We start from the raw sequence: 133,710 nt of genomic DNA on the forward strand, positions 1-133,710 counted from the left end.
ATTTACGTAGACAAGCAGTTGAACAGGTGTTCCTAATAAAGTGGCCGGCGAGCGTATGCGGCAGTGAGTGACAACCGTCCCCCACCCCCACTACACCAAACCCCGCTCTGCGCCTGCTGATGCTCGGCTCGTTGGCTCATCCCGGAGCATCCCGCTGCAGTCGCTAAAGGAGGCTGCTGGATGTAAAAACGAGTTAGCATCGGTGGGGAGCGGTTGTCGAGGAGGAGAGGGAGAGAAGAGAGACGGTGAATGGTTAGCTCTGTTTGGCGACCCTCCATCATCCTCTTCATCCGCGGTAGTGGTGGCATTCAGCGCGACAAAACCTCCACTGCCCCTAAACGATATGATTCCTAACCTCCGCATTCAGGTTTAATCCCAATTTGACTTCACACACGCGCGCACGAACACATACATACATACATACATACATACATACAAATAACCAGGGATGATAGTTGTGGCTAAGCCTCTGCTAGCTCATGTCGCTTTCTCACTCACACACATACACACAAATGGTATTGTCTGCCGGTGTCTCCGTTCACCTGGCTAAAGCGAACGCTGCGATGCGAATGCGGAACTAAAATATGTCACGTTCTTTAGACGACACCATGCGGAACAAAAGGCCCCAGTGCGTTTCAGGTCAGAGGAAATAAAGCGTTGAAAATGAAGAACCACGGCCCCGTTAGCATGATCAAACCCACACACTCACCGCTTGCTGTCCCAGTTCACGACGTAGCGGAACTCCCGCTACTGGCCGCACACCAGCAGGGGGCGTGGACACGGCGTCATACGTCACCGCAGAGCAAAACGACAGCAACGCCCCGTTTCGAGAGCGGCGTATTTCAAAATAAAATAATAATAAAAAATCTTCCACGATTAAAAGTAAATATGCGTATGTATTGAAGTAATATTCACTGTACTTTGTTTTATGTTTCATCTATATTAGTAAAAGTAAATAGATGTACTTATTAAACTGTTTATTTTTAAATAAAGGGAAATACATTTATAATGGTCAAAAGTAAATCTATTAGCATTGTTGCTTTTCACTTAATCTCTACTGAACTAATAGTTATTTGTATATAAAATACAAAACATCTAATCATTGCACAAAAAAAAGCAAACACACGCATGGTAGTCAATTTTTAACTTAATTTCTTATCTCCAGGACAATGCCTCTGCAGAAACTTTTTTGGAATATGGGTGGCAAAATAATCAGGAAGTTTGCAGAGGATAGCTAGCATATGTGAGTGGACAGTATGTTGGCATACAAAAACACATTATACTGTATATGGGCCATTCTACCGAATTCGTGCAAATTGCTGTCCCACAATAAAAAAACTATTTAACAAAACAATTAAGAATTCAGACCTTCAATATTTACTAAGATTATGTTATGATCTAGTTAAACACAAGACTGTAACTATTTAGTAATTAAGCTAAATATATACAAAATCATCATTTATGCTACCTTCCTAGGTACTTTCTATTGGGAAGTAGTTGTCCCAATCTCTAAGCCCTAAATTTCAATCCATGAAAATAATACTTAAAAGAATTTTGTCATTTTTTCCAATGGTGTATTTTAAAATATATGTTTGGTTTCTTTTAAACAGAATGTAAAACATTTAGATTCATTTTGAAGTTTTTTTTAAAATTACAAAACATGCTTTAAAAAATGCTGTCCCACACTTTCATGTCACAACCGTAACACGAGTTGTTTTACCACATGGGTGGAGCCTGGTTTTAGTCACACCCCAGAATTTCTGACCAAGAAATGACACTGCATCCCTGTCCCTCATGGCTGCATGGTGAGATATTACCTCTCATAATTTTTAAGTAAATGGGCTCCAAAGTCTGAAAATCAGCATGTTACATTAATAATTGTCACAACCGTACACATATTATCTCCAAGTAAATACACTTTTGGGGGCTCAAAACAAAATATTATGTTTTGTTGTGTGTACAACTGTTCAAACATCTGTTCCTAGCCAATTACTTGTTAGCATGTTTGAGTTATGCTAGGAATTAGCTAAAAATGTCACAACCGTAACAGTCACAACCGTAACGAATTGTAACGTTACGGTTGTGACATAATCATTATGGTGTACGGTTCCACATATTTAAGGACATTTTTCATCATTATTATTACATTATACTCATTAAACATGATAATAATAATAATAATAATAATAATAATAATAATTGTTATTATATTTGATTTGTAAAGCACATTTCATTTTTAAGAATCTCAGAGTGCTAAATAATGTTTGATATGATAAGGAAAGAAGGAAAGAGAACGAAACTAGAAACGAAAGAAAGGAGGAAAGATCAAATCTATCAGTGATTTATCTGACAGGGAGCAAAGGAAGGTCAGAAGATCATGGCGAAAAAGACAGCAACATCACAGGCTATTGGTGAAAAGTCAAAGAGAGGTGGAGAGATTGTGCACAACTTCCACGCCACCTCCCACACCCTCTGCCACGCCTTCTCCCATGCCGCCTCACCTTCCACGCACTTCTAGTGAGACTGTTACTCCACGCACTTCTAGTGAGACTAATAAGAGACGTTGGAATGCGTGACCACAGAAAAATAAACTTGAATGGAAGAAAGAAAAATATAGAAAACGGTGCCATAGATTGTGCGTGAGGCCAGAGAAGTCAAAATGTTCTGCAAGAACAAAAACTCAGAAGGAAGTATGGAAGCACAGAGTTCCTGTGCATATCAGAAAGACCCTTCTTTTCCATAACACACTCATGCACAATTTGCAGAAAAAAATACAAGTCTGCCAATTATAAAGAGAAACATGGATTAAGAAGCGCATTGACAAGCAGGTTGCTCAGAAAATACAATCTTGTTTCTATGCTCAGAGAAACACTAGGCAGCTCCCACAGGCAGCTCTCAACACGACTGCAGACAACCCACATCTAAAGTTCACATATCAGAGACATAACATTTGTGTTTGTAAAATTCACATTAAAAGGCAGGTTATGAGTTAATATTAAGCAATAAGGTTGAGGGGATATAATACAACCTTGCAAACAAAATACTGTGGTCATGAGCAAAACAGTGCAGTCACTACCGTAACAGTGCGGTCACTACCGTAACACTGAATGTTTTGTAAAATAAAATAAGGATTGAGTCATTAAATAACATTTTATGATAACTATTGGTTAAATGTACATTCAATGTAATAACTAATGAACTCTGAGATCTCTATGATCAGGGTAATTCATTTTACAAAAAAGATTGCATTTCAATTTTGATGAGTCTTAGAAAATAAACTTTGAAATATTGTTTAAAAAATAATTTTAAGTGATTTAGTTGTAAAACCCTTCATAATAAATTACTAAAATTATTCTTTAGAGGGTGTATGGACACACAATATTAACAGATTAATATAATGGTTTTTATTGCAGTGTGTTGCTGTGTTACGGTAGTGACACATTTCAGGAGTTGAAAAACATTTCAAGAACAGGCAGACATTAATATATGAAATTTGACTGCGCCTTTATTAGATATGTACCATTGAAATATGGTACAATATATGTATGGACAAGGTTTTTGGAAAAAAACAACTTTTGAAAATGTGTTTCCAACTCTGGACTTTGCACGAATTCGGTAGAATGGCCCATATAGATATTCAAAATGTATGTATCCAGAGAAGCTACTGATCACAGTAGTTTTTTGTCTGCATATGAATGGGATTTTTTCCTTTCATGAAGTTGATTATGAATCTAAAGTGTAAACATGACAAAAGAAATCAAAAACTGACATCGTTGGGTTTAATTTCCATTCCTCGGTTTTATTTAAGAGTAGCCATCACATTATTGAAGTGATGAAGGAGCATAAATGGGTTTCAATGATTACAGACTTTATCTGTGTGTCAAACATTATCATGCATTTATTATTAATAAGCTTTTTGCTTCAATCTTTAATGTCACAGAAAACAGAGCAGAACATCTTGGCTCATCATCTTCCAGTCACATGTGGAACTCTCTGGTGCTCAGTGTCTTCAGTCCTTCGACGCTTTCTACCTGTTTAATCTTCACCAACCTGCCAGTGCACAGCATTGAACTCATCTTTGATGGTTTGACTTGTGTCAATCACAATCAACAGACATTTAAGCCCCTCCTCCTCCCCCTCCACCACCTCTTCCTCCTCACTGCTCAGCAAAGCTTTCAGGAAATGAAGTTAGACTCCGGGATGATGTTGTCCACTTTGTGATCGGCAGGGTTTGCCGCCGCCTCGTAGTTACAGATCGTTACTTCATGTCTATGAGCCTTGAAAGTATAAAGAAAAGGACAGGCCAACTTGTGTTACATGCTTTTAAGTGCTGCTACTGCCTGAATACTCTTACGACAGCAAATGTCTTGTTGTCCTACCGTTTGTTTACCTTTATGATTTAGTGCTTTAAAGTTTTTTATGTATATATATAACTGTATATATTCACATTATATACAGTTTTTTCCCCCCTTTCTTTCCCCTTACTTCTTAAGCTAAAATAGCAATTTTGAGGTCATTCTTGGAATTTACAGTAATCAGACTAAGACATCTTTACTTTGTAGCAATATAAACATCGCAATCAAGCGATGACGTCCTCTTGGAGTCTTCATAACAGTGGCCATAATGTGGTCGGTAGTAATAATCATGATAAGCTTTGATTATTTTCTTTTTTACCTTTACTTTTACTAATTTTTTTGTAAGTTTTGTTTCAGGCTGCAACGATTATTCAATTTATCCAATATGAATCAATTACTAAATTAATCGTCAACCATTTTGATGATTAACCAGTTTGGGTGTTTTCTTTTCAATAATTAAAACAAGCTTACATATTTTTAAGCTTATTAAATGTGAATATTGCCTGGTTTCTTTACTCCAAATAACACATAATTGTTAAAAATGAATAGTTTAGTTTGAGGAAAAAACAAGACATTCGAGAACATCATCATTTCAAGGTTTTGTAAAAGTTATGTAATTTTCAGCAAATGTTAACACAGTGAATCTTACAATGTTCAATATTTTACCAAAGTTAAAATATACTGGATTTATATTTATTGTATGGATGTAGAATTGTCAAAAAAATGTTCAATGAGTGAGTGCTTCTGCCCATTTTTTGTAAGATAACTTTCACTTTCGATATCTGTCTGCGATAACAGGATGGGGTTAAAGTAAACGTAACCTACAACGATGCGTCTGACACACTTCCCAATGCCGCATGTGAACAACAATCCCCTCAGATGTGATCAATCCTTACAGACTACTAAAGCAGCCAAACCAACAAATGACACAGTACAGAAATACAAAGTAAATATTCCTGGGAAGTTATTTGAGGTCAAGCCAGTGAAGTCCTGCTTGTAGAAGAGCATGAAAAATATTCATGACTGAAAGAATATACACAATGTGGAGCACTGAATGTCAGACTGACCTCTGAGAATTCGCCCCTCAGACCAATGTAGTAGATCTTGGTGTTCTCTGCTCCAAAGTTTTTAGAGACGTGGATGGACAGATGATGGACGCTGGTAAAACGAGCAATCCTGAAAAGAAAAAAATCCGGACACAACAAGATGCTCTTTAATGCAACGTTGAGAACGCCTGAAAAATACAAAGAGAGTTCATGGGGAGCAGGGAGGGGGGGTAAGAGGAGGTGGTGAAGCTTTAGAGGAGGAGGTTAACATGGGCTATAAGGAACGATAGTAACATGAGTGAACAGAAACACAAGCAGTGATCACTAATGGAAAGAGAAACAGGTGATCGGCTTCAATTGTTTTGTCAACACTTTTCTTTTCAGTATCAGTTAAAAAGCCTCCACATTCATTCAACTGAGGAGGATTAAATTAATGTGAGAATAAATATTTTGGAGCTGGAAAATATGACAAATTAATCACTACTTTTACTTTTCATATTACACGTTACAAGTTTATCATGCTTCCCTTCCTGGAGCTCCACAATGCCCAGGGGGCTCTGTCCAGTCCTGTCTGAACCAGGGCAACCCCTGTCTGGACACCAGTGTCCCTTACACCCCTTAGTCTCCCTGGAGCTCCACTTTACCCACTCTGCTCCAGGGAGCTCCATCCACTCACCTAATGTAAGTAGTTATTAGTGGTTACAGTTAAATAAGAGTTAACAAAGCAGAACTTCTTGTTGTTAATAAAATGGTTTCAGTTAGTTGACTCATAAGTGCTGGCATTAACTCATATGTGTATGCTTGTTCATTTTGGTAGTAGCTGCTTCCTCCTGGATGTAATAACTTTTTGTCATTTGCCGTAACCACAATTAAAGGCTAACAATCAACAGCATGACAGTTTACACAGGCTTTGTTGGTTGGAGGGTATGAGGCAGTATGAGTCAAGCAGCCAAAACAGGGGTTTTATTTCAACCTGGAGAGACTTTGCTGAAATAAAATAAAATTTTGTGTCTCACTTTGTGGGATACTCCAGCTCAGCTGTGGGGTCTCTGTTGAGTCTGAAGGCTTGTTCAGGTTCTCTGCCGGTGTCATCAAACGACATCTGAGGGATGTTCTTGTACCTACAGTAAAAAAATAATAATAATTATGCTCTTTTAAAGCCTTGTGATCACCAGGTACACTAACACTAAAATGTCAAAGTTATTATTACAAATGAACACGATTCATTTAATTTTAAAGACTCTGGGTCTAAGGAGTTTATCGTGTGTGTGATTTCCCTGACACCAGATCAGACACAGAAACTCACAGCCGAATCTCAGCTGGATGAGATTCGTCATCTTCCCCAGAGATTATGATGCCCTTCAGCTTCACGTTGCCTGTAAAACTGAAAGAGACGCAACATACAGTGAATCCGGAGTAAAACAAAAGCAAAGAGAAAAATGGGACCGGGACAACAACAACAGTGTGAAAACCAAAAATGAAATCAGTCAGCGTGGTGTGAAATTACCAAACACTAAATATGTTAATCTCAGCATTGTTGGTGCAGAGCTTTATTACCAGCAGATTAAAAAAAATTACGATTACGACGTCAGGAAACCTCAGGACTTACGGGATGTTGAACAGCAACTCTTCATCTGCATCACTTTCAACATACTAGGAAGGGGGAAAAAAAATGTTTTCTTAGTAATTATAGAGTGTCTATAAAAACATTAACAGGAACAATAAAATAAAACATTATCATACTGGGTTTGACTGGTTTATGAGAGAAGCTGCTCGGCGTATGACTGTCCATGGAAACATACTGCAACGTCACCAGGGCAGGGAGGAATCTTCCTACATTAACCAGATTAAGACTGATTTCTGATTATTGCCTTAACTTGGATATATTCAGAGTAAGCTAAACAAACACAGTTAGAAAATTTTGAAAATTCTGATTTCAATCACTAAACTATTGACAACTCATGTGAACCTGTCTGTCTTTTTCAGGTTAAGGTTATTGAGGTCCATGTAAAGTATATTTATATTGACACAAGTCATTCTACATTAACCTGACAATAGTCTAAAATAGCAAAAATAAATAATAATAATTTTTAAAAAGCATGATTATATATATTTATGTGTGTGTATATATATATATATATATATATATATATTCACATTATATACAGTTTTTTCCTTTTTCCCCTTATTTCTTAAGCTAAAATAGCAATTTTGAGGTCATTCTTGGAATTAACAGTAATCAGATGAAGACATCTTTACTTTGTAGCTATATAAACATCGCAATCAAGCGATGACGTCCTATTGGAGTCTTTATAACAGTGGCCATAATGTGGTCGGTAGTAACAATCATAATAAGCTCGGATTATTTTCTTTTTTACCTTTACCTTTATTAATTTTGTTGTACGTTTTGTCTCAGGCTGCAACGATTATTAAATGTATCCAATATAAACCAATTACTAAATTAATCGTCAACCATTTTGATGATTAATCAGTTTGGGTGTTTTCTTTTCAATAATTAAAACAAGCTTACATTCGAGAACATCATTTCCAGGTTTGGTAAAACACCGATGCACATTTTTCAACATGTTATGACTTTGTATTCAATTAATCGAGAAAATAATCGACAGCTACTAACTCAAGCAAGAGCCAAGGACCCTCCCTCACTTTCTCCACATCTGTGTTTGTCCTCTGCGGACACATGTGGGACACCTGACCGGGGGGAGAGGCCCTGAACCGCCGTTACCTTGTCCCGCTGCTTCCGCTGATCCCACGGTTTGAACACCAGCTTCCCGTCTCCGTCCCTGCTCTCGTTCAAACACTGCACCTTCTCTGTGTCAATCCTCCGGTACAGTCCGTACTCCACGCCCCTCTCCGCAGGCTCGTGTGTCCCCTCACACCCGCAGCTGTGGCCATGGCCGTGACCGTGCCTGGACATCGTGGAGCTGAACAGCGAGTGAAAACAACCAACCAAACCACTGCTCTAACAACGTGTTTTTATAGAGTGAAATGAGCTCAGCAAGTTTCACTTGATACAGAAAAGCGAACAGAAGTTACATCATTTTCCGGTTTAGCCTTTCAAAATAAAATCCGTTTTTGACGAAGACGAGGCTAAATTAGTCTGAATTCAGTTACGCTCGGATTATATAGGCTATTTCTATTTGCATGTAATGAATGCGCAATATACCATGCAGGTGTTCATATTTCATGACCTAATCTTTGGTTTTTATACATTTTGCGGTTGTTTGATATTTGTTCGATCTTACACTAGGGACCTTTCTAATATTACATAATTATTCTAAACCTTTATTAAACATTATTTATTGTTAAAACATCAAAGCACATGCCTCATTTATTAAAGATACCGAGTATAAATAAAAACGGTTTATTTTAAAATAAAGGCAGACTCACTGGAGACTTCTTCTGAGGCCTTGTGGTCGACAGCCACTTCACCTGCTTGATGAGCAAAAACACAACGCACGTGACGAGCACTCGGTTGACTCGAATCTCCTACCACCAAATGTCAAAACTGTCGCAAATGTTTTGTTTAAAGCCTCTCTTGTTTTCTCCCTGAGGGTTTGATTCATTTGCTCAGGTGGTTCAAAAGAAACAGAGACAGATCAAGGGCAAAATGTTAATTTTAATAAAAACGACCACAGAAGATTTTTTAAAATCTAATAAAATTACAATTTTTAATCTACTTCCTTTCAGGCCCATTGTGTGGCAGGGTGTCAGGTCTCAGTGTTGAAAATAAATACATGTCATAATCATTGTTGCAGACTTAAGCCAAAGACAGACTGCCCTCTTTCCTTATTGTCTTTTTTCCTTCACTTCAGTCCTTGCTCAAGCAAATGTGTCACAGTGAAGCAGATACAAAGGGGACGTACACGTTTAACAACAGGAGAACAGGTTCTGAAGCCACAGAGGGTCAAAATAAGTCAACAATGCCTTTGTGTGTGTGTGTGTGTGTGGCTCACAGATGATATCATTTTATCCCTACACGTTTAAAAATGCACCGAAAACATGTTTGAAGATTGCATGTTTGTTGTTAAAAAAAGCAGTCTTTCACCAGCCCGTTGATATTTGAGGATGGAGCCAACGTTGACGTGCGCAATTCATGCAATTTAAGAGAAAACAAGATCGTATACAGCTTTGACATTTTCCTATTGTAGTGTTACATTTGGTCATAGAGAAGAACAAAAGTCTCTCTCATCTATAAACTCAAATAACAATGTTCTTTCCCCCTCTCCTGTTAAGGTAAACTTTTCATCATTCATTCATTCTCTACATTGCTTTGTTCTATAAGGATTCCAGTAGAACTGGGGTCAAACCCAGCTGAAATTGGTACAAGGTAAGATATGTCCAGGAGAGGTCAACAGTCCAACGCATGGTTTCAATATTGGGGGACAACCATTCACACTCACATTCACACCTACAGTCAATTTAGAGTCTCCAATTAACCCAGATGCCGATCTGTGTGAGGACAGAAAGGCCCCAGCAAGTTTAAAACCCAGAGACTTTCTCACACACTGAATGTTTGACTAGGCTTTTTCCACCGTCTTGTCAAGATTTAAATGAGAAGGACGACCCCATTTTGTCTGTTCGAGAAACATGAAGCCATATGCAGCAGCGACTTAGTTTAGCACGCTTATTGGAAATATAAAGCAACAAGCAGCATCAACTTGACTTAGCTCAGTACAATGACTGGAAACATGGGGCAAAGAAATGGGTATAAAGCAGGCATTTAAAAGCACCAATTAGTGCCTCTAAAATGATTAATGAACACAACTAGCCTTTTTTCCAATCGAACCATTTTGAAGAAAAGTGGAAAAGCACAGGTATAATTAACAAAAAGGACAATGGCTGAGTTCCATTTAGCTTTCCCAGGTTTCAGGGTTTAGGCTGACTCACTGTTCTAACTACATGAAGAGAACAGAACCATTATTATTAATGTTATCAGTAAAACGTGGCTTTTCATCCAGTGTCGCATCAAAATGGCCACTGAGGAAAAAAAGGCTAATATGTGATTGAAGAGTTAATCCTGGTAATACGAATCACCACCTATTGCGGTAGCATGTCATTACCGGGAAGAGCTAGGCTAATTGTTTGCCCCCAATTTTCAGTCCAAGATAAGCTAGAAGCTGATAGTAGCTTAATTTCCAACATACAGACAAGTGATTGGTATCAAATCTTTCATCTAAATCCAGGCAAGAAAGTCAAGTGTATTTCCCAAAAAAATGCTCCTTTTTTAAAAAAAACAACCCTTATCGTTATGTCCTTTTGCATCCTGTAAAAAAAAAGTTAATAATTTCCTTTTTAGACGTCACACGCTTTAACCATCATTCATAATTTAAATACTTATTCAAAGAGCCCCACAAACAGACGCCAATGCTTCAAATAAAAAAAAAAATAAAAATAATAACTTTCCACCAATACTGTAAAGTTCATGTGTGTTATGTTTGGTGGGAGAGGGTGTGTGTGTGTGTGTGTGTGTGTGTGTGTGTAGGGATGAAGGAGTCTCCAGTTAAATGTTTCTAAACTTAAATTAAAAACACAGATGGAATTCATAAAATACATTCAGTCTCTGTTTCACTATCGGCGGGAGAATCGGTTCTTGAATGCTTTGATAGTTTTGGCCATCATGGGGGCGATTCCTGAGGGAGGAGACAACAATGTTAAATCAATCATTTGTTAGATCCTAAAAACAAAACTTAAACAAATATTTGTGTTAGTGGTTCATGTCCATTAATGACACATTGCTTCCTTACTTTTGACCTGTGGCTTTTCTCGAGCGACGTGTCCTCCTCCTCCTGGTGCAGAAGAGCGGGACGAGCTGGGAGGGTGATGTTGGGACAAAGACGAGTGACTGGACTCACCAGAAAAGTCCGTAGTAACTGGTCTTATTCTGAAAGACACAAGAATGATACGTGTAGTGAACTTTTACATCCTGAACTAAATCAAGAACAGAAAAAAATCTGAAGGGCCTTTGTCTGTTTGTCAGTCATTTAATCCCACAATTGCCCAACAGTTCTACCTATACATCACCTTTACTTCATCTATGGTCATGTATCTTCTGTACATCTTTAATATTTGTTCTATATCACAAGATATGTTATTTTTTCAAAACAGACCAACATGATGAGATTGTGCAGATTATACTGACTTGATGGGAGCTGCAGCGGAGGCGGCTGTTGACAAACCACTGGAAGTACCAAACTTCTCCTGTCGGCGGCGAACGTCACGAGGCGGCTTAGCGGCAGAATTTACATATGCCATCTTTACCTGCCGCCCTGCCAGAAGAAACACATGAAACCCACACTAAAACATGGACATACAGAGACTTTAATAAAACATTTAAATGAAAAAACACCATCCCATCCACAGGTGACAGGTGAACCTAAAATGTTGGAGAATATGAGTGAAAACTTCTCCCACCTTTGGGTTTGTTGGCGTGTGCGGAGGAGATGTTCTGCGTTAGCATCTTCAGTCGCTCCTCGCGCTCATCGTGCAGCCTCAGATACAGTTCCCTCCACGACTCAAATTCCTGAGGAGACTCACGCTTGAAGTCTCGCTGACAGTGACGCATCCAAAGGTCATCCGAGTCTTCCGTAAAACACTGAATGAAGAGAAGAGCAGAGACATTTTTTTTAAAGTCAGTAATGAAATAAAAAAAAGTGAAGTCATTCTGACTGGACAGAGAAAGTAAAGAATAAAATCAGAGTATACAACTCTTTTTGTCCAAGCAAACCCTTGGACCTGAAATACCAAATAAATGTGGTTTTGTTTGTACAAGGAACCTTACGGAAAATACCTTAGTCATTATCTTGTACAAAAGATTTAACCCTTCATTTTGAATTTTAGATAAAACTGAATTTTGTTTAAAAGGGGACATTAGCAAAATCAACTTTTTTAGGCTTTCAATACATATTTGGGACTCTGGAGGGTGCCCTTCGCCAAAAGTGGAAAACCTTCTTTCCTGTTGTTGTGCCCCCCTTGTTAATTTCAAGTAGTCTTTTGCCTCATTAAAACACTCGGTAAAAATTCCCTGCTTATGGCGGCAGCATGCACGCTTGTATTTGTTTTACTGTAGTGTAATTTTGCTGACCTAAGTTTTTTAATTTACTCCTTGCCCCATTCAGCTCTCAAAAGTATAGCAGTAGTAGTAATAATAAGTTTATAAGCATAAGAACATACATACACATACTTTCTCAGAGTCCTACACTCTGTGACGTTCTGTCAGACTGGTCTTGTTTCCATGGAGTATAAGAAAAAATAGGTCACGACATGTTTTCCTCTCCCTGTTATGGCTGCACATGGTGACGACTGTTCTCATCTATCATAATGTCTCTCTCTCTCACACACTCTTTCTCTCTCGCTCTTGCTCGCTCTTTTTCTCTCTCACTCTTGTGTTGTTTTTGCCCCTGAAGTCACTCAGCTGTTATTTTCTAAGCAGTAACCTCCTCTTACCTCTTGGCCTAGTTGGTTAGTCAGTTATTTAGTTAGTTAGTTAGTTAGTTAGTTGTGTAGTAGTGGATGGATGTGTTGGTGATTATCAGCTCTCCTTCTTCTCCACTGCTTGGGTGTCAGGTCGTTAAGGAAACTGTTAATCATTCAGCCAATGTCAGTATTAAAAGTGTAAGGCATGAATGTACTTCAAACTGTAGTTTCAAACCGCAGAGAGCCACAAATCACATTTGGTTTAGTGTTCATGTGATAGCCACGTAGCAGAAGTGGTTATAGAATATGTGCTACCACCATCACTCTTGTGTGAAATGTCCCTTTATTGTATATTCAACACGTTCATGGTGTATTGAAATCACATGCGAGTGCAGAGCAGTGAGGAAGAGAAGAAAACTGCCATCATGGGCCCCCAACCCCCATTAGTGTATTCAAACAAGCCAGTGTCTGGATATTCTCAGCGCATTGAAGAGCCAGTTCTCAATATATGAAGAAGAATGCAGAAGAATATCTCTCATGGAAACTACAGTGTGCACGTAGTATATTCCACAAAGCACACTGACACTTGTATTCTTTTAGGTAAAAGACAAAAAAGAAAAAGAAAAGACTCTCTGATGTACTTTGGAAACACAATGTTGTTCAAAATAAGTGATTTATGTGTGCTGTGACATGGCTGAATCGGCATATATTTAAAAAATATTTCTCAGCACTTGATTTTGTGCTCATTATTATAACATTATCTAACATTATTATTTATTATTGGCTTTCTCAACAAACAAAAAAAAGTTCAGTTGTTCTATGTGCTGTTTTTGATTGATTGATTGATTGATTTGTTGATTTGTTTGAAAACGCCATAACTGGAACTACAGAGAAAGCCTCAACAATTTCATGAAGGTTTTTTTTTCCCAGGTATTAGTTTTTCCGGTTTAAAAAGGCAGTAGTGCTATCACAAAGCCCGGGTGTTGAATGCAAACAACCACAACCACTTCTGTCTTTTTGTTCTGCCTTATTGTCCTCCATCTCTCTGTCTTTCTCTCTTTCTCTCATTGTTTGCAGATGTAAAACTGTTGGCATTCTGTTGCATAACACCAACCATTTTGATGAGCAGTGTTATACTGTTTACTATTATGTCGCTCATTGTGTATCCCTAACCCATGCCCTCCCTCTCGAAAATGTTTGTGGTATGTTGTTAAGGAAATGGCAGTATTTCAGCAACCCTTTACCTTTTAACATTCAAGAACCTCTTCCCTCTTCATACTTTTTTTTCTTTTCCTCGTTCCTGTCGTATGTCAACACACTTCTTTGGGGCATGAATTTTAGAATGGTTTATTACTGTAGTAAAATTTAACTGACAGTTAAATACAGTTGGACTAGTGATGAAGTTCAAGATATTCAAATGCAGCAGTACCTGCCGGCAGTGTTTACGGATGTAAAGTGCAAGGCGGACTGAAGGAATAATGGTGGTTGTTGGGGAACAGTATGTCATCTTTTAACTGTACCTGACAGACTGGTTTTTAAGTGCTGACGTAGAAGCTGTTGTATTCATAACCCTGTAAGCTGGAATACAAACCTCTTTCTTGTATCAAATGCTGTTGTAAGCCACTGACCATGTAAAAAGGTTGTATCACACCAACCGACATCATATGGTCCAATCTGGGAATTGCAACTCTTCTAATTTAAATATATGTTTTATGTGTCTGCCCTCAGGTCTATGCCGTGGGTGGCTATGATGGCCAGAGCCGTCTGAGCAGCGTGGAGTGTTACGACTCCTTCTCCAACCGCTGGACAGAGGTGGCACCAATGAAAGAGGCCGTCAGCTCTCCTGCTGTAGCCAGCTGTGCCGGCAAGCTCTTTGTTATTGGAGGAGGCCCTGATGACGAAACTTGTTCAGACAAGGTGAGAAACAGATGTGCACTTGCTCAACCACACACTTAAGCACATGTGATGTGTCTTTTTTGTCTCAGTTATTACACCTTAAAGACACGAGTGATGTGAAAAAGCACCAAAGTAGACAAATCACAGCGTTGTCTGAGAAACAAATCCACACACGTATTTAAAATAGGCTGCGCTTAGAGGTTTTTGGTTTGTTGTCCACCTTTTTGCTTCATATAGCAGGTCTTCCAAACACCCAGCAATGTAATGTATTTTTGATTATTGATGAAACATGAATGGCAAGCACACGAGTGCTTTGTTTTTTCAGCTTCCATGCCAAGTGACCATTAACATCTTAAGATAAAGATTTTATCACATCTACCACTTTAAAAATGTGATCAGATAACCAGAGAGATGAGAGAATGACAGAGTAGTTAGTCAAAACATAATGAGGCTGGAATAGTCTTTGTCTCTCCCATGTTCTCGCAAGCCTCAAATGTTCCACCCAACAACTCCTCTCATCACATGGTAACACATCTAACTGTGTATAACTGTATATCACAGGTTCAGTGCTATGATCCAGAGACAAATACCTGGTTACTACGGGCCAACATCCCCATCGCCAAGCGCTGTATCACAGCAGTGTCCCTCAACAACCTGATCTATGTTTGCGGTGGTCTCACCAAATCCATATTCTGCTATGACCCCATGGAGGACTACTGGATACATGTGGTTCACACTTTTAACAAACAGGTAATAACGTAAATGCAAATACAGTGGGAACTGACTTCAAATTGTCAGACTAGCTGTAACCTCTATTCTGTACGTGTAGGAGAGCTGTGGCATGTCAGTGTGCAATGGTAAGATCTTCATCCTTGGCGGCAGAGGGGAAAGTGGTGAAGCCACAGACACCATCCTGTGCTACGACCCAGCAACAGGCATCATCACAGGAGTGGCAGCCATGCCGCGGCCCATCTCTTATCATGGCTGCGTCACCATCCACCGCTACAATGACAAGTATCATAGGCCCTGATTATAAACAAGCACAAAGACACACACCCACACACACGCACACAAATCTTTATACCTTTATTTCTTTGTAAATCAAGCTTTTCACTTTCACTCCATTACAACACAAACAAAAGTACAGTCTTATCTAGACCAGGCACATTCATTTTTGCCCACAGCATCATGTAGCAACATTCAGTGTGTTGTTGTGAATCTTTAACTGTTAACTGCACCATAGTTGTTGACCTTCTATGAAAGTGGCTGACAAGTTAACGACTTGCCTCTAACATAAGATAAAGTAAGATTGCATGGCAGATCTGTTTTGCATTAGTAATAACTGCACATGGTTGGTGAGTAGTGTGTCACATATAATGGATACAAAGAAAACTGGAAATTATAAATCTTACCAGTCAGATTAAATATATTTAAAATATCTTAAACCAGAGGTCCATGTACTTGCATTAGCTTTTTACATAGTCCTTATCTATTTACATCATGGGACCTCATGTAGTCCATAGGTCTTTTGATTACAACCTGAGCCTCGATTGGCTGAAACGGTCCTTGGTATATGGTTGAAAATTCAGTGAACAGTACTCAATATAAGTAAATGTTTCTTCAGAATGTTCTCCCTCATAAGCTGCAATATCTGTTCACATCTTCAAAGAAAACAAACAATACCTAGTGTAGAAGATGATGATCTTCTCTTCTTGGAACACGGAAGTTCCCCACAGTAACCATTTACATTTTCAAAATAATTAAAAAGAAAAGACTTAAGATTAGCAACAGTATTGTTTTTACTGTGATACTGGTTATGATTTGATTGACAATCAACTTCCTTGTGCTTTGATTACTGTGCAAAGTAACGCCCCCCGAGATCTGATGTGAACTGAGTATCACAGATTGTGCTGATAAACAATAACAAAAAAGTATCTACACAAAGCCAAGAGTAATCTGAAAAAGTACATGATTTGGTTTTTGGCTGAAAGATGATCAGCCAGCCAGACCAGATATATGACCTTGAACCCTTAGTGCAGATACTTGTGTACATTCATTGGAGTTCAGCACAGCACTAAGAAAAAAAGCACTGTCCTCCAATTACAGATCTTCTCCTTGATCTAAAAACAGTCAGCCAGCTGCTCGCCCACGGTATATCAGTCATCATGAATACAATTTGCTCTTACATAGAGTTAAAAGAGAGAAATTGCAGAGGCTGTGCAAAAATATTGGAACAGGGCCACTTTTATCACTGCCCTCTTGTTTCCGTTCATTGCTCACATCCCTGCATGTGCCACCTAGTTTCACTTCCAGTGTGTGTTTCCCTTTTCCCTGCTCCAGCTGTGTCACATCTCACATTTACTGATCTATATTATAGCTTTATTTTTTATAATTATTCTTAATTCATTCAGTCATTACTGTTATTTTTCTTGTTTTGTAAGTTATACATGTTTTTTATATTTTGACTTTTGTTGTATTACTACCCGTAGCTTTAGTGTGTTTATTTCATATCAATTGATTGGTGTACTGGGCTTGTGTGTGGTTTTGTAGACGTGAGAAGCCTTTGTAGATCAAATTCGAAGACTGCTCTGAATAAGTGGCATGCATCTTTGGCGTGTATGCGTGCATGTTTGTATGTATGTGACTTTTATGACTCGTTTTGAATGTGTTGGAGCCACGGAGGTTTGTCATGGAGTTCCAGCATAAGCATTACAAAGCGGCTAGTGTCCGTGAACAGAACTCCTCATGCTGATGCTGGCACCTCACCTGTGCACTTACATGTAATCCAGGGGTGGGGGGGAACCATAGATACCTCCAGGTGTGTTTGTGTTGATGTGTTTAACAGTCAGCAGTTGGTGTGTGTAGCAGTGCTATACCTCACATTCTGAGTGACATGGAGTTTGGATGTAGCTTATGGTCAGTAAAAGTCACCTTTTACTACATTTGGTGTTGATAGACTACAGAGATATTGCTGTGAATATAATTGTGTTTGTATTATTATTATTATTATTATTACTAGTTTCTTTGTTTAACCTGTATTTAAATGTGTCTCTTTTTTGTCATATATTGGCCTTTTTCTGTAACTTAGAACCCCAATTGTGCACTTTGACAGAATACTGTTAAAATATATAACGTTGATTTTTTTTTTTTTTTACTGTATCAGTAAATGTTCTTTGCTTTCATGTGACATAAGAGAGGGGGCCTGTCAGCTCCTCCTGTTGGCCACTTCTTGATAGCGCTTTAATATTAAGCAATTGGACACATTGTCAGTGATACAAACACACAACAGCAAAACCTTTTGTTTTAAGTCTCTTTAATTGAAGTGCGTTTCAGCATCACTCTTGAAAGTGCTGTGAATGGTGGCAGTTTTAGTCACTGATTTTAAGTTCAAAACTTCTTACAGACTCACCAAAGTTCCCAGTGTGGAGAGGAAATTAAATAGTATCCATTCTTCCTTTAAGAGAGGAAGCAATGCCTTGCGTTACTTTAGCATAGAAAAATAAAACAAGCTTGGGGTGTTAAGAGAGCAACCCTATAAGTATGCCAGAAATTGCATGAGTGAGAAATGTTTAACATGTCATGTGAGTGTGTAAAGGGGGGGGTTGTGCGTCAGTCACAAAGACAAACATGGGATGGTGGGAGATTTCGGGTTAATCCATCCTCCAGGCATTTTCTTAGAAAGACGAGTTGAGTGTCAGGTATTTAGCAGTAGTACATGTTTCAAAGAAATCACCCCAGGCCCACCTACACTCCTTTACAGTGACATACTTAGGTTTACTCAGGAGGCCAGCAAGAGGAGGCTGAGGGCCAAAAAATCGTGTAGTTGGATAAATAGTGAGAATTTGAGTGTGTGTGTGTCTGTGAGTATTTGATGCAGAGAGTGTGACATGAATGATGATCATTATTCATTGTGTGGAAACTCAAAATGTTTGCTTTTGATAAGATTATTCCAGTGTATTGATTTTTATTTTTTCTCATTTGCATGCTGTGGTGATTTGTGGGACTGTTTGTTGCTGAGGTATTTTGACTCCCACATGCAAATGGCATGTCTAAACGGAACCTCTGAAGAGCAGAGTGTTAAAATTTGATTTTAACCCAAAATGGATTTGATTTTTTCCCCAAAGGTGACTGTTGGAAAAATGTCAGTTTGTGCATGCAAGAAGGTGGCTTTAACCTGTCAAATGCAGCATGTGCCTTCATAAAAATGTGGGAATTCAATTTGATCGTTATTGTGTGTATGGTGTGATGTTTTAATGCCATCTTTTCCTTGTTTTTTTGTTTACTGCAGTATGCTAAAATGTAATGGTTGACTTCTGTAAGAGAAATAATAAAGTTTTTCTTTCTTTACCAACATTTATGTCCTGTCATCTTAAAAAAATAGTTTCACAATGAAACCATAGATAGATAAATAGATAGCATTACACTTCATTTAAGTACTTCAATTGTTGTCATAGAATCAAGGGGACCAATCACTCTGGTTGGGTTTGTGTTTGACAAGAAAGCCATCACACTATTTTAAGCTGGGGCCGCTTGTGGTGCAATAAACACTCATGATGCCCATTTGTTGTGTCTGATGTTCTTATTTATATTGTACACTTCATGTTATGATTTAGTTTAACCAAACCCACAAACATTCCTCTCTATGATTCTTGGGGACTCAGTGTCTCTACGCTAATGCAAAAACAATGTCGCAAGAACACATACCAGAAAACTTTGTATATCATTCATATAACAGCATACATCAATACAGCTCAATAGACATGTGGTACTGTCTGCATACCATCACTATGCACCCTCGCCAATCACAACACTGTCATACAGAGAAATGTCTAACTATGCTGGTCTTCATATAAGTCAGATATAACTGAACTTGTGAATTAACCCACTTTTGAAAAGCATATATATTCATAGAAAAAAACTTGAAAACAAAAATAGCAATTAAAACAGACTTCAAAAACCTTTTTAACCTTTTGATTGTGGGCAAAACGAACCATTTACTATGTTACTTCTAAGGGGTATGAGTGGTGATGACTGAGCTGGACAGCTGCAAGAAAACTCAATAATGACAAGGTGTGTAAAATGGATCCCACATGTTGACAAGTCTGTGCTTACTATGTGTTTATGGTATTTCCTGACAGTGCTTTAACCAGCAACATTTTTAGTGGTACGACTGTAGTCATTGCTACTACTCATACTTAAAAGGCGTGGACTGTTATGTGTGTTGTCACTGCATTCACAATTCTGCCATAATCATTATTGCTCCAAGGATGTCCACTCATCACTCAACTCCATTAGGCCATGCACAGTATTTTCAAATTATGGCGGATGTGTTTAAATATAGTTCCATTTGCAATGGGTTGATGTCATATCGTCACCATTATTTTTCATCATCATCCGACAGGTAACACAAAATGAAGTGACTTCTGGGTTCCAACACCAGAGGGTTTGTAGAATAGCAGCCCCTGGTGGCCATTCAGCTAACGTGCAAAGCTAACGCTCCACCATTTAGCCCACCTGTCCACCTCGAGATTTAGCAATTTATCAAACATTAGTGTGTAAAGTTGGTGCTGCATACCGCAGGGGATATGCCCTCATTGAATTAAAACACACGCCTCACAAAGAAACGTTGCTCCACTGTACAGAGTAGCCCCGTAAGTCTGCATTTTGAACCAATTGAATCTGTGTGTACAAATGTGTGCTAGCGCTAGCTAAGTTAGCAAACAAGGGTAGCGGTTGCTAAATGTACACGTTTGCCGGCTTCGTGGACGTTAGGCACGGAACGATAACAATGTGAAACATAGCTGCATGTTTACTGTTTTAGGTTATGTAGCTCACTTGCAAAGTGTCTTTTAAAAATCACATGTTAACTATTGGAAGCCACATGCTAGGTCGTAGATTGCCTGCTAGCATCACTGGATAGCTAGGTGAGGCTAAAGTTAGCAGTGGGCAAGCTGAAACCTGACAGCCTGTGCTCGCCGGTTAACTCCAACTATAATCAAAGCTGGTCAAAGGTTTCCAAAAAAAGTACTTTTATTTTTACAGGCAGACATGTCTGGAGTTAAAAGGAAAATTGAAGGCATCGATCCTGACTATGAGGACATTTCTCTTGTGCAAAATAGCAAGAGAAACAAAGCCGTTGAACATAATGGTAAGTTAAGTTCGTGCTTTAAACTCTGAAACAGTACACCTGCATTTACATGCTGTGATAGCAAACACTCATTACTACAAATTGATGTTTATCCACTGTCCATCTGTACTAACAGCTAGGGAGGCAGCAGTACAGAAGATTGACACCATAATCAGAGAGCAGTTTTCTTTGGAGATGAAGAGCAAAGAACACGAGATAGATGTCATCAGTCAGGTACCTGGAGGATACAGTGCATTGTCACACACAAAAATATTTACTTGAGCTGTGTCAATAACACATATTGAAATTGAGTTGATACAAGAAGAAGAAATTATGTTTTACTGATTTGCAGCGACTCAATGAAGCCAGGAGGATGATGGACAAGCTTAGGGCGTGCATAGTTGCCAATTACTATGCCAATGCTGGGATGACAAAGCTCACAGAGGTAAACTTCCTAATCCTGGGGTTCTTTATATTCATACTTGGCTGATAACTAACCTCCAGGCTCAGTAACCAACCAGCACTGTGTCTCCTGTGTCTTAGCATGGTTCTAAGAGTGACCCTGCAGTGCTGAACCATCCAGCCATCCGTCGTTTCCTTGAGTCCCCATCCCGTTCCTCTTCCCCTCTCAACCAGGGTTCTGAGACTCCTTCTTTGGCTCAGTCAGAGTCCGAGTCCCTGTCACAGCAAGGAGAAGGATCTGAGAGGGATGTAGAGGGAGCATGGAGAGAGGATAGCAGTAAGCAGGAGCGCAGACCTGGACGTAATACAGGCAAAGTGAGTTCAGCTGATGACAAGCATTTTGGTTATTTGATAAATGAAGAAGTAGTTGTCATTATTACTCTGGTATTTTTTAACCTCTGATTTAACTTGCAATATTCTTGATTCTTGAAGGACACTTTTGGTGTGCCATCATCTGTGGGAGCAGATCAGAGGGTGACTTACCACTCAACTGGAGACGAAGCTTCTAGACTGTATGCAAAGAAGACAATCGTAGTGGGGAATGTATCCAAGTATGTAACCAAACTACAAATAGGTTTTATTCACTCTGTCATCTCTCAGTCTTAGTATGTTGTAGCACAGGTCTTTCTCATTACAAGAGCCATTCACTTAAATTATTATCATTAGTAGCCTGTTGATTTGAATTATCAACAATTTATGTTAATGAAACCTTTCAACTGAGTTATAAATCCTTAGTGTTAGCCAGGTAGTTTTACTGGAGGTGTTATTATCTCTGGTATGTAAGTTACGTTTTTGGACAAGCTTAAAGAAGTAAATGATAGATTTTGATCACATTTTTCTGGGTTATTGCCCAGAGAAGAAATTATTAGATTTTGATGGTGATCCAGTCACAGAAATAGGAGTGACCTTAGCATAGGTGTGCATTCTCTGGTAGTACATGAAGTTAAAATTACATAAAACACAAAATAGATACTGTTTCTATAACTCTAACCTGATTGATGGGGCCCATTTGTGTGTACACTTAATGTCTCTGAGGTTTAGATGTGAGACTTACATTTCACACAACAGTCACACTCTACTCATTTACTCTGGAAGATAAATTAGATGAGTTTTTAGATAATTATATCTTGTGTCCAATGAGGCAAGTTTTTTTACTTCAGTTGAATGCATGTCTTTTTTTGTCCTTATCCCTCAGATACATTCCCCCTGATAAGCGGGAAGAGAATGACCAGTCTACCCATAAGTGGATGGTGTATGTCAGAGGCTCCAGGAGGGAACCAAGCATAGACCACTTTGTAAAGAAAGTCTGGTTCTTCTTGCATCCAAGCTACAAACCCAATGACCTGGTGGAAGTCAGGTTTGTTCCAGTCTATTTTTCTTTCTAACATCTTAGACACGCAAGGAAGCAAGCAATAAGCACTTCTTAGTCATGCACCCTTGTTCTGAGATAGGCAGGGCTCCACTCTTGTGGTAAATATTAGCACTGGGTGCTGTTTTATAAGGTAACCTCAGGCAACAACAATAGGTAGACACACGCAGACAAACTTGTTCCTCTAAGATTTGTCATGGTTACTCATTTACACAATGTTTACTCCTAACTATATTTATTACTCTCGGTTAGTAGTTCCCCCTCCTGTTGCCACACAGTCTTTAGGAAGTGAGGAGTTAAATTTAAATAATTGCTAATGTGGAACAGTCTTACTTCATTATCTCCTGATTATTAATTCAGGATAACTTTAAATAACCACTTCAGCTATCGCCTGATTGCTAGCACATTCTTTTATCCTCAGATAAATACTGCCCCCCTGTGGATATTTAACAATTCTGATCTTTGAGACAAAACCCCACAGCTGAAAGTAAAGACTTGGCTAAAACCTTTCGGCAATTATACACGCATGTTATTAGGTGGAGTCCTTAGTGTCATTTAGTACACAGTGACTCAGAATAGAAGTCGACATCAACATGACTAATAGTGGACACGCCTAAATCATACACACAGTGTCATTTTGTTGAAAAAACATGTGCGTTTGAGGCCTTGTTGCTGGTTAAAGCGTTGAAGTCTGTGTATATAATTTCAGCATGTCATTGTGAAAAAACTCTTGAATCTTTGAGTTCTTTAGTTGAAATATTGAGTTTCTACTCCCCAAATCTGGCAGTGGATGAAAGATTGCTGATGGTTTCATCAGTCAGCAAGTCTTATCCTGAACTGTAGCCTCCCAGTAGTTTCAGCTGACAATGCGTTCATGTTGCCGTAGCAGCCGCTCTACAGCAGTGAAGCTCTGTGATAATAGTCTGAATGAAGATGAGATGAATGAAAGGATAAACCAATGCTTTGTATCATGTATAGGGTAAACTTAATAGATGTTTAACCTATACATGTCTGGTTCCGTCAGCCATTTCTTCCTGTTAAAAGGGAGGGGGTTTTTCTCTCTTTACTCATTGTGTGAACTGTTGGGTTTCTCTTCTCGCTATTCAATTTTGTAAATGTTTTTGTCTTACTATGTACAGTGCCTTGAGATAACGTTTGTTGTGTTGTGATGTGAAATAAATTGGATTGAATGTATAACACGCATCTATTCACACATCCTTGTCAGATTAGGGTCTGTTATGTGAGGAAATCAGACATCAGAGTGAGAGCTTAGTTTTCTTCACAAACTCTTTGTAATTTGTTCTCTCGTCTCGAGGTCCTGAGGTGTATTTTAATGACATTTCATGAGGCCTTTTGAACATGTCTGTTCTCAGTGAGCCTCCTTTTCATTTGACACGTCGTGGTTGGGGTGAGTTTCCTGTGAGGATCCAAATCCACTTCAAAGACCCTCGCAACAAACGCATTGACATCATCCATCAGTTAAAGGTCAGCACATCATCACTCAGTTAGTTGTCTTCTTCTGACTGATATACAGTATTTTTCTGAATGCAATTTGTCACCAAAATTATGAGATTTAGTTTAGAGATGGTGGAAAAGTAGTGCATTATAACAGGTTTATTGTGCAGAACAATTCAATTATAAAATGGAATATAAATTGCTGGTTATTATCTTGAAGCTTTTACAATTTATAGGACTTTGTAAATGTTATAGTTATAGCATAGTTTACTTTGTAACCTCAACAGCCTTAAAGGTTTTTGTTTTTGTCTTTTTATTTTCCTACAGTTGGACAGAACATACACTGGGTTACAGACCTTGGGAGCAGAAACTGTAAGTTATACATTTTCACTCTGTTCCCGCAATGACTTGTTTCAGTGCTTTAATCTGACGATGAGTTGTTTTTTTGTTCCAGGTGGTTGATGTGGAGCTCCACAGGGACTCTCTTGGGGAAGACTTTATCCCTCAGTCCACTTCATCCAAGGTGACTCACAGAGCAGCCAGTCCTACCTACCTGGCCCAAAGTTATGGACCCTCCACTTCGCCCATGCCGCATGATGTTGTTCTAGATAAAGGTATATCAGTAACAGTTCAGTTCAAACGTGAACAATCGGGGTTTAAAATGTTTTAAAAATTTGGTCTGCATCTTGGCTATGTAGAGGGGAAAATGTTCATGCATTTGTTTGGCTTCAAGGCATACAGACATTTGGTGAGAAACCAAATTTATTTGATTATATCTTCAAGATAAACCGAGTCCTCACTCAGAACTTGTCAGTTTATGGGGACTTGTGGTGTGTAGGCACATTTTAACACCACAGGTCTTTGATTTTGAATTAGTGAAGTGCAGATTGGCTCTGACAACACCCGTTATTGCATGCACAATTTAATTATCACCTGTACCATTTATTTCCTTTTAATATAGAGACTCACCCTCACATATTTCTACCAATTTATTATTTAAGCAATATTTTCCTCATCCATAGTGAATTATGAGCCCACGTGCAACTCATCTGCTTTTAATCTGAAATATTAATTTCTATGACCCACACTGGTTGATCTATTTGAGAATAAATTTGATATAAACTCTTATATTTCCTCCCAGGTTTCATCAAAGCAGAGATGGGGAGACATGCAGGGGGACATAGTTCAGGCCTTACTGCTGGTGAGCGCACTCCAACCCGACCAAAAGCAAGTGACAGGATCGCCCTGGGTTCCCATGGCAACTCGGCCTTCCAGCCTATCACAGCAAGCTGTAAAATTGTTCCACAAGGACAGCCACCAAGTCCCGCTGAGTCTCCTGGAAAATCATTCCAACCAATCACCATGAGCTGCAAAATAGTCTCAGGTAACTATCTAGTGGCTCTAAGTGGTTTTTAAAGTGTTTGCATACAAACTCTGTTCTAAATAAGAAGTTGGACTCATTTTAATTTAATAAAACAAGAAGATTAAGTTACACTACACACTTTCTCCTGATTATGATTTAACTGTCGAAACATTTTTATGAAGGTAAAAAAGTTTGAAAGTAGTGGAATTTTGGGAAACCAAATTCATACACATTTATATAATGTTAATACATACATGAATGTTTATGTTTGAATTTCATGAGCTCCACCGTTTTTCACAGCAGATATTTTGACAGGTTGCAGTAGGAAACGCACTGCTGGCAGAGGTCCACTTAGCTTCTTTAGTTTCAGGGTTAATGCTGGCTCTGTGACAATGTACTGACGTACAGGAAGTGAACAAAGCCACCATGATGTCACCCGTAGCACCTGTGTTTTTCCTTCATGTCAAAATGTCTGCTGTGAAAAAGGTTGGGCTAAAGTTTGGGAACTCCTAATATAAACTGTATTAGATTTAAAGGTTTTTCTTTTATTTGCTTATTCAATGATGCATGGTCCTAATATTATCTTTCTTTTGAATTTTGAAGTTCTATTCTGTGTTAATTTATTTGACAGGGTCTCCAATCTCCACCCCAAGCCACTCCCCACTGCCTCGCACACCCACCACATCCACCCCTGTCCACAGCAAGCAGAACTCTTCATCAGTACTCAACAACCCTTATATCATTGTTGATAAACCAGGCCAGGTGATCAGCATGGCCTCCTCTTCCTCTGCCTCCACAGGTACACGTTTCCCACTCAATTTCAAAGTGGTACTTGATATCAGATGTAAAATCAAGACACACTGACTGAGATGCCTCATAGAGTCAGTTTGTTAGCAGGAAGTTCACAGACATCACCTGAAACCAAGCTCCATTCACTCTGATGTTTTAAATCAAGTGGGAAGTATGGGCTAATTCTCCCAACAACTTTAATTCAATTGGTGTTGTTTTTCCAACCACGGAAGCCATTCTTAGTCTATAGTTGCCCTTCCAGGATTTACAGTAAATACAGCTGTGAAGAATATACTGCATAACAGAACTATTGATAAATGGCATCCTCCACGCTCCCCTTTTTCTTTTTTACTCTCTTATTAAGGTTGATCAATTAATAACCTGTGTCAGTTGCCACTGTCCTCTTGAAATTAAATGTGTGGTAGTGCTTTATCACATTTGAAATTGTTTACACAGTGAATCAAATTATATCATAAATCTAATTGCAACTGCAATATCTGTAAACTTCAATTTCGATATTTTTCTCCTCTTCTTTTTTGCCATTTTCTCTAGCTCACCAAGTTTCTTTTGTTCCCATTTTACACTCATAAAGTGTGATGAGTCAGCAAGGTGACTGCTGTATGCAAGGTTACCATGGTGACTGAGCTGCTGTGTTTCATTGCCACATTCGGTGGATGAGACCCCACACTCGTGTCACATTCTGTTATGATCTGTTTGGTTATTTGCAAAGATAATAAGTCAGCCTGAGCAAACGCATGCTTCATGTGTATGATATCCCATCATGGAGCAGAATCATCACCGAGTCTGATGTGTTTCCCACATCAGCAGTGTCACTTCAGTGTCGAGCAATGTTTTGTCAAAGTGGATGAGGCTCTTGTGGGTGTTGTAGCTGATTCACCAGTCCGACGGTGAAATATATTAAAATGTGGTATGTAGCAAGCAGTGCTTTTGCAGTGCTCAAGCCCGACACCCACACTGAGTAAACCTGCCAAAAACCTTGCACCACTGTGACCTTGATATTCATGGAAAGAATGGCAGGAACTGTAGTGAGCTATCATCAGTCATTGACTTACTGTGTGTGTGTGTGTGTGTGTGTGTGTGTGTGTGTGTGTGTGTGTGTGTGTGTGTGTGTGTGTGTGTGTGTTACTCCACAGGAAGTCCCTCAGCTAAACAATCTGTGGCACAAGGCACTCGTTCTCCAGCCCCTAAAGTTCATACTGGCACCTTGCTCTCCTCGGGGATGAAGGTGAGTTGATGGTCTTAATGTTTGTTTAAGTTTTGAACATGACCGTTAAAACATGGTCTGTTTAGTCCCTTCCACTGAGAATGCATCATATCCCTGTAGTGTCTGTATCTTTAGCAAAGCAATGTGGTATTAATAGTAGGCCAAGGTGCTTCTTCAGCAGATGCGAGTGCCTTGGCAAGCTATTTAAATGGGACATCATGCTGAAGATGGGAGGGTATGTGGGGAGCTTTGCAGAGACAGTTGTACACTTCTATTTCGCTCAGATTGTCTATACCCCAGTGTAAATCCCGCTTGTTCATTATCCCATCACCATTCACAAAGAGTGAAGTATAATTTGTGTTCTCATTAACTCAGATTCTACATTTCATCTGCCCCCGGCATCTTCTGTAGTACTAAAGGCCAGGACAGATGGATACAGATGGGAATATATCAACATCCCTTTGATGAATAAATGATGATACTTTTAACTAATCTCTTCTCACTGATTGCTATCAAAGAATACGGGGATTTAAATTTCTGTTTGAAAGCACTGTGCTCTTGTTACAATCCACCTATCCAAGTGCACTCACTTCTTGTGCAGGTTATTATCAAACAAGAGCCGGGAGAGGTTTCAACACAGCAACAGCAAATGGTTTCCACAGTAACCAGCCAGCAGCAACCTGCAACTACAGCAGCCCACCAGTTTGTTGCAGTGAAGGGAGGTCACATGATCTCTGTGTCAGCCCAGAAGCAGGCAGCAGGGGCCGCAGGGGCCACATCAAGCAAGGTCAGTCTCTGTGGCAAATGCCCAAAAAAAGAAGCACAGCAATAATTTACGTGTTTCATTCAGAGGGTAAATATGGTACTTTTCTCATTTCTAGATGTTAGGTATTCCCGTAAGCTCAACGCTTCAGTCCGCCGTGAAACAGGTAGCTATCAGCAGTGGACAGATCCTGGTCGCTAAGGGCAACCCCTCTGTCTCCAAGGTGATGGGCGCAAAGCAAGTTTTGGCTCAGGGAGTCGCTAAAGCCATCATGAGTGGAGCCAGCGGCATCTCTGGTCAGCAAGGTGCTACCAAGGCAACTAGTGGTTCAGGAGGCAAGAGTGGAGGTCAGAGTTCAAACATACAGGCATAGATAATGAACTGCACACTTGAACTGCACAGCTCATTGATATGACATCATAATCAAGGTTTAGACATTTGCCATTGTTAAACAGATCTACTGAATGTTAAAAAACACAATTTATATTGTTGTTTGGGTATGTCTCCTAATTGTTGTTATAATGCAGTAGTGATTTACAATACACTGTAATCTCATTTAAAATGGTGACAATTTGATTTTGATGTTGTTGTCTCTACATACCCACAGTGATGGCTACTCTTCAGCTCCCAGCCAACAATCTGGCTAATCTGGCCAATTTACCACCAGGCACCAAACTCTATCTGACTACCAACAGTAAAAACCCATCAGGGAAGGGAAAGCTGCTTCTCATTCCACAAGGAGCAATCCTCAGAGCCTCCAGTGCAAGTAAGACCTGCATCCTTCTGTCACATATGTGAAGATTATAAGTTTTTAAATGACAAAATATGTTCATTTTACTGTTTTGGCAACAAAGCACATGATGTAAACAATTTATGTTGATCTTATGGGATGCTTGAGGGGGCTTCTTTTTTTTACTTTCATCAGACATGCTGCTGAAATATAGCCTATTAGTTTAGCATCATGAGGTCTCAAAACAGTAAATGGTAACACAAAAATATTCTCAGTTTACTCAAGGAAAAATACACATGTGATTTACCCAAATATCAAGTTCTCAAATATTTACAACCTCCACTTTAATGAAAACAAAATCACAGTGTTCACTTTGGGTATATATGATAATGTGATGTCCATGTGAGTTTGAGTGATTCATCTTGCACCTCCTAGCAGGGATAGACCCTCATACATTTCTTTTCTAGGTCTGGTCATTGTAGTTTTATGTAGTGGTACCAAACTGAAACAAATATTTTGATTGTGTAACACTACCACAACTCAACTTCTGTCAAATTGTAGTGAGATTAAAAAGATTGGGACTTAAGCAACATTACACAATTTGTCTAAAATATAAAATCTACAGCTGTTAACCAACATTACTCATTACTTTGGGATCATTTATTGTAATAAATGTGCTCTTTCTTAGTTGTTACAACTCATGAATAGTAGATTATGGATCCTTTAGGATAAAGAAAACCACAATTGTTCAGGCTGATGTGTATGTGGCTGTTTGTAATTTAGGTCAGCAGTCCCAGAGCAACTCGTCAGCAGGCACGGGGGGCTCTCAGACCCCCTCCTCTTCCTCTTCAAGCAGTCTGCCTTCCAACTTGTCCTACACATCCTATATCCTAAAACAGACACCGCAGGTAGGTAAACGAGCAGTTATGTCGTAATCCAAAACTTGGTATAACAAAATCCTGACTCTGGATCCATGTCCAGACCACCAACAGAATCTGATGATTTTTCTTTGGGCCTTAATCTACATTTACAGTTATGTTGGTCACTGACAGACAGACAAACGTAACAGAACTTTCCCGGTAGAGGTTAAAAGAAGGTGTACAGTATACCAACGGTGTTTCTTTTTCCTCAGTGTGTGCCTGTCAGTATTGTTATTGAGAGGCTGAGCCTGGAGTGGTTTTAATTGGACACATTCATTATAGCGTCATTGATCTTTCAGTCAGTTTTAGAATAGTGCAGTCTGTGCATTTAGCCAGCAGCATAATGAAGTTGTCTATAAAGGTTTCACTGAGGTTGTATTTACATAGGTTTAAGGCACAGACCTGAGACAATGTTTTCACCAATCCTCAAGAATAACAGTGTTTCCTCACACTTTGAGAGGGAGAGAGAGGCCGTAGACCATGACTGTTCCACCAACTTTGAATTACATCAAACTGTTGGATTTCAACCTGATCCCAAACCCCCTTTGTCCAATTTACCTAGGGTACTTTTCTGGTTGGTCAGCCTGCGCAAGGTTCAGGGAAGCAAGGGGTTTCTGGTTCAGCAGGTCATGCAGCCTCATCTCCAGCAACTGTTACCCCACAGGCCATCCGGGTAACAGCTGGACAGAAAGCTGCTATTCTGGCTCAGGTCAGTACATTTTTCTGCATCCTGTTAACCCAAGTAGCAACTGCTGTGTTTTTCCACTATATTTTCTCCCACCCACAGCCCGAGTTTGAGACCCTTTTATAAGCAGTATCTGGTGTTGTCAGACTGTTCTGTGATGTAGTAAAAAGATCTAGCAAACATAATTACTACAGTTTTGGGAATTTTGCACTGCCTGTTGTTCAATATGTGTTTTTAGCAGGGGATCACTGTACGAAGTTTGGTAAAAGTTTTTCTATGATTGACAGGTGGTGGGCAGCTCCCAGGGTGCACAGGTGAAGTTGTCGGATGGCTCCGTTAAGACAGTAACGGCAGCGGCTGCAGGACATTTGTCCAAGCCGGGGACGACCACACTGAGAATGACGGGTGGAGTGATCACTGCGGCTAGCTCCACCCCCAGCTCTATCAGTGCTGCAACAGCAAGCAACATACAACAGGCTAGTTTCACAGTCTGCATGTTTTATCTTTTACTCGGGCTCAGAGTTGGTCTTTTTTTAAACTTCAACTCAAATTGCTGTACCATTTAACATGAACATCTGAAAGATTGAGTCATGCTAATTCTATTGTTTTTTCAATCATTGATTAACTGATATATTTGAACTTTTTTGTGACTATTTTTTTATAGTCAAAAAAAGCTTGAGTATCTGTGTTCTAAACAAATGTTTTTGTAGAAGAAATGAACTTTTTGTTATGCATAAAACAAGGGTAAATTCTTGATGTAGCATTTGCCACTGCACTACGAATTCATAGAAATCAGGAGCGATCCATTGTGAGTGCAGTGGCAAGGTCACTTGAGTATTTGTCAGCGAGAGCAGAACCCTAACCCGTCCATCAGCATTGGTCTGGCTTTTGGTGATTATAGTCTCAGTCACTGGCCTCATTAACTTGAGAAATGGAAACATAACAATTGCTGAGAGGCTCTAACACACAAATATGCATACAGTATGTAACAAACTAGAAAAGTAATCAGTACTCTGGCATTTGTTGATGCCACCGGTAAAGATGGACTCTCCCCGAGAGAAAATTGACCCTATTGTCTTTGGAAATTCCATAAAACCAGTGACCTGATCAGCACAACTCACCCTCAGATTTTCACAAAACCAGTAAACAAATGTGAACAGAGGCAGACACAAGACAGTTAACGCTAAGTTAACACTACAAAGTTCCACCACAATTCCCAGACTCATTTATAAGAACCCCTGTGAGTGTTAAATAACTGTCACATAAGTAAATATCAGATAATATATACATTCACTGTTGTGTAGCAGCAAAGGAGATGTGTATTTTAAGTGTACAATTGAAAAAGGACACTCGAATACATTTTTGAATGAGACGAAATCCACATTAGATGACTTAATACAACTCTTCTGTCATTGAGAGTAAAGGAATGTTTCCGTTTGTTCTATGCAGCCTGCTGAAGGTGTAAAGTCTTCCTCTCAGCACCACTCACTCCTGGTAGCAGCCAACCAAGCAGCGGTCATCAGTGCAGCTAAGAGCGCCAGTGCTGCCGCCGCTGCTGCTGCTGCTGCTGCTGGTGGTGGTGGTGGCAGCCTGTCAAAGACAGCTGTGGCCACTTTGGTCAAGGGTGCTGGCAACTCTGCCACCATGACAAAGAGTGTTGTGGGATCAACAGGAGCTTTGGTAACAGTTGCCAAAGGCACTTCCAATTTGCCTGTCATCGGCGCATCCAAGGGTGCAGGAGTCGGGGCTGTGCCTAAAAGCAGCGGCGCGTCATTGGTTGGGGCAGCTTCCTTAGTCAGTGGGGTGGCAGCCGGAGCAGGGAAGACTGCTGCAACTCTCTCAGGTAAGATAATCAGGAACCTAACACTGCATCAATCACATAGTACCACATTTTTTAACTTAAGTTAACTTATTGAAACAGTTGTGTTAACTCTGTATTGAAATTGTGTTTTGTCCAGGGATGCTAAAGATCCATTCTGGAGGTTCCAGCTCTCAGCAGACTGTTTTAACCATTCCTGCTAACCAACTTAAACAGCTGGGGGTTGGCACTGGGTCTGGAGGGCTGCAGACAATACTGATGCCTGTTGGTAAAGGTGAGGTTTTATAATGATGACATGTTATGTAGGGCTGAACAATTATTCAAATCACAAAGGTGGCGGTTTTAGCATAAATGTTTAACGGCATACCTTTTGGTGTTTCCACTGCTAAAGGTATCTTGGGATCATTTTTGCATTACAATTTAGAGTACTTCATATTTTGATTCAGTGTGACATGTAGTAATACTTCATCTTTAATAATATAATAAGTGAATAATGAGCTGACACTTAAAGTATTGCAAATCAAATCGTGACGTGTCAGAAACATCCCAATAAGCTTGTTTCCATAAATCATTCAGGCCTAATCTTAAGTATCTAAAAGAGAGTAGCAGTGGTATTTGAATAAAACACAACAGCACTGTATACTGACTTAAATTAACACATGCATGTGATGTTTGCTAAATCTTGAACAATAGGTGTGGAGTTAAAAACACAATGTAAAAAAAATAGCAAACAATTTTATTCAATTTGTCTTAAGTATGACTATATAGTGTTTGAGACAGCTTCTGTAAATCCCATCATAATCCCTTCTCATTTTCCATGAACCATTAAGCCTATTTGTTTAATGGCCCATTGATCCATCCTAAGTGTTTGTTTTCTCCTCTGTGTAGTCGTGTCCAAAGGCACGGTCTCCACTACTCCCTCCTCCTGCACCACCTCTGGAGCAGCTAGACCTGGAGCTTCCCCAAGTCCTGCCATCCAGGCCTCCCCCTCCCTTGCTCTGCCCCTGGCACAAGGTTAGAGGGGTCCATCCCCACTCCACCCACTCCTCTTTCACACCGCCACTCTTTTCTACTGTATTATATATTTTAGTAGGTATCATTAAAACAACAATGTTAGTTTTGGTACTGAACCTGGTCAGTTTTTATACCTAATTTTACAGATTAACAGATGATTTTTGTTTAAATATTTTATAAAGCAAGTTAAGCATTTCTTGTCTTATTATGTGTGTTAGAAGATAGTGGCTGAGAACTTTTGAGAATAGTTGTTTTTATTTAAAATTAATATGATTGTAGGTCAGGGTTCCAGACAAGGTGTAAGTAAATGTCTTCATTAGAAGCACAAATATAGTCTGTGTACACACATACAGACGCTAATGCTGCAGGTGCAGCTTGCGGTGCAAATTCTTTGAGCAGCGACTTCTCACCATTGTGTTTTCCTTGATCATGTCAGACCCAGGGTGTGAGTTAAATGAAAATGAATCTGTTTCTCTCTGCGTCTCCCTCTCTGTCTCTGTCTCTCTGCTGCTACAGTGAAAACAGAGCCGGGTATCGGCACAGTTGTTACAGCTGGTCCGTCTCCCCCGGTGACGGCCCCCATTCCCACATCGGCCCACGTTGCTTCTGCAGCGACAACTGTCAAGCAGGAACAAGGGGCGGATAACTCTACACATGACCTCATCAAGTAAGTGCAATAAGAAGTCTTGATGTTCTGATCACCAACATTATGTAATTAACTCTTCCATGGACAGAATATTTATTATTTGTATTTGTAAAATATACGTTTTTCTATGGTGTTAACATCTATTTTTACTTGCTAAACTAGTTGTTCTTGGTGAAGACTAGTGGAGCTTCATTACATACACTCGTCTTTTTCCCATTGCATTGTTATTGAAGGGCTTCAAGAACATGATCTCGTCCGTGTGTGTGAATATTTTGTCTCACTGCACCTGACACCTGTGATTTATTTCTTTTCCCTCAGCACTGATCACATAGAGACCATGATGCAGCTGCTGACAGCTGTGGTGAAGAAGTTTCCTCTGATTGTGCCAGAGAAGAGTAAATGAGCTTTCCTTTCATTTATATACTGGAAAATCCAACTCCATGTTTATAAGATATCGATATACTTTTTTTTTTACTTGTTTCTTTTTTATTTGTGTAGCTGAAGACTCCCATCCATTCTGTGCCTCTTCAACAGACCAGTATTATTCCTGGACTATTGGCAAGCGTAGAGCATCAGAGGTGACTTTTCTTTTTCTTTTACTTAAATGAGGGTTAAATGGTTAACATGTACATGTACTACTGTATTTACTGTGCAAATGATTTTGCAAAATTTGAGTGCACTCAACACTTTTGTCAAACATTTACAGCGTGTTGTTGTTTTTTCGGCTGTACACGTGTAACTGCTTTATTTCCTAGTTAATGGTCTCAGAGGAACAGAACCCAGTTACTCACTTTTACACTCCAGATTCCAGGATGATGGTGTCTGTAATGTCAGGGATAATGTACTATGTTCGCTGTGATCCATCTCGATGCTATTTCCTTATTCAGCAAGATTTCTGTTTGCCTCATGGTTTCCTATCTCTCCAGTAAGATGTGTGTCACCAACTGGTTTTTATCCTCTCAGTTCATCCTCATAGATTCATCTATTGCTCACCAGACCAGGTTTTACCCATCTTTTTCAAACCTAATATCAGTTTTTACATAATTTTCTTTTGCATGTTTCTGTGTAGCTTCAGCGAGCGGTGGCAGTGAAGCGAGTCATCCAAGACGTGTTGGACCGCTCGCCTCGCCTACAGGCCCTCACTCCACCCAAGACCAGAGAGGTGGTGCAGTGGTGTCGGCAGAGGGGCTACACGCCGCCTGACCCCGAGCCGCAGCGTAAAAATGATGACGAGTCCATCGAGGACATCCTCACACAGATAGATAATGAGCCCGGTGAGTTTATGTTGGTATTTTTGTGGAGAAATTGAACAAGACCTTTATATATTCTTTGGGCAAAGGCCTTGTCCTCCATGTTTGTATGGCAGCCTGCATGGACAAATCAGCCAGAATCAAAAGCTTCCTATGAAAACAAAGGAAAACTAATTCCTTACAGACTGGATCTTTTAGTGTGACATTTTGTTTTTGTTACATCACAGTTAACTTTTAAAGTTCTCTATAGCGACACATGTGGCTCTAAGTGAACTGCAGCCTCATTGCTGTTCTAGCACTCATGGGGGGTTTGATGCTCACAGTTGTTAGTGAGCGTCCTTTGCTTTGGCCAGAACTGTAAAAGAGGAGACTGTAGTATTTTTCTGACACTGATGAGGTAACTAAAGCAGCACTGTTGTCTTCACTTGGCATCGGCCATTGTCCAGTTTGGCCCGACAGGCTGAAAACTTGCTTTTTGCTTCTTATGCTTTTTTGGGGTTTCTGTTGGCATCTGTGCTGGGACCTGGTCATTTGCTGATATTAGCGGAATCCATTCTGTTTCAGTTTCTAGGTTTAGTGGTAATTAGTTCACAGTAAAAACTTTCACATTGGGACCAACGTGTGGCTTTCTTTAGTTTTTAGAAGCATTTCTTGCTTTCGTGTTACTTAACACTACATCTGAGACTGTGCTGTAGTCTTTATGTGTGTGTGTCAGCATCTGCACTAAGCAGCACACAGAATCATCAGTTCATGCAGACAAAGGAAGGATAAGAGATCAGACAGGCTGCAATTTGATAGAACTTTCTTTTTATGCTTTTTACCCCAGTCATATGGGAGCATGCAGGTTCATCCTGAGTTCAATTCGTATTAGTAAGTCTGCAGTTCATTGTAGGAGGAAGATGTGGACAGTCTCATCTTTCAAGTCATTCTATGATCTGTTCATTCATAGTCGGTTCACATATAGCCTCTTTAAATCTCAAGCTGCTCAAAGTGGATTAGTATTCCCTCTTCAGTTTTACATTTGTGTGGGTGTTGTGCTTCTGCAGTTACCAGTTGGTTCAGTGAGATTTTTCAGGTTTGCTATAAACATGCAGCAAAACAATAAATGTGCAATCTTAGCAGAGTACCGAAGCTGTCGGTGTTTGTGTTTTTGCTGCTGATGCTGCTGCTTATGTAATGCCGCGTTAAACGTCCACGCGCATGTGTCCGCAGAGTGCCCGTCAACCCTGAGTAGCTGTGACGAGCTGGTGTTGCGGCTGGAGCAGATGCAAGCTCTGCTGAAGACGGAACCAGAGGAGGCAGATGACCAGATAGTCGACATCGTCACTGTAGTTCCTCCCTGTCAGAAGCTAAAGGTCAAAGAAGAAGAGCAAGATGCCGACGCAGAGCCCAAGTTCTTCGTGGGCCCCTGTGTGTCGGCGCAGTTTGTCAGTGACACAGCTCAGCAGGTAAGAAACCAATCTGGACTTTTGGAAGGGGAAATACACACTGTTTGGGTTCTTACCTACACTGCTCCACTTAATCCATTAATTAACATTTGTGTGTCCCTCAGATTGGGGTAAACTTCCAGCCAGTCGAGGTGGAGAAGAATGTGTTTGCTCCAGTCGTCGAAGCCATGATTCTGAAGGTCAGTGTCTTTACAGGCAGGAGCAGGAAAACATGTCAGTTCACAGTTGCTCATCATTACCTTCACATTCCTTTATATCACTGTGGACCCATGAATCTCTTAGTATGTATGAGATTTATACCCACAGTATGTGTCTCACTTTGTACTGTTTCAGACAACTTAATGTTTTTGTGTGATTGTAGGCTACTGAACAGTTTTCTAGTGACATCCTGAGAGAAGCTCTGGCTGTGGCCTACACCAAATCCCCTCAGAACAGGTCAGCCTGTTTTTTTTTATTATTATTCTCTTTCAACCTGCGTCATGCTCCATTTTTTCACTCTTGTTTGTTGTATTCTATCAAGGGCTTGTCCCAACTACTAGTTAATATTCATACTATTTTTAGCAACAACAAATAATCCAATTTAATGAATAGAAATTCCATAATAATTGTTTCTGAACTATAATAATTGTTTTCTTTACAGTAAATTGTTAATCGAGTGTGTTTGCTGCTTTTTCCTCACCATTTCACAACTATGAAAGTCCATAGAGAAAATCAGTGATAATCCACTGCTGTCTCAAACATTAAATCCAAATGTGCCATATTTGGTGTTTGAAATTATTTGTTTACCTCAGTGATGCAACACCTATCAAACAAGCAGCTCCTGTGTCCAAGTGAGCTGAAATTGCTGATTTTCTTTATGGACTTGGTGCAGGAGCGTGAGCTTCTACAAATATAAGTTTCCATCCAGAAAAAATTATTTAACAGTGAGATAAAGCAGTTCCCAGCTGGCATCTATGTTATCAGTGAGAGCAAGTGTTTGCGTAACAGGCTGGTCAAGGAAAACAGCTCTACTCTCTATAATCTCATTTACTGACAAGTCTTATAAGTATATAGATATTTCCTGCACGTTATATGATGCTTAAAATCCAAACCTTTTTCTAGGGCTCCCAGAGAGATCACAGCCATGAATATCCACCAGGCAGTGAGTAGCATCCCCACCTGTGACTTCCTCACAAACGCACACATGGGTTACTTGTCGAAGGACAACTGAGGACGGTGGAACTGGCTCCGCCTACAGAGACGCGAGGACTGTGTGATGTGCGAGTTATGACGGACACTTCCACTGTCGGTGTACACACGCCTACATGTGGTCCTGTCGCCCTCAGGTTGTGCAGTAATAACTAATGTACTGTATTCGTTTAACATGATCAAAAAAGGGCTCTGCGTGCTTCGCATAGCAGCAAAATGGTAAACGTTTCTAATACTGCAAACATTTTAGTCCTAATTTATCAAGAGCGGCGGCATCGTGGGAATCAAGCTTACTTGATTTTGAGACGATGTTGTGCTCTTGCTTACCTCATAACAGGATTATTTTAATGAAGTGTTTGTAATGAAGGGTCAGGGTTGAATAAAACGTCAAGACATCCGTCACCTCCTTCAAAAGTTAATGTGATGCACAGATTTAAAAACAAGTTGGAAACACTAGTGAACATTAGAGAGCAATGTTTGTTGTTTACAAAGCAAACCTTCCCCTGATTATCCATCACCGCAAACATCTTATGACCTATTACACATATTTAATACACATATTTATAATAAAATACAAACAAGCAGGAAGTGGCTGTTTTCTGAGGCTCTTCAGAGATCGATGCTTCACATTTTTAAGTTGCAGAGCCAACGTCAGGACAGAGATTATACTGAACAAATCATTCTGTCGTCATGAATTCAAGACACCAGTATTTATCGTACATGAACCAGCTTTCCTAGTCTGTTAAAGTGCTTTTAAGTGTTCCGTTTAACAACCGTTATGTATTTATCATGTAATGTTCACATGTGTATGTGACCAATATAAAATAGATGTTTTCGAAATTCACTTTTATTTTTGTATGCAATGTCAACACCTGCAAAACTGTGAGTGAGAGCGTTAATGAATTTGATGGTAAGTGAAGTGTGTGTGTGTGTGTGTGTGTGTGTGTTTCGTCAGCTAATCTTCTGATGGTGAGTCTGTTTCATGTGGAGCTTTGTATTTTGTTCATGTGTTTGGGCTGAATGTTTGTTTGTGATGCCTGTTAATCCACTCGAGTGTAAAAAAAAAAAATGCAGATAATTAATATTCTTATAATAAACGGAAAACAACTGAGGTTGAATCAATTACATCAGTAATCAATTACATTTGTTTTGTTTTTTTTAAAAGAAGCACAATCGCAGTAAAAAAAAAAGACAAACCAATCAGGGATTGTTATGAAGGTGAAATTAAATTTAAACCCTCAACCTTTTGTTGCATGTGACCATGGAGATTGTTTACGGTTTTATGGAGTCTCTATTAAAATTATGGTTATTCTAGTTTTCAAAAAGAAGTATTTGAATATTTTCAATTTAACAGGTAGATACTATTCGGCAATAGCTAGGTGCAGTAACATCACTGCATTATGTTAAATAAAGTGTATGTAACTTGCCTTCAAACCACTAACTACTTACTTTCAATAGTGGTGCTTGTAATTAGTGAATTGTCTTTCAGTCGTTATACTCAAGTCATCTCGTATTCTAACGTGAGAAGAAACAAAATAACAATTCTCACCAAAATCCTCCCGATAAACTACTCCTTTAAATGTCAGTGCTATGAAATTGTTTGGTGACATGAGTCTCAAACCTGGTTAACAAAACTAACACCAAAATATACATACTTTATAACACAGCAGCCACTTTACACTTGTCAGTTTGGTTGTAATGAGTTTGATTCCCTCACAATGATATTTGATGTTTGGCTGATTTCAAACCAGGATAATAGAAGTTAATTGCAATCACTTCTCTTTAGTCATGTCATGTCAACCTTTTCCCTTTCGTTTTCCGTTTCTGTTTCGGCAAAGGGATTCAGTCGTCATTCAAGACACAGCAGTCAAAGTCTACTATAAAATTTTAAAAGAGAACATTTTATTGTCATTTCATTCACATCATCGATATTATCTCTTTTTCTTCAACAGTAGATTTACAAAATATGTGACCTAACACTACCTTGAGAAAATGTTTAAAACTGTTTGAGCGCTGAGGAAATTCTTGCAGACTTCTAGCAACACTTAAGGGCGACAAAGTACTCTAAGTAAAGACTGTCACTCGGCGAACTCGGCTTTATGTGCACACACAAACACGTAACAGCCTTTTTTTTGTGCCTCTATAACCACAACAAAAACAAGCTTTTTTTTTTTTTCAAAATTGTTACATTTCATGCATGGTCATTGCCATAGCAACGGGCAGGGAGGAGTGTTTAGGTGGAGAGGGGGTGTCTTATCTTATTTCCACTCAGGATGCTGCTTATGCTGCTGCTTCACAGGCTTTCCAACAGTACATTCCCTTGCATAGATTCTTGTGTTGTGTGGAACGGACGCAAACCATTCTCCTGTTGATTCCTTGAAAGTGGACTCAGACCCTCGATCCACTTTGAAAGAGCGCAGACGTGTTCGGAGGGATCTTGGTCCTCACCAAATGCTCCTGAGACGAGAGAGAGAGAGAAAGAATGGGAAAGGGAGAGAGAGAAACCGGTAGAACCTCAACTTTTAAAGGTGATCAGAGAATGAACCAGAGAGCAGTGGCAGCAGCTTTGTGATCACCGTGCACCCATGAAATGAGAAGAGACTGGTTGGTCTGTGCCGTCAAAAAGCATAAGGGCCGCTGTCACAGACTGAGCAACCATGGCTGAATTTCTAGTTCCTGATTAGTGCGGCCATGTTCTGCTGATGGCAGCTGTTCTCAGAGCCTGACCACAGAAATGTCCACATTGGAGTCACATCGTTTAAAGCTATTATACGATATGTCACTGAAATGCTGTGGTACTTCAGTTTAGAAGGGTGGCTGCTCTTATCACGCGGTTGGTGTAGTGGCTGGCACTCTTGCTTTTGCAGCAAGAAGACCCGGGTTTGCGACCCGGTCGGAACAAGGGCTTTTCTGCATGGAGTTTGCATGTTCTCCACGTGTGTGTGTGTGCACGCAGGTTTTCTCCGGGTTCTCCGGTTTGCAGATTTCGGGATGAAGTCAATTGAACACTCTGAACACTCTGTAGGTGTGAGAGTGAGTGGTTGTTTGTCTCTATGTGGCCCTGTGGTGGACTGGCCACCTGTCCAGGGTGTACCTCGCCTATTGCCCTATGTGGAGGATAAAGTGGTAGAAGATGGATGGATGGCTGCTTTTATCACACTTTGCTCTTCCAACAGCTCTTAAATGTACACTCAACTCTCAAGTGTGAGTGTACAGCGCAGTGTGTGGCAGGGAAGCCAGTACACATTGTTCCCATAGCCAGACTGGTGTGTCCGTCTCGTCCACCACCCCAACAACCCACATAGAAACTGTGTTTTCGTGCTCTGCCTAGCACCCATCTCCCTTTTAACCTATTGCAACATTGCACTGCAACAGATAATCCATCACATGGAGCCTCCTCCCTGCCTTTTCACCGCCGTACACTGCATCTCATTCCTCTCTCTCCCCCCCCCGTTCATTTCTGCTCTGCTCTTCTTGAATGCAACCCTGCCAGCCTGAGAGAGACCTGCCAACTTGGCAGAGAACACCCATCTGTAGTCCTGGGCAGTGTGGGAAAAAAGAAAGTGAGAAGGTCCAAGTAAAAAAAAAAGGTAGTGGTGGGGGTTTAAGGGGTGTAGATGTTAAGCGGTGTGGACTAAAATAGGTAGAGAGAGAAAACATTGAAGCACAGAGGGAGGTAGCTGCAGGGATCCAGACAGAGGTACAGTTTAATGGATGGACCTGGAAACAGAGTTGTGTTAAGACAATTACATCTTCAGTGTAATAAACGTCAAACAAACCACATAAAATGTCCAGTGTGTAACATTTAGGGGAGTTTATTGGCTGCAATTGAATATACTACCCATGAGTGTGTTTGTAGAAGTGTATAATCCCTTCAATATGAAATAGTTTACTTGGTTTACTTTCAGATTACCAGCCATGTTGATCTAATCTGATTCATTACAGATCACTTGATGGCTCTCATTTCACGACTGCAAGAGTGAATGGCACACACATACTTTTTACATGAATCGTCAACAACAAGAACAACAGAAAACAGATCGCTCTGTATTGAAGCAGGAGACCTTTATTGATCCCAGTGGAGGGGATTTCAGTAATGGAAACTTCATTTTCTACCACTTTATCCTCCACGTGAGGGTCAAGGGGTTGAAAGGCGCCTAGTTTGCGTCTCATCCCAAGTTATGGCTGTTAACTGTGTACACCAGGAGGACTGGTTATAAGAATATGTGAGTAATTAAACTTAAAGTTGGCTGAAGAATAGACTGTTTCTCTCACAGCTGGTGCCAAATCCCAGCTGACATGGGGTGAAAGGCGGGGTTCACCCTGGACAAGTCGCCAGTCCATCACAGGGACACATAGAGACAAACCACCAGTCACTCTCACACTCACACCTATGGTCAATTTAGAGTGTCCAATTAGCCTAATCCTAGATTCTGATGATGAATATTCCCGTTCATGTTCATATCAGTACATACATTATATCTGATGTTGGACCAAATACTGCAGTGACACAAATCTGCTTTGTAATTTATGGTACTCAGACTTCTGTGACTTCCACACAGCCTGGTAATGTGAATGCAGCCGGTGCTTTAAAAAGGTCACCGCCATCTTGTGCCGCCGTGTTCCCAAAGCAATAATCAGTCAGAATGTTCCTTGTCTGCATTTTGAAGCGGACCATGAGACGAACAACATGCTTTCTGGCACATGAAGGCCACCATAGTTCCCTAATAGACAACATCAACAAAGGCCTACAGTATAGAAATGTGTGTGCTCCTTTGTAATCGTACAGGTTTTAAGTGAGACTGTGTCTTGTTGTAGACCGTGGGTGTCAAACTGGCGGCCCGTGGGCCACATGCGGCCCTCCAATCAATTACATGTGGCCTGCGCACCACAAAATTAATTAGATAGCAATATTTCTTATAATAGTAATAAGAGATTCGGTTGTAATTATTGCTTTATTAAATGTATTACACTCATCATTAAATTCCATATATTTAAACAGTTATCCTCGTCATTATTTGCAAAAGTTTCTAAAAATTCTATAAATAGGTTTATATTGTGAAATATAAATATAACATATTTTATATGGGTAAAATATGTGTGTATATTGTGACGTTTTAGTGAGGATAAATCTTTTTTCTTTTCTTTTTTTTAATCTGGCTGTTTAAACCTCACCATGGTTTAAAACCATTGTCAGCAGCATTTCCGTGCCGCACTGTGCCGTGTTCTGAAGTTAAGCAGCTCTGTCCAATGAGATCTGAGAGCAAATTTCGGGGGAGAACTGCTGTCTCTTAACTGACTGTGTGAAACAGCCCAGAATAAGGATTTCCTGCTGAGCTTTCCACTCTGCATGTGAATGTGTTTCACTGTCGCCACTTTTTGTCTCACTCAGCCCTGACAGACTGTGGATTACACGGCCTGTCCTCATAAATCTGCTTTCCTTGTAGAAAAAAAACAAAACAAACCCCCCGGCTCTCTCATCATACAAAAGCATCAACTCCATCTAATCACTAAATTGTCTGCTGCGTGTCATGAAATTAAAGACTGCTTTTATCTGGCGATGGATTTTTATCTCTCATAGGTCGGCCGCACAATTTGACAGATTGATTTGAGCCATAATGAGAATTTCATGGCTGCTCAAGTTCTTTATCGGTGAGAGCAGATTGATTTTGATTTTAGCAGCTTATTTGGGACTTAGCTATTAAATCATTCAATGAATAGACATAGTCTGTTTGAAGCAGCTTCTCTGCTCTATACTAAATGAAGTATCTCTGTTTGCTTCAGAAACAGAGAATGTCGTCACATAAAGCTGCTTTACACCACAGTTTTATCGTTCGTGGGGCGACGGTAGCTCAGTGGTAGAGCGCGTCGTCTTTCAACTCTAAGGTCGTGGGTTCGATTCCTACCTCCGCTAGTCTACATGTGTCCTTGGCGGCTGTGACGGCAGTGTGTGAATGTTGAGTGATAAATAGTATGAAAGATGAGTGATAGAATAATGTGTTGTGTGAATGTCAAAACTGTTATGTGAAGCAGCTTTGAGTGGTCATTAAAACTGGCAAAAAACGCTGTTTAAATACAAACCATTTACCTTTCATACAGCACATCTATTCTATCACTCATCTTTCATACCTATTCATAGCCACCAGGAGCTATGTGTGCATTTAGCTTTGTTTTGCTAGAATAGGGGTAGTATTTTTAAAAATGTTCTTCCCAACCTCAGTTTCCCCTGAGTCATATACAAATATCTTCATTCTTTTCTTTGTTACGTGCCCACTTGGTCCTGTTAGCATAACTGTTAGCAAAGATGGCGGACACTGTTTACATTCTGGGAATGAGGTCCCGCCCCCTACCAGTGTGGAAAAAGTGCAGAATTAGCGTTGCAGTTTCAAGCCTCAGACCAAGGCACGTTTATTACGTTGGACACGTAACAAAGAAAAGAATGAAGATATTTCTCGACTCAGGGGAAACTGAGGTTGGGAAGCAAAATTTTTCAAAAATACTACCCCGGTTTTAGTAATACAAAACTAAATGCGAATCAGTGAAGTGCTCCTTTAAGTGGCATGTATAGATTAGCAGCGTGGGAATCAAACCCACAACCTTCAAGCTGACCCGGTCCAAACACACTGACCTCAGTTAGAGTTAAAAGCCATCCAGTCCTTTAAGGTGAAGGTTTTAGAGTAAGGCGTTAACTGTTATGGTTAAGGTAAGGGATAACACTTTGTTAAGGCTGGAAGTCATTGCCCAATCATTGCAGTGTCCTGAGAGGAATAGCAGTGCAAACCTGTGTGTGTGTGTGTGTGTGTGTGTGTGTGTGTGTGTGTGTGTGTGTGTGTGTGTGTGTGTGTGTGTGTGTGACATCACTGAGGTGAACTCAACTGGGCCACGTGTGATATTAATAGAGTCCACGTCCTGCTGACTGTTGAAATCTCTCACTTCAACCTCCATTACTGTCACAGGCTTAAGTGACAGGTATTAGAACTTAATGGAAAAGCGATTCATCAGAAAATTGTGTAAAAAAAATTGTGCTTTTTTTTATACTACAGGTTTTGTGTGCTGTTATTTCCCGAACCTTCTCTGACAAACCAGTCTGACCCGGCAGTGCTCTGCTGTGATGGATGACTGGTGAGTGGTGTCGGGCACTTACTGTCTCACCGCTCTTCCTTTATCATTCATTCTTTTTTATTTCCTACCCACAAAGCATTAATGCTCCTTTTTGGCCACACTTTGGACATTAAAGATGACATGAAAATAAAAGCATGAAGTGCATGTGACCTTTAAGTGGACCAAATCTAATCACATGTGTTTTTGTTTTCTTCCGTTTGTAAAGACCATCTGTCAAAGTGATTTTCCTTCATACTGCACTGCAAGAAGTAACCCCAGAGAGTTTGTGTATGCTTTTCTCTTTTGACCAAAAGTAAACAACACAATATCAGCCGTCTTTTCTGAACTGTTGCTATTTCCTTTAAATGTAAAATTTTTTCCCAATATTCATGCACATGAAATAATAATCAACTGCTTCATGTATATGAAATATAAAAACAGTTATTTATGTTGTGTTTTTATTTTATTGATCCTTTATTTAGCCAGGATGGTCCCATTGAGATACAAAGATCTCTTCTTCCAGGGAGTCCTGGTCAAGATAGCAGAGACGAGACAATTTCACATATAAAACTCACAACAGAATATAAAAGTTAAAAGGAGGTCATTAAAGGGGAGTAATACGTATACAGGCCATACCAACACGATCCTTAATCTGGACCCCTCAAACATGATTCTTGATGAACTACAGACTTCCAGTTTTGTTTTATTTTCAGACCAAAGTAGAGCACATCTCGACAAACCGTCCACATACAGTACGTCTCTGTTCTATTCAGGTCAAAGTAAGTGAATGTAGCACCAGCCGATGTTATCTAACACAGTGTGTGGCCTGTTTTAAAACAGCTGGGTCACTTTGAGATACTGAGGGACAGAATGCTGTCTCACTTCTCTGAGATGCGGCAGCATCAGGCCACCGGGGAGACGAGTGGAGAAGATGACTTTGTTGCTCTTTTAGTGAACTCTTTAAAAACCTTAAGCTTCTTCTACGTAAACACTGTAACATCATGTCTCCAGCAAAGTCAGTTACACTGGACTTACTTACCGCTCCCTTAGTTGTTCCGCTGAGCTCAGTCCTCTCAGGTGCGATGTCCCGCTGGAGGCTGGAGGAGCTGGGTGAAGTGGCAACATGCAGGCCAGAGGGCATGGACAGGGGCACAGCAGCAGGTTGTACGTTGGAGGCAGCGGACGGGATGGCGTGCTCCTGCTGTTGCAGCGCTGAGGACCTGTAGACGTCCACACTGTAGGCAGCCTGGTAGCTGGTCTCACACAGGACGTGGGAGGACTCTGTGCCCGGGCTGGAATATTGAGCTGGAGGAGTTTTTCTTGTACTTTTGGCTGGTTTCGCTCCCGTCCACGGCCTGTACTCATGCCTGGAGGAGGAGACGGAAGCTCAGTGCAGAGAAAACTTTATATCTGGCTTGTTTACGAAGGGACTTACAGATGCATGCAGATCAGTTTAGTAAGCATGAGCTTCTTAACTCTTAGATTTCACCAACTGTATAAACACACCTGAGCAAAAAGTACTCAAAATGTGTACAATCGGATTGAATTTGTGAAATCTGGAAATACGCCACAGTCCAAAGTTAGCTTGGCTTGTTTTTATGAACAAAAAGAAAACGGTCTAATTTTGTGACTTCTGCATAATTATCGCTACTTTTATATCAAAACTCAAAATGCGTTATGAAAAATGAATCATAACTTTGACTCAACAACACGTAAGAATGCATTTTTTTTAAAAACCTGCATATGTGACCTACAAACGCACCCCCAGGATGTCCATATAAGGAGTTGTGTATTATTCCCACGGCAAATTACCACTGGTGCAGCTAAGGGTTAAAGTCTATCAAAATAACTGCACTGAAAAGAAGGTTTTCACTATCATTCAATTTAAATGAAATTATAATTAATCTTTATGTGTCAGGCATTTTAACTGCCTTTGTTGACTACCTACGGTATATAGCCCTTTAAATAAGATATTAACACCACCAATACAGATCTTGTTATTTATACCATTTCATTTCAGTCATTAAATAGGAAGTTAAAAAAATGACAAATCATTCATCATCAACAACAGGAGGGTTAAAGACACTTAAAACACACTTAAACCCTTTCTTAATTAGAAAAGATAGCCCTTGACAGACGTGATTAATCTGCACTACACAGGATTCAGTGTTTAAAGTCTGCATTTATATGTGTCTCATCCTTACTTTTTGTTATTACACTGAATCACCAGACTCACTGAATCGTCTTCATATTAGTTTCCAGCGGACACAGAATCACCACTCAGTGGATCATATGTTAAAACTGAGGTGATTACGAGGATAGGAAAATAGATTTGAATGTGCAAATTACATTTATTTCATTCTAGACTGTGAAACTTCAAACTAGTAAATGTATTATTCTAATGCAGAAAGGGAATTTTGTCTTTGCTCATGGAACCCATGATATTGTGTTTCCTGCCACACTAAAATAAAATGCAAAAGAATATTTATATTTGATAACCTCATGTTTATTCAGATTAGAGTTAAGCCATGTATTATGTATGTATTATCTCTTATCTTTATAGTTTATACTGTTATTCCCCTGTACTGTTGTCCTGTGCTGGAGAATAACTACAGCCTTAAATGTTATGTTATGTATGTTGTCCAGTAATAGTTTTTGTTTTCTTTTTGTATACTTATATTTGAGTCTTTCATTTTACAATTGTATTGTTAATACAGTATATAGTATTGTGTGTTTACTGTATGAATTATTATATATGTTAAATGTTAACCCCAGACAGAATGCTGTCAATTTTGGCTTATGTAATGATTAATGGGATCCTGCTTTACTAAACTTAACTAAACACAGATGCAGGGATTTGTCCAAAAAACCCCACAATAAAATACATAATAAAATGCCAGATAATTGTAGATTAAGTTTTAACTGAGGAAACTGGTTAATTGTAGTTTCAAAAATCTGTATTAGCAAATTTGAGACAAAACCTTTAATGTAAACATTGGGTTGTGAGTCTCAAAGTGTGTAATTACGTCAGTGCATTTTAAACTTTTGTTATGTTGACAATGAATAAAAACATATTGTGATGTATGGGTCTATTGTTATTTAAAGGTCCAGTAAGTATTTCCATTTGTCAGAAATGGAATATAATGTAATTATAGTGATGTTTTTTTTAGTGTACAATCACCACAATGTTTGAATAGTTTGTTTTCATTACCACAGCCTTTTATATCAGTAGTGGGTCTTCTCTACAGAGGCTGCCATGATTGACGACAATGTTTTTAATGGACTTCACAATAGATGTTGCTAAATCCTACACACTGCGTTTCATCTGCTCAGCACTTTACAAGATCTCCTCTACTATTTAGTGTTAGTCATCATTGTTTTTCAGGTGAAGGTTAACCCTTAATTTATCTTGCCCAACATATGCTTATTTACCAATTTACCAAAAGACAGATAAAAAGAGCGTTACGGCGAGTGGTTCAAAGGAGCAAACATTTATGCAAAATATCATGCAGAGCAGTGGTTCTCAAACGTTTTATACTGAGCTCTTGAAATACAGAGGTGTAAATAGGAAGAGCAATGTCTAATTTAATTATTATCATCATTATTATTATTATTATTAGTAGTAGTAGTATCATTATTGTTGTGTAACTTTATTCAAAATTCCTCAGCTCCACTCATTTTCCTCCAAGGACCACCAGAGGAAGCTTGCGTACCACTGGTGGTACACATACCACACTTTGAGAACCATAGATTTTTTTCTGACTCACTATCTGTTCCAACTTCTGATGTAAAGGGAGGCACACAGTCTGCAAGTTTTTCATTATGATTAGTTGTTTTAATCAGTAATCATGACATAGGGGTGACCTACTTTTCACCTGAGCACTGGTGTATCCTACCTGTAGGAGCTGGTGTTGCTCTCCTCCTCCCCCTGTCTCCCCCTGCCCCGCTCCACCTTCACACCCCGGCTGAGGTGAGTGTTCGCCGGACTGACACTGCTGCTCCCTCCGTTACTGATCCAGGGGAAATTCTCCTTCCTGGGAATGGGCCAGGGTTTGAAGTCCTGCTTGTACTGTGTGACGCTGGGGAAAGGCACTCCGGGTTCCTCCTCCTTCTTTGCCCTGAATGATCCTCGGGTCCCGTCTCCATCCCGTGTGGGCGCCTGGTTCGCGGTTGAGTAGTGATTCCCTGGCGCGCGCTCCCGGTACGAGGCGGCGAGCTGTTTGGTAACGGAGTGCACCTCGTGCTCCGTGATGTCTGAGTAGTTCTGGGTGGTGAGGGGGACGGAGAGGTCCGACTTGTCGAACTGGTTCCAGAAGCGAGCCAGGCAGCACACTCTGCTGATGCACGGCCAAGCCATGAGGCTGGGGAGGAGGAGAGGAGGAGGAGAGGGGGAGGAGATGGAGGAGAGGAAAAATAATTAAAGAAGAGAAAAAGAACAGAAAAGAGCAGAGGTTACATTCAGAGAGAGCAGCACTCTCCCCCAGCTGAGGAGAGTCCAGGAGTCCAAGAGTCCATATCAGCAGCAGCAGCAGCAGAGATGAACCTCTCTCTCTCTCTCTCTCTCTCTCTCTCTCTCTGTGTGTGTGTGTGTTTCTGGGACTGAACACCCCTGTCACGTGGTCTCTGATAATGCCTCCACAATTCTATGCAGAGTAAAAAATGTGGCAGATTATTCCCCACCTGCCACCTCACAAACTGGATCCAGAGAGTCTGCATCAGTGCTGAGTCTCACTGGATCCAGTTTTGAAATAAAGACCTGTTCGCTCAGGATCATCACTTACACACACACACATCACTTGCATCTTCATTCATCTGTCTGTCTCTCCAGAATAGAATAGAATAGAATGGAGTCTGCTGCAGGGAAGGGGACACAAACACACACACAATGCTTTGTGACTTTTTAAGTTCAGTCAGGGGAAAATGTATTTGCTTCCGCCATGGAGGTCCAATTGTTGCCTGTTGTTTGTGTCGTCTGTTTGTTTGTGGACGGCATATATATCTCCAGGAACAAAGGACAGATTTGGGTGAAAGTTTCTGGACTACATGAATTACCCATGGACATGAAATCTGCCCCCCACCTTTGAACATTTTAAATCGCTTTGAAAGACCTACCTCTTCTCCTCGGGCCTTCACCTCGGAATAAAAAACAGTAAATCCAGACACTTCTATGTAGTTTTTTTTATTATTATTATTATTACTATTCTATTACATCACTATTTTACTGTTTTACTTCTATTTTTATTGATTTTAGTTTAGTTGTATACCTTTTATGTTGCTGTGCTTTTAAATCTGTAAAATACTTTTTACATTTGTTCTAGGAAAAAAAGTTGTCTTGACTTGGACAGATTTGGTGGTGATCAGACATTGTTTCAGGAAATTAAAAATACTAAATTGGTATTGGCAACATCATTTTATCATATTAGGATTTTCATGCAGCATAACAATTGCATGAAACAGATATGATTGCATATATATTATCTGCTGTTGACCAAGCTATTGCCTTTGAAAGATTTAAATAATGTGTTAGGGGAGTAGGGGTGGATCAAAATATTGATTTGGTGATATATTCCTGTCCTACCTTGTGCAATACGATAATCAGTACACCAGGGCACACATTTTTATTAATAAATGAAGGCGCTCTAAAGTCAACAGTCCCTGCTAGTTTCACTCGCCGGGCGTCGCTACTTCATGTGTCCTCACGGTGGCGCTGCTCAAACGAATTAGGCCGAAGAAGAGCGAGTTTATGGCGGAAAGAAAGCTACCTTAAGAGACACTCCTTCCACATTCAATATATAGACTTTATGACCTTTGTTCTCTATGTTGTGAATAAATAAAGAAATCATGCAATGTGAACTTTTCACGTTAACGTTTTGTTTTCTTTAGATAGACAGATATCGGGATGTATCAGTATCACTGTATGATTGTCTCACATAATCGTAGTATCGTGATGTTATTGGTATCGTGAACCATGTACCTTGTATCCTCGTGTTAAAAGCGGGATCTGACTGTGTCATATGGACTCACGGCTGTGACAGTGGCGATATCCCCCAAGCAACAGATTTTATGAATGAAGAGTGCAGTCTGTGTAGATGTGTAATCTATATTTTAAAGTTATAAATGGATGAAGAGACTCTGCATTGCTTTTCTTCTCCCCAGATTACTGAAGAGAGAAGAGTGTGCCCATTAAGGCAAAAAAAAACCAACTCTTATTTTCCATGATAATGATGTGATAGTTCATTGAGACAGGTTTCTCAAAGTGCAGCAACTTAACAAGCACGGGTGGGTTTGACACAGAAAAGGCGACTGCCCATAAATCATCTTAATCATCGCTCTACTTTCACGTCAGTGTGAGTCACAGATAATGAGGCATGAGTTGACAATGGCTGGTTTGTTATGCTCACAGCAGATCATAACAATAATAATAATGATAAAAAAAACTGTGTGACACTACCATCTGGTGGAGAAAATATGTCATTACTCTCCTCAGTTTTGAAGAGGTCAAATGAGAGTTGGAATGTCTTTTGAAAAATGTGTATATATATGTCTCCATCTACACACCGGCTGAGACACTTCTGTCCATGGCTGTGGGATGTGATTTCATTTGTGTTGTGGTAGAACAAATATTCATACAGAATTAGCAAAATTGACTTTTTAAGTTGACGTCTCAAAAACCTATTTAGAGAGGTACATGGAAGAAACCAGAACTTTCACATAGCAGTGTGACAGTGATATATATAGTGATATATATATATCTCAGTTGGGCCTTCTACATCATGTTTTCTCAGCTGTACCATTCACATCAAATCATGTTCAGCTTTGTTTGCTTCCCTCTCCAGGCAGGAGGCATCATTATGAAGGCTGGCATACCGACTTAGTATCTTAGACAGCCTTACTTCAAAGAAACCAAATGATCCCTTTAAATTATTCATACTTTGCCTTCTTTGATGCAAGAGTTTTCCTGCTTCTGCCTCTTGAAAAATAAAAATATATACTAGTAAGTCATAATCACGAGAAAGTATAATTGTAATTACGAGATAGCTTCTCGTAATTATGACTGAGTACCTCATGACTTATTAGATTATTATTATTAGATACTTTCCTCATATTTATGAGTTACTTTAGCGTAATTACATCTTATTTTTTGATGAATATGACTTATATCATAATAATTAGATACTTCATAACTATGACTTAATTTATTTTAATTATGAGAGACGTTTACATAATTATGACTTCTTATCTCATAATAGATCCTTTCTTATAATTATAACTTATTATCTGATAATTATGACTTATTATATAAGAATGAGAGACTTTCTCATAATGATGACTTACTAATATATTGTTTCATTATTCAAATGGCGGAAACGGGCTTCGACACCTTCTAAACACTGAATGCTTATCTTGTTTGCTTGTCATCTTGCTGCCTATATATTTGACATACTTGACAAATATAAGTTATATGATATTTCTCCGAGTCAGAATCCGAAAAGTGAATTCACTTGGGGAAAGTAGTGAGTACGGTGTAATATCCGACAGCGGGGCGGTGTATTTGAATGCAGCACGTTATCGCTCCGCCCACTTAACGTTCACGTTTGCCTAAAGTAGAGGGAACAGAATAAAAACCACAGAGAAACGTGTCGCTCTTGTTCTGGCTAATTTGTAAAACAAGTGTAGCTGTCAGAACAGACACACTTCAGCTCATGTCACTCCTTCATTTGCTGCAGATGTGTCCACGCTAGATTCCGCTGCCGCCACAGCACGTGGACATTCACGGCACCAACCGGTGCCAATCTTCCTTTTTCTTTTTTTTTGAAAAAAAAGAAGAAGACGTAAATCACCTCGGCGTTAACATAAAACCCGTAAGTAACTCCATGCAAAATATGTGATTCTGAGCTAATTGTGTTAACCACTTGTTTCGGTGTGAACGCAGCAAAGAGAGATAGTGAGAGAGAGAAAGACCTTCCTGATATTTACACTTACCCGCGCATGCGCCGTGGTCACCTCTGCAGCGTCTTTCACACTCAAATTTAAAAAACCCAGAATTTGTTTTTTTAAAACCTGGTGGAGCCCTTAAAAGATAAAAAAAAACATAGTTTCCATTGCTGGTTGGGACAAGGAGAACCAATAAAATCAATATATACAACTGTAGAAAAACAATACATGCAAAATATAGGAAAAATATAAACATTAAGATAAATGAAATTTGTCGATATACAGTACATGTGCAGAGCAAAACTTAAGCATGTAAACATTATCAAAGTCTAAAGTGCGTGTGTGTGTGTGCATCATTTAGTGTGTGACAAATATGAGGTTTAGTGCAGTGTCTTGAACAATTTATGTTGAGTTAATACAACTGTTCATTTCATGTTGATTGATCTGCACCTATTCTCATTCTTTTATCCCAACGCAATAATCATAATAACAATAATAATAATAATAATAAGATTCATCTGCATGTTATGTTGTGTTTTGATTTATAAGCTGTGATAATCACAGGTCCCTGGAGTCAAAGGTGGAATCACTACTTGTTTTGTGCGTTAAACAACGTAAAAGTCGAAATATTTTTTATTAAACAATGAAGTAAATTAGTCATCATGTTTATGAAACTGTAACAGTGGGAATCTTTATCATTATTAAAATGACTAATCATCAGAGTTCTGATACATTTTGACTTTGTTTTAAAGCATTTTCTGTTGATAGCATCTGAAGAATGTTTTTTTTTTAGCATGAACTTTCAACATGTAACCACAGTAAAGTCAATTAGTGTTTCGTTCTGACATTTGTATGTTAAAGGGAAGATGAACCATCTGCCCGTTAACAACGCCAAGTACAAAGACGTTGACTACTGGGATGACAGATACAAGACAGAGCAGTGTTATGACTGGTTGGGTAGCTTCTCCAAATTCCAGCACCTTCTGGAGAAACATGTCAAGAAGGAAGATGCCATTCTGATACTTGGTGAGTACTTGGTGTCATTTCTTTTACCTCCTGTCCTCAGAAGGGCAAAACACTGTATTCTTCACAAAATATTATGAATTGGAGGTCGTGTTGCAACACCTTTTTTTGACATTTCAGCTTCAGCTCCACTCTCTCAAACCCTGCGACCCTCCTTCATTCTGTTGTCAAGTTAAGCAAAAATGCATGTGACCATTTGCCCTTATTATTAACAGATTGAACACCTGATGCGTCGACATCAGCTGCATGACAGGCCGTTAAACTCAGAAGACCTGTCTGCAAACAGCACTCATTTCACCAGAAAACATTAATGTCTGCTCCAATACATCATCCATCCATCTATCTTATCTTATCCACCTATTTAATTTAAATAATTGCTCTTTGTTGTTGAACAATGACAAAAGCCGCTGTGCAGAACTTTAGGTAATTATTTGTTGTTATTAAGGCACCTCTTTATCATCTCCGTGAGAAGAAATAAGGTAACATTATTTGTGTTCTGCGTCAGAGGTTTTTTAGCAGTAGGATTGACTTGTTTGTTTTCACTCATAGCCCAACCTGTTTACAACTGTCTCACTAACACAGTGCTGTTGTTGCCTCCATCTGTCTTGATTTGACAATGGTTTGATTGTAACAGACGTTTGTTTGTGTTTAGAAGCTAAGTGTTTATGACTAGCGGTCCAAAATAAGCAAAGATTCAAAGACTCAAATTGAAACCATCTGATTCGAGGACAGGAAAAATAGAATCTGACCAGAAATTCATTTTAACATGTACATAGCGAGGCATATGTTTTTAATGTTCTGTGCTATGAAAAAAAAAGTATATAATATACACCCCATGTCTTATCACTTTGACTTTGTCCTGTTCTGCCTACGTGTGGTCCCTAGGTGTTGTTACAGTATCAAAAAAAACGTATGCGTTTCCTCTTTAAATTATACATCATTACACATTTTTGTTTTGTTATTTTATTGTCATATCACTCTTTGTTGTTTGTAAACGTGAGACTTGGAGTGAAAGCTTTGTTAATGTCCACAAGGTGTCGCTGTTCTTTTGAAAATAAAGCCAGTTGGCTTGTACCCGCAGTACAACCTTTGTCATGGCTGTGCTTCTCTGTACAAGGTGCTACAAAAACATTTTGAAGCATGAGCGCCGATCGATTATTAGTTTATCAACTGGAGTTTTATTAAATGTAAAGCAGCCGTTTTCGGGGCCGTTTTCACTACTAGCAGAAAGTCAAATTTGACCTCTTTGTTTACTTTGTGCATTCTAAGAAAGAGTGAGGGTTTATGGTTTTTTCCTCATAAATTGCTAATGCTGATACAGAGTATGTGGTTAATTAAATGTTTTTGTACTTGTACTCTTTTTTTGTTACTTGTGATGAAAATCAGAGAAAATGAGTGCACTTTGATGTAATCACCTGTGATACGATGCAGTTAAAGACTGATTCTGGGCAATTGAAGTGGTAGGTTTAATCATCCTTGTTTATAATTAGAATTTCTAAGAGACACATTTGAGGTCTTTAGTTGTTTGACTGTTTTACCTCCACAGACGCATAAAGGGCTATGGTGGTCTATGTCTTGCTGATGTGACTGTTGTTTATTCATGCACAGTCCTGTTTATAGGTTTGTTCAATTTGTGTCAGGGTGTGACGGGGGCTTTCTGCTGTGTGTGTGAGTGTGTGTGAGTGAGTGTGCGTGAGTGAGTGTGCATGCATGTACTGTATGTGGGGAGCTGGAGAGGCTCCGTGTGTTGCTGCTGCTGTTTAAATTCCTGTAAGGCTAAAATATACAGACAAACTGAACGACTCCCTGAAGTCTTCTTTTTATAATTTGGATGAAGCTTGTCTGTAGCCCTACTGCTTCAAAACTGTACTTCGAAGCATGAAGTCAGAACGCTGACAGACAGTCTCACTTTTTCTGTGTGCGTCATAGGCACACCTACAGCAGAGGCGTGAGTGGGCTCACAGACTCTGGAGTCTGACATATGAAATGTCTTTTCCATGCCTCTCTCCTGCATTACACGGCAGCGCAGACTCTTTCTTTTGTTGTTGTTGTTGTTGTTGTTGTGCAGACTGACTTAAAGGAGAGCCATTATATGTGTTGAGAGCTCTCATCGTAGACGGCATCTCTCTATTTTTATGTCTCTATCGCACAATCATGGAATCACATGTTTCTTAGCAGCACGTGTCGTTGCTGTCTTTTTCAACAACGCACATGCACAGATCAGGAGCTATATATGGAAAACCCACTTAAAACATGCGTGAACCCGCACGTGTTGTACAGATACAACAGGCCCCCTTTTTTAGAAGCACTCAAGTATCGCCATGCTCACACTAACCCCCACTTCACTGTGTGAATCCAGAGAGACCATTGGCTCGCATGAAATGACACAATACATTACCATCATCACCACCGGGGGGGACCTGGGCATCACTTGGCAGGGAGAATGGGGGGGAGGAGGGAAGACGTTAAGAAAGACCCGAGGCACTGTGGTGCCATTTGTGTGTGTGTGTGTGTGTGTGTGTGAGATGCGTGGACAATGGAAAGAGAGATGGTGAAGGGAGGTAAATTACTAATCAGGTTTGGGCCACTCAGCTGCCTCACATGGAGGTCATTTCCATTAAGATAATCTAAGCAGCACAGAGGAATGGAAAGACGGGAGGAAGAGATGATCAATGATGCATGGTCTAATGCTTTGCTGCCTGCTGATGACAGTTTTAATGTCTTTCTCCTTCCTCCTCTCTTCATGTGAATCTTTTAATCTTGTTCCAGTCTTTTTCCGCAGTTTGTTGTCGCTCGCTGAGCCTCCATTTCCATAATGCTCATTTACCTGTTTTCCTTCAAATCCCTCTTGTCCTCCACTCCTCATCTCACTGATTTTGCTCCCCACCTTCTTCGTAACCTACTTCCGCCTTTTGCTATTATTCTCTGTTACAAAGCAGAGTCTGTCTGTCTGTCTGTCTGTCTGTCTGTCTGTCTGTCCCCTCAGAAAGACTTGAGATTCACACACAATCGTACCTTTTTAAGAGATCGGTAATATTCTGAGTTTAAACTGAATATTATCATCTCTGCATTTCTCAAGTGTGCAATCAATAAGGGTGGGTGATGACACTGATTTTTGTTTTGATGTTATTGTTACAGTATGACTGTTGGATATTCAACAAATCACATAGTTTTAATGTTTAAAAATATACAGCAAAGGCCTGATTGGAACAGTATAACAAGGAGGAGCTTTGACATGTAAGCAGGAGTAGCGTTTCTGTTCTCATTTACACCAAGCAGAGTCCTTTGTGTTCCAAGTTCTAACTAGGACTATCACAATTAATTACTACTAGTACTAAATATATTATATTATATACTGTACAATTTCTGGTTTCTCTGCTCCTGTAAGACATTAATATTGATATTAAAATGTTAGCCCCTGAAGAAATAATAACAACAGAAACAAATGAATCCATGAATTGAGATGATCCACATTAATTAATCGCTAATGGAAAATAAACATTAGTTGCAGCCCTACTTTTTCCAACATTAACTTTTCCAGTTTTCACCTTTTCTCATAAATAAACAGATGTAGAAATGATTCATTTTTACTCTTTACTTTGTGTTATGTAAAGACAAATTCTCAAAATGGCATTTAGTATCGATCCACCGGTGCATCGTGATCCAACCAAGTGGTAAAATCATTTCATAAAATCAAGTCATCCATTTCGAGGCTGTGCTGCCCACTCGTACACCCACCTCAGCCTTGTTGACATCAGGTCATCTGTGTTATTTTTGCTTGAATATACTGCAGGAAGTTAATGTACAATAACTTAAGTTACAGTTAAGAACTGTATCCCAACCACCGTAAGAACTAGACATGCTCAGTTTATTTAGAGCACATTTAAAGGAATGCTTGATTAGTATTCAGGTCTGTTAACCATTGAGTCTATTCTGAACATCTGTCTGCTTTCATTCACCTACACACGTCTTTCGTTGTACTTTGCTGTGTCAGACTGTAGTTTATATTCTATGCATGCATCGTTTCTTGTATTTCATACATTTTTACATAGTTATTCTCATTTTCATTTGAATAACATATTTGAAACAATTACTGTGTGATATTTATGCAGGTCAGTGAGAAACAAACATGTTTTCTTCAGCCTAGAATATGTTGTGTGTGGGTATTTTGATAAAATTTTGATAAAATTTATACCTACTAGAATAAAATTTCGATGAATTGTGGACCATGTATCGCATCATGAGGTACCCTTTGATTCCCCCCCTCGTTCTGAAATATGTTTCCTCAAATTGATTTTCTTAAGGTCCATGTATTTTATTACTGTTCTGCTTACTTGAGTAAAACATTGAGTAATGTGTAATTTAGTATTTCATTTTAAATTATGTTAGGTCTGTCCAGTGACTACAGATGAAAAGTAACCTGTCGGTTTGCTCTGGCACATTTACAGAAATATTATCGACGTGTGCTGTCCCCGTTTAACTAAACCAGTAAACAAATACAATAAAGTAAGTCATGATATAGAAAAATACATGTACATTTTGATGCTAATGTTATATAACTTTTGAAGAGCAGCGTGTGACATAACTAATGTTCATTATTACTGGCTGGGTTGCCTGTGTGGTAAGCTGAAGGGCTCCAGGGTTGTCTGTGCCTCTGAATTGCGTCAAGCGCACACTGACGCTCCTACCTGACCTGCATGTGCGTGAGCAATGATCGGCTCGCACTTGGTCCAGTTCCCTCCTGCCGCACAGCCTTCTTTAATGGCCTGCTCTGCTCTGGGCGGCTGCCAGTGATGTAATGACCCCATGTCTCCCAGTGGTCAGTACTCATGCCTCCCTGCCCAAGGCGAGTGGTGATAATGATGCAACAGCTCTTTTCTCCTTCAGTTTGTGCGGTTGAGAATTGCAACTGAGTATCTGGTGTATATCTACATCAGTGCACTGCAGGTACACAGGACATGACACAAGGACATCTACCTGTCGGGGTTTGTATGACTATTAAAACATAATGTAGGTGTCTTATAGCACGGACACACAATTCTGCATTGTGTTTAGATGCACTAAATGCTCTGAAATCTTCATATTTTTTGGATTCAAATGGCAAATGGCCTGTATTTATTTAGCTTTTCTAGTCTTGATCACCAATCAAAGCTGGTTTATACTACAGTTTTGCTATTCACCCTGTCACTTACACTTTCACATGTCAATTTATGTAACTTTTTATGTAACCTTTATAGACTTGCAAAAAAGAACATGACCTACTTGTCTACATGTGCTGCAGTTTTTGGTCACCTACTGACATTGTTGGCCAGTGACTTCATGGGCCCCTTGAGCTTCAGAGGATGACGTAATTGCTGTTTGTTGGCAGGAATGGTGAACTGCCATGAGTGTGACTTTTCAGTCAGCTGATGTATCACTATGCGTGTCACAGTGCTCCAACTACTATGACATTACAAGTTTTATAAAGAACATTACTGCATGGTAACGGAATGCAACCTCCGAAAAGTCCATCTTTTTTAAAGTCACCCCCCTCTTCCTGCAGCAGGCCCCTTCTTACTTAATCATTCCTCACACCCGTCTTCTTCTCTCCCTCCTTCATCATGTCCTCCCGTCACCTCCTCGCACTACTTTCACTTCCCTCATCACCGCTGTCTCATCTCTCTCTCATTTTCCTCATAGACCATTGCCTCACTTGTACTACCCCAGCCTTCGCCTCGGCCTTTGTGTGTCAGTGTTTGGTATCAAAGGCGTCCACCTGTGTTTTCTGAGCCAGTCCTGTTTATATATAGCTGGAGCAGAGGTGTTTACAACAGTACTGGGAGCTGTGGGAGATCAACAGACTGCTGGTGGGTTATTATGTGCAGCTACACCTTGTTTTGAAATTTGCATTCCACTAGAGATGTGCACACTTCCAGAGAAGCAGTCAATCAATGCTCACATAAAATTATTCTGAATGTTTTATGTCAGATTTGTGAAATACATCTGTGTTGAACAACTATTTGTTGTTTTCTGTCCAAAAAAATAGTTTGAACCACAATTGATTAGTTCAACTTATATACATCCATCCATCTTCTACCGCTTTATTCGCCACATGAGGGTTGTGGTGAGTGCTGGCGCTAATCCCAGCTGACGTCATCTGATGTTTATTATAATAATCATAATGATTATTACATATTTGAAAAGGTTAACCTTTCTGATTAAATTAGATTTTTATCTTGCACTCAAAATTCAAAATGGTGTTTGTCCCACTTTATTTTCTTTTTATTGCACTCATTTCCTCTCTACACTCCTGCATGTGTTTCATCTTTTTCACCCATCTTGTTTTTCTCTCATGTCTCTCACCTGCTGCACTGACAAGCACTTGCATGCAAGCCTCCATGTCCTCCTTCTCCTCCTCCTCCTCCTCCTCCTCCTAGCACATGAAGGAATAACAACACCAGCAATAACAGTGAGGCCTCAAGTAGCAGACATCTTCCAGAGGAGTACAAGAACCAAGAGAAGAGCCTCAGCCATTTTCACACTGGTCCTTCATTTTTATTGCAGATCTCCCTTTCTTTGGCAGCTGGAGGCGGAGCATATCTGATCTGATGGGCTTGTATCGTCGTCATCGTTGTCCTAGTTTTTGCTGGCACTTGCCATCTACTGTAGTTCATTCACAGGAGCATTTGTTGTATATATTTGACAGTGGCTCAATTCTGCCTTGATGCCTGATTTGTGATCTGGTGTTGAATATTGTGAAGGATTTGCATGTATGTGAGGTAATAATGGACAACAGTGAGGGAGAAATGTTTTTATTTTTTGTCAGGAGCAAAGTAATTAAGTGTTAAATTGATAACACACACAGGTTTGTGCAGCTATTTGTCCATGGACTCCTCAAACAAGCCATTATCCTAACCTCAACCAACACCGGTTAATGCCTAACCCTAACATTAACCTAGCCACAATTCAAATTTTATCCCTAAACTTAACTCGTTTCTCAGAAATGAAGCTCTGCTTCATTTGGAACAGGTTTTGGTCTTCATGAGGACTACTGGTCCTGACAAGCACAGCATTCTTTAGTGCAGGTAAGGTGTGTTGTGTGGTTTGAATGAATGAATGATAATATAATATAATATAAGATATAATAAATAAATATATAGTCCTTTATTGTCCCACAATGGGAAAATTTCTGAGTGAGTGAGTGAATGAATGAATCAATCAATGAGAAAGAGAGAAACCAAGACGGCAGAGGAGAGTTGCCTGAGGCATCTGAATTCTTAGTCCCAATCCCTCCTCCTCTCTTCATCGTCTCACTCATCCTTCCTTCCCTACACTCCCCTTTTCTCAGCATCCGGATTGGCTGTCTTTGGTTTTGCGGGAGCCCTCAACGTGCAGCAGTCACTAAGTCAGAGGGGGCAACCCTCCCTCCATCCCACCCCCCCCACCCCCTCCCTTCCTCTCTAGTTTTTGCTGCTGTAAGGAGTGGTGCTGTTTATGAATGAATGAGCCTCACAGACACAGAATGTGAATGAAAAAAAAGAAAGAGGGGGAGCGAGCAGATAGGGGGTGCACATGGGCTGAATGAAATGCAGCAAGGCACGGATGGAAAATGGAAGAAGGATGCTGAATGAAAATCACAAGCGTGGGAGGGAGCAGGGGGAGGCGGTGTGTTGGCGGAGATGGGTGATGGAAATGAAAAGAATGTGAAATAGTCAGGCTCCACTTCCTGTGCCCCTATGATCGTCATCATCTTCATTCTGTGTGAGAGTGAGGTAATGTCCACCCTCATAGGTATGCAGATCAGGCAGGATCCTGGACCAGCCAGGGTGTGTGTTGCTAGTGGGAATCTCCACTGCCTCCATAACACGCACATACATGCACATGAACACACATTTTACGAAGCTTCTCTGCAAGCTGTTGCTGCATGCTTTGAATAATAACGGTATTACCCGGGCAACTAGGCTAGGATGATCGATGGGCCTGGCCCTGATAAACAGAGCACAGCGTGTGTGTGTGTGTGTTGCTGCGTCTCTGATGTTGCAGTGGGATTTTCTTTATTCTGGGACAATTAGAAGATATCTTATTATCAGAGCCATTCCAACCTGTCGCGTGTGTACTTGTATTTGTCACCTCTTTAGGACCCTTTCTGGCATAAACACAGACCTTTTCAGGACCAGAAAGTCTGTTTCTAATGAGGCTGAACCTCATTTCTGAAGAACTGCTTAAGGTTCGGGCTAGGATGTAATTTGTGGTTAGGGTAAGGGTTAGACATTAACCGGTTAGGATTAGGGATACGGCTTTGTTTAGGCTGTCCAAATGAATGGAAGTCAGTGTCTAAAGAAGAATAGCTGTGCTAGCTGTGTGTGTGTGTTGACACTGAATGCCCTTGGGGATGGGGCTTGTGCCTATGGCAAGCTGTTTTTTGCATTTAATCGTTAGACACTACCAATATCTGCAACGTGATTGTTACTAGTCAAAACTACAGTTACAGAAGTTCAGTTTTTACTAGCGAGATTCAAACTACTTTTGCCATTCATGTGTTTGAGGTTTGTCATTATAGAAAATCTACAATTCAGTGTAGTAATCTCTAATTCCAGTTTCAGATATCCACAACGTCATTATGACTAGTCATAATTCAAGTTCAATATATCATTAATTATCCTCATTTGAAGATATCAACATTGTCCTTTTTAGATATCTTGAATGTTGTTTCAGATAGTCAGAATGAAGCTGGAGATATCTTGAACTTGAATCATGTCTAATCATAATGACTTTGTGGATATCTGAAACTGAAATTGGAGATATCTACAATTCAGTTACAGATATCCACAACTGAAATGTAGATATCTATAATGGCAAACCCCATTCACATGAACTCGAAACAAATTAATTACAGATATCTGTAACTGTAGTTTAGACTAGCAATGACATCACAGATATCTGCAATTGCAGTTCATACCATAGTCAAAATGATGTCACAGATATCGGTAATGGTAATTCCAGACAGTCAATTTTGGCGATTAAATGTTAAAACTGCTTGCCATACGTGTCTGGACTGTGAGGGTCACACACACGCACACACACACGCACAAACACACACACTCTCTTATCAGTCATTGACTTGTGATAATAAAATAGCCGATGGAAGTAAAAAGGTACATGGCTACTATTCACAGTACACATTACACAGCGAGCTCATTTGATTAAACATGTGCTGTATGCAGTTATATTTATGAGGGCTGTTGTTTGGTGTGTAAGCCAGTATGTTGGAAAAAATACACAATACACCCAAGTCTACCATAAATAATCACATCATATTTACCTCAATAGAAAATATGAGGCAGGAAATATTAAATATGGTGTGAGGATTTCATTTTAGATTTCAAAATAAGACATTTTAGAACATCATTGTTCCCCATATAATTTGGGGGAACTGAACCTTTATAGATCCCACCCTCCCGTCATGATTAGTTAACATTGTGTGACTTTCACAGTGTGTTACTCAGCCCTGCACACACAGCTGCAGTTATGTTTTCAACTCTGACCATGTTTGTGTGTGTTAACCTTGCAATAATGAAAGCGTTTGTTAGTGTAGTTTGTTCAAATCCAGATCTTGATCTGTAATGATAATATGGGAACCTGATTGGCCTTGGAGGAGCTTTTTGCTACCGTGAGTGCTTTTCCTAGGACATAATTTTATCGTAGAATTGGCAACAAGGGAAGTTGTGACTTTCATTATAGAACATATCATAAATAAAGTAAAGTTATGATCATAATTTGTCATTAGCAGACACCATGTGTGTGTGTGTGTGAGAGGTTTGGGGAATGTATGGCTGATTAGCATTCACACAGCCACCTCTGTCTGCAAAGCACACTGCATCACATTACCCTTGCTCCATCCTTCTCTCCCCTCTCTCTCACCTCTGCTCTTCACTTCCTCAGTGTCTTTTTCTGTTCCTCCACTCCCCAACCCGTAGCTTGGAGGGAGTAGGGGGAAGGAGGGGGAAAAAAGGGAGAAAGGCTGCAACATTGCCTCTCATTGCCTCTCAAGCTTCTGTGGATGTGACAATCACGAGAAAGAAAACGTGTCAATTCTGTGTGAACTTGAACACACAAGCCTTTCGATTCCAGCGATTCACACGCTCCGTCTGCGAAAATCTTCATGTAACGTTTATGTAACGGCGAGCAACAACGATAAAGCTTTGTGAGAATTGTGTATGAAGGGCTTAAAGCGTCCATGCATTTGGTAATTTATAGGCTCAATGTTCAAAATGCACATTCATTGCCTCATACCACTCACTCCTGTGACTTTCTTCACCCTCAGTTTTACCCGTTTGTCTATATCTTCCGGTAAGCCTGGTCTTTGTAATTGGTCAACAGCTTTGCTCATGTTCTAACCTCTTTCCATACATACCACCTGATCACCTGTACACACCACCACTGTAGCAATGGTAACAGTGGCTTTGGTTCTGCCTCGTCAATTTAAGCCAGTCTAGTGAAACAGTAGGTGGGCATGTTACTTGGTGGTGTATTGTAAGCTACTTATAGATATGCACTGAATTCATGTGGAGGGACTGTTAAAAACCTACCCTGATGGCCACTGAAATTGCTCTGGAGACTCTATGGAGATTCTCCTGACAGCTCACTGGTCTGATCTTTGGTTAATGGAGTGAGCTCATGTGAGAACACAGCAGAAGAAACCCCTGCTGCTGTAAATGTGTCTCACTCACACAATTTTTTTTTCTCTCCTGTGAACACCAAACTCTGACTTCAAACCCCTGTGACTGATGACACAATATCACAGGAGAAAGTACGAGGATGCATTTAAATGTAAATTGCTTTGCCGCATTTAAACACAACTATGGATGAATGTACATACAGCACAAGCAGAACAAATCTCCAGTTTACCGGTGGGTTCTCTGTGTCTTACAGCGTGGACATGGTTTTAAAGTGTGTACCCCACGCCGGGTATTGACCAGCTATTGCAGTTTCAGTATCACTCACTGTGTTGCTTGGACACTTGCATTAAACGATTCTGTCGGGGAAAAAGCTGTGGAATTGGACAGCTACGACACTTGCATCTAAAGCTCCCTGTGCCCGTTTGTAAGAGAAATAAATCTCTGCTGTGGTCGATTGTGTTGCTTGTCAGTGAGAGAGAGGTAGACATTGTGTTCCGAGTCTCATTGTCGTCATTAACCTGTCGTCACATCGGTTTGTGCAGGGAAAGCCCCCTCAGCTAGGTAACGGCAGTGTGTGTGCGTGCGTGCGTGCGCGTGTGTGTGCGTCATTGATGTCCCAGCAGCTCATGTAGCTCTCTGCAGTGATGCAGCGTTGCTGCGAGCCTGCTGTGATGCTGCAGAGTAAAGCACTTTATTCTCCTGTGAGTAGCTGCTGTGTATTTTGTACTTTGATTTTGTAAGTTAGATTTTAACCACGGTTTAAGCATCTCTATCTAAACCTAATGTGAAAATGAAAACACATTCAATCCTTTCCTACCCGAGTACTACAGTGATTTGCGGAAATACCAAAGACCTATGCATCCAGCCCATGTTGTGTGTGGCCATCTAATTGCAAATTCAGCATTGCTTAAGTTGTGTCTAATGGGTTGTCAGAATCTAATGTTCATTTCCACCATGGGGTCTTGTCAAACATTAACATTTTAGTTGAACAGTTCAACATGTATAAAAACATTGGTAATCCGAATTAAGGGTTTGGACAATACCACTTTTTTGTGTGCGATGCCGTTACAGTCATTTTAACGTATGAAGCTGTTAATAACACATTTGTGCTCTTAACAGTCAGGTTGTGAGTCATTTCAAAGACATATTTTAGGAAGAAATAAACAGCCCAAACGTGACTGCAGCTAAAATGCTTTTGCTGATTTATATTTCCATATTTACAGTCTGTGCAGAGTGAGGCAATGTGATATGTAGGATTTTTGGACTGTATTGGATTGAACATGTTTACCTGCCCAATAGCCAATCCAGTGATTTCGACCGATACCGATTCCCATCCCTAATCAGAATGAGCTTTAAATGTAAATGATTGAACATATTTAATTCAGAACAAATGCAATTCAATCATCATGAGTCGTGTGTTAAGATTTCTGCATGACGCATTATGACGCAGTTGCTCTCGGTGCGTCTACTCTTTATTGCCTGTGTGTTACTGTGGGTATTGGTGCAGCAGTGAGCTGACCAGAGAGCCAATAAGAGTGAGACGAGTTAAAGAGTACGAAGCGGATAAAATGAGGTTTCTGTGTGTGAGAGAGGGAGATTGAATTGATTAATGGTGAAAGCACTCAGTGCAGACTCTGGCTTGCTGAGAGCCACCTGTCCCCTCAGTTCCATCACCGCACATCACTGACTTAGAGCGGCCTGGACTTCCTCTCTCTCCGTCTCTGTGCTTGTAAAATGATGTCTTTGACAAATCAAGTATTTTATTTGACCTTATCACATTTACAACATTTTTGTATTTCTGAGTGGTCTGTGATTGTAAAAAAAAAAATAACATTTACCGCCGGGTTTTAGACTGTTTGATGTAACACAAGCTGTTTGAATGCATAGTAAGTCATTTCTGCCACTAGGAGACTCTCAATCAAAAGGAAAACTAAAGATGTAGTTTCACGACATTGGAAAGCAGCAGCGTGGCATCCTGAGAGTTGTTGTCTTGTGTGGTTTATGGGCAGAGCTTCCATGGCACATTGTGCAGCAAAGGGCCATGACTAGTCATAAGCCATAAATACACACAGTAAAATGATAATAAAAAACACACAAGTTGTAGTATTGAACATTTCCTTCGTCAATCTGAGGTTTCTTTTGGGGTTTGCCCATTTATTAAAAGGCAAATACAGATTTGAAAATAATTCCCCATCCATTTCACAATGCCACAAAATATATTTTATTATTGTTGTTTTGATACTTTAATGCAGAAATGTTACATATTATGTCAAATGTCATTTTATTGCACGTAGGAGCACAATCCTGTGTGATGTAATAATATCTGCTATACCATGAAAGGAGACTTTCATATGTCCTTATGGATCAGCTTTATAATTGGATGTCAGAGAGAGACAGACAACACATAAACAAGTTAGTAACTGGAGCTGAAGCTATTGATATTTCACTGTTAGCTGAATGTTTGATCAAAGTGGTCGGGGAGTGATGCCCCACAATGTCTCCAGCTTGTCGTGATTAAATGGTGTTAGACCTCTTTTCTAATTTGCCGTTTCTTGTGCGCAGACATGATGAGAAGTGGACGACGTGGCCGCCGCCGCACTCACTCACATGGTTCATCATGGCTGATGATATGAAATGATGTGTTGAGTCTCACGTTTCGATGAAGGATTATCTTGTTCAGTGTAACAAACAGTGTCTTCATGCGTCGCCTACATTAGCCTGTACAGGGACTCGGAGAGCAGATGTATCTGCCACACTTTGTAATACTTTGTTCATTTAAGCTTAGAAATTGGACCTTGAATACCACACTGGCTCAAAAGAAAGGGTGTGAGACATGTTTTGTTAAGTCAAGTGAGACCGAGAGCAGCAATCCCTTGAGTTTTGAGTCCAGTGCTTAGTTTTATTTATCAAGACAATCCCTCCCTTCCCTACTGTATTAAATCATGCTGGAGTCTGTGAGAGCACTAAAATACAACTCTACCACTGCTTGTTGCCATGACTACCTGCTCCCCAAGATATTTATTTTGAAAACACATCGTTCTGCATCTATTTTACTTATGAAATGTAATAAGGAGGTGGTGTCCTTGTTGCTGTGTGTGTGTGTGTGTGTGTGTGTGTGTGTGTGTGTGTGTGTGTGTGTGTGTGTGTGTGTGTGTGTGTGTGTGTGTGTGTGTGTGTGTGTGTGTGTGTGTGTGTGTGTGTGTGAGCTTAATAAGGAGAGAGCCACTTTAGACGGTGTCCAGGGCTGTGTGGCATTGTACTAATGCCAATGCCGGACAAGACTGTGAGCACATCACTCTATAGAGCATATATTGATATTCATTTGAGTAACTCTGTCTTGAGCAGGATAGAATTTTCACAAATTGGGGCAAAAGGAGGTTTATATATATATATGTATATGTATATGTGTATAGATATGTGTATATGGGGTGGAGTGGCTCAGTGGTTAAGACCCTACCTTGTGTACCAAAGACATCATGGTCGCAAGTTCGATTCCACCCCTGGCTAATTGTACTTGATTCCATTGTAAGTCGCTTTGGATAAAAGCGTCTGCTAAATGACATGTAATGTAATGTAATGTATATGTGCATACATATATAATATATATGTATCTACAGAATATATAGAATATAGCAACACTTAATTTGAATATGTGGGAACAACTCAATCTTGGAGGCCTGCAGTGCCCAGTTGCAGCTGCTGATTGGATGGACAGTCAGTTGTTGGCAGGAAGGGCTCAGTAAATGTTCTGTGTATCTGTTATTCACTTCAAAAAAAAAAAAAAGTTTTTCCTTTTTTAAAAAAAAGACCAGAAAGAAGGAGAAAATATTGGAAGAAATGTGGGAATTGAGCTACAGATTTTCACAAATCCCAATGTTGGGAGTTTATCCAGACCTTGTGTTCCCATGCAGATTAAATTGAATACACACACACAGACACAGACATATTTTTAAAACCCTGACACATCAACCACATCATCTCTGTGCCCTCCTTATTTTTCTCTTTATCCATTTTCCACCCTTGAATTTCTTCCTCGATCCACATAGTCTCTTCTCTTGCCTTTTTTTGCTTTGCGTGTCTCTCTTCCTGTCTTCTCTAAATGTTTAATGAATCATCTCGTGTCTTGTCTTTTACCCCCAGCTCTTTTACCTTGATTCAGTTTTACTGCCTCCTCTCTACTTAATGCCACTGCTCTTATACCTCATTTCTGTCCCGTGTTTTGCGGTGTGTTTCTGTACCTGTGTTCACTTATCTGTCTTTGTGTTTCCATGTGGCACACTGTGTTCGCTCTTCATTTCTCCTCTTCTCTGGAGTCTGTTGCTCGGGTTACATAATGTACATTAGAGAGGTGGAGGGAGGAATGATGGAAGTAAGGGGTTGGAAGGGGGAAGAAGTGGTACTCTGCCCTGCTGCTTTTATAAGAAGCCTGATGTTCTTCTTTTATAAATGAAGTAGTTTTTTTCCATTTCCTTTTCTTAGTTGTTACCTCCACCTCCCTCATATAGTGCATGTAGCTACCTTTTCTGTGGGTCAAGCTCATGTTTATCTTCAGGAGCTGACATCTGGTGTCCCCACTTTCATCCCCTCATCATCTCCATCATGATTACACTTTGCCTCGCTGACCTGTGATGATGTAACTACTTTTCTGGCAGCAGTCTTCGCCTTCACCAAGCGTTATATCCTGCCATCTTTCAGAGCACTGCCCCCTCTCTCAGTCTGTGCCTCTCACTCCTCCCACTCTGGCCATTTTAAAGGTCTTAATCTTGTTCCTAATGCATTTCTCAGCAGTCGCTCAAAGGGAGTGAAGGGTGAGGACAATGAGATTGAGAGGGGGAGAGAAACTGGGAATGCTCCAGATGAGTCTGTGCCCCAGATGTGAGGACTTTAAAGGGGAAGCTTTGTATAAAGAGATGGATGTTGCTTCTGAGTAAAAGGATAATGGTTCTGCGACTTAACTGACTTCTGCGTCGGCCACTTTGGGTGTCAAATAATATTTTCTCCAGCCATCATCTTTTATGTGACCGTAAAAAAAAGAAGAAAAAAAGGTCGGCCTACTATATTTAGTCCTGCAAATTGCCACCGACTCAAAATGAAAGCTCATTTCTTTGACATAATTTGCATTTAGTCCCCGCAGATAGGGTTCACACAGATTGACAAGTGCCAAACATAAAATTCATAACAGTGGAGTTGGTGGACATCAATCCATGTGTCACTCATTGCTACAGGAAAAGGTTTGCAGTGGGAGGAATAATAAATTGGGCTGTCTCACTATTCTCTTATATTTAACAAATATAGCTTACACATTTTGTCCTCAAGGTGCACAGTAGCTTAGATTTTTTTCCTTCTATTTGCAGCTTTACAGTAAAGTGATACCGTGATCTGCTCTGGAGCTCAAAAAATACGATACAGAAACAGGAAAAAGCTGAAAGTAAACCCATTTGGATTTCTGCATAAATTAACTATTCATTGTTACCCGATCGCCATCTAACTCATTAAGTGTTGACAGACACAGAATGTGCTTTAATAGTAACACAAACGCAGTTAGGAGTTTTGTGTCTTAATGGAACTGACCCTTTACACATTCCCAATGGTTGCTGGTAAAGTAAATGATCCCCTGTCTTTCAAACAACAAGCAGTTTAAGTAGTGAAGGTTCAATATTGTAATCCCAGCTTTTCTTTACTAAAAAAAATATTTTTAATAGGCTGAACACTGTGGTATCACTGTCACGACTTGTGCTCTCTCTCTCTCTCTCTGTCTGCCTGTGTGTGTGCATACATGTCTGTAGTAGGCTGTGAGGACAAGTTTAGATTTAAACCTATCTTTGAGGACATTTTGGCTGGTCCAGACAACGTTAAAGGGCTTTTTGAGGTTTAAGACTTTATGACTATAAGACTAAGGTTTTACATTTAGAAGTATGGTGAGATGCATCATGTCTCTGAATGTCCTCACTGAGGACTGCTGTGTGTCTCAGTGCAAAGTTGTGTGTTTGGTATACACACATGGTGAGAGAGTGAGACAGGATTGGTTCAGGGCTGGTGCCAGATTCAGTGCAAACCTTGGCTCTGTCTTATCAAATTATGCGAGCGTGCCTGTGTGTGTGTGTGCGTGCGTGCGTGCGTGCGTGTGTGTGTGTGTGTGTGTGTGTGTGTGCGTGTGCGTGTGTGTGCGTGTGCGTGTGCGTGTGTGTTGACTTTGGACCTATGCTGGCTCTCTCATCAAGTATGCAGTTGGAGTTGACACTGCAGCAGAGACACCTAATGAAGAAGGCAAAGGAGAGTTAGAAAAAGACTGAATACGTCACACCACCCACTCACTTCCAGCCTTCCCCTTATCGTCGCACTTGCCAATTACTTCTTTTCACACTCTTCGATCTTAGCTTGCTCCTTTTCCACGTCCCTTTCACTTTCACGCCGCACCCCACCCCCTAAATTTCTCTGCTCTTACCGTTATTCAAAGCCCAAACCATTCACATCCCTCGCTCTGCTGTTTCCCACAAATTGACTGTCGTTCATACCTCTCTGTCAGTCTCCTGCTGCCTGAGAAAAGCTGTTCAGTTGCAGCAGCAGCAGCAGCCCCCTCACACTGCACCTAACCCCGGAGCATCACAGATATTAAGACTGGGACATTCAGAGCTCCTTAATAGAGGTTCTGTTCCCATGACACTAAGTACTTCCTCTTGGCTGAGAGAGTGACATCATTGAAAGGTCACTGAGAAGTTAAAATGTGATAATGTTTAGATAGAGCCTGTGAGGAGATTTTGTCCTCATAACTATCTCTCCATCGCTCTCTTCTTTCTCACGTCCTTCACTTCTTGTGTCTTGTTTTTGTCATGGAATGAAAAACATTTCGTTCCTGCCAACCAGGAAGATGTTATGATTCAGCGAGAACAGACTTATCATATGAGTTTGGGTGTGTGTATGTCAGGTTTTATGCACAACACAACCTTCTTCTGATAGAACATCCACGTGCACCTTGACATAAGTGTACATGCAGTGTACAAGTGAGTCGATGATGACTAACTGTTTCCTCTGGCCATATGAAAGTGTGCGTGCGTGTGTGTGTGCGTGTGTGTGTGCGCGCGTGTGCCTTAACACAGTGATGGAGAGTAGTGATGAGATATTGCATGTAGCAGCAGTTTCGTAGCGGGCATGAAGCATACAGTATTAGTCACCATCTTCATCCACCAGCTTGTATCATGGCTGACTCACCCTTTTTTAGCAACTTCACTGCTGTCAGCTGCAGGCCACAATATTATGTCAGTACCAGCACCTGTTGGAAAGTCTATGTTTTTAAAGGGATGATGCAACCCTGCTGTAGCTCATGGGGTAGAGCATCTTCTCATCCCAGTTTGATCCTGGCTCCATGACAAAGTCTCCTTTGGCATGGATCACACATTGCTCCTGATGTGTGTGAATGGGGTGATGTGTGATTGAAAAAGTGAGGTATGAATGTGCTCGTGAATTGTTTTAGAGACCGTGTATATAAACACAGACTGTCTATATCACCGTTGTGTAGGTCAACGTATAGCCTACACGAGTCCTGAGTGAACTGGTCCCTAATTTGCAGCACAGAGACCTCAGACCCATACTGACCCAGCATTAACTGTCCTGAGTGATCCCATCATGTGGATATTGAGCTAAGTGCAGGTCTTAACACTCTATGTGTCCTGAATATGTCCTCAAATGTGGTCACATGCCTGTCAAAATCTGTCTTCCACTACATTCCCTTTTTTTTGTACTAATCAGCACCCAGTCATTGATTTATTAGCTGCCACTGACTCACTGTTAACATGGTGGTTAAGATCTGATTTCATGTTACAGTGGCGCAAATAAAACTTTGATCCAATCCCTTTTGTTCTTGCACACAGACATGACATCACTCAGTGTGTATTTGTATAACGGGCGGGGGAAGCCAGATCCAATCTTGTGGTCACAGGTGACGCATCCAGGACACATTTTGGTTGTTAATACTAGGTGTAAATGGGGCCATAAGGACAGTGCAGAGTGACATGCTGTTCCTCCTGGGGTAGTTGGTATGCTTTGAAAGTCCTAAGGCTCCTCATCTGTAAAACCTGATCCATACTGCATAATCACACCAAGGTCAGTTAATGTCATTTACATACAGACACAGCCACCTTGAATTGATGAACTCGTCTGCCAAAAGGCAGTATATTAACCAGTCAAGTTTGTGTGTGTGTGTGTGTGTGTGTGTGCGTGTGTGCGTGCGTGCGTGGTAGTGAGCACCTTCAGAATACCTGTGCTTTTTCAGCCATTTCATTTTGTCACAGACGTGGTCTTGGTAGGTGGCTAATTGAAGATGCCCACACTGCTGTTACTTCCTCTGCCTTTTTTACACAACAACGTGTGTGTGTGTGATATGCTTTTCTTTGTGTACTTTGTGCACCAGACACCAACATTGCACTCGCAGTCTGGGACTGTGAGAATTGTTCCGTGAATTGGCCTCATTTAATCACACAAATTTAGTTATTTGTGCTGTTTACTGTTGTGGCATCTTGTCTCTGTACCTATATGGCTGAGTCATACATATGTGGTGTCTTTTTCATTTTAAATGGAGCCGCATCACGCAGTAGATCCATTACTTCACTTTGCTCACATTGTTTGCGTCATAAGTGGAGAGAAATGTTCAACTTTCCCAACTAAAGTGCTAGCCATTTAAATCACATTTTCGCATTAAGCTCAAACAGAGCTCTCCAACAAGGTTGTTCTCCCTGTTGATGTTTGTCTTACAAAATGCACCCAACAATGGCGGACATCACATCATCGCCATCACTTTAGCACCATTTGCAACTCATCTCCTGTACCTCAACAGGCCCACCCACCAAATGTCACACAACGTGAAGCATACAGGTCTTTCTTCACACACCCTACTTTACTGTCATAATAAGATGGTTTGCATCACATCCTCATTGCAGCAGCTGACAGAGACGGTTGTGTTTCTTGTTTCTTTTACCTCCATTACAGCATGGTGAGATTATTTTTAGGTTTTTTTCCCAAAAGATGGAATGTCTTTAACCATCCTGGGGTTAGTTTTGTCTCATGTGTATGTAGGTCACAGTCCAGATCACTTGTACAGTATGACTAGGTCAGACACTCAATGAAGGAGCTTATCTCTAGTTTCTGAACCCTCCAGAAGAGGGTTATCCACACAACTCCACACATCTTTGGTATGACGCAAACCTCATTACAAACCATTCTACGATGGTTTCTAAGCACAGGTGAGGAGGAATAGTCACACAATAACTGGAGCAGACAAATTATCCCTGTGTGTGAATATGATTGTGCACATGTGCATTGACTCACTCGGTTGTTCAGCTGACTCACGACCTTCCTCTCCTCTGTTGACAACATCGCAGAGTCACCAACATATTGAAAACACTGCCATTCAAAGAGAACACACAGTACGGGGGTGAGTGGTTACTCAAGGACTTGCATTCTCGCTGGAAGAACCTCGTGGAAAAATAAATATTGGTACCTCTGCAACTGGCTCAGTGTGGCTATGATACATATCACAGGGAGTGAGAGGAGAAAGCTGTTGACACAAATGTGCAAGCAAACAGTCTTGGACAGGCTGCTACAGTACAGTGTAACTGTAGTCTAGGTTGTTTTTGCAACTGCAGGCAGGCACTTAAATTATTGATTTAAACAAACTTGTACTTTGTGGTGAATTATGGGCTTTTATACCGTCATGTGTTAAATTAATTATAGAGTTGCGCTGTTGCTTAATGTGAGATCACCACCTTTATAGTGAGTATGTTTACATGCACAGTTTAATTAAGATAAGGCTGTAGTCTGACTAAGACAGGCAATCGGACGAGCCCGAGTATACATTGTTTTATTGGCGGTGTACGTATGACTCCGTCTCCGTAGTTGCTGCTGTATCTCTCAGCTAGAGCATATTGAATCAGTTTCCTGTTGACCTTAAGTCACAGAAAAAAAAACATTGAACGGAGAAAAGGATCGCGCTGTGGTTCTGTATGTTTCGTACCTGCTGTACAAGTTAATCATGATACAATTGTGGTTGCCGTGTTGTCCAAAGAAAGACGCCGCTGCCGCATGATTTCCGGTAACAGAGTTGCAGTCTATACGTCTACTTCCGGGGAGGAAATTTTGGAAAGACTAGCTCGATTTTAGTCAAACAAGAAAACTTGTGCTAAAATTGGGCTTTTAACATGCACGTAAATGCACTGACTGATATTTTTCATCTTTAAGCAGGTGAGGAACAGTAACATGTGTCTCTTCTGCAGCCTCAATGAAATTATTATTTTGTGGGAGGATAGACCACAACATCGTTCTTTACAGGGATGTGCAGTTACACTACTGACTCATTCTGTCTGTCTCTCTCTGTTTTTGTGTCTGCATGCATGTGTCCTTTTGTTCTTTGGTTACACATTGAGAGCATATCAAATAGCTTCATTCGGACTCTCTACCACAAATTCTTTCTGTCAGCTTACCTCTCTCTCTCTCACTCTCTCTCACTCTCCCTCTCTCACACTCTCACCCACTCTAAATCACCCCTTTTGCTCTCGACTCTCGCCCACTTTGTCTGACAGCTGCTCACCCTTCATGTTAGTGCTCTCTCCATCCTTTTTCATTTCCAGACTTTGACCACTACACAGCGGGTTTACTTCAGGACAGAGAGGTCTTTAAATGCAAACCAGTGCTCCAGTTTTGTTTTTGTGTGAGCAGTGTGTAAAGGACTCAGGCTTTTAGATTTCCAAAAGATTTGACCATTTGCTAAAGTTTCATTTAGTCTGAAAATGGTGTAATTTTATTCTCAAAACCCACTCATGAAAAAATTTGATTTGATTGCACACAGTCAGTGAGCAGAAAACGTATCCTCTATCACGTGTGCACAAATGTGATCTTCTGATAATTCTGAATACCCTGGATGCCCGCATTATTATTACTTAGTCAGTCAGTCAGTCATCGTCTAACCGCTTTATCCTCCACCAGAGGGTCGCGGGGGGTGCTGTGCCAATCTCAGCTACATCAGGCGATAGGCGGGGTACACCCTGAACAGTTCGTCAGTCCATCGCAGGGCCACACACAACTAGAGACAAACAACCATTCACTCTCACACTCACTCCTATGGTCAATTTAGAGTGTCCAATTTACCTAATCCCCACGTTGCATGTTTTTGGACTGTGGGAGGAAGCCGGAGTACCCGGAGAGAACCCACCCACACACGGGGAGAACCCGGGTCTTCTCGCTGCAAGGCGAGAGTGCTAACCACTACATCACCGTGTGGCCTTATTACTTAGTTTCATTTTTTAAAATATAATTATTATATATATCTTTATCTATATATGTGTATATACTGTATATATATCTATATGTATATATATGTGTAAATATATATATATATATATATATATATATATATGTTCTTATTACATGTGATTCCAAATATCCATAATGTCTTCAACTTTCACATCTGGGACCATGACCTCTCTCCAGGCTGGAGACCAAATGTGGGCGCTGAAAATGATCAATCAAAATGTTAGATGTCCTCTCACCTCCAATGTTTCCAAAGTTTTAGTAATGTTTGCATGTGCGTGGGTGGGTTGAGCTTGTGCTTATCGGAGCAAACCGTGCTCGATTTGTGTATCCGTGGAGCAGAAATGGTTTCTCCTGAGGATGGTTTACCGATCTGTGTGCTTGTATCATGTGCATTTGCTGGCTTTTATGTGCACAAGTATAGACGATAATTAAATGCCATACAAAAGCCCCTATTCCTGGTGGTGGAATTTGACAGAAGCTTTAGGCTGGGCACCACTACAAAGAGACAGATTCATACAAAGGAGTCCTTCTAAAAGTCCTCCATCTTTCTCTCACACACACACGCTCACACACTCACACATACCGATCACACTCTCACTCCATCAAACAGTCACACTTTTGTGGGCATATGCTTAATTATTCAGTCACTAATTATGTTGTACACTCGGTTATGTAACGGAGGTTGCTTTTGTGCGTGGAGAGAAAAGGAGACTTCTAAGGAGAACTTACTGGGGGAAAAAATAGTTTTTTGAGAGAATTTCGTCTCTGGCGTTGCTGCTGCTGATGCAACTTCTCAAGAGCATCTGAAACTGCTTGAAAAACATGGGGGGGGGGGAATGTTAATCTGGTGATGATGCAGAGATGGTGAGAGAAAGACAAAATGTACACACATTTAACCACACAGCCATTTCAATATAATCACATGTCCCTTCATCCATGTAATAGTGTACTACTTGCACAGTTGCACAATGAGATATAAAAACAGTTGCAGAAGGAGAAAGAATTTGAACAGATGACATTTATTTTTAACTTTCATTTAACCAGGGAGGCCCCACTGAGATAAAGGAAACCGTTTCGCCAAAGACAGCAGAGGTGTCACAGATAACATGTGTGTGAACAATAAAAGCACAGGAAACGAGACAGACACACAAACAAAAACACAGTATGCCAAAACATTTAGAATCATACAAAAAGTTTCAACTTAAATATCATATTCATGGTTTCATAGGCAGATAAAAATTTGCAGTCAGAAGCCGTGGAGTTCATGAATAAGTTGTAAAAAAAATACTACACAGGCAAGCAGAAGAAGGCAAAGAAATCCACAGCTTTTTTTTGATTGTTCTTTACCAATTTCAAAAATGCAGTACATCAATGTTGGAAACAATATCTTTAGGTTCTCATTCTCTATTAAAGTATTGGTTATCATGTGGTAATGCTCAATCTTGTGTTAAGTCTTTCATTGTAAATATTGAACCGATGCTTGACTTATACTTAAGTTATATTGCAAATAAAATGGCAAATTATGTGGAACGATGGGACGCCAGAAGGATAACATGGTTTAAGAGTCCATAAAGAGTCCAACAGATAATTGATGAAAACAAGTTTGGTGTGACACTGTCAACTTTCACTTACATCTTAATTCGGCCACACAGGCACAGGTACTCGTGACGACTCCCTGTTGAAGTTGGATGCAGCCACGTGATTCACGCGTATGCGCTTAAAGAGACAAAAACAAAAACAGGGTCCACATGGGCACATTGTTGACATTAACCATGGATGCAGCTGAACTTTCTAAAGCTTCACTGTGGTGTCGGTTTACCTTGGGCTAGCCCACAGCCTGCGTGGGGGATGATGAACTCGGTGTTGTTGCTCAAACACACGTGGTCATCGCCCTGTCATCATTGCTGGCCACCGTTTCCCCCGTCCTTAATGTGTCAAAACCAATTAGGGATGAGAATGAATATCCTGCATGTCTCTGACATCATGGAGTTTCCACTGCTGGGCTCAACTCACCTCAGAGATAGCAGCTTTGATATTTTACCCCGCTGCCTCACTGGCAGGGATTCCCCTCCCACCACCACCACTGACCATAGATGGACACTGGAGAGTCACTGTTACTGTGGTGTGAGGCCACCCGATGGGTCAAAGTTCAAATCTCAAATGGTTATAATTATGTTGAGTTAGATGAGGAGCTATGGAATCACCATTAAGAACTATAAATCAGAGTTGAAGTTTATACTGTAGGTTGGACTGAAGCTTTAATTCACATGCTGCATTTTGGACCATAGACTGTGTGTTTAAATGGGCCAGCATGCAACCAGGCTCCTATTAGACAATACCAGCTGTCAATCACACTGCTGTTATTATCTATTTACACTTAAATGGGAACATTATTTACAAAACTGAAATCATTTGCTTCTGAAGAAGACCTGAAACGTGTCTGTTCACTTCTCAGGAAAATGTTTACTAATATTTTGATGTTTGGACATATTTTAAATGAAGAACAAATGCAGATGTTTTGATAGAGCAGCACTGAAGTTTCTGAAGTTGACGTCAGACCGTGCTATATCTCCGGAAACAAATCAAGAACCACCTTAATGATCCAAACCTTCACTGTTATTAAAGGATTTTTGTCACTGGAGATTAAATTTTATGGAACATTTTATGTACAGTGACCAAAATGATCAATGTCACTAAAAATCTTAAGTGATGCAGTAGAGGTATAGGAAAGATTTGAAACACTACTAAAATGGAGTAATACTGTATCAATGTGAAAATATTATTGACAGTGGTTTTGTGTTGTATGTAAGACTGATGGTTGACAACTAATTAACTCTCTTCACCTCGTTCCACTCCTATTATTTGACAGAAGAAAACTATGCATTGTTTGTGCATTTGTTTTCTTAACACTTTCACAATGGCTTTACTTGTGTTAACCAGTATATCATATTGTCTCTCTGCATAGGGATATATGTTGCCAGATTCTTGTCCTTATAATACAGACACTGGACTCATTAATTAAAATATTACTCTTGTTGTATGATGATTTTACAATGAAAGCTTCATTGTACATCGTCAACAGTGGGCAAGTAAATTACCCCGTTCTGAAATGTATAAATCTTACACAGCTGCCCTCTTTCCAGGGGTATTTCTTCATCATGTTGTGCAGACAAGGTGACTCTTCAACAAACGGCTAACAAAATATGACTCACTCTTTTTCAAAGTTCTGCCACCGCCCTCCTTTGTCTTTCTCACATTCCAAAACAAACCTACCTTGCAGGCTCATTCTGCATAGCCTGTGAGACTGTCGCTCACTTTGGTTGGTGCTGACAGTGTTTACAAGAAGTTGTTTTTTTTAAACACTGTGATCAAACATGGTTTTAAAGATGATTGAAACAGTGGTACTCAGCACTGGGGAATTTTGTTCTTCATAGTTAATTTTGAATATTTCATCCTTATTTGTCATGTGGTCAAATGTTGCTGTGCAATTCTTTCCTCATGTTTGGTAAAGCAGTCATTTACGAGCAGCCGGGGAGTGTTATTCCAGTGGATCATCTCAGCGGTTTCTCTCCCGGTGGTACAGTACCACCAAAGCTGTGAGCGTCACACGTGCAGCTTTTTCCTGAAAAACCTGATAAATGCTTTATAAGATCAGACATGTAATCTGATGCAATTGTTAGACCAAGCATTTCTGGGTATACAGGAAGGAACCACCTCCATGTTTGGACATCACTCCTCTCTGACCTTACTACCGTCTCCTCTTTAAAACAAAAATTGTGCAGAGTTTCCTGTGTAGTCGGACAAAAATGTATAACGAATGAAATGTTTACACACGACTTGTGCATCAGATGATGTTTACCACAGTTCACCTCAGTTTGTTTTCTTGCAGATTTGTTATGTGCGGTATGATAAGGTTTAGGACCAGGACTCAAATTTTCCATCACATACACACACACACATGCCTCCACTCACACAGCCAGCAGAACGAGGTGATATGACACCTCTAACTTTAGTGTCTCTCACTCTCTACACCACTCTTGATAATCCAGTTAGGATGCGCTCTCTGGCTGACGGGAGGTTTTAGCTTCCAGCTGGAGGGAAAAACTGACTCCAGTCTCCAGGCTGTCGCGGTATCCTGAATAAACACACAGTATTTTCACTCTCTGATCCGCCCGCGCGCATACGCACACAGAGATAAAAGTGCAGTTCAGTGTCTTCGTGTGTGTTTGTGTGATTGTGCACAGGTTGTGTTTGTGTGATTGTGCTACGCATGCAATATATAAAGGTCAGAGGTTGCGGGGGGCACCAGCTGATGTCACAGACGCAAAATGAGAGTAGTGTCTTTGATGACAGCCTGGCAACTATAACTGTCGCGACAACCCCCAGGAATAAGTTGTCATGTGACACCCCTCCCTTGGAGCCGAGTGCATGGAAAAAAGAAACACACACTTGCACACATAGCTGTGTCAGCGGGGAGAACCGTTTGGAAACAATGTCTGGCGTGTTTGGGGATCTGAGAGGGGAGAGCAGGAATGAATCAACTGAACTTGTGGAGCGCCAAATGTGGGCATAAAACAAGGCCACAGACCCTCTTTAATTGGATGGTGCTTCTGAAATGATTGTCTTTGTTTCCATAAAGTGTTATAGTACCATCATTTTCTTATTGTGGTTTCGAAACCTTTCCAGTTTTCTCAGTTCTCTTATGTCAGGTTGCCTTTCCAAACCTCTTGCAATGGTGTTGCCTGCTTCTTGCAAAATTAGCAGGTATAACCCAGGATTTTTTAACCCAGACATTAGAGGTAGACGAATAGAACAACATCAACACAGTGGAACTCGGTGTCAGCTCAAACTCTAGTGATTTCATGATGCTAAAAAAAATGAAATAAGATGAAGTAAGATCAAATGTCCAAAGTTGTAAAAAGTAAGGTTCATTAAAAGCACTCATGGAAATAATGCCAAAGTTTTGTGTGACTGCCAAAATGAAGCAGAAAAACACGAAGCAGTATATCTTGGGCTCTCCGAGGAACTTGATGGCTCTCCTGAACTTTACAAACGAAACAACCACCGCTTAAAAGCACAGCACAGCACAGCACAGAAGAGCCAGCTCATTTGGACAAAACTCGGCTGTCCACTTACATCTGAAGGACAAAGGACGCTGTTTTGATGATGAGAATGTTTGCATTCTGGCCAGGGAAGATGGATGGTTTGTAGGAAGATTGAAAGAACCCATCTATGTTAACCTGGAAAAAACATCACTCAACAGAGGAGGTGGTTAAAGACACCAACAATCAGCTACCCAGACTGTGTCTCTCAGGTGACCCTAGAGAAGAACCTCTTTTCCCCTCACCTTAGGTGAAACTAACAACCTGAAACTGGGTCAGGGTGGTGAACAACCTCCACTGTTTACAACATAACTATGTAGACAGATATCCAGCCTACAAATAGATTTTTTCCACCGGTTAGTCAGACATGAAGAAGCCTCTTGTACTGTGTCACTCAAGCAAGTCCAGTTGCCTAGAGCTGCTAAAGATCACTATCTTTATGACTGAGAACCTTCGCAGATGAGCAGACAAAGAAGAAATTGTGTTCCCACCAATGCCAGTTGGAGCTGAAGCAGATACAAACCCACATGCTTTTCTGAGTCATTTGACCTGGTAGAAAATTAGATTTAAACACATTATCACACATTAATATTATCTAAAACAGTGGCTCCCAGGACCAAACAGCAGATGTCATATGTCAGACCAGTGGGGAAGAGTAGTCGTAATCTACTACCAGTATCATGTTAAAACATATAAATTATAGTACAATAAATAAGACAAACTTAACAACTATACAAAACACATGGAACAACATCTGTATCTTGCCAACAATAAGTGCACTGCACCTGTTTACCGTAGACAATATGGTAGTTTGGTCTTATGATGTTCATATTGAGTTTCACTTGTAGGAAAGGGACCAGACCTCAAACAATGGACACAGTCTCTGTTTAATCTGAAAATACATTTAAACCTCTTTTTTACCTCTTCAAAGTAAATAATCATGTGGAGCCCCCTCTCTGGTGTCTAACTATAGACAGGTCTGAGAATACACTTGTTGTAAAAAACAAAACAATGGAAATCTTTCAGTTAAAAAATCAGGTAGGGCCCCTGAACAAATTAAATAATAGGATTACATTCTCATATAAGAAGAAAGTCCAATAATATAAGAACAGAGCAGCTACAGACACACAATGTAAAGGATCAAGAAGACAGGGAGCAGTAACGGAGATGAACTCACTTTGATTCTGAATTTAATCTGCTTTTTTCACACATCCGCTGCCTTTCGTTTACCCTATGCATATCTATAGGTGTAAAGTAATGCCTGCTGTTAGTGTACAATATGGAGTTCCTGACGAACACATCTTGATAAGATACAAATGTGTGAGGCTGCTAACTGTATCGCACACTCATCCACGCAGCTTTTGGAAGCTGGTAATTAGGAGAAACGGCAAGGTGATAACAAGCACTAGCCACACGTTTGCAGCTGAGGTGTCGATGCCAACATGCTGCCGGAAATCGCAGCGCCACCTCTCATCACACACGCACTCAGGTTTGTGCAGCTATTCTTCTCAGGACAACCGAACCACAGTTTAAATCTTAGCCCTAGACTTAACTGGTTCCTCAGAAAGGAGGTTTTGCCTCCTTAGAACCAAGCTTTGGTCTCCATGAGGACTACTTGTCCTGTCATGGTCCGTGTTTATGCCAGAAAAGCACAGGGGTACGCACATGTTGGTCGTCGAGTCTTGTTTTAACTTTACACTCGTTACCAGGTGAAAGTCACATAAGAGATACAAAATGAGGGCTATAGAAAAGTGAACATTGCCTCTCGTGTAGAAAGAAGAGGATGAAAATAGTCTACTGAAAGCAGCATCTCACCTTTTGGATCAGATGACTCATAGATCAAGGAGATGGAGGAGGAGGAGGAGGAGGATGTGTGGGTGTAGAAGAGAAGACGGGGAAAGAAAAAAAAGAAAGAAGTGATAGGAAGACGATGGAGGAGGCACATACGTTAAGTCAATATGTGTGTTTTGTTTTTTCAGAGAAGGTTCAGTCCACAAAATTTGTTGTACATTATATCTGCCTAAAGCGCACATGACCACACGGTTGGTGTAACGATTTTATCTTTGCATGGACGTTGTATGTTCTCCTAGGGTTTTCTCACAGTCCAAAAACATGCAGAGATTAATTGGACGCTCTAAGTTGACCGTAGGTGTGAGAGTGAGCGTGAACGGTTGTCTGTCTTTGTGTGTGTGCATCAGCGTGTGTCTCGCTGTCACACAGCAGTATTTGTTGTCATAATAGCAGATGGCAGTTTATTCATATGTCGTTGCTATATTGGTTTACTCATTCTGAAAAGCATATTGGATGTTTGAGGTGCTCCCAGACATCGTATTTCCAGTCTCTCTGTCCTTATTTTCCCAATTCATTTTTTTTTTTTATTTCAGGTTGTGGAAACAGCAGTATGAGTGGTGACATGTACATGGCTGGTTACCAATCCATCACCAACATAGACTACTCCTCAGTGTGCATAAGCACAATGGCCGCCAGGCACAGCGACTGCCCGGGTATGACCTGGCACCAGATGGACGTGCGTCAACTCTGCTTCCCCAGTGCCTCCTTTGATGTTGTCCTCGAGAAGGCCACACTGGATGTCCTCATGGTGGAAGAGAAGTCTCCCTGGGAAGTGTCCCCTCAGACCGCCTGCTTCATTCACCAAGCACTCACTGAGGTATCGATACAATTATGTGAATCCTCTGTAGGGTTTAATATTTGCATGGGTATTTGTCGGAGTTCTCATCAAAATCAGTTCACTTTTCCCCATGAAAAATATTTGTGTTTAATGTTTCTTGTGTGTCATATTTAAATCCGCTAATTCTCGATACATGTAGACATGGTCAAGAAGACCTGCTGAAGTTCAAAAAGTTGTTTTTACTATTTCTAGGGTTTACAGAGAATGGAGAGAACAGGAATCAAATTCAGAGTGACAGTTCTTTGACATCAGCAGGGCACTTTTACCCAGAGGGTTCAAGATGATAGAAAGGCAACTGTATCCTAAATAACCAATGTATGTAGAAGGCCACAGCAGCAGAAGATCTACTCTGAGAAAACTCCCAAAACATTTCAAACAAAAACCAAACCTGCCAGAGCTAAATAAATACACAAGGTTAGATTCAGTGTCGAAATGTTCAACTGCTAACAATATTTTGGGGAAAATTTAAAAAAAGCACTAAGCAACGAAGCGAAGTTGCTCAATCAGTTAAAACGTGGGAAACGGTACACACTGGAACATTCAAATGATGGACTCTGTGTTATAACTACACACCTAATGGCAATAATCCTAGGCCTTAAACTAACTGTGTGCTAACCTCAGAATACCACTTTAAAGGTCAACAGAGAAGTTCATACTAACAAAAAATAAAAAATAGGCTTGCTATCTGGTGTTTGACAATGCTTAGATTTCCCAATACAGAATAATATTAATATACAAAGAAGTAAGAAATACTTATTTGGAAATAATGTGTAGTTTTTTTCCGAAATCCTTTGTCGTCCTTTGTCGCAAAATGTAGCTCTGATTTGTTTCAGACTTCTGCAATGTGTTTTTGTTTGACATGTCCTCTAGACATTTCTGTAGTCCTTCAGGACAGGCTTAAAAAAACAGACATTTATTAGCTTGGTTCGTCTGATTTATTTTTATCTTACAGAAATTGAGATTATTTTCTTTTGCAAGACTGCCAAGGATTTACTTCTTACTTCTTCTTTTCTTTCTTTTTTTTTGCACAACAGCAATGTACTTGAAAACAAGCCGTGTTTAAATATTATCTGAAGATTGGTTCCCTTTTATAGTCCTCACCGTTAGTGTTATGCGAACAACAAGAGCCTCCTATTTCACACAACTACAATTAGTTCATTGAAGTGATGACTTCATGACTAATAGAGCTAAAAGAGCCACTTTACATTTCGACTTCATCTCTACAGCCCATCAGTTGACTTACATGATGGCGAGTGTCCTTGAGCTGCTGGCTGCAGCATGAAGCACCACTGACGTCGCTGTGACAATGATGATGTTTTAGCGATTAGTCATCCTCGACCTTGACACAATAAGACAAGAGGACACTAGTATCAAGTCAACTAGGTGACTCCCGAGCTCTGAATGGGAATAATTACTCATGATGTACTGACTGCAGTGTTTGGAGCCCCGCTATATGAGTTGTAATATAAAGTTTAGTTTATAATTATGGTTATAGCTTGGGCTCAGTACATGCTCTGAATACATAATCAAGGTAAATGAAAAGGCACAGGTCATATTGAGTGAATCATTTTAATGGAACCAGCCAGACAGACCAAAGTACAACTAAAACCTTTTTTTTTTTTTTTTCCAGAAACTGGAAAATATCATACAAATGAATATACTGTGGTACTTTTCAGATGATTTATTCCTCCTTATATGAAGTTGCTAGAGCTCTGCTTCCAGCAAAAGTGTTATGCTGAGGATTTGACATCAGAAGAAGTTATGTGGGCAGAGGCGTGATGGCATTCAACAAGTGGCAAATTATGCAATGTTTTTTTTATCAAACACGTTATCAAATCTCATTTATTCTATGCTAGTTTATGGTGTCTGTCAGTGTTTCCTGGTTGCAGTGCACCTCAAATCGTAGTTTTACTAAGACCTTTCTGTTGAGTTTTCTGTGTTTCTGTGTCTTTGACGGTGTGTGTGTGTGTGGGTGTTCTCTGACTTAAATATTGGGGAGAGGTTAATTTAGGACTGGCGGTCTCTGTTGTTGACACTGTGAAAAGCTGGCGAGCTGTTCATGGTGATCCCTGCGTCATGCCTAGTGTCAGCTGGGATTTGCTCTTAGGACAAGCAGTAGAGAGATAATGAATCTTCATCTGAAAATCTTTGCAGTCCTTTGGTAAAATGTATTTGCATTATACACTTTACATGCATTTGCTGTTTGGTTTCATTCCTGAATCCTCCTTTAGTCTGGGTTTGTTAACTTACTTACTTACTAACCTGATTCAAAGAATGCGATCAATGCTTTTCTCATTTTCAGGGGTTGGTTTGTCCCATGGTGTTGGTTTCACCCTGTAACACCGGTGCTTGTATAGTGTCACCAGGAAAGGGCTGGAAACAAACAAGTTGAGCCAAATGATGAAATAATCTAAATAAATAGTCTAAAATTAAGAAGAATAAATTAGCACGCTCACCCTGGTCTTACATTCCTACCAATGCCAGTTGGAGCTAAAGCCAAAAAAACCAATTAGCGTTACAGAGTCATTTGACCTGAGAGTGAATGCCGATGAATCACACTCTGTTTTGATACTTGCATTGAAATAAACAAATGCAGCATACTGCTGTGTATGCCTCTGATAATACACACACGTAGTGTCCCAAGTATTTTCCTCTCGCAGAAGCATTAAAGAAGGATCAGTGAGTGTTTTTTAAGGACAGATGGGGGGGATTTGACTTCCCTCAAAGGAAGAACAGCGTGAACTCACGAAGCAGAAATGTTTGAAAAAGACTCCAGTGTCTTCTCACTTCTGCATCACCTGCCTCCCTTCACTACCGCTAATGAACGATTGTGTTCACATTGTCTTCCTTCCTTCTGAGTGTCATGCATCTTTGTCTATAAGAAAGATGTGTGTGTGTGTGTGTATATATATATACTGTATTTGTGAGTCCTCTGCGCTGGTGTATTTTTGCCCTCTTGTAGCAGTCACGATTCCTGTTTATGTGTGTTTTTACAGGAATGTGGGAGTTGGGTTCAGAGCTGCCTTTCAAAAAAAAGAAAGAAAGGAAAACAGTAGGGCGATATCAGAGTGAGAGGAAATAAAGTGTTAAGGTGGAATAGTCTCTGAAGAAGCAGAGTAGTCAAGGAGAGGGGAGGATCCCTGAACAATCATTTTGTTAAATACAAAGTGTAGGAGAAACTGAAGGGAGGAAAAAGGGAAAAAAGAGGAGAGCATAATATGATTGGTAGACAGAAACCAAGACAGACAGGAAGCTAATGAGCAGCGCACCAGTGAGTGATCGATGGAAATAAGGTACCAGAGGAGAGGAACAAGGAAAGAGGAAGGTGTGAGGAGGGAAAAAACCCAAAGTGCATGTTAAATTTGACGTGGCAACACCCTACAAACACATGAGCGTGTCAAAATAGAAATGTATATTAAAAAAAGAAAAGAAAAGCACAGCACAGATTGAAATGCAGTTAAAATGACAGCTTAAAGAGAAACTGTCACACAGTCACTGCTGCTTTATGTCAGACACACATACAGATTATATGGGGGTAACAACAACATTTTTTGTTGCTATCGCGCACGCACACTGACACACAAACAAAACACAAACAAAATCCCACAGTCAGGGAAGGTGCACTGAGGTGTGAAATTTATTTTACAGTCTGACACGCCATGTGAATCACTCCTACTGTTGCTATGGTGAGTCTCTCATTCAATATCATTTCACAATAACACCTTTATTTTATTTATACATTTTATTGAATCCACTGTTAATTTAACGTAATAATTTTTTTTCCCCACATTTCAACCTCTATTTTTTAACATACAATATATCACGTGTGAAAAGGAGAATCTCTATTTGCTTTACAGACACTTAAAATCCAGTCAACACAAGCAGAAGGTACATGAACACGCACAGGACACGTGAGATTTTAATTAAGAGAAAAATACATTACAAAAAGACCTTATATAAGGTGTTGATTTTGTGGACCTCATGAATCCACACTTCCACTGACCCAATGTCTTGGAAAACACACGACCCCGCCCACCTGTCTGAGGGTTTAATGCAGACAGAGAGAGTTTCTGAGACATTTGCTGACATTGATTTGTTGTTCTTGTGTCCTGCTGTGGCGAGTTCTCCCCCTGCTACCTTACCAAGAAGCTTAGACACCTGCCTGGAAGACGACGGCCCCAGGGGTACATTCATATTATCACACACACACATACTGATAGTGTTCACTGTCACTGACCGCACAGGAAATATGAAAAAAAACAACTGTGTGTGTGTGTATATATGTGTGTGTCCGTGTTGTCTGCATATTTCCATTGCTGTAGGAACCTTTTGTACCAGGAAAAAGTGGATTAAACCAATCCACTCTATTCTCACACTCTCCTCTTTACGCCTCAGTGTTTTTGTCTACGTTTGTGTGAAGAGACTAAAAAGTAAATTTGTAGATACCCACTTGATTTGTGTTTTTTTTTGCATACACTTAATCAAAAAATATCTGCATCCTTACTTTGTGCATATTGTGTACATCACAGACTGTTTATAAGCTTACTGTGCACTTTTGTTTGGAACTTAAAATGTTAACCCTGCAGATATTTTGGCACATGGTTGTGTATTTTACCATGTATGCATGTATTTGTGTGCATTTTTGCATCAGTCTTTATTCTAAATCTGCATCTCTATGAATGTGTGTGTGTGTGTGTGTGTGTGAGAGAGTGAGAAAGAAACAGGGTGCTGGCCCAATGAAACCTCTCCTCTCCATTTCAAATAGAGGGAAAGTAGAGTAGTGGAGCGCACGTGTGGGAGATTACAATTCTGGTTGCGCATGTGTAGCGATGTGGGGATGGGATCAGAGACATGTAATGTTTCTATATGTATCTTCATGTGTAGGCTCTGCCTTGATGTGCTGCTTGTGTGTGCACAATGGGTTCACAAAATCCCGTGTACGTTGTGCGTGCGCTCGCCGAGGCCTCCTAGCTCTCTAGAGATTTCCGCAGGCTTGATTCACTGCACATGCTCAGTCGTATACTGTATGCACCCGATGCACCTCACACTGGCAGATGGCCTGCCACACACACACACACACACACACACCACCAACAACGATGCGTTCATGCTGTGTATATTTATTTTGTGCCATGTTTAGCACGTACTCTTGGCATTCAATATCACACTTTATTAAAAATTTAAGTCGGGGGGGATAAAAAGGATATTATTAGATATATTTATTTCTACTTGTCTTCTGTCCTGGTTCCATCCCCCTGTCCTCTTCAACCTGTGCTCACTCTTTCTCTGTGGATGCTGTCGTTAATCCAGCATTAAGGTTTATCCCAGCTGTGAATAGGGAAGCCCCTGGAGCCAGATGTAAGGTCACCGCGTTGCACTCACATACTCTCACAAAACTGACCGCATATATATATAATGGGTCCAGTAATATGCTGACACGGGTTGACCGATGCAGTCCCGTTAAATATGAGTCAGTTCAAAATCTCATAAATATGACTGCATGATTTAATGCTCTCTTAATTCTCTCTCTCTCTCTCTCCAATGCACTCACACACACAGTTTGGAGTCCTGTGGTTTGCCGTGTCATCTGTGCACCTGATTGCACTGGACCGACTTTATCCCCCATACAGTAAAATCTATACACAAACCATAGTAGGGTGCCAACCCAAAATTGAGTAAAGAAGTGACACGTGCATGTACTCATTCACACATACACAGAATGTCCTGCCCAGCTCACTGTTGCCTAGACTACCAATATGGACTACAGAGCACTGTTCCTATGGCAACAATGGATGCCTGCAGGAGGAAGATCATTAATTGGAATAAGTGAATATAGGCGAGAGGGATGAGCAGCATTGTAGACAACGGGCCAGTAATGAGAAAAGGTGTGGTCATGAGATATGAAAAGAGATAGAACTATTCTTGCAAATAAACTCTTTCAAAGGTGAATTTGTAACTGTTCTGTGTCATTGAATCGTACCGTTTGTCTCTTTGCTAACTGCTTTTGTTAATCAGACTGTACTGAGCTGTTTGTTTATCCTGGTAGTGAGGAAAAAATTGGAGAAATGCTTATTTAGAGCAGATGTGTGTAAAGTCAGTGTAGGCCACAGTGAAGCAGACTATAGTCTTGAGATTATTAAACCTCATCACTCATAATTATGTCGTCGCTCCAAACCTTTTTTTTATGGGATGTGCACTCACAGCCTTGTCAGCAAATAAAGTACCTGTTAAACACATGTTGTTCTACAAGTGAAGGAACAATAAAAGCTTGAGTCTCCTTCTCAGTTAGCGAGCCCATGTCACATAAACATGTGGTTAATTAAACGTTGGTTTTGAATGTGTACAGGCATGTAGGGGTCAGGACAGCGTGAGTGAGCATTGTTGTTAACCATGTTGTACTGTGCAGTTCAGCTCATGTCAGCGTGATTTGGTTATAGTTGCGTCAGCTACATAAATAGCGTGACATAACAGCGTGGTGTCGTAAACAATGCACAACATCTGGCATTTCATCTTTCTTTCTTCTTAGCATGTGGCTCTTTACCACAAGAAGACAAGCTTTTTTTGAGAAAAGGCTGCATGGGAAAAACACCACAGTTTTTCCATACCATCGCATGGAAATGACAATTCTGATGTCAATGGACTAAGGTGTTTCTAGCTTCACTCTGTTAGATAAGATAATATAAGATGCTTAAGACATCAAGTGTTTTTGTTTTTTTTGTTTACTCTTCTAGCATTATTTAGGTAAGTAAATAAAAGGTTTTTTCTCGGTTTATCAAAGACTGCTACTGCTAATTTATTGTGTATATACAGTATATCAGTGGCTATTGCTCTAGGACAGTAACTGAAGCTCAGCTTCCTCTAAAATGTTGTCAAATATGTACTATGTTGTATTTACATTTCAATACTTAAAATGTGTCACTCGTTTGTTCAGAATCAGCTGTTTATCACGGATTGCCGTACGTGATTTTCATATTCCTATAGCAACTGCCGCATTAAAACCACCTCAAGCTCAGCTTCAACTTTTCTCGATTGGACGACGGAATAGTTTTCCAAATGTGGCAAAAAAGTCACTTCCAGGGAAGCTCAGCTTCTTTCGGAGTCAATGGAGCAGTGGGCGAGCACAGTCACTGGGCTTCTGCATGATGATTGGAGGAACTGTCTGAAAGGCGGAACCAGTTTTTGATAGACAGCATTGTAGAAACATACACGACAGTGTAGCCTTTTCTGCCTCAGTCCTGTGTGCGAGTGAAGTCTGGAGACAAATAGCTGGTCGTTGTGTTGTTTTCTACATATAATCTGTATTATATATACGCATGTCTGTGTGTATATATATATATATGCCTTATTTCTCTTGTGGCTGCAGTGTCTGGAAGCTTGTTCAATAGGGTTCTCCCCCCCTCTTCCTCTCTTCCTCCATCCGTATCATTCCTCTCTTTTGTTCTTCGATCACCGTGTTAGAATACAAGAGAATCGATACAGACACTTTTCTCTCATTAAGGCCTCTCAAAGTCAGAGAGGAGGGAGGGAGTGAGTGAGGGGGGGCGGGAATGGGAAGCTTAACAGAGATGCTTTGTTTATATCTGTGCTTGTTTGTCTTTCCCTTTGAAAGTTATCATTGCAGTTACTTTACATGACATGTGTTCACTCTATGTTGCATCATATGTGTTGTTGACTGACTGCAGCCAGTTTTATCTGCAATATCAGCTTGCATGGTATCATGTGTGTCTCTAATTACACATTACGGAGAATGTAATCTGTCTTCTATTGCACATTAAACGATCAAGGACACAAGCAAACATGCAGACTTATGTTCATGAGGTATTACTGCAGAGTGAATATTGTGCTTGAGCGCAGTCAGTGCAGAAGGGGAGGGCAGGGACAACTCTCTCACTCAGTGTGAGGAAAAACAGTGTTCTGATATAACAAAGTTGATCACATACTGTATGCATTATTTTTTCGTATGTTGATATCTGGGGAATCTGCAGGAGGAAGCAGGTTTGTTTGCCTTTCTGTGCATTGGCATGTGCTCATGCATTTGCAGCACCATGTGTGTGAGGTGTGTTTCTGGATAGATAGATTGCAGCCAACTGTGAAAACTGCCTCCTTCTACACAGCAGATCAATCAAGCTTGCAGTTAGGTTGCTTTCTCTCCTCCACTGTAGTCTCTCTCTCTCTCTCCCTGTCCCCCTCCCCCCATACTCTCCCCAAACCTTTCACTTTGCACTGAATGCCAGTCCGAGTCGATGGCCGAGCTTTGTGATCTTTTCTCTGCCCACACTCCAGTCCCACAGCGAATGCACAGAAGACTCATAAGAAACAGCTTTTCCACTGCTGGCACACAATCACACAACATAATGCTGGTTCCATCTCAAGTGACCAAAATGACCTCCTCTCTTTTGAGCTAATGGACCAGAACAGACAGCTATGGTAAACGCTATTTGCTACTGAAAGAAGTGGACGGAGCAGGGAAAAGGGGGCTGATTTGGACGAGGTTTGACTTTCTGTTCAGAGAAAGACCCGTTTCCTGCAGGTACAAACGGATCATGTAACTCATCCACTGACATCAGTCACCAGAAGGAAAGTCAAGAGACGTTGGAGAAAAAAAAAACTCCTGCAAACTGACTTATAAACATTTAAAGTTGCTGTTGAAATCGTGTTTAGTTATGCAAGAGTGTTTTCACCATATTGTTGTTAGATAATATTTTCTGTAGGTTTCTGTGTGGTTGTGGAGGAGGAGTTTATATTTGCTCAGATTTTGCTGAAGGATTCCAGAATCTGTAGGTGTTTTTTTTTATTTTAATATATATATATATGTATATGTTGATGTTTTCAGGGTTATTTCAGTTTTTGAAGCGTGAGGTTTTATGAGGTATTGACACATTCACTGACAAATTTACTGACACTTGCACTCTCACTGGTAACATGGCTCCAATCAGGGTCAGAAGGGAAAACAATTTCTGCCACTTAACATAAGGCTCATCTCATAAAATGTACGCCTGCTTTAGAGTTTTCTCACTATTAGACGACCTCTGGCTGTTTGAAAACTGCTTTCTCCTCACACCAAAACTCTGTAGAGATGATTCACTGGTGCCTACATCAGTAAGTTTAAATGTGTTATTTTGTGACTTGAAATTTTCATATCCTTTATTCAGATTTACCTGATCAACTAAAATAATTCAAGTGAGCCTTTTGTTTAGTGTCTAAATCAGTTTTTCCTTCTTACCCACCTGGCAGCCATGTTATCAGTGCTTTAGGGGGCGCCACAGAGGATCATCTGCTTGATAGATATTGTTGTATCGGTACAGATACTGTAACCTAAACTGAGAGAAAAGTACTGGTACATGGATAAAAGTGGCAGTACTCAAAATAATAAATTCAATAAGTGCTGGTACTGTGAACCAGACAGTACCCAGGCCCACTTTAAGCACTGCCTTTATGGCATCTAAATTGCTTGGATATAATCGAGTCCTAAAGATGTCTTATACTAAATTTCATACATGAACCCCGATCATGCTTCACTGTTAACCAGAGCATTGTACAAGCACATTGAAGAGGTAAACATGTGTCACACTCACTGTTTACAATTTGGAACAAACTTCCCATCTGCGGTAGTTTTTAAGTTATAGTATCAATTCTTTATGAAGTGAGATGGCGTACCTGATCAAATCCAGTTCTTTATTTCACTTGCAGCCTAAGCTCTTAGGATCATGAATCATGATCCTATTATTATTACCCAAAAAGTAAAATTGCAAATGTCAATCTTGTGCCGTGGTCTGTCTCAGAAACGGCTCATCCGCATAAGTCTCCCTGTAACTCCATCTAATTTCTCATGACTTTCTCATGGTTTTTCTGCCACTGAATTACCACCATTCTTTGTTTTTTATCCGCTAACCTCCAGGCCAAAGCACACAGCCAGATGTGCACGGATCTGTCTGCTGAACAGCTGGGCGCTCTACTGCCAAAGACAAGAACACACACACACACACACACAAGAGAGATAGAGAAAGAGATGGAGAAAGAGAGACACATTGCATGACAAAACACACAAACGTAACTCTGTGCCCTCTGTTGTCATGGCTCCAGATGTTTAGGCAGAGTTCTCTGCTGTTGGTAGTTCCATTTGCGATCTGAGGGACTCATCTCTCTGCTCTCTTTGAGTCAGCAGCACGGCACTGAACTAGACTGCCTCTTGACAACCTCCACGTCATTATACATTCATTTAACTGACAACTCCCGTGCTGGAAGAAGTCTAAGACTGTGACAGAGACTTATGCTTCGACAACGCAGTAGCTGCCAGCAGCTGTCAGCAGGCGTTTGGCAGCAAACGTCACACACACACGCATTTTATTGTTGTACTGTACATACCTGAGGAGAGAAAATGTCATTATGGTTGTTCTGTGCCAGCAGAGTGAAGTATATGTATGTGTATATATACATATATGTATGTATATAAACATATATATATATATATATATACATACATACTGCATCATTGATAAATGTAGGCTGCCTCTTTGCTCGGGATGAACACATGAAGCCTCACTCCCTCTGTTTGTGTTCACATCTGAGTTAAAGGGAGAGATTCTTAATAGTTCATAATCCTTAAAACCTCTTGCAAGTCAACCCGAACCTGCCTGACCCCACAGGCTGTGGGTTGACCTGCTTATCACTTTCAGGCTCCACCCCGTCCCGGGTGCAGGCAACTTGTGGCAAACCATCAATAAGGCCAACTTCAAGGCAAAAAACCACAATCTCGTTATAACGAAATAACACAGCGATACGTGTCCGTTAGCGTCAGACTGAAGTTGCTGCAAACCTTTTATCCAGACATCCACAGAAAACCAAAATCCACAGTTTGCTTTGTGTTTGACCATGAAATGTTCTCCCTGCGTTTCTTTACAGTATGTGGCTTCATCTCTCTTTTCTCTTAATTGCTTTTTTCCCTCCCATCAGTCATAAAAAAACAGTGGCATGTAAATGACTTTTCGTTCGTGGTCTGGTAAAAAGAGCATCTCAATTGTAAGGTTTTGCAGAAACAGGTCGTCCTAGTCCTAAAACATGAACGCAGATCTGTGATTGTCTATTTTTGTATTTGTCTATTTACTGTGTGTAGTGGATATATTTATGTTAATGTACTGTATGTAGTAGTAGTAAACACAGGGGCCTTGTTTAGCTTATATGTCATTAGAAATTCTACATATGTTTTATAAGCAAGACAACTCATGTTTATTGCAGCAGAATATAGTGTGAGTTTGACTAGGCTGTGACCTCATCACTCTCCATGATTGAATTTATTTTATATTTATAAAAATAGTTACTCTAAAGAAAACATTTTGGGGAAATATGTACGGTATATTCATGTCCTCACTCGAGACACTCGCTTGTCAGACTTGGCTGACGTAGCACAAAGACTCGAAACAGTGTCGCACAGCAACATCTTCGAATCAAAGTTGACGGCGTGACGTGTGAACGTTTGGTCGGGGACGCACGAGTACAAAGTTAGACACTCACTTTGGTTTCTGCATCTTTTTTCTCCGCTCTGTTTAAATTCCACACACTTGTGCTTGTGCCGCAGCTGCGATGGAGACAGTGCGACTGAACTCGGGTGCAGTTTGCCAGTGTGGTTGGCTGAGATAATATCTGTGCATCCATCTGTCCGATGGTGCTCTCCGTCATTTGCGACCCATATTGTCTTACACACACTGTAGTACACAACAGGCTCCGAGGCTCGCTATATAACAGCAGTGAAGCAAAGTAATCCAGCAGGCTGCAGTTCAACCTCAGCCAGGGAATGATTAGAGAGCGAAATGGAGATGAGGAGGGGGTGGTGTGTGTGTGTGGAGGAAATGTTACGGGAAATCAGATGTAGTCTAGCATCTCATCAGTCTGCAATTTCTGGGAAACAGCCTCCTTTATTCAGGCATCTGGAAATGAGTGTGTCAAGCTATGATTTACCTGTTGACACTGTAGAACTTTCTAGCAGGCAAAGCTATTTGTCTTTCATTCTATTTATTTGTTCATTGTTGTAATTGGTATCAAAGCACCGTTGCCTTTAAAGAGCCTTTAAGGTGCATTGTCAAAGCCATGTTTTGTTATATATTGCCTTCGTATACAGCTTCGTAAATCTATCTATCATCAGAACCTGTACGACTTGTCGGTTTTATAACCTGACTAACTGTCTAACTGTCTAACTAACTTCTACCTAACAAGATGTTGTTTAACTGCAAACTGACGTCTGCTTAACTGTGTATGTGGAATAAACCTTCAGAAAGACAGTCGAGTTGTGCCCGCCGTACTTGTTCTGGTCACCCTTTCCAGAAGGGAGCATTGAGCTGGGAAGACCAGCCAGCAGAAATCTGGACAGTTATAAAACCGTTGTCGGCGCCGTATCTGTGGAGTACGGACTGCCGAGCGGAGGACGGCAATCGCGAAGTACCAGGACCGGAGTGCTGGTGAAGCAGCCATGAATCACTAAACGGAGGAGCCGGAGCAAAGAGCTAACGGAGCCGTTGAAGGATTAAAGGAAGTGCCGCAGCCGTGAAGAAGGCTGTGAAGATTGCACAAGGAATACAAAGCTCTTCTGGGCGAATAGCTGGAACAGAAGAGCCAACGCAGCCGTGAATAAGGTTGTGCACTTGGAATTCAGAGCTCTTCTGGGCGAAGAGCCTCACAGAGGAGAAGCTGGAACAGAGGAGCCAACACAGCCGTGTAAAATGGCAGACAACAAGCCAGATCTGGAAAGCCTACAGCGGAGGCTATTAAATGCGCAGCGGAACTTGACAACACGTTTTAATCGTCTCAAAGTTAACGCTGGCCACCTCGATGAACTGTCGAAAGAGGTGACAGGATTGAAGAGTTATTATGGTGTTTTCGTCGATGCCAGCAATGAATATATTGAAGAATTGGAACAAATAGACCGGACGGACGATAACTGTGAACTGAGCAATGCCCTAGCAACGAGGGACGCTATTGTGCAAAGGTACCGTGAGACTATGGAAATGCTGTGGTTCAAGGATGCCGAGCCGGATATAAGCACCCTCGTGGCACGGTTCAATTCAGCTTTCGACCAGGCCGAGGTACTCGGAAGAAAAAGTGCACTACAGTGGTGTCAGCGAGAGGCCAGAAGGAAGGGACTGGATCAAGAACTCCATGAACTCAGAGACGCTGTGTATGTTTGGAAAGACTATCGGCCATATGGTAAGGAAAAATGGAGACTCCTTTTAACATTGACAATTAAAAAGGAGGAACTGATGGATGAGTGGTCATGCTGCCGGGATAACGAACGGGGAAATGGGCATATCCGACTAGTAACCCGTGTTAATACCATCCCACCTGTTCTGCAAGGTGGGAGTACTGCATGTGTTACCAGCCCTCCTCCGCAGACCCTCACTAGTATGCCAGGACTTCACGCTACTCCCGTCCACTTCAGTATGGGACGAAGGAGCACTGTGCCCACCAGCAACTCTGGTACAGTCACGGGAGGAGACAGCACTCAGTGGGCCCAACCCAAGAAGGTCACACAGATAAGCTTGCCTAAGCTCTCCGAGAACGAGAAGGCTGATTGGAAGAGTATCCAGACGCAAGCGGGTCCCACAAAGTCCTTTGAAGTGGAGCAAGAGAAACTGAAGGGTCAAGTGACAGAGTTACAGAAAGTAACGGAAGTCAATGACAAGAAGGTAGAGGAGCAGAGTAAACTGAGGGCCGAGATGCCTGAGCTCAGCAGGGAGCTGAACTCTGAAGAGACCCAAACTGCAGAGCCGCAGGAGACCTTGGTGCAAGGTCAGGAGAATCTCACTGAGCTTCATTCTGACTTCTACCAGAAAGAGTCAGAAGAAGAAGAGTCTACTCTGCATCAAGACCTCAAGGCACCAGGAGAAAGACTGAGCTTAGCACAGGAGGACTTGGCTGGCACACCACTGCTAACTCCAAACCAGACGGGTTTGAAGGCTCAGACAAAGGAACTGAAGAGAAGCCACAGCTCATTGGAGCCAAAGCTCACTAAACAAGAGCAGAAGCACCTGGTGATACTGTCTTTAGAGAGCAGACTTTCTAAGAAAATGCTAACCCAGTGGCTTTCACATGTGAGCAGCCCCAAAAACTATGCCTTCCCGGGAAACCATTTCGAGAGGCTGTTAATGTTCCTGAAAAGCCAAAAGTCATTATCCACAAGAATAGAGATTTTGAAGTTCAGCAAGCCAATCCCCATTTACATTTCTGAGAGACCCAGCTACCATGAGAAGCCGGTCGACTGGAAGAAGATCCTAGAGGGAGTGGAGAAGATCCTGAAAGCAAGGGGCTTCTACCTCAAGCCCTGGATCCGGTCTGGTCAAAGTGGGAGGAAGGACGAGGCAAAGCCTGACCAAATGACTCTCCTTACTAAAGGAGAAGTGGATGTAAAAGCACCAAACCCATTAACTCGTCGCGTCCTACTGAGCCAGATCACTGGATTGTACGACCCCATCGACCTAACGACACCTGTGAAGCAAAAAGGTGTGATTCTTGTGAGAAAGGCCTTCCAGGAAGCTGGAAGGCTCTCCAAAGACACTTGGGATGAGTCCCTCTCTGACGAACTCCGAGGGAAAGCAATCGAGCTGTTCAAGGAGTACACTCGCTTGGGAAGCATCAAGTTCAACAGAAGCCTCACACCCTCCGGCTGGTGGGGCAAGCCCTGGGGAATCACATTCTCTGACGGAAGCTGTGGATCTAACGGCGCTGTACTGTATCTACGATGGGAAACGTCAGATGGTGTAGTTAACCGGTTGGTGGACTCAAAAGCCAAGTTAACCCCCTTAAACCAAAAAGGCGACGCAGTCAAAGCCGAAATCTGTGGGGCTGTCTTCGCCACACGCCTGAAGGAATACATGCTGAAGCATGGAAGATTGGCTGTAGAAAAGTGGTACCACTACATAGACAGTCAGACTGTGCTGGGAGCCATCCAGCGAGACAGTTACGGATTTCAAACATTCTTTGCAAATAGAGTCGGAGAGATCCAGAGGACTAGGCCCGTAACTGATTGGTGGTGGATCCCAGGTGAAGTCAACGTCGCTGATCTCGTCATGAGAGGGTGTTCACCCAAGCAACTAGACGAAAACTCCGCGTGGCAGAAGGGTCCCGAGTTCCTGTCTAGTCCAGTGAAAGATTGGCCTATGGAATCTGCAGCAAAAGTGGCGGCTGATGCTAAAAAGACAGTGAGTAAACTCCAGAAGAAAGACTTTACAGCAGCTCTCATCAGAACCCAAGCGCAGAAGTTGTTAAATTCTGGTAGTGAAGGCCGGAATTTCACAGATGGAGATAACAGGTCTCTAGCAGGGCTCCAGTTGGCAGGATATGAGACGAAATCGATCCCTGTCGAAACCAAGAAAGATGAGACACTGGGGGGAGCCGCACTCATAGTCCAAGTGGGTCTGAAAAGGTACAACCCTCTAGCTAAGCTCTGTGGAGGGGTCAGTCATGCCCGAAAGGCTGTAAAGAAATGCGTTGCTCGTATAGGGAGAGCCCTTATTCCAGCAAAGTGGGAGGTAGTACTGACAGTGACCGAACTTGAAACTGCATTCCAAGATCCCCCTACGTCATCCCGCTACGTCATCAGAGACACTGTGAGGCGAGGAATAAAGAACAGACTCGTCGTCAACAAGGACGAAGCTTCGGGGCTCCTGCGGTGCTACGCCAGAGTCCAAACCATCACCTGGGGAAACCCAGGAGTACCCCTGGCCCCATATAATGCCTGGATCAGCACCCTCCTCACACGGGAAGCCCACGGAGCCAACCATGAAGGCATCGCTGGCACACTGCTCAGGGTGAGGTCCAAAGCATGGGTAGTACAGGGGCCAAGAATCGCAAGAAGCAACATTGACTCCTGTGTGCACTGTCGAAAGACCAAGGCAAGGTTATGCAGGCAACAGATGAGTGAGCTTCCTAGTGAACGATCTGAACCAGCCGCACCGTTTGAGCTAACAGCACTGGATCTCTTTGGCCCCTACTGGGGAGTAGTATTCAGTTGTATGGCTTCCAGGGCGCTGCATGCTGACATCGTGGAAGACCTGTCAACGGATGGCTTCCTAAAGGCGTACCAACGCTTCACAGCTCTCAGGGGCCACCCGAGAAAACTTTGGTCGGATCAAGGGACCAACTTTGTGGGCGCCAAGCCAGCTTTAAAGGAGCTCTACGAATTCCTGAATAACATCGACAAGGATCAAGTCCAAAAGAAAGCAACCGCCGCTGGAACCGATTGGTCGTGGGTGTTTCACCCAGCAGACTCTCCCCATCGAAACGGAGCAGCTGAAGCAGCAGTCCGTACACTCAAGAGAGCGTTGAGCAACATCAGGGTGGAAAGTCACCTGACAGCACTGGAGTTCCAGACTCTCCTCTACCTGGCAGCTAATCTGTCAAACGAAAGACCAATCGGCGCAAGAGTCCAGGTACAAGACGAGACTGTAGGAGTCATCACTCCCAACTCACTTCTGCTTGGCCGTGCTGGGCCTAGTGGGGACTCTCGAGGGTTTGAATACCTGACTTACCCCGTTGCACGCCTAAGAGCGGTCCAGATCGAGGTCGACAAGTTCTGGAAGCGGTGGTGCCAGCTGGCGGGCCCGGGCCTCTTCGTTCGACAGAAATGGCACGCACCCGCGAGGAATGTCACAGTGGGAGACTTAGTGTGGTTGGCTGACCGGAATGCACTGAGAGGCCAGTTTAGGCTCGGTCGAGTTGTGGAGGCCCATCCTGATGTGAAAGGCGTAGTTCGAGACGTTAAAGTGAGAACGTGCCAAAGTTGTCCGGTTTCCAGTGGACAAAGAGGGAAAGGCAAAGAGAAAGAGAATTGTCCCTCCACCACCATCCTTCACAGAGATGTCAGGAGGCTGGTGGTTCTGTTACCAGTGGAGGAACAGAAATAGATTCCCCACCACATGATGGTGTGTTTCGGAACAAGGATCAAGACCCCCCCTCCACCACCCTCTACGAGAGGCTGGTGGTGTGTTTCGGTAAAGGGCGCCACTGTGTCATCAAGGACAATATGTTCATGGACAGTGAAACCTTTATTTGTCATTTGTATCTGTCATTCATTTGTATTGTACGTTCATACTCAGCAATGTAGCTTTGTGTAACCATTTGAAAGGTAAAATTGTGTGTAATACGTTCGTACCCAGCGATGTAGCTTTATGTACCCACTTTGAAAGGCAAAATTTGTAGTTGTTGTGGTCTACTTGGATTTAGGAATCAGTAGGCCAAGTGGGAGGTGTAGAACTTTCTAGCAGGCAAAGCTATTTGTCTTTCATTCTATTTATTTGTTCATTGTTGTAATTGGTATCAAAGCACCGTTGCCTTTAAAGAGCCTTTAAGGTGCATTGTCAAAGCCATGTTTTGTTATATATTGCCTTCGTATACAGCTTCGTAAATCTATCTATCATCAGAACCTGTACGACTTGTCGGTTTTATAACCTGACTAACTGTCTAACTGTCTAACTAACTTCTACCTAACAAGATGTTGTTTAACTGCAAACTGACGTCTGCTTAACTGTGTATGTGGAATAAACCTTCAGAAAGACAGTCGAGTTGTGCCCGCCGTACTTGTTCTGGTCACCCTTTCCAGAAGGGAGCATTGAGCTGGGAAGACCAGCCAGCAGAAATCTGGACAGACACCGTTCTCTGCCTTTTGACATTTTCCCTCTGTAACGCACACATCAAGCTGTTTTTAAGCCACATTCACATTCCCTTCACTCACATTACTGAGCGTTAAATTAGCCCTGACTGGTTGTTTTTTTTTTTTGATTGTTTGTGATCAAAAAAAATCCGAACTACAGGATAAACAGAACCTTAACTCTCACTGTAAGACTTGCCCATCTTCATAAACCACTGAAGAGAAATCAAAATAGCTGTATTCTATTTAAATCTTACATCGGCTGTACCATAGATGGGGAGAGTGGAGCACTTGGTGAGAGAATGTAACTGTATTTACCATTGTTGTAATGTTTGTTGTATATGGCCATCAGATGAGTGAAATGAATGTCAATGAGAGGCTGTTCTCTGTCTTCTCTGCGATATGTTACTCATCAATGTCGAGAATACTGGAATATAAATATCCCACAGTAATAAACCAGGTGTTCATGAACTGTGCACCTTTGCTAACAAGCGTGGAGAATTGCTTATACACTTACGCCAGATTTTCCACTTCTTAATGTTTTCTCTCAATGTTGTTTTTTTTTTTTTTGTTTTTTTTTCATCCGTCCTCACCTCTCTTTCTGCCTCTCCGGCAACAAAATCTCCACCACCCGACTCCTGAGTCTGTTCCAGGGCCTGTTTCCATAGCAACAGGTTACCATGGAAACTAGGTGACAGTGTGGTGCATCCCATCCTGCTATCACCAGACAAGAGGTGCTCAGTGAGGGAAAGTTCTCTTCTGTTAACTCAAATCTAAATGAAACTGCAGGGTTGTTACATGAACTTTAAGTCTTTGTTCTGTAAGCAACTGTTATACAATGCACAGGATATGTGCAAATTATGACGCAAGCACGTTGTTTTTTGGTCTTATAAACATCAAACTCTAATCTAAATTGTATCTTTAAATCAGGCTGCAGTATTTGACTATTACTTCTCTTCAACATTTTAAACATAAAGACTAAAGCCCATGTCCCTTTTTTTGCCCGACCTTTTTCCTGCAACATAAAATATCTGAATTTTGTTGACCTACTTACATGAATGATATGGATGTGTCCATGTAAAATCAGTGATTCTTTCATCCCACTCTGATCCTATTAAATCTTCAATTTTATGTCTCTCTGAACCTCTGCATTGTGTTCTGAGAGGTATTCAAAGGCTCGAAAATAACTGCACCACTCGCCAAATGATGCACTTACGCAGAAATGGCAAAAAAGAGGACATTTTACATTGCTTCAAATTTAGAGGAAATAAATCTACTCATATGTAAAGGAACGGGAGGTTTTGCTGTCTTACATGTTTAGAACAGTTCTATTTCTTTAAAGTGACTCCACTCGCTTGAGATTATTTGGGACTACTGTATGTGATCAGTGTTTTACTAATTTATACAGTGTGGATATGTAAATGAGAAATATTTTTGGAACAACATGTTGTTTGTGTTGCAGCCCGATTGTTGCTCCTCGTTTAATTATGAAAAAACAACAACCTGCGGGCACATTGAATTCTCACAAAACAATCGCAGCATCTTGAATCCAAAATACCCCATCGGATGACGTTAAGTGGATGGAGAGACTGAGAGAAAGAGTGACAGATAAGCAGAGCACAAGCAAACAGAAGGTGTGACAGAGTGATGGAGTGGCCGTGTTGAGCCTGCTGAGAAGGCATCAGTTCTTGCTTCTACCAAAATATCAGAATGTTCTCTCATGTTACTGTATTTACAGAATTTAACAATGTGCATAAAGACTCTGCAAAACAGCAAGGGAGCTTGTTGCTGCATGGAAAAAGTTTAAAGCAGCTCTTTAATATTAAAGGATGGAGGATTGGAGGAGACCAAAGTGGGAGCGCTTCATCCCACAGTCTAATGCTGTAGCTGACCTGGTTTTGAGCACGTGATTAGAGACTGCTGCACAGTCTACAAGCTGTGTGTTGTGCCTGCAGGATTGACTGCTACCACAAAAATAGCTCCTGAATAATAGCAACCAATACTTAGCATGAGTCAGGACACTATTGAGTGTCTGTTGAATTGGATGTGACGTTTTAAGGCTAGATAAGCACAGTGCACTGCAGTGGGCTTTTGATTATTTTCTATGAAAAGGAATTAGCCAACAGCCAAAAAGGTATTTTTGGCTGTTGATTGGCTTTTTTCCAATTTCAGGTTTGATGCTTGTAATGAGGTACGGAGGATCTAGCGCTGGGAAGGGCTCTGTTATTGTTCTTTGCAATTACTGTCCACAGTACTAAGGCTAAACTGTAAAAATATGTCGTCATCCATAACTCAAACAAATGACATCATTATTTTTTATTTCTATTTATTGATTTACAGCCGTTTTGGGCAACAACCGTATGTGCAGACAAGAGAAAGAGGGGAAAAACAAACATAAATCAGCTGGTGGTAGCACACTCACAGAGAGAAAAACAAATGTAAACAGATCAACCTGTTGTTTAAAAAGCCAATAGTACATTACAATTAATTAAGCTGAAAACAGAAGGCCAGATTTTCTGTTAAAGTCCCTCTCAATGTGTCACTGTGTACACCGTCGACCACGTCAAATGTGGGAGGTTTTTCCAGATTTCCCGAGTTGTAATACGCATCAAAGAAGACGTTTATTGTTTGTGCTTCCATACTCGATCACTCCAAATACAAATTCCTTTCGCCGATGATCCCAAATACTTTGTCGTCTCAAATATTGAATGAATAGATGAAATAATCTTCCCCTTCATCTCTTAAACATTTGATGCAGAGTAGTAAAACGTCTTTGAAAAATCTTCTGCAATCTGTGGAAACGTAATTAAAGCATTTAAGACATTTATTGAGCTACCATCATTTCAACATTTCAGCCTACTAGCTATAATGTATGTACACTAAATGTTATATTACTAAACATGACCCAAACAAATCCAGTTGCTTCGCTTCCATCCAGGTAGCCAATCACTTATATCCAAAGGAAGCTGTTGGCAGCTTCAATGGGTTTATATTGAAAATCTTAAGTGGTATGAATAACATGGTGTACATACTTTTGCAGAATATCCACATCTACTTTTGCTTGTCATGGAATAAAGCAACCAGTATAATCTTTCATCACTGTAATGTCAAAATAACTGTAACTCGACTAAAAAAAGGTTGACCATAACCAAGAAGAATTATGTGAATTATAACCAAACAATTCAATTGCTTTAAAGTATTCACTACATATATATATAACGACATGGATATAAAGTGTAACTTGACTGCTTGGAAGAAGCACACTGCAGTGAGGCAGTAATCTAAAACTAGTTTGAACACTGTTAGTGGTGTTGTGGTAGCATCACAGCCGGGGAATTCCTCCGGCTGTTAACTTTGAATTAAAGACTCATTGGTGGTGACTCGTTCCCATTCCAATTATTTCAACATCAACTCCGACAATGTCTGCAACTCCTGTCACGGTGGGAGTCCAGTAGACCTGCAACCAACAGTTATTTTCATAATTGATGAATCTGTCGATTATTTTCTCGATTCATCGTTTGGTCCATAAAATATCAGAAAACCTTCAAAAATGTTGATCGGTGTTCGTCAAACCTGGAAATGATGTTCTCAAATGTCTTGATTTGTCCACAAACCAAAATGATTAACTTTTAATGATTTCTTTGTTATCCAGAGCAAAGAAATTAAGAAAATATTCACATTTAAGAAGCTTAAACAAACGGAAATCTTGTTTTAATCATGAAAAAAGATTCAAACCGATGACTCGATGATCAAAATAGTTGTCGATTAATTTGGTAATCGATTAATAATCGATTAATCCTTTCAGCGGTAGAGTCCAGTTTAACCAGGTGGAAGTAGGAAAAACACAGGATGATGTAACTGCCCAGCGCTCACGTCAATCCCTGGCCTGCTATCTTACTATTCTCCGATAAGATATTTACAACCGCAGGCGTCTTCAGTGACACCAGCAAGAGCAGCAACAGTTTATCACAGCTCTGTATAGCTTGGCACTACCAGCAGAACCATCAGTATGAGGTGTCCACTAAATGTTGTTGGCTGCAGGGACTGACTCCGTTTAGTACACGCTCCTCACTGGCCACATGCCAGCTGCACTACATCTTGCTACAATAGCTGTGTTGACGGAGAGCGGGTTTTAAAAATGCTTTGCTTAAGCTTTACGTCGACTGTCGTATTGGGCGTGTTCCAACGTCCCATGCTTTGCTCTGGACTGTAGGAGTGCTCAGAATCAGTTTTGGTGTGATGCAGAGCAGGCACACGGACACTGTGGAACAGTGGTTCTCAAAATGTTTGTAACAAGTACCACCTGAGAATTAAGTGAGCTCTCGAGGTATCACCATTAGGACCAATATTAATTTTTTTTTTTTGAAGGAGGCTAATTCATTCCTGATAAGATCATTTCTTCTTCTTCTTAATCATTTGTAGCCACAGTCACTCCTGAAAAGTGTTTTTTTTTACATTACATACGACATATGGACGATTATTTTGTGGAAACACATTAAGCATGTCTGATTCCTGCTGATGACGATCCCAAGAGCCACAATGTTTTTCTATGACTGAGGTGAAAATAGTGTAAGATAATTATCTTTAAAGCAAACACACATAGTGACATGCTATACGTACACAGGTACATGTGTGGAAAAACAAAGAAGCGATTGTCTGCTACACGTGCTTTGTTAAATCTCTGCAGTTCTCACTGCTTTAATGTGGATCCAGTTGCTCCTCTCCTCTCCTCCCTCACACAAAGTACCTTCACACTACACTGGGCTCAAACCCATCACTTGTTCCCCTGACTCTGCAGCTCTGACTGCCTGACTGTGAAGGCTCGACACTTAATGAGACAGTAGAGGCGTAGTTAAAGAACAGTTTTATCTTCTTGTTCCAAATGAGTCCTGGACTGGATTTGTGTGAAGATGCAGGAGGAAAAAAAAAAAAAAAAAGCTTTGCCGTCTTATTGCAGATTCAAACAGAGCACAGAGATAATTGCTGCAGGATTTGAAGATTATCATAGAATGCAGTCAGAAACATAATCTCTATAAACTTTAACTCTGTACCCAGTTAGAGAACATAACTGTGGTTATTGTGAGATGTGGCTCTTTTGACCAATCTACATGACCGACAGTGGATTTTGTTTCGGTGTTAAATCTGTTCACTGCAGGTACACTCCAGTCAAGGTGTGGAAACCCCTCAAAGGTGATCAAGAAAATTAGGCAGCACCTAAAAAAGCAGTGAACCACCTGCCACTGGAACACTGCCACCTCAACAGATGATTGTACGACAACTGTCGCCAGGCTTTCTCTTCTAAACAGGACTGAAGTGGCAGCAATGAAGCTAAGTCCATCAGTTGTGAGGACGTTTGCTGCATAATCAATCATTTTGTCTACAGTGACAATAATAATGGTATCAAATTGTGTACATTTCAGTACATCTTTGGCTGCAGTTAGGAGTTGTTTGTTGTATGTCGAGAGCAGAAAGAGATGAACAGACTTTCTTTCATGCATCCAAACTTCAAGAATAAATTAGTTTAAGTTCTTTGGGGTTTATATATATATATATATATGTACACATATCTTTTCAGGTTGTTATGGAAACTGACGTGCCTACAGCTGCAGGAGCTGTGCTCTGTAAAGAAGAGTTTAAACCTCTTCTACTTCTCTCTACAAACACTAAGTGTAAATGGCCATAGATGAATATTAGTGTTGTCCCGCATGACATGTGAAAACATGTGATATATAATGAATGTGGACCAGCATAGGATGACGTAAATTCATCTGTGTCTGTATCCACATGCACCATCAGGTGTATCGATTGTACCTTTGACTGAATGGGCCTCTTCATAATACCAGGCTCTAGATTTCAGTTAAGTCAGTGGAAAGGATCCTCACTTCTTGGACAAGAACAATGGCTAATTGATTTTTTTTTTTTAAGGTGGAGAATAGAACCAGAACTGGAAATAAATAGTTCCTCGTGCCGGAATGTCCTTGATCTATGGGCAATACTTTACATCGGCCCAGGAAGTAACAGAATTGAATTGAACAAAAACAACAATCAAAGAAATTAATATTGCATTTAAAACTGTAGTGCTTAGCATTGTCAAATGGGTTCACGCAACGCAACTGAAGCTGTGTTTCCACCTAGTGGAAGGGTTTATCAATATAATCGATATACAACCTCAAAAGAGCGATATATCAACTTACCAAAATAACACTTTCAGAGCTGCCATGGACCAGACATAGGTGCCTGGTGTCTGTTTTGTCCTCTAACACTTTTGTGGCTTCCCTGTGCTACTGGCCTACTGAATGGACTGGACTGTGTTAGTGTGCTGGTGGAACCTCCACAGGTCTGTCCTCCTGTCCCACTTCCTCATCCCACGGGAGAATCCTTCAGCAGCCAGACACACTGGCTTCCTTTTCTGCTTCCCCTACTTCTCTGTTTCCCTCGGTGGATCTGCTGCCAAAAATCTTTATTTCCAGCTTGCCAGTAAAAAAAAAACAGAACAAAATGCACTTTGATTTTTGACATGTTTGATGTAGTTGTCTCTGTTTTGACTCTGTTGGTACAAACTTTTTTCATGTCCATGCTGTTAAATTATGCAGTGGCAGTTTCTGAGTTAAAATCTGAGTGTTACCCAGTCACATAAAGTGGTAAATGCGTTGGCTACTGTTTAAGATGTATGCAACAAGTGCTGCTAAATAGAGGCCACAATGAATTAATTACAGAGCAATTGCAGATGTAAGTCTACCCGCACAAATGTAGTGGATAATTACATTCAAGCCAGTGTCGGATTTAGAGACTGTGGAAAGAGAAGCACACATGAAGCAAAGGGGAGCCAGCTAAAAATGAATCGGAACACCCTCCCTCCTTTTATTCTCAACTGCTTCTAAGTCAGTCACTGTACGAGCTGGTCAGGTTTTGCTCTACTTTCCCTGCAGACCCTATTTGTCTCTATGTGAAAGGCAGATGAGTTTATTTATGACTTATCTGCAGTCCAGTAAGAAAAAAAGCCTTGTCATCACACTGCATCAAGAACATTGCTTCATTCGTTTTATTTTTTTTGTTTGTTTTTTAAAAACAGTGCTGCTTTGTAACTGAAGTCTTCACAAAATTAAACATAAGCAAATGGTCCCTCTCACACACACTAGAGGAGGATAGACATGAAAAGCATGATGGTGGGCGAGTGTGGGTGTCTCAAGTGCATCTCTGTCTTTCTCGGCCAGTGTGAAAAGTAGTTCAGTAATTAAAGCAAACGTCTTTCTGGTCCCCAATGGAGAGGGAAGGCAGAAAGAGTGAGGAGGCAGTGAGAGGGAGTGGGAGAGATAAAGACAAAAGGAGAGATAAAAGCCAGAGACGGTTATTTTCGATGAAAGAAAAAAAAGAAATAAGAGAGAGGTTTTAATTTTAGCTTGGCATTCCAGATTGCCATGGGGAGAGAATGTGCTGACTGAATGTGAAGATGCTGATCAGATATAGGCGGGTCAATGCACTCGCATGGACACACTGAAAGTAACGTGTCGCAGCAAGGAGCACGTGGTTGAAAGTGGACCTGATTTTAAGGGGAAGAATTACACAGAAGCTTCTTGTTTCCTTCCTGTTGAAGATGTGCTTTGTAACTATATCAGCAGTGACCCAGTTCAGAGCTGCATATTTTTTTATTTTTTTATTTTTTTTTAAAAAAACAGAAAGATATTAGATCCTTGTCTTTACTGATCTCATGCATTTACTGAAAGTCAACACACTAATCAGGCTGCTGAGAGAAAGACTTCTCAGTCGTGCTTGCTGGCAGGCTGAAAAAAGCCCCAAATCCCAGTGAAATGCCGATGTTTATTTCCACTGCAAACACTTGCTGTACTTCCCTCTCGCCTTGTTTGAGCTGTATTCTCGAATCAGAGCTGCTCGTTATCACAACTTTCTGCTACTTTCAACATCTAATGAACATGTGCGGGTCCCCCCCCCCACCCCACCCCCCGCTCTGCTGCTCGGTATGTTTCTTGTTTTTGAGAGGTGTCCTGTTCTGACCTACATACATTGCCGTGACCATTGCTAAACTTTTGTCTCCATGGCAACGCGAGGTGTGAGAGAGGGGAGGCAGGATGTTGTCTTTCGACAGTAGCCAGAATCTCCGCAAAAGCCCACACAGACTTATATCAGAGAAGACATACGGGAAAGTGCCGAGCCCAGAGATCTGCATTTTGAATCAACTTTCAGCAAATGCACACAAGATTATGATCTATCTACAAGTCATTTTTGTCCCATGAAGACGAGGGTAGCTATGATGATTCGTGAGCGAGGAGAGAAAAGAGAGGAGATCTCTGATGTATAATTCAGCGCTGCTGTGGGTGGGCAGAGGAGATGGGGTGTGAGCTGGGTGAGGAGAGGGAAATATGGAGGAGGAAAAGTAGGTGGGCAGATTTGAGGAGGCAAGGAAGGAAAAGAAGGGGTAGGGAGAATCCACCACTGTCACGTTTTCTCTGTCATCCATCCCTGTTCCTCGAACTGTCATGTGTCCAGTGAGAATGTGGGTCTGTGTAAATCAACGTGTGTGTGATCACACTGAAGCATGTTTGTTGTGTTGTTTCCTTCTCATGAAAGTCAAAAGTGTAAATTTCATGTTAGATATTGAATTTTTCCCCCTCAGAGTGAGACGCCGTGTGCGTGATGCAAATGAGTGATTGCACATGCATTCATTTAGAGTTGTCGTGATGCTGGTGCTTGGATCAGGAACGCTTAAATCACACCATCACGTCGCATCACGTGAGTTTCTTTTAGTTTTTTTTAGCCTGAATTAAAAGTAAAAAGAGTATGTGTACAAAAGTAAAATAGAAAAAAATGCCAAATAAATTTCCAAATATCTCTGAAATTGTCCCAGAAAGACTGCCGGCATTTAGCTCCACATTTCACACATTTGATTTGGGGTCTTTATTTGTTTACTGCTGATATTGTTTTACGTTCTAAATTCAGTTGTTTTTTTTTTCAACCTGGACAACAACCTGAGAGAGGCAATCATACTAATGTTGCAAAACTTTGGATTGCCTACCCGACATAGTATTTGAGAAACTTTGTCGTAAACACTGAAGTGGCTTCTTTCAAACTACACAATGTGACCACACTTCCTGTGTCCGCCCTTTCAAATGAAAGGCCATACATGGTTCAGCCATATAGTTTTTGATTTGATTTTGACAAGCCGCAGCTTCCAATAGAGTTTCCAGTTGTTTTTTCTTTCTTTCCGTTTTTTTTTTTTATAAAATCTCGCCGACTTATGATTATTCTGGTCGACTAAATCAGGCCAAGGGGAGGAGCAGCTCCTCCTCCACCCCCTCCTCGCTTTTTCTTTTCTGCAAGACGTTTACACGTTTTTGCCAACCACATGCCTGGCTGCAGCCTACGGATGAGGTGAAATGGAGAGGAAGAGATGTGGCACATTTCTTCAGGGACGTGGGAAGCTGAAGGGGGGGTGGTTGTTGGGCAGCGCTACATAGAACCAGTAAACAAGCAAAGAGAAGATGGGTTGGAATTTTTATAAAAATGTGATATGAAAATATGACCTATATAAAAAGTGTACCTCCTCCACGCTATTTCGCTCTGCCTAAGATCAGGCCTGGGTTCATGCGTGTACATAACGCATGTGTGTTTGTGTTCCACACAACAGTGTGTGTGTGTGTGTGTGTGTGTGTGTGTGCGCGCGCTCCACTTTGTATCTCTAAAGGAGACAGGAGGCTGTGGTCCATACAGGTCTGCCGTCCTAAGATAGCACTGTTGTTGTCTCTGTCCACTGATCAGCTCTACTTAACCCACAGAGTGAAGAGGCTGCATACTTACACGCACGCACACACAAACACACACACACACTTTTGTACAGCTACCTTAGTGAGGACACTCATAGACATAATGCATCCTCTTACCCTAACCTTAACCATCACAACTGAAAGTCTAAACTTAACCTAACCAAACCTTTACCCACAAACCAAGTACCTTAATCCTCAAAATGCCCATTACATTTGTAACAAGCCAAAAAGGTCAACATGTCCTATAGGATTGAATCCAGATTTGTCCTCACAGCAAACTACTTGGTGTGAAAGCGCCCTTAGATATTCAATTAAGGACCAATGTGGTCAAATCACTGTCTTCCATATAGCCATGTCGCTAGTGTGTGTGTTGCATAGATATTTCTGATAAGCAAGAAGCTGCCTGAAATCTGAAAACAGTCTATCAACGGCAAAATCCAGGTTTAAGTTCTTGCAAAGTAAGTACTGAGCTGAAGTGTATGTGATTACAGCTCCTACCTCGTGTCTTGAAGGTTGTTACTGCCTCAGAAGTTATTATTATTATTATTATTATTATTATTATTATTAATAATAAGAATAGCAGTTTTTCTCTTGACACAAACATGATTTCCAGCTGCTCAGAAATGCTCATATACAGTAGATGACCTGCTGCCCCTGCTGCTGTCTCCCTGTGGGTGGCATAAAACACTGCTGCTATTATTATGAATCATTATTTATTAGCACTTTATAAATCATCTCTAAATGTCAGTGGGAATACCCGGGATTCATATTCATCTCTACTCTGGACCTCACTTTACCACTTTTCGCTATAAACACAAGGGAGATCAGGTCACTTCAAGACACAATCTTCCTCCGCAACACTGAATAATTGAGGAAAGATCACGATTGTGTGCTTGTGTGTGTGCGTGTGCGTGTGTGTGAGAGAGAGGCTATCATTGAATTGTTTTTGTAGAGGTTCTGTAGAATGAGAGTGTGTGAAGACGGATGAGAGTGAGTGGTTTCTCATGTGTTCTTGAAGAGGCTCTGTGTGGCTCACTTAGGATCAGTTTACAGATGTGTGTGTGTGGATGGTGTGAATACTGACTCACTGTTTTGGTGCCTCTGCTACTCCAGTGTTTGAGTGTGGCGGTCATTCACCCGCTAATTCGCCTGAGTTTGACATTTTTGTGCGCGTGTGTCATTACTTACTTACTTCACAGCTCATCTGCTCGTCCTGAAAAAGTGAACCTCTTATCTGGCCCATAAGAGAAACACTTATATCTTGTGTATCTGTAGCATTTACATGACAACTGTGTGCAGACCTGCCACAGCTGATCCTTTATCATAATAATACCTCCATGCTGATGTGTGGGTGGATGATTTACATAGTTGCAGAGCTGCTGTTCTAGTCGTAGTGTGCATGCTCATATACTGTGTAAAATGTGACTCACTAGTACTACACTCGATGCATCATACTACTATGATGAGATGAGGATTTCCTGCACGCTATAGCCGAGTGTGAGACTATGCAAACACATAAAGACAGATTGTGCTAATGTGACGTGTCTTCTTTTTTTTCTTGTATTATGGTCAAATACATTGCATAATTTATTGTTCCGACCTCACTGTCGAGTGGCCACGGTCATAGCCGACTTGTTCACTATAGATCAGTGTCGTGTTGGGTTGCAGTGATGTCAGTCGTCCAGTCACTTGTGACATAAGGGTCTGGAGTTACACTGCAGATACAGAGAGAGAAAGAGAGAGAGGGAGAGCACCCATAAAGCTTAATGTCATGAATAATGGCTGACAGGGTGAAGTCAGGACTCCCACTGCAATGTACCAAGTCACTGAAGTCTGGACTGCACCACCTGTAGAGTGTTTTGACTTTTGTCCAGTTTAAACTTTAGTTAGTATGTGTGAACATTAATAATACAGACAATTATGGCCAAGAGGGTCATTGCAATAGAGCATTTTTGAATCGTGCTCTACAGTACACTCGAAGTCATGAGGTTTTAAAACTCAAGAGATTTTATATAGAAAAATATATTGAACCCTTGTAATATTGTGATTGAAGAAAGTTGTGTCGCTACAGTATTATTGTCATTGAATTGCAGTTCAACATGTTGTTTTAGGAAATGGGTTTTATTTCAGAAACAGTGTCATCACTTTAAATGGCACCAGTACCACGATGTGCAGTATTGGACAGACTGAAAACATATCTGTACTGGACACAATAGGCTCAACAGTTCACGGTCTAAAACATATAAATATAGTTTAAAAGGGTCTCTTAATATTTGGTGACCTCTAATAGTGAGACTCCAGAGAGTGACAAATGGAGGACTCTTCCACTCACCTCTTTCTCTCACCAGCACGTAATTGAACTGAAGTGATAGTAAACAGCCTCTCACAACTCTCTCCACTCACTCTCTCTTCCACTTCGTTATTCGTCGTCAACGGTCTATGCGTCGCTGTGTGGGCAGAAACGTTCTTTTTCATTTGTGTTGCAGTAAACTTCTGCTGTAGAAACGGGAAACGGGCAAGATACAGTGTGTATTCTTAGGCTGCAAAGACCAAATGATTTTGATTTTAAAGCGATTACTTACCTTCTAAATATTACACACTGGACCTTTCAATTAACCATCTGTAGTGTTTTTATTGTAACATGCAATAAAGCAGATCAGATTCATCGCCCATTTCAAAGACTGTTGCACTTTAGTGGAAACAACCAAGAACACAGAGGAAACGGACCATGTCACAAGTAGAGACCTTATATCAGGTTTTTGTTTGTTAAAAACATAATCTTGTTCCACTGGAAGATAGTAATGAACTGGACCACACCTTAGTCAACAGTGTAGTGAGTGCTCGCTCATTAGATTAGATTAGACTGAATTGACTTAATTCACTTGTTACAGCAGCAAAAGGGTGAGAGGTAGACAAATATGAATAAAAGAAAAAGGAATATGAAAAATATACATTATTAGAATTTAATATACATTAAAATACTAATAATCTAGAAATAAAATATAGGATATTACAAAAGTATTACCAGGATATTTAAATAATATACAATATATAACCTCGCACTGTGGAAAGTGGCATGAAAAAGTGCATTTGCATAGGATTGTTGCATAGAAGTTAAAACTACAAACTATTAAAGGATGTGCAGAATATTGCAAAACATACAGTCGAGTCTTTAGACAGTGTTCAAATCAATATGACAGTCACTGTTCCTCCAGTCTGCTACACAGTCAGGATGGCAGTGGAGATGAACTAAACAATCACACTGTATACTTAAATGACATCTAGACACTTGCTAAAGTGCGTCTGTTAGCTGTCTGGTGGATTGTTCCAAAGAATTTCTACATGTGTAGATTAAAACTTTATAAAAGTGATCTTTTTTCACAGATTTAATGAGATTTCACTGAACATTTGAATCCATTCAAATGTACTGTAGAATACCGTGCATTGTTTTGTGCCGGGGACATTTAAGATGCACGGTCTACAATCCAAACGAAAAGTAAAGCTTGTCATACTTTTGTCTCCTTTTAATGTTTTTTTTTTTACTTTTGCACTCAGTCTGCAGTAGATCAACCTACTCTGCTGTCCTTTCACTTCTCATGTTATTGGGCATGTAATGAGCCCTCCACCCTCTTTCTTGCTATTTATCCATGTCACAGTGGAGAGTGAATAATTCATGCTCGGGCTGGCGGAGACGAATCGTGTGAGAAGAGCAGAATACACGTGCTCATCAGAGAGGGACTCTTCTTTTCCAAAGACCCCAGGAGGGTGGGTGTAGAAGAGTAGCAGCTTACTGTACAGACCACAGCTACTCCGTCCTGGCGTGCTTGCCCGACATTACCACGCTTTCATGATCACCACGTGAGCTCAGCAGCAGCGGACTCTGCCTTCAAAGCTCAGGCACAGAGCCAGGCACGGAGAGCATGAAGGAGCTTCCTGCTATACATTTGCATATCCAGCGTATATATACACGTATGACAGAAGAATTCATGAATTTGTCAAGGCAATAACAAATATGACGTTTTTCTAGTCTCTACTACTACTTTTACTTAGTAAATTAGATAAAGTAGTGGTTGGTGTTAATGGATATCCAGAGTTTTCTGTTGTTGTTATAACACACAGACCACTTTTTTAAGTTTAAATATTCATAGGTTCCCACATTATTTTAGTAAAAAGTTTTTGTGAATACTTCAGCCGTCTCTCAGCTCTCAGACATGTCTCTGTCTCTGACAACAATATATTGTTTTGCTGTGTTGTGTTTCGACCAGCGAGTCTGTCATCACAATAAAGCAGCACCACTGAGAGGCCTTCACTCATTCGAGCATCTCTATTTTTTAATTCTAAGTCTGTTAGTTCCAAGGTGATTGTAGGTAATGAGAACTAAAGTTGGAAAAAGACTTTTGTTAACTGAAATCACTAACTGGAAACACTAAAACTATGAAAAACTAAACTAAAGCTAATCATTTACAAAAAAATAAAAATGAATTCAAACTAGCAAACCCGCTTAAAAACAAAAAGTCAAAACAAAATAAAAACTATTATAACCTTGGTTAGTTCTCATTATCAATACTGTTGTGTAATTCTTCTTCAGCTGTGTCATTCTATGCTGTGTAAAAGCCACAGAAGTTGATCTTGAAGAGTGTTCTGAAACCGTAAAAAGAATTATCAGAGGTGGTACAAAGTTTATCACCCATGGCTGTTGAGTTACTTTGAGCCAAATGACTCAAATCTTGAACAGTGGCAGTTAGTTCATGGATGTTATGAGGTTTATTCTAATTTATTAGATGTAAATGCTGCATGCCTGTAATAGAAGGTGCTTTTTTGTGCTTTCTGTCACTTCACTCCCACACACAGTTCTGTCTCTGGAGTAGCTCCCTGCCAAAATTAAGCTAAATGTGTGTGTTGTGTTTGTGTCATTGTTCATATCCCTATGTTTGTGTGTGTGTGTGTGTGCACTTTTGTTTGCTTGAGCTCTGTAGCTCTCTTGTGAAGTGTGTTGTGTCCTGATGCACACGTGTATCTCGCATTAAGTGCTCAACACACTGGAAGGACCCAACACAACAATTATTCATACGGAGAGACTTTTTTTTTTTTATGCCGTCAGACTGTGTGATGAGATTGCACGGCTAAGCAGCCGTCGCTGTGCGGTGAAAAGCTCCGTGCTAAACGTTTGCTGTGGGATACAGCAATCCAACACTGTTTATAAACGAGCTGATTTTGGATAGTTTGGTATTTGACAGATGAACAGAAATAGCCATGGCATACAATCCAATGAGTCAGAGTGTTTTGTGACTAAGGTTTGGAAACAACATGTATTTACTCAACAAAAACTCAAAACGCTTAGTGCAAAATGGCTTTATTTATCATCATTGCTCTTGACCTTGATTGTTTTCTTCTTAACATTGTGCGCTAAAATGAAATCACTGGGATCTTCTTACAAGAAGAGAAAATAGATCCTGTTGATAATACAGATAGTGATGAACATAAATGCATGCATAACAAGTCTAGCCTATAACTAACAGAAGCAATGACCTGGACTGTAAAAAACCATCTCCAATAATTCACCAGCAGAGGAGTTCATATATAATGACATGTGGGTCTTTGCATAAACGTCTCCTAATACTTTGACTTTATTCTTCTCCCAGATCAGCCGCTGCCTGAAGCCCAGAGGACGGTTCATTTCTGTTACCTTCGCTCAGCCCCACTTCAGGAAACGTCTCTACGCTCGCACAGAGTACAACTGGTCAATCAAACAGTACAGCTATGGGGAAGGATTTGGGTATTTTGTCTATGTGATGACCAAAGGAGAGCAGCTCAGTGCAGAGGATGCAGCTCTAGAGAAGAAACCTGAGGATGCCAACTCTCCACCAAACAGCAACGCCACGACACAAAAGGAGGATGAGGAAGACTTCCTGTCGAATATTGACTTATAAGGTGACAAAATGTAGGAACGTTTTTTAATGCATTAGACCAAAATCTGCATGTATATATATTACATATATATATATATATGTATATGTACATATACATGCAGTACTAGTATTACAAAAAGCTTCACTCGTCACAAGAGAAACTAAACAAAATGTCTTCCTTGTTCCGAAAACAAAACCCAAAGCAAAGATCTATTAACCACCTTAGAAATTGAATTATTTAGCAGCAAGTGAACCAGATCCAAACTGCTCTACCATGGTTTAGATCAGGGGTGTCAAACATACGGCCCGGGGGCCAGAACCGGCCCGCCAGAGGGTCCAATCGTCTAATCTAAACGTAATGTCAAATGCTCCAGATTCCCGTGACTAAATGTTTGTGCCTTTATAGATCCAGTGTGCTGTGTAAATAGTAAATTTAGCATGATATTGTTGTAATTGCACTTCTAATTTCACAAGAAATTTCATGTTTTGTAAAATTATCTTTCAGTAAATGTAAAACAAAGGAGAAAAAACAAAGGGGTTCTTGTTGTTCATAGGTTATTATGCTATTATTTTACTATTTTTACTGGTCCGGCCCCCTTGAGATCAAATTGTGCTGTATGTGGCCCCTGAACAAAAATGAGTTTGACACATCTGATTTAGATGGAAAGTGAAGCTTTGTAGGGGGTAACTTTGAAGGAAGATTTTGTAAAGTGAGTGTTCTGGAGGTGACCAGAGCATCAGAAATTGAAGTTGTGATGTTGAATGTTGTCAGTGCTTATGCCCCACAGGTTGGTTATCAGTTAGACGAAAAAAGAGGGAACGTGGAGTAGGTTGGATGAAGTGGTTCCGAGTGTTCCCCAGGGAGAGAGAGGTGACTGGAGCATACTTCAGCATGTTGGTGAAGGAAACAGAGGGGATGAGGAGGTGCTGGTATAGGGTTAAGGAGAGGAATGTGGAAGGACAGATGTTCAAAAAGAGAATGGAAATGGCTGTGGTAAATATATATTTCAGGAAGACAGAGGAGCACAGGAGGGTGACCTACAAGAGGAGAAGGAGCTCCTCACAGGTAGATTATACATTCTATGCAAAAGATGCAATCTAAAGGAGATAGGAGGTGGTGCCAGGGGAGAACGTGGCTAGGCCGCATTGGATGGTAGTCTGTAGGATGACTTTGGAAACCAAGAAAAGAAAGCAAGTGAAGGCAACGCCGTTTGGTTTGTCCTCTGGACAGAGGAAAGAGGATAAGGAAACGTGTTAGTGGAACAAGGAAGTACAGTAGAGCATCCAAAAGAAGAGGATGGCAAAGGAAAAGTGGGACAGCCAGGGAGATGAAGAAGAACGTAGGCAGGAGTATACATGCAGCAAAGAAAGACGTGGCAAAGACAAAGGCTTATTGTGAGTTGTGTGAGAGACTGGACACTAAGGAGGCAGAAAAGGACAGAGAGACAGAGCTGGAGAGGATCCACAGCAGGTTAGAGGGATTAAGGACACAGATGGAAATGTTCAGGTGTACAGAGTGTGTTGAGAAGATGAGTATTTTAAGGACCTGATGAATGTGGAAAATCAGAGAGAGAGAGAGGAGGACAAATGGAGGGGAGATAGTGCCCCAGGATGTGCAGAGGATTAGTAAGGAGGAAGTGTGGGCAGCTATGAAAAGGATGACGAGTGGAAACACAATATAAGAGAGCAAGAAAATGCCTGAGGAATGGAGAAGAACTCAATGAAAAGCCCAGTCTGCCATGATTGGGCGGCTGGACCAGTCTCTTGTAATTACTCTACCACTGGGTTAGCTCCCCGATCAGCTGTAAACATTAATGTAGCAGAGGTAACAGTGCTGTGGCCTCCGCTGTACCAATTCAGCTCAAACTGGTTGATTGATGGGCCTGTTACGTGCTACATGGTGATGCAAACTTTTTTAATTAAATTTAAATTTATAAAAACTTAATTAAAACAATGCAAATTGCAGTGTGGGAGAGAACAACTTTGTTACACACTATGGACGTAATAGCTTAGCCAGTTGTTGCTTAAAACTGTAGTGTGTAACGTTTCAATGTAAACAAATGTCCGTTGCATTCAAACCATTGTCAAATGAGTACTTACAATGCTGATCAGCTCCACGTAACTCCCTGTGTGTTTTTGTCTGTAGAGCTTTGGAATCGCTCACAACATGTTTCAGAAGTAGTTGACCTCAGTCAGGTCTGATAGTACTGCTTGACAGTACTATGTACCCAAATGTTTAAATGCACTTTTGTAAGTCGCTTTGGATAAAAGCGTCTGCTAAATGACATGTAATGTAATGTAATGTAATGACAGGGTGAAGGATGCAGTGTACAAATAGTGTTGCATTGTTTCTGTTTGACGAACAGAGGGAGAATAATAACATCAACAAGAATAATAAAAAGAGATATGCACGGCAGCTTTTAAGAACAAAATATACGGTTCAGTGTACCATCACCATCATTTAAATATATTATATTCAATAAATTGTTCATAGCACACAGTGTAATGGTGTTCAGGTCCCTCAAATCACTGGATTGGATATCGGACAGATACAATTGTAGAATCCAATACAATCCAAAAATAATATATATGGCACGCTTCACTATACACAGACTGTGAAAATGTAAAATAAAATCTGCAAAACCATTTTAGCTGAGTCGTGTTTAGGCTGTCCCTTTCTTCTTTTTGGGGAGAACAATATTTGTTACACGGTTGGAGAATTCTGTCTTTGAAATGACTCAGCACAAATGTGTTGTTAATAACTTCACACATTCATAAATGGTCTAAAATGACTGTATCGGAATTGGTATATACTCGAGTTTTTGATATCGATATCGGACTCCAAAAAGTGGTATTGTCCCATCCTTACTCAAACACGGACCTGGATCTCAAAGGTGGCAAGAAATCATGCAATGACCACAAAACCAGTACCTCTTTCTTTGTGGCTCCTGAACTGGCTTATCTCTAAAGATAAGATAACATCCTTTATTAGTCCCTCAAGTTGGAAATTTACAGTGGGGAAAAAAAAACTCCCTCAGTAAATATGCTCCAGTTAAAGGTGTATTATTGCCCCAGAATAAGCCTTTTCATGTGTACTTAAGGCAAGGGCCTTGCTTCAGGGACGCTTCCATCTTACATGCTTCGACAACAGCCTGAAAGGACAAACCAGCCAGAGCCTGCATTTAGTCTCTGAAGTGAAAAATCACTATTCAAACAAAGCAAAAGAACATATTCCATTGTACAAACAGTGTAATTGTGACGCTGTTCAATTATTTTTAGCCATGCTTCTGTCACTGTCTCCTCGAGTGCACTTTAACCTAAGAATCTTTTACCAGGTATGAGCTGTAGTCCCTGATTCAGTGTGACAGACAGAAGTGTATGTCTGGACACGATACATCACAGCAGCTCCAGTCTGTGTTAACGTCTATTAATATGGCAGTCAGACTGTCCACTTTTGTCGGGCATGTCTGTCTCTGTCCCCCGTCTGCTTCAGATACCAAACAAAAGCTGCAGTGTTTGGAAAAACCCATCCTGCATATGGATGCAGCTCGAAGGCTCACACACACATCACATCGCATGCATATAAACACACAAGTGACGGCTCGCCCCGTGTGTTATTTGGTGAGGAAACATGAGATGAGTCCAGGGTCCTGTGCTGTCTACAGCTTAAATATAGACCTGGGATGGGTGGGTGGAGCCTGGCATGGAGACAGACAGGAAGACTGGTGACTGGAGGGGTTGTGGGGGTGGGGGGGTGGGTCACATTAATAAAGTAGAAATCATTTATTTTTAATTCTCTGCTGAGATCTAATTACCACCTATTTTAGGACTTGGCGGGGGGGGAAGGTGTGTGTGATTTTTCAGACGGCTTGTCCTCCTTTCCATGATTTTTCCAACTGTGTGACATGGTTGCATTTTCATAACAATCTCACCACTTGAGTAGATGTTCTGGAGGCTTCACTGATATCCCACGATCCTCTTCAGCAGGATTTCCTGCCCCACGTGGGGGCAAAACTAACTAAAAAGTAGCTGTAGAGTATTTATTTTGTCTTGTGACAACAGTGGACAGTGGTTATTTACTGCTCTGTGGTTGGAGTACTGGCTTCAAAAGCTGTAGTATGTAACTTTTAAATATAAACAAATGTCTTCATTGTCCTGTGCAAAAAATACCACATTCATCTCTGCAATTCTTTTAAGTCGCTGCCAAACATGTTCAGACAATGCAATGCCGATTAAGCCCCATGTGACTCTTTGCTTCTCAGTATAGCAGCGTTGTGTTCTCATGTCACAGGGAGTGATGTGTTTCATGTGTTTTAAAGTAAAGCGAGGCAGCAGAGTAATGGCTGGAAATATCAGAAGTGGATTCTCTCTGCTGCTAAAAATTAACGTTTGACATTTGACAGAATAAATGCTTATTGAAAGTGGGTAACACTGGGAAGGTAGCGGTGCAAAATCATCTAAAGGAGATATTTATGGAGACACCAGCATTGTTTTGGTAGTTGGTGAGAAGATTTTTTGATTTTACCTTTTCCATCATAAGGTCCATTTAGTAACTTTTCTGGAACTTTTGTTTACCTAACATCTTTTTCATGGACCCTTTGTAAAGAATTTACTTTTCAAAAGAGGATGGGATGGTGTTGTTGGTGTCACAGTAGCCTTGATTCCCCACAGTGATTTAACTTGATTCGACCACAGAGCAGGACACATACCTCATGCAGGAGAGGTTTGATCGTAAACACAAACATTGTCTGGGCTGTTTGTGTATCTTCAGCTGATCATCTGTGTTTTCCAGGTGTCGGAGCCTTTGATTTACTCGAGTGTCGTGTATTAAACTGTGTGAGAGATAATAAAGCCTGAATTTTCCCTCCTGCTCCTAATCGTCTGTCATGCTCCGTTGCTCAAGGGCAGCAAAAAACGCTAATCTACTGCTACTCTATATATCTCTCAGTCTGTCTGGTTTCTCTAGTGTTTCTAGACGCGCTCTCTCTCACTCTATCACATGTCTATTCACAGCCACCACCCCTCTCTCACTGTCTGCTTCGATTGGCCCCAAATGCTGTGGTGTGTGGTGTTAGGGCTCATGCAAGTTAAGACTCTCTCTGTTAGTGTTCAAGTCACATCACAACACAGCGATGCTGCCCGTTTTCACCCGACTGAGCCTACATTAGCAGCTCTTAGCATCTTATGTGATCTCAATATCATGCAATGATGATTTGGAAGTGCAGTAGCCTTTAAAAAAAGGTCCAGTTAGACAAGTTTCAGATACATGTTGACAGTGGAGAGGGAGTCACCAGCATTAGACGCTGCTGCTGCTGCTGCTGCTCTCAACAGCTCTGTTTATCTGCTTATCTCCCCAGGGGCAACATAATGGCATCATGCACTGTATGGCATGCTTATGTAACAGAGGGAGGAATATTAATGGACGTCCACTCAGGATGGTACAAAAGTGGAGTCAGATCAAAGCTCTTAGTCCCCTGGTCTCACACAGAATCTAGAACAAGGGTTTGCTCGATACCACTCCGATACAATACCAATTTACCAAGTTTAGCAAGTTCGCTTTTTTTCTGCTGTAATGGAGAATGTGATAAGCGGTGTTCTGCCAGCACAGTACAGTTTATGTGTCTCCCGTAACATAACCACGCTGCACACAGTGATGCGTTTTACGTCTTGACAGATGAGGGCGTGGCCAAAACACAGCAGTGACAGTGCTGGCAAACTGAGATGACTGCATACGGTTGGTGTGGCTTAAAATGCCAAAAAAGTGCCTATACAAAAACTTTTAGAAGTGGAATCTACTGCTAAAACAAATAAACCACAGACAATCACATTTTATTTATAATTGATTTTGGCTTCTCATGAACATGATCATCGAATATTGAAATTACTCCATAAACAACTGCCTGCATGTTCAATCAGAGCTGCAGCTGTTCCTGCACCACGCAGCTCCAAGTTTCTTGTTGTTGGTGGTGCATATTTGTCTTTATAGCCTGTGCTGCATGAAGCTTTTTGATTTGTGCTGTTTTTCTTGGAGTTGGATTTTATGTTTGTCTTTTTCAGATATCAGATCCAGTGATTTTGACCGGTATCTAGAACGCTCTGCATTGTGTGTTTGTGTGTGTGTGTGTGCGTGTGTGTGTGTGTGTGTCCACTGGGAAAGCATTTACGGCATGTCTGTGTTGACCCCAGCATGACCGAGCGAAGTCCGAAACCCATCTGCCAGGTCAGAAAGAGTGACCCCAGGTTATTGCAACAGTCAACTGACCTCTAACCCTCAGAGCAGCAAACTAATGAATGAATTTTAACCTTGTCAGAGACGAGCAGCTAAGTTGTTGCCCGAGATATTCCAGTCTAACATCCTACCTCAGATTATAAGAGAAAGATTTTAGCAGACCACAACCAGATATTACTTTTTTCTCTAAATGTTATTCTTATAAAATGGCTTCAAACCATGGTTTTATACTTCAGTGTGTAACATTAGGTGATTTTTGTCTGTTTGGTCTCTGCTAAGTAACACTGTTAGACCAGAAAGAGGGCCCCCCCTTGGCGCTTTTTCACTAGTAAGACTCAGCACGGCACGGTTACTTTGCTTTTCCATTAGTGATAGTTTGACCTGATACCTGGTACCTTTTTTAGTACCTCTGGTGAGGTTCCAAGCGAGCTGAGCTGATACTATGCGTGACATCACCAGACTGCTGGCCTTTGATTGGTACACAAGAATCAAAACTGAACAATGCCCGACTGTAGATCAGTTAAAAAGACTTAAAAATCCTGAAAGCGTGCGTTAATGTCCAACATTTAGCAAGGAAATGTCTAAAATCTCCTCATTTAACGGAGAAATCTTGTGTATTTAGCGACAGCGATCATGAGCGGCATCACAGACCCTGCCGCTGTATTTCAGTGTCAGACGGAATGGAGGAAGTACTGAACAAATAGTTTTAATTAACTGGTTCTAATGATTCAGTTACACCGAAAACAACTGCTTTACACGTCACTAGTCACTAATTTGTGTGTGGCTGAGGCTGGGACCATGTAGTGAATAAAACGGCATTAGTGTGTATACAGAGGTAGTGCAGGGGCGGGTGGTGGTAAAAGTCAATAATCCTGTCAAACTGTTCAAAGACTGTTTTTTGTTCTTTCGGTTTGTTTGTTTTTAAACAGTAGAATTCACTTCTGGCTTTTGTGGGTACTTGTCTGTGTTGTCAGTCATGCTTCAAGTCACATGTTCACAGTACGTCTCATGACAGGGAGGAGGTGTGTAGCAGAGCTGATGCTGTTCAGTATCTGCCCAAATATGTCAATCCGGTTCCGGCCTTCACACACACGCACACGCACACACACACACACACACACAGCATCCATAACAACAACATGATCGATCGCTCTGTGTGTTCATTCAGTCCACATGTGCTCCTGGTGTCAGGACAGTCAATAACATCACTCCCGGGCTACACTGATGATGCAGTGGTTATGTGTGTCATTAGAGTCAAGTGCAGTTTAGAGTAACGAGTCCGTGTTGTTGTCACGTGTAGTGTCGTCTCTTTTTATAGTCGTGCCCTGATACTGTTGATGTTTCCCCGGTGTCATTTTAACCAGTAAAATTGCAACATTACAAGGAAAAGTGTTTTTTATTTTTTACATCGCCAGAACATTTTGTTCACAGCCAGCCAAACGTGCAGCCAAAAACACAATATGCTCTTTGGGGGATTTTCGAGTTGCGGTGAAATTGCAGCCGTGGCAATTTGCTAATTGCAATTCTTTCAAACTGCAATTTTCATTTGAAAGCGATCGATTGTTCAGCCGTAATGTTTTGGCAAAGATTTCCTGCACATAGTGTCCCGTTTTAACACTTACTGTTACTAAAACGTACTATTTTTCCCTGTATACTGAGTAGGTTGGTTCCATTGATCCAAATCAGATGCAACGTCTTTATTCCAACTGTTGCAAACAAAACGCTCAAGGCAAAGAACAACTGGTGGAAAGGTCCCGATTCTGCCACTTCAAGACATGGATAGCAGTATGTATATGGATTTGTTATCTGCCTTCAAAAGTTATGGCAACAATTCAATAACAATATATATATATATATATGTATATATATAGTTTGATATAATGGCTGTGGACAGTGCAAACATAGTCTGAGTGAGTAAAACAGTAAGTCATTTGAAACAGCTCCATGAAGTCAGCCCATCTGTGAAGACTGTATCAGTCGTGCTCTGATTGGGCTGTGTAGATAATGTGGAGCATTAAACGATCCATTGTCGGTAAAAGTGTTTATGTGAGAGCTACTGTACAGTCAGACACTGATAAATGATCATGTGGCCAGTTGTGGCTCCCCGGGGGTTTGTGGTTTAATGGATTCACCAGTGTAGGCCAACACAGAGCTGTTTAACAGCTAAACACATGGATCACTGTTTCCTCCCTGCTCTTTAATTAAGAATCAGTATTTACTGCCACTGAGGTATATTACTGCTGCAAGAGCCCTTCAGTGATGACCAAACCTACACAGAAATGAGCGGAGGGTGTGTTTTGTTTCCACTAAAGTTGTTTAGTATATTCTTCTGAGGTGACGTGCTATGTTTTGTTTTCCACATCGCGCACCGCGCTACTCCTTTTGTCCTCCATTGATATTCTAGGCAACAAACGTCTCGGGATGAAAGCCATGTCAAAGAATCACATTAACATTTTCTTTCACCATTTATTAATTCACCAAATACAGTGAAAATGGCATCGTAATATACAATGACTCATTCTTAGAATGTCATGACATTTTGTTGTTTTTTGCTTCATAAAACGATGTTTCATTATTGAAAATATTCAAGGTTTCATGCACAACAAACCATATCCAGTTCTTTTAAAGTAATGGTACAAAATAAACAAAATTAAAAAAAAAACGAAAAACTGTAATGTCCAAAATCGGTCAAATAACGACGTGTCATTTGAGGATACTCGTAAACAGTGCAATATATATATATATATATATGTATCTAAAACTGCAATTTTCTAACAAATTCATCAACGAAGCTCAAGTCACAGTATACGATTTCTTAATAATAGTTAATAACATTGATGTGTGCAAAACCCCAGACACATTCAGTTAGTCTTTAAAAAACTTCCAACCTCTGATATCGAAATAAGACCAGTCCATCAAAATGTCAGATTCGCCTCTATGTGAAGGCCAGTCTCATTGCGTATAATTATATCCTCTCTGAAATAGAAACATTTTTGTTGATGAACCGTAAGACGATAGACTAGCATATCATTTAAATAACAAATATTTAGATATAAAAATACAAATATGACTTTTGTTTTAAAAAGAAGCGTGCCAGGGTAAGAGTGGTGGCACCTGTGTTGGCACCGGAGTGAACGTTCATGCAGTAAAGTAGATGGAGGAAAGAAAACTCTAGATTTCATAGAATACGGAAAACAAACAAACAAACAAAAAAGTATAATAACCAAATTATAGAAAGCATATTTCTTCCCATGAATTTCATGACTATAATTGTTCAATATTTACTATAAGCTCCACATCTCTGCAGGCCTCTGTAGATCTGAGTATTTGAAAAAAAAGAACGATATGTGCAGGTTTTTATATCAGCTACATGAAAGTGTCAATCGGCACATTTAACCATTGAATGCAAGAGCAAAAATGTAGCCAGTGGTTCACTTTCCATCTGTGGCCTGATTCTCTTCAAGAGCCAAAGCAAGTGGGGTTCAACTACAGAAAACATTAACATTGCACCATCCTCAGATATATGTTTTTACATACAGTGGGTCTTCTCTGGTTAGTAGACTCAAAGAGTTTGGTTGGTCTGTGTTTTGTTTTTTTTTCTTTCAAAAAAGCGTGAGCAGCAACAGGAATGCATTGGACCAGTGCTGAAAGGACAGCTCCCTTGAATGCACTGTCGCCAACTGGGAGTCAACAAAGCCGAGCCTAAACTAAAGTGGGGAGGAGAGGAGGAGCGGGGCTAAAGAGGAAAGGGTGAGGGAGTCTGAGGAGCTTTAGCCTATATACTGTACACGTTATTGTTACAGGGCTGGGATTTCGCGTCAGCCTTCCGTTGCAGTATTTTTGTTTCTTACAGCGCAGTTTTGGAAAGGAAAAGAGAAGAGATGGTCGTGAAGTAATGACAAGTTCATCCATCATTAAAATCAGCAGGGGTTGAGAGACAGAGCAAAGCGTCCGCCATCTCAACGTCCTGCAGTGGAGTTCAAATCGGGATTCGTTTGAAGAATTGCCAGCAATCCCATGAAAAATCTTGGTCTTTTTCCAGAATCTTCCCTTTTTTTCCTTCATTCTTCCTCCCTCTCTTTATCTCTCACTCTCTCTCTCTATATATATATATATATATATATCTTCCCCCTCTTTATTCTATCTCTCTCCCCTTTTTTCCCCGTCCTGTAACACCATTCTCATTTCATCATCCCGTCCTCGCTTCGTGCCGTCGTCTTTTTCCTGCAAATTCCTCGAACATGCACAGCCGACAAGTGCTTCAAATCGGTGATTGAAATTAAAAAAGTCAGCGCAGGCATTGTTCACGCTTAAACGCCAGGTGAAGACTTGTCCGTCATCCCCTTCAGGACCTCGTCTATTCGGTCGTCCTCGATGACCACTGTGGAGGGGAAGAAAGGGGGGGACATTCATTTATTATTATTATTATTATTACAATAATTATTAACACCTGAATCTAATGTCTAGATCACTGCTCTTCTGCACAACATGTGACCATTATTTTGCTGCATTTTCCTTATTAGTATAGCAGTATAAACCTCAAAGGACTCTATTATCTCGTCAACTCTCACGATAATCATTTTGACCAAGACCGCGATTGCGATATGATTTCAAATCGTTTCCATTTTCACCATCAAAGTCACAGCATTGCTTCCAGTCAATAAATAACACATATTTACTGATTGGGGCCTTTGAATTGCTGCAGCACTGCAACACTGTCACACGATTTCATGTTTATCAAATCACTGAAGTGTCCTGTTGCCATTTTGGATTGCGATTTCGATTATTGTGCGCTTAATTGAGCAGCCCAATCATCGAATTTGGGCGATTATGGCGCACCAAAGACACACAACAAAGCAAATGAGAGGAAATCGATGACCGTACAACTCGGCTGCATGTGAACAAATAAATAATAAATAAAAGAGTAGATAAATACATAAATTAAAGCAGTCTATTGCAAAATCCCCCTGCAGCGTCGACGGCGCACTTGGTTGGAAAACAAGTCATTCCTGATAATGGCGACGAGCCAGAGGCTTTTTTTTATTGTTCCTCTGGTGTTACGATAACAGGCTGGGGTGTGTCCTTGTGTCTCTGTGCATGTATGTATATATCTATATATGTCTACAATCCATCATTTATTTTAATTATAAGCCTATTATAATAATAGTAACGATAATGAGAGTTTTTGCACATTTATTATCACACAATCTATCTGTTGTGCCCTGTTATCAATCCTGCAGTGTTGTTTTTTATCTATATAAATATGAACACACACACACACGTATGTATATACCTCGCTTAGCTCTGCCGATCTGTCCCAGCTTCGGGGGTCTTTTCGCCTGCGACGCAGCGAAGAAGGCGCTCGTGTCCTGCAGTCCACAGCTAAAGGACATCTGGCTGACCTCGCTGTCCGCGCCGTAGCCGCTCATTTTGCCCTCGTTGTATGGCAGCACCTCGGACATTGTGGCACGACTGGAGCTTTTTGTTGTTCTTCTTCTTGTTGTTTTAAGTGAAGTGGATAAAAGTGTCCGTCGCTCGGCAGCAGCAGTTAGAATCCCGGGAAGAGATGCAGGTTTGTAGTAGATGGTGTTCAAAAAACAAAGCGTCTCCTGTTGGGATCTTGTCGATGTCGTCGCCTCTCTCTTTGTGTCTGTGTGTCTGTGTTGTGTAGATGTGTTGTTGTGTTGTTGCAGCTGCAGGGAGAGTTATGAGTGTGTGTGAGAGTGAGATGTGTTCGCCTCTGCTGCTGGATGATGTCTGCTGAGGGAAGTGGGAGATCCCGGGATCATAAAGGAAACCCAGGCTGAACGGTGAAGTCATCCATCCGGGTTTGTGTGCGTGTGTGTGTGTGGGGGGGGCAGAGGAGCAAGAGCGACACCAACAGGCGAGAAAAACTAAGACACACAATTCTGGAAGTTGGTGCATAAACATGACTCCAAACTGAGGTTATTATAGTTTAACGAAATAATGAAAACTAAACATTTTCGTTAACTGAAATAAAAACAAAACCCATATAACTAACTGACACTGAATTGTGTGTTTACAAAAGTAACTAAAATTGTGCTTATCTTTCATTTTGTAAATTAATTTCATACACAATCCTTTTGGGTTCATATGTACTGTGTTTATTTTTTCTCTGCCAGCAATTTGGAAAGGTTGTATTGTTGAGACACAGTACTTCTATGACCTATCACCTTTTTGAATCTTGCACCTGGCAAATACTCCATATTTCAAAAAACTGAACTAAAACTAAGCATTTGCAACAAAGAAAAACTATCCTAAATAAATAAAGCCTGTCCTATCATTAAAAAGACCAACCACCATCACAATGCAACACTCAGTCATGTTGTACCAAGTCAGTGATGATTAAATGCTTCTTTTGTTACTTTCTTGTAGCTTTGCGCTGGTTTTCTTTGTAGCGAATTTGCCAAGTTCTCGCACATACCATGTAAAATGGCAACATTTGCATGTTATACACATGTAGTACTGTCTGAGTACTGTTCTCCCCCTGTGTCCGTGGGTTTTCTCCAGGTTCTCCAGTTTCCTCCCACAGTCCAAGAAAAAAAAACATGCAGATTTGGGAATTAGGGATATTGGACACATGTCCAATATGTCAGCTGGAGTTGGTGCCCCTCATGTAGAGGATAAAGCGATAGAAGATGGATGGATGGACATGATCATATGTATGTGTAGTTTTGGTGGAAGGAATTTGTTTTGAGAGGAAATGTATGTAGTTTTGAGTGCTGTGTTTTCATTTTGCAAGATAATTGTGGCGTTTCAACAAAAAAACAGATGCATAATGTATGAATAACCTCAAAGTACTGTATACGGCATAGAACAAGAAGAATGTAAAACAGAACAGAATCCCACCCATACAGGATAATTACTTAAGAAAAAAATGTCCGGCCCTGTTTTGTGCCAGAGCAAAATAAATAATACATTTCAGCACCATGGACAGAGACATTCTCATTTCTAAATGTGCTGCATCTGAAATGATGTCATTCTTTCCTACTGCAAAACCTGTGTTACAACATCCTGTCCTCACAGCATATGGTGTCTCATGATAAAAAAACTAATATAATCTCAAACTCAAAGCCTATTAATGAACCAAGCCTGGTTTACCTACTCCGGCCAGCTGGCGTGTCTACATGTAAAACTCTTCCTTTGTTTTTGCTGCCACCAGACCAGGGAAGTTGAATAGCTGAGAGTTTGGAGATGGTAGTTTTGGAGAGACTGGGATGGGGATATGCTGCAGAGTCAACACTGAGTGAGCTCCTGCCAGCTGATGGACATCCCACAGAAACATGGACCGTACAATCTCCACAAAAGCATTTGTTATTATCTTATTTAAGGACAAAGTGCAGCTAACATGGTTGGAGGTGGTTACACTCAAATTCCATATGCTGAAAAAAGCTCAGCTTTTTAGAGAGAAATTTACAACTTTTAAATACACAAACGCCATCAAACCTCAAATCATTATACTATAATGATTTGTCTCAAATGTGGAGCATTAAAAATCATAAGGGTGGCACAAATGTGTCAGAATGCCTTTCCCCTCACAAAGATGACTCACAAAGTTCCTGTTGCTCAATGAACTGCAGCCTCCAGCTGTCAACACGCAAGAGTGGTTGATTCATGCAGCTGGGGTTCAAGCAAGGGCCAAGGATTTCACATGACGTCATCGCTCTGCGACAGAGTTACAGGCCGTGGAGGAAGATCTGACCTGAGATGGTACGATCACTATTTTGGGAAAAGACGTGGCTGTGTAACACCAACCGGACACTTCTCTCTGGTCTTACCTCAGCCTCTAATAATGCGCCGCACAAGTGCGATGACTCCTCACTTGGTCAGTCTGAAGTTTAATCTTTCTCTGTCCACATGCTGTGATTTGTCCTCCTCTTTTGTTCCCCCCTATTCCTCATCAGCAGGAAGCAGTTTTCACTGATCTGAGTCAGTCAATCAGTCCCATAATTTCTAACAAGGGCACCCACCCTTACAGAGTGTGTGTGTGTGTGTGTTTCTCTATGTGTGTGCTCTTGAAGCACTGCCACCAATTACAAATAATTCACTGTGCTGAGTCACACTCACCCCCCCTCCCCATGTTCTCCCCTTGGGCAGACCAAGCTTTGCTGAATTTACACACATACACACACACACACACACACTATGTTCCTCCTTGAGGAACACGAGCTGTGGAAAAACACTGATAACAAGCCTAGAGCTAAGAGCTGGGATCAATTCCGTGCGTGTCTGCTTTTAGGGTTTGTGTAAGCGAGAGAGCAGGTATAACAAAAAGGCTAAAAATGTAACTGTGAGCATAAGCAGAAAGAGGCAACACACACACAAACACACCATCTGCAGTCATGGAAGAAAACAACGTGTGTGTGTGCCTGTTTACCTCATCACAAGGATTAATGCTGTTTGTTTTCCTGCATAAACATCTCCCAAAAAAGATTATACGAACAGTGTCAGAGATGCAGTGTTTAGATCACACAGCTGAGACAGAAAGACTCACAGCTGCATCAATGTTCAAGCTATGCCTGATTTACACCGGAGGCCAGAGGTGTGATCACCTTAGGTGACCGTTCCATGTTGGTTAATAACATGTTGGTTGATCCTAAAGCACCAGTGGTCACCAAATGCTGCTCAAGTATCAGCATTTCCAGTGTCCAGTGTTGGGCACTCACTCTTTAGCCAAAAGTATATTTGATTTTGAAAGTTTATTTTAACAAAACAACAACAAAAGGACATCAATTACACCTGACACAAGTTGACACATGTTCAAAGGGAGAGGGGAAGAAGTCTTGACTTATCAAATCCCACCCCTTCTCCCCTTATTTATTTATTTATTATATTTATCCCACTTCCTTAGTAATTAATATGCTAATACCAGTACTTGTTATAATCATTTTAATAAGCAACTTGAAATACACAATTACACATCATCGTATAGAAAAGACAAATGGACCACAGAGAAATGCAGAAAATAACTCATTTCAACTGAGCATAAATGAATAAATAAATGGATAGTCAGTAACATCCATAATATAATTGTTTCAGCTGTTTTTTTTTTTGGATTGGACAGAATGAAATGCAGAATCCTTGTTTAAATCAATTTTAAAATGATCCTTCTTTCTTACTCTAATATTATAGTAAAGAATAATATTAGTAATATTCAATTACTTGCTGAGTTGATGTGTTACAAAATTAAAATTGCCATTTGTTTTTGTCCTTCCGAAGCTACCAGGAATATGCAGTGGACAGTAAAAGTTGAGAGGCAGCCATGTTTGTAGTTCTAATCTTTGTTTCAGTCAAGTGGATTCAGTCCCAAAGGAAACTTGTACTTCAATACTTTGATTGTATTTACAAGAGGATTATGAGTAACTTATTACTTTTGATACATGCAGTAAATAAAGTAATATTTGTACTTTTTAAATTCCTGAGTAACTTACCCAACACTGGTTGTATCACACAAGAGACATGGCTCTGAAACTGTGTGTTTAAAAATTAAACTTGGGTCCACAATCTGGATAATCTCCAGAACAGGCAGTTTTTGTGTCATCTTTCTCTGTGGCAAAGTTTCAGCTCCGGCAGTGATTCCTCTTGGACATTTGAGCAGATATTATGTCAGAGGAGGTTCTTTACAGTGTGGTAATCTATGCCCAGTTGATATCTTATGAGTGCAAAGTATGGAAAGTATATGAAAAGTATTCCTCTTTTGGAGGAAATGCAGTGATTTATTGTGTGAACCAAAGCAGTGATGACGTCTATCCGAAGGAGAGGGGACGCTTGGTTTGTTGAAGGAAGGAGAAGCTCTGCAGTCAGACTGTTGTCGGAAAGTAGGTCACTTGTCCCACGTTTCACTGCATGCCCAAAGCAGATGGGTGACAGCAGTAATTGGCATCAGGTTTGATTGCACGCTGTGATGGTTCTATCTCTCCTGAGAAACCACATCTATACCTTTCCCCCCTGCTGTCTGTCCATCCCGAAGTGAGTTATTAATCCACAACTGCAGTAAGGAGAATATTTAGATGTAATTTAACCCTGTATGTTTAAGTTTTACTGGTTGTTAAGGTCATAATGGACAGATTTAACTTTCTGAAAGTCTGAAAAAGCCACCAAGGGCTGCAGCAAAGAACAATCCATTCATTATCACACTCACTTAATTTATGGACTTTAATTAACCTCAAATCCGATCTGCATATCTTGACAGTGGGAGGAATATTCTAAGAAACACGCACAGACACATGGAGAGCATGCAAACTCCAGGCCCTGCTGCTGAAACTGGGATTTGCACAGTTGACCTTTGTGCTGATTCCATTGTAAGTCGCTTTGGATAAAAGCGTCTGCTAAATGACATGTAAT

The 133,710-nt window shown here is 40.7% G+C and overlaps 7 protein-coding genes across 7 annotated transcripts; 3 read left to right on the forward strand and 4 right to left on the reverse strand.

Annotated features, from left to right (window-relative positions):
• Positions 1-3,778: 3,778 nt before the first annotated feature.
• On the reverse strand, positions 3,779-8,452 carry LOC122778315 (PITH domain-containing protein 1-like). The gene is made up of 6 exons (XM_044040068.1): positions 8,145-8,452; positions 7,011-7,054; positions 6,708-6,785; positions 6,418-6,522; positions 5,423-5,531; positions 3,779-4,277 (listed from the first exon to the last, which is right to left on the reverse strand). The coding sequence occupies exons 1-6, from the start codon at positions 8,334-8,336 to the stop codon at positions 4,176-4,178; spliced, it is 630 nt and encodes a 209-aa protein (XP_043896003.1). The 5' UTR covers positions 8,337-8,452; the 3' UTR covers positions 3,779-4,175.
• A 2,294-nt stretch (positions 8,453-10,746) lies between these two features.
• LOC122778321 (elongin-A-like) lies at positions 10,747-12,019 on the reverse strand. Its single transcript, XM_044040080.1, has 4 exons — positions 11,834-12,019; positions 11,562-11,688; positions 11,167-11,303; positions 10,747-11,052 (listed from the first exon to the last, which is right to left on the reverse strand). Exons 1-4 carry the CDS (start codon positions 11,982-11,984, stop codon positions 10,991-10,993), a joined length of 477 nt encoding a protein of 158 aa, XP_043896015.1. The 5' UTR covers positions 11,985-12,019; the 3' UTR covers positions 10,747-10,990.
• A 2,517-nt stretch (positions 12,020-14,536) lies between these two features.
• LOC122782000 (kelch-like protein 24) lies at positions 14,537-15,813 on the forward strand (the record flags this gene model as incomplete). Its single annotated transcript, XM_044046168.1, has 3 exons — positions 14,537-14,752; positions 15,293-15,481; positions 15,561-15,813. Coding segments are annotated over 3 exons (606 nt in total), but the record flags the coding sequence as incomplete, so codon positions are not given.
• A 4,399-nt stretch (positions 15,814-20,212) lies between these two features.
• yeats2 (YEATS domain containing 2) lies at positions 20,213-39,122 on the forward strand. Its single transcript, XM_044028752.1, has 30 exons — positions 20,213-20,382; positions 20,774-20,879; positions 20,995-21,092; positions 21,211-21,303; positions 21,402-21,635; positions 21,753-21,871; positions 22,516-22,677; positions 24,063-24,174; positions 24,472-24,516; positions 24,599-24,758; positions 25,286-25,528; positions 26,139-26,306; positions 27,451-27,542; positions 28,123-28,308; positions 28,403-28,631; positions 28,892-29,050; positions 29,798-29,922; positions 30,497-30,643; positions 30,907-31,095; positions 32,069-32,462; positions 32,578-32,712; positions 33,327-33,452; positions 33,969-34,119; positions 34,417-34,493; positions 34,597-34,676; positions 35,168-35,372; positions 36,561-36,796; positions 36,901-36,975; positions 37,158-37,231; positions 37,898-39,122. Exons 2-30 carry the CDS (start codon positions 20,780-20,782, stop codon positions 38,004-38,006), a joined length of 4,323 nt encoding a protein of 1,440 aa, XP_043884687.1. The 5' UTR covers positions 20,213-20,382; positions 20,774-20,779; the 3' UTR covers positions 38,007-39,122.
• A 742-nt stretch (positions 39,123-39,864) lies between these two features.
• Positions 39,865-49,633, reverse strand: map6d1 (MAP6 domain containing 1). The gene is made up of 3 exons (XM_044028765.1): positions 48,982-49,633; positions 46,125-46,452; positions 39,865-40,441 (listed from the first exon to the last, which is right to left on the reverse strand). The coding sequence occupies exons 1-3, from the start codon at positions 49,440-49,442 to the stop codon at positions 40,373-40,375; spliced, it is 858 nt and encodes a 285-aa protein (XP_043884700.1). The 5' UTR covers positions 49,443-49,633; the 3' UTR covers positions 39,865-40,372.
• A 3,041-nt stretch (positions 49,634-52,674) lies between these two features.
• ece2a (endothelin converting enzyme 2a) lies at positions 52,675-117,443 on the forward strand. The gene is made up of 4 exons (XM_044031582.1): positions 52,675-52,947; positions 53,882-54,046; positions 83,489-83,772; positions 116,850-117,443. The coding sequence occupies exons 2-4, from the start codon at positions 53,887-53,889 to the stop codon at positions 117,135-117,137; spliced, it is 732 nt and encodes a 243-aa protein (XP_043887517.1). The 5' UTR covers positions 52,675-52,947; positions 53,882-53,886; the 3' UTR covers positions 117,138-117,443.
• A 10,005-nt stretch (positions 117,444-127,448) lies between these two features.
• camk2n1a (calcium/calmodulin-dependent protein kinase II inhibitor 1a) lies at positions 127,449-129,140 on the reverse strand. Its single transcript, XM_044049845.1, has 2 exons — positions 128,639-129,140; positions 127,449-127,726 (listed from the first exon to the last, which is right to left on the reverse strand). The coding sequence occupies exons 1-2, from the start codon at positions 128,805-128,807 to the stop codon at positions 127,656-127,658; spliced, it is 240 nt and encodes a 79-aa protein (XP_043905780.1). The 5' UTR covers positions 128,808-129,140; the 3' UTR covers positions 127,449-127,655.
• Positions 129,141-133,710: the final 4,570 nt, after the last annotated feature.

This window comes from Solea senegalensis, linkage group LG1 (assembly GCF_019176455.1).
Source record: "Solea senegalensis isolate Sse05_10M linkage group LG1, IFAPA_SoseM_1, whole genome shotgun sequence".
Taxonomy (NCBI): Eukaryota; Metazoa; Chordata; class Actinopteri; order Pleuronectiformes; family Soleidae; genus Solea; species Solea senegalensis.

Excerpts from the sequence above, each read along its gene's own strand:
- LOC122778315 (XM_044040068.1), bottom strand. The coding sequence starts at position 8,336 with ATGTCCAGGCACGGTCACGGCCATGGCCACAGCTGCGGGTGTGAGGGG. Across the intron at positions 7,055-8,144 it reads AGCGGAAGCAGCGGGACAAG|TATGTTGAAAGTGATGCAGA; the intron begins GTAACGGCGGTT and ends CCCCCTTCCTAG. Across the intron at positions 6,786-7,010 it reads GAGTTGCTGTTCAACATCCC|TTTTACAGGCAACGTGAAGC; the intron begins GTAAGTCCTGAG and ends CGTCTCTTTCAG.
- LOC122778321 (XM_044040080.1), bottom strand. The coding sequence starts at position 11,984 with ATGCGTCACTGTCAGCGAGACTTCAAGCGTGAGTCTCCTCAGGAATTT. Across the intron at positions 11,689-11,833 it reads ACACGCCAACAAACCCAAAG|GGCGGCAGGTAAAGATGGCA; the intron begins GTGGGAGAAGTT and ends TTCTTCTGGCAG. Across the intron at positions 11,304-11,561 it reads TCCGCTGCAGCTCCCATCAA|AATAAGACCAGTTACTACGG; the intron begins GTCAGTATAATC and ends TGTGTCTTTCAG.
- yeats2 (XM_044028752.1), top strand. The coding sequence starts at position 20,780 with ATGTCTGGAGTTAAAAGGAAAATTGAAGGCATCGATCCTGACTATGAG. Across the intron at positions 27,543-28,122 it reads TGCTCTCCTCGGGGATGAAG|GTTATTATCAAACAAGAGCC; the intron begins GTGAGTTGATGG and ends CTTCTTGTGCAG. Across the intron at positions 36,976-37,157 it reads TCGAAGCCATGATTCTGAAG|GCTACTGAACAGTTTTCTAG; the intron begins GTCAGTGTCTTT and ends GTGTGATTGTAG.
- map6d1 (XM_044028765.1), bottom strand. The coding sequence starts at position 49,442 with ATGGCTTGGCCGTGCATCAGCAGAGTGTGCTGCCTGGCTCGCTTCTGG. Across the intron at positions 46,453-48,981 it reads AGCAACACCAGCTCCTACAG|GCATGAGTACAGGCCGTGGA; the intron begins GTAGGATACACC and ends CTCCTCCTCCAG. Across the intron at positions 40,442-46,124 it reads GCGGAACAACTAAGGGAGCG|GAGCATTTGGTGAGGACCAA; the intron begins GTAAGTAAGTCC and ends CTCTCGTCTCAG.
- ece2a (XM_044031582.1), top strand. The coding sequence starts at position 53,887 with ATGAACCATCTGCCCGTTAACAACGCCAAGTACAAAGACGTTGACTAC. Across the intron at positions 54,047-83,488 it reads AGATGCCATTCTGATACTTG|GTTGTGGAAACAGCAGTATG; the intron begins GTGAGTACTTGG and ends TTTTTATTTCAG. Across the intron at positions 83,773-116,849 it reads TTCACCAAGCACTCACTGAG|ATCAGCCGCTGCCTGAAGCC; the intron begins GTATCGATACAA and ends TTCTTCTCCCAG.
- camk2n1a (XM_044049845.1), bottom strand. The coding sequence starts at position 128,807 with ATGTCCGAGGTGCTGCCATACAACGAGGGCAAAATGAGCGGCTACGGC. Across the intron at positions 127,727-128,638 it reads GATCGGCAGAGCTAAGCGAG|TGGTCATCGAGGACGACCGA; the intron begins GTATATACATAC and ends TCCCCTCCACAG.